We start from the raw sequence: 144,179 nt of genomic DNA, 5'->3' as shown, positions 1-144,179 counted from the left end.
ATGTAAGTCCATGGCCGCCCTAGCATCATGGCATGAGGAGAATAAATCTTCGGATGGTGTGCTACGAATTCCTGCAGATTGCGCAGCCTGGAAACATATAGATGGAACATGGTCGGATTTTGCCAGGGAAGCTCGAAATTTGCGCTTAGGCCTGGCTATGGATGGCGTAAATCCATTTGGTCAAAGATCAACATCTTACAGTGTATGGCCCGTTGTCATCGTCAACTACAACATTCCCCCGTGGTTGACTACGAAGAAGGGGCACCTATGGCTAAGCTTGATTGTGCCAGGGCGATATAAAGTGGGGAATATGGATGTGTATCTTCGTCCACTATTGGAAGAGCTACAACAATTGTGGATTGGCATAGAGGTGGTGGATATGAGCCGACACACAGGACGACGGAATGCTTTGATCAGAGGTATTCTAATGTGGACCATGCATGACTATCCCGGGCTAACAGAATGCTCAGGTGATCTATTGACACTCCTCTCTCAGACACTGTAAATCTTGTTTTTCCCCATAGTTGATCTATTATCATGTGTATACATGCAGGGCTTCAAACAAGCGGATACAGAGCATGTGTCACATGTGGACCTAGACTGAATGCACGTAGGGCACCCTCACTGAAGAAGCAAATCTACGAAGGTCATCAAGCGTATCTTCCGGAGAATCATGTGTTACGCGACGGCTTTTTGGGAAGAGAGCCACCAAGGATGTCTGCACAAGCATGGTTAGAGCAGAAGGAGATGTGCGATGACGGATTGCCTCCAGGGATGAAGAGACTATCTCTATGGTATGAGTTACCATACTGGCCCCGACTCGTGATCAATCACTTGCTCGATCCAATGCACATATTCAAGAATGTGGGTAATCTACTATGGGACCATTTGACCGGCAAGAAAGATACTTTGGGAGCCAGAGTTGACCTTAGAAATGTGGATCGTATGGAGCAATATTGGCCGCAAACAGCGTCTGATGGATCGATAAAACTTCCTAAAGCACCATGGATTTTCACAGGAGCCCAAGAACGCAAAGTAAAAGAGGCCATTCGATCTTTGCGGACCCCCACTGGCGTAATGCACTCGCTCCGAACGTGTTTTACTAAAGAAGGAAAGCTTACCGGTTTGAAGTCACACGATTGGCATAAAATGTGTCAGGTACGTTCATAGTGGACTTTAATATCATTGCATAAAATGTGGACTTTAATATCATTGCTGCACATACTTTACAGTTTATTTTACCGGTTGCCATTGAGGGATGTTTGTCTCTCGACATCCGTAACACAATCTACAAACTTGCAAAGCTGGTGCAATGGATCTCACAAAAGGAGATCGACGTAGACTCCATACCATTCGCCAAACTAAATGCTGCGGAGCTTGTGTGCATGTTTGAGAAACATTTTCCTACTACAATGCTAACCATTCAGGTGCATCTTCTTATTCACATAGTTGATGAGGTGGAAATAGCTGGCACAGTTCATTCCAGATGGATGTTCTTCTTAGAGCGTTTCATGAAAACGCTTAAGGGATATGTGCGTCAAAAGGCACGTCCGGAGGGTAGCATGGCAGAAGGTTGGTTGGTATCAGAGTCCCTAGTGTACATTGGAGAGTGGCTAGACGGATTTGATAAATCCCGGGACACGCTATGGCGAACCATAGATGATGAGCGCATATCTGGGATTGTCATGTGCAATCTCGGTGTTGAGAAGAAGATGACGGAAGATCTAGAGGCTAAAATCAACCGATTTTGCATGCTTCACAATCCAGTGATGCAAAAGTGGATTTCACAATATGAGGATGCAAAGCAAGAGCGACAAAGGGCACGAATCGAGTGGAGACGGGGAAGACGACCACCGATGCACTATCCAGCGGTTCTGGAGAGCGTACCAACCTTCATGAGCTTAAGATGGTTGCACAACCAATTGAAAAGCGCACAACAATGCGGTGACGAAGTGACTGAAGAAGAGTGGGAGTACTCTCGGGGTTGCGCGACCAAGGTAAGTTTGCAATGTACGACTAGCAAGTGACTTTATTTATAAACGTTTGAACGGCCACTCATAATCTTTGTTCGTTGTAGTATAAGTCATACACAGCAGCATGGTGTAAAGGTCGACATTTTAGGGTGGAACGAATCGACAAAAAGCGTTTTACTCAAGATTGTGGAATCATGGCAAAATTTGAACAGTCTAGTCGACGACGTTCCTCTGATGCAGATCCCGTGGTGGCGGAACTCACTTACTTCGGCACGCTGCAAGAGATTTTGAGGATCGATTACAGAGGATTTTTTGTCGACTTGTTCGACGTGCAATGGTTCAAGATAATCATGGAGGGTCGAAACGCTACTGTGCGTAGAGGAGAGTCTGGTTTTCTTGAGGTGGATTCTACTAAGAAATGGACTGACCTAAGAGACACTTTCGTACTACCCGAGCATTGTGAACAAGTAAGTATATAAATAGTTAACATCCCCCTTTTACAAGTTATGTGCTTGAAAGCTCTCATGTAAGTTATGTGGCTCTGGCAGGTAGTATTTCATCCTACAAAGTCTACATCAAACTGGTGGTACGTCATAGAGGTAGCCCCTCGTAGTGCAAGGACGTATGAAGGCTACCATGTGCCAATCACAACGACATCAATGGAGGAGATCAGAGAAGATGCTCAATCAGAAGCCGCTGCGGTGGTGCCAGACGAGCATCAAGATGCTACTACTCTATATGGGGTGCATGCAGAGGAGCTACAAAATGAAACAGAGGATATGTGTTTAAACGGAGAGCTCTATATAGATATAGGAAGTTATGCTGAGTTATGCGAGGATGAGAGAGAGATCTCTTAAAGCCACAAATATTGTATTTGAACAATTTTGCTCCGTGCTGTAAAAGCTCTAGCTCTCTAAGTAGCTTCCATGGTGTGTAACGCTCTTTTCTACTCGCGCTCACATCTTTTGATTGAAAATTCTGAGTTTTCGACTTGCCTCTTCTACCACTCGATTCATTGCGTCATTGTATTTATATGCGTCATTACGTCATTGTATTTAATGGTCTTTGCGTCATTGTCTACTCTATTCATTCAATATTAAGTTTAAATATTCGTGTGTTTAATGCAGGTATGGATGATGAGGAGTTTCTTTCTTCTTTGTCACCGCAGCAGAGACAGTGGTACGTGGAGCGTCATCGCTCTGACGCATCATCGCGCGTTCCTACACCATCCGCATCTCCCTCTCTTTCGGAGCATTCGGCGCGCTCCGAAGCTTCGGCGTCGACGAGACGAGCGTCACACTCGTCTAGACACCGGCGCTCTAGTGGTGGCGGTGGCGGTTGTTGTGGGGATTCCGCCACCGATGCCTCCACACCGCCTCGTGTTCGACGAGGCTCTTTACCCTCCCCTTCTTTGCCCGCCCCCACACCAGCCACAGCATCGCCGTCTACGCCAGGTTTTGCACGGCTGACTGTTCCTAGAAGCTACACACCTCTACCTACTCCGCCAGGAGCCACCCCACTCGACACTCCTCGCTTCGGGGCCCAGACGCCGGTGGAGACACCTGACGTCCGTACCCCCATCGACACGCCGCTAGAGACCCCTGCCGGGACACCCAGGTTCACGCATCACCGGCCAGAGGGCTTGCCTTACTCCGTCGACATCAGCGGCGGCATCATCATGGATGATGACGGCAAGAAGGTGATCTCGCGCATGCGTGGTCTTTGCTCTCAGCTGTTTAGACACTATATACTAAACAAATGGAGTGAAGTACCAAGTGATTTAAAAAACAGAGTCATCAGCATACTTCATGATGAGTTTCCCGTTCCAACACGGGATTAGCGCTTCAATGAAGACCTGATGAAGATTCGAATGCGCGAATACTGCAAACACAAGCGTTCCGAAGTGCAAAAAGCAATCAAGAATGGGTGGAATAGGCCAGATTGGCTGGCCAAAGAAGATTGGAAGAATGCGAAGAAAGCAGCGCGCGAGAATCCCGACAAGTGGAAGCAACAAAAGGATGCAGCCAGAGCGCGAGTAGAGGCAGGGAGCTCGCACCACTTGGGGAGCGGTGGATGGGCATCATTTGAGGCCGATTTTGTAAGTCTTTTCACATTGCTCTTTATGCATGTTCGATAGTTTAGGGTTTATGAGTTTTTTAGTTCTAACATAATGAAATCTTTGTATGTTTTGACAGTGGTCGATGACAGGACGTGATCCCACACCGTACGAGCGCGAGTACGCAGACAGGAAGGGCTTAAACGCCCTGATGGACATTCTCAGTTCTCGCGGCGGCATGGTTAGTATTAGGGTTTACTCTTTTTTATTTTTTGTATTGTTTTATAAATGTCGTTATATGTTTATATTTACTGAAAACTGTCTTATTGTCTTTTTTTGCAGAATCCGACAGATACGCCGCTTGGACGCGATGAGACGTCTGATTAGACGACGTCAGTTTAGTCGTAGCTAGATAGCATTAGTTTAGGGTTTCTCATAGCTTATGTATCATGAGACGGATTTTATACGTCTTTTTGAACCATGTATATTATTACATTTGTCACCGCAATTCCTTTTGCCAATCAATTCTTTATGCCTATGATGTTGTACAATTGTCATTATTACATTTGCCAATCAATTCAGTTTGTCTATGATGTGTACAATTGTCAATTTTGCAAACAATGCGTCTTGTGGGTGACTATTTTGGGTCTATTATTTACCTTTGCACTTTTTTTAAAAAGTGAATCAAGTACAATATGGTTGATGGGTGGCAGGGCATTCAATGCCCTGCCACCAAAAAAATATTCTCTCAGGCGTCGCTATAAGCGTCGCTATTTATGGCTCTGTAGCGTCGCTATATGCGTCGCTATACTCTTCTGTGAGAGCGTCGCTATAAGCGTCGCTATAGGCGTCGCTATGAGCGTCGCTATATAGCGACGCCTATAGCGACGCCTATAGTGACGGCTATAGCGACGCATATAGCGACGCTCTCGTAGCGACGCTTTTAGCGACGGTTATAGCGACGCCGGGGGTTATAAAAACCCAGTGTATTTCCGTCGCTAAGAGCGTCACAAGAGCACATAACCTCTTGTAGTGGTAGCCAGAGTACGTTTGGAGTCTGTTGGAGCGTCACATCTTGGGAGTGGAGGCTACGATACGATTCGACATGAGTTTGTAAGTATTATACGTATGTTGTAAATTATTGATAGTATATATGTTATTTGAATATTTATCTAATGAGTAAACCATAATTTTGCAGGAAGTTTTCGTGAAGCGCCTTCCGACACGCCAAGAGGAGAAGTATGGGTACAAGCATGGACTTGTTGCCATTTTGACCCAGCTTATGCAGGAGGAGGGAGAGGACGTCGATTGGGAGGCATTACCATGAGGGCTTCTCACTCAGTGACCTCTTGCATATGTACAGTTTTGTATGCTTATGGTTTTGCTATGGTTATGGTTATGGTTGTGCAAGGTTATGGTTATGGTTATGGTTTTGGTTCAGGTGATTGTTATGGTTTTGCTATGATGGTTTAGCAATCGTGCTATGGTTATGGTTTTGCTATGGTTATGGTTATAGTTATGGTTATGGTTGTGGTTGTGCAAGGTTATGGTTATGGTTTTGGTTCAGGTGATGGTAATGGTTTTGCTATGATGGTATAGCAATCGTGTGATGGTTATGGTTATACAAGCAAGTTATGGTAATGGTAATGGTTATGGTATGGCACACAGGTTATGTTTATGGTTTTATAGTTTTCGACTCATGTTTTAATCATGTTAACAAGTTATGTTATTTTTACAATTTTTCTAATTGCCATACACTCGCTCTTTAGCGTCAGCTTGTAGGTGGAGTGCAGTTGCTTGTGCACTCTTCCTTTGGGCAGAGAGGGCTGTTTTCTTTTGTTGCAGTACATGCAACATTAGTTCCCAACCCTCTCTGTCCAAAAAAATTTTGCAGGTTTTGGTCGTCGGTACAGGTTACGGTATGACCGTCGGTAGGGGTCACGGAATAGGCGTTGAAATTTAATATATTAATACCGGTGTTTATTCCGTTGATTATTCCGACGCCTCTTTATAGGCCTATTCCGACACCTGCCACACCGATAGTTATACCGACGCTACGATACTAGCATCTCTTTCGAACCTTATTTCAGCTCTTTTTAGTTTAAAATTTAGCGCTATTTCGTCGGTACGTGCGCCGACTTTTGCGCGACCTCTTGTAGTCAAATTTATTAAAGGGAGATCAATCTATGATAATATCTTGGCGGCTTTGATTGGTATGGATTATGCAAAGTTCAAGAAATAAGAATGTATTTTATTGCAACTTGTCTTGATAAAGCATATGATAGAATAACCTAGACATTCTTGCAAGAGATGTTGCAGAGATTGGGATTCCGTCCATGGATCTGTCAAGCGATCAATACTCTTGGTGAAGGTAACTCCTCTGAGCTACTCTTCAATTCAGGAATAGTTGGTTGCTTTAATGTAAAGAGATCCATTCGTCAAGGATGCCCCTTAGCGCCCCTCTGGTTCGCATCATGCACCCATCCTTTAATAGCCTTGCTGGAGCAAGCGGATGCAAGAGGAGAGGTTAAAGGGCTGCAAACCCAGAATATATGGTAATCAATTGTTGATTAAAATGTTCACTGATGATTCCTTGCTTTTTCTCCAGGCGGAAAGTGATAATGTAAGAAAGGCCTTGGAGGTAGTTCAGGTGTTTTCCACAACATCAGGATCACAATGTAACATAGAAAAGTCAAGACTTGTCTCTTTATCAGAAGAAGACAATTTTGATTTCTCAGGATGGACCAGAGAAATTGTTAAGAGAGGACACGCCTTTTGACACTTGGGAGTAACTGTCAGTGAAGGAACTACTTACAAACAAGCTTTTGATTGGGCTCAAGAAAGAAATAAAAAGAAAATGAAGCGTTGGGAGTTCATCCTCACTCCCTTCCAGTGCATGGCTACGATTATTAACACCTTCTTCATCCCCTACATACCTTCACTTCACCTTTCTTACAACTTTCTAGGAAGAATTGGAATGCCTTTCTCAAACCAATCAAAGAGTTCTTGTGGAGAAATAATCTAACTACACACAAACCATGGCAATGGGGGAAATGGTCGGCAATTGCTAAACCTAAGGCTCAGGGTGGTCTTGGAATTCTCGACTCTGTCACTCATGGTCTGGCATTATGCGCCAAAGTGTTCTACACCCTGACTAATTCAGAAGAGAGCTGGGCATGTATGGCAAGGGAAATGATTATGGAGTCTTGCATGGAGTCTAAAGGGGGGTCTTGGCATGACCTAGGCTTACTAAACAAGATTCTCCCACCCGCTGGTGTAAAGGTTAAACTAGGAGGATTTACGGGAAAATTTATTGATAAATGTTGTAAAGCCGCAATGTCGCTCAGCTAGAAGGAAGAAAGAAGGTACTCGAAGGGAACGGGTACTGGAAGGTAATGGGTACTGGAAGGGAATGGCAAGACATTGGTCTCCTTGGGGCCAAATGGTGGAAGACCTAGGCCTGAATCGACATTGGATTGAAAGTGCCAGGAATGTCAACAACAAGGGCTATAGCACTATAGAGCCTTTTTGGGATTATCATAAAGGGGATTGGTACTCCCTAGAGCATCTAAAGCTGATCAACAGACTCTCAATCTAGGAGGAGATCCTCATTGGAAGAGTGCTAGAAAAAATCTCAACCCTAATCCTCCCTCCTACTTCACACCAATACATTGGAAGGCTTGGTGGGTTCACCCAGTACTAAAGCTATTTATGAGAAGATGTGCAGCTCTGAAGATTGGATCCAACACCTCAATAGGATTGGGGCTAAAAAATGGACTTCATCCTGATGCAGCTAGGTAGCTGGCAACATTTGGAAGGCCAAATGTGATGAACCGGATAAAATATTCCTTTGGAAGGTGATTTTTGTTATCATTCCTACATGCAAGGGAGAAGGCCAAAGCAAGAGGCTTATGCAAAGGTTCTTGCATCAGATGTAAACACCAAAATGAGACCCTCTTGCACATGTTCTGGGAATGTCTAGTAATCCGAGGCTTCATAGGTTTAGTCTATAGATGGTTGTACTCCTAATTGGTCACTCCCTTCTTTAAACATGACCTGGCTATGGGCCCTAGATGCATCGATAATGAGGATCTCCTAACTGACATTTTTATAGTGAGAGCGATGGCTTTATGAGCAATTTGTCAGTCCAAAAACGTGCTACTCTTTCAGAAGAAGTGTGATCCTTTGGACAAAGTACAGATTTTGGAAACTTGCTGGTGGCTTATCCTTAGTAGAAAAAAGTAGCAGAGTAAGCTTCGCTAGAAAGAGTTGGAGAAATCGATCACAAGAATCTTGAAATAAATTGTAAGGATCCGTGTGTGATTAGTGACATCAAATCCCATAAGGGGCTATGTGCCATTGAACGAACTTTGTTGTATTGGGTGGAAACCCCTGTGTAAAGGATATGCCAGAGTTTACTTGTTGTTTTTTGAGATAATACAAATCTAGCTCGAATGAGCATTTAAAAAAAGAAATGGTGTATTTTTCCACATTTACAACTATGAGGATTTCGTAGTTATGTAGTGCCCTACAAAGTGTTAATGCATTATAAAGCACTCGTATGGCCGGCGGCCTTCGACCGCCTCTCTCTCTCTCTCTCTCTCTCTCTCTCTCTCTCTCTCCTCCTAGCACGTTTTCGTTCGCTCAGTCCCTGTTCGATAGCTGGAGCTGCAGAATACACTACCAGATGAAGGAGGGACTGCCACGGGTCCAAGGGAGGGGATCAAAATCCCTCCCCCTTTTATAATAGTATAGATAGATGGTGCATTTAAAAAAAGAAATGGTGCATTTTTCCACATTTACAACTATGAGGATTTCGTAGTTATGTAGTGCACTACAAAGTGTTAATGCATTATAAAGCACTAGTACGTATGGCCGGCGGCCTTCGACCGCCTCTCTCTCTCCCTCCCTCTCTCTCTCTCTCTCTCTCTCCTCCCAGCACGTTTTCGTTCGCTCAATTCCTGTTCGACGATAGCCGGAGCTGTAGAATACACTACCGGATGAAGGAGGGACTGCCACAGGTCCAAGGGAGGGGATCGAAATCCCTCCCCCTTTTATAATAGTATAGATAGATGGAGTCACCACTACACAATAATATCTTTAAGACATTGACATTGACACACAATTGGAATGGATAAAAAGGAAAAACCTAGAAACGTATTCCACGCAAAAATTAAGCGATGGGAATTACCATCGCCTCTATGTCGTAATAAGCAACCACGCTTATGAGGGGCTGCATGAATTAATTCATGGAGTATTTGAAGAATCTTATGTGGTTTTTCTCGATTGTAAATTGAATGACAGACAGTGTAAGGTTGCTTTCATGCACCAGTGCTCTGCGGGTAAACGACCTTATTGGTGATGCTCTTTATTGCAAGAAGGGCATGCAAGCCTAAGTCATTGTGGAATCAGGATTGCTTTGAAACGCAACAAGGCAAGCCGTCCATCTCTGCTACCACAATAATATGCGACGACAGAAGAAAGGAGAGGTCCAGCCAAACCATGCCCTCTCCATGGCTTCCAGCATGAACGAGTGCCCACTACTACAACCCACACCTAAACAACACACAAGAACTAGGGCGTAGCTGGGCGTGAACTATGGAAAAAAAGAAGTGTACAACATCTTTTGCAGATGAGGTGAACGTAGAAAAAGCTTGGCAGGGGGTAGACTGGCCACCATGCGCTCCACCAGCTTCTCCGGAAGCTGCCTTAGGATGTGGCACGGCACTGCCAGTTGATGGAGGTGCTCTCCACAGTAGCAACGGCGACAACAATGTTAATCGTGAGCTGGAGTATCTCTCGAGGAGTCGGCTGCAAGAGCTATTGCTACATCATGAGGTCATGCTGCATGTAGTCCTATACATTATCGTCCTCATCAGCAAGCTTCTCATAGGTGTCCACAGAGCTGCCACTTGACTCATCCTAGCTTACAGAAAGTACCTTCTTCCCACACTGCTAAATGTGATGCTTCATCAAAATAGACGAGTATATACACTACAACACATCCCCCTCCTGCTGGCTGTCGCACTCTTAACTCTCTGCAGTTGCTCATCAGCTCAGTAAGAAGGTACCCTTTTCGATAGCGTAAGCATTCAATAATTCACAATTGTGACGTGACCCACATGCGAGAGTGGGAGAGAGAGATCCTCGATGGAGCACCTTGGCTTTGGAGCTTCTATCATGACAACTTACCAACCTCCGTTTTGCTACCGGCCGGTTAGCCTTGTGGTTCAATAGTGCCTCAGTACTATTTAACAGGGGGTCTTAATTATCCTAGGGTGGTGGGATCAACGATCGCGGACGAGTTACCTCGAGGATCTCAAGGAGAATGCACTGAGGGGAAAAAAAGTAAACGCATTGACCTACGACCTCCCGCATTGGAGACTCGAACTCAAGACCTCCTCGTTGGCAGCCCAATGCCCTAACCATGTGCCCGCATGGGTTTGCCTAACCCCGAAGTGAAGCTTCTCTCTCATAAACTGAACTCAGACAGGGGCAAAAATAAACATGGACAAAACGGATGGCGTCCGTGCTTCACGGGAAATGTGCTTCACTTCACTGCCCTAGATCCCACCGCTTATACTTCATTCAATACCCCGTGTTAGATAGTGCTGAGGTCAATAGTGAACATGTAAAGTGTCTTCCACCTTTCATGATGATATGAAACTCATCCTTACTTTTACAAGCTCTCTCTCCTTAATAAATGTCCACAATGAGATTCCACCAATCGAAAAATGTGGGCTCGTCGATAGCCACAGGTGGCGCAAACAGTATGGACAGAGGAGATGCACAAGGATGCTGTGTTGACTCTCCTGTCACCTCTGCCGAGCTCCCTTGCCCTAGCCCCCTTGGCTACTTGTAGACATGCCATGCTTCATCACACATGTTGAGGCTTGTGTGTGTGTATGTGTGTGTGTGTGTGTGTGTGTGTGTGTGTGTGTGTGTGAGAGAGAGAGAGAGAGAGAGTCCGTATCGACCTCTTGCAACTACCTCCAACCTGATGCCTATAGCTGAGTAGCCCCAACGGCAGCTCTACGCCCCTAGCTGCCATCATCCTTGCTCATGCACACAGCCCTCTGGTTGCGTTCACTACCTATTATGGCCCGCACCTTGTGCGCATGGGGGGGGGGAGAGAGAGAGAGAGAGAGTTTTTTCAATAGACACAGTGAGAAAGTGCTCTAGCGTAGAGAGAGAGAGAGAGAGAGAGAGAGAGAGAGAGAGAGATGCTTCTAGCTCAAAGAGAGGCATCTGGAACATCCATGCCTCCATTTTCCTTTATATTTAAAAAGGGACATCTCGATTTGCACTTTTTGACAAATTTGTTAAAATAGTTCAGATATATTTGCCTCCCCTCACCTTGCCTCCCTCCTCCTACCTCTCTCACCATCCTACTCCTTCCATTTTTTCCATGCCCTGGATTCACCCTGCCCCCCATTTGCGCCTCCCTCCTCCTCTAGGCATGGACCCCCTCTATTGTGTGACCTTCTGCTAGACAAACACACCATAGATTTCCAACTCTCTACAATGATGAAGACAAACATAAAAGGGCTACTTGAAGAGACACACCCTCTGTTACTCTATGCTGAAGTAAACAAAGATGGGGTTGCAAGCTCGTTGTGCAGAACATACCAACGTACACACACAAATATATGTATATATATATGTGTGTGTGTGTGTGTGTGTGTGTGTGTGTATATATATATATGTGTGTGTGTGTGTGTGTGTGTGTGTGTGTGTGTGTGTGTGTATACACTACAAGACATGGCACAGAAATCGGCACAGGTACCGACAAAATAAAGTTACTTCACTACAAGAGGTTCTTGACACTTGTGACGGCCTTAGCGACGAAAATACACGGGGATATTTTTACCCCCGGCGTCACTATAAGCGTCGCTATGCGCGTCAAAAAGAGAACGTCGCTATGTGCGTCTCTATATGTGTCGCTATATAGAGACGATTATAGAGACGCATATAGCGACACAAATAGAGACGCAAATAGAGACGCTGCAAGTCCAAAAATAGCGACGTATATAGCGACGCTCGAGAATAATTTTTTTTGGTGGTAGAGCATACATTACCCTGCCACCCCATCAACCATTTTGAACATAAGTTTTCAAAACTAAGATGCAAAACTGACGAAAGTATATCGAAAAAAGTGAATTGACAAAATTATACACATCATAGGCAAAATCACTAATTGATTGTTAAGCTTTGATTAAATTGTACTAGCTACAAAGCAATTGTCATTAATTATTGGAAAAATATATTGTTGGCCAATAGTTATAAAATTGACGTACACACGTCCTCTCCTAATACATGCTGTGAAAAAATAAAACTAGTGTTATCTAGCTACGACTACTTTGACGTCGACTAATCTGATGTCTCATCGCGTCCGAGTGGCATATCTAACGGATACTGCAAAAAAAACAAAACAATAAGACTTTATGTAAGTATAAATATATAATTACAAAACAACCTATTTTTTAGCTTATTATTAAAATATAACAAATGTAAGAGTGTAAGGTTCAATACTAACCAAGTCGGAGCGATAACTCTGAATGTCTATAAGGACATTTAAGCCCTTTCTGTCTGCATACTTGTGCCCGTATGGTGTGGGTCCATGTCCAATCATCAACCACTGTTTAAAAAATACAAAGAAAACGTTATGTTAGAATTTAAAATTATATAGACCCATAACTACCAAACCTAAAGGGCGATGCAATAAAACGTTGGCCTCAAATGACGTCCATCCGCCGTTCCCCAAGTGGTGCGAGCTCCCGGCTTCTACTCGCACTCTGGCTACCTCTTTCTGTTGCTTCCACTTGTCGAGATTCTCACGTGCTGCTTGCTTTACGTTCTTCCGATCTTCTTTGGCCAGCCAATTTGGTCTGCTCTACCCATGCTTTATTGCTTTCTACACTTCAGAGTGCTTCTGCTTGCAGTCCTCACGCATCCGCACATTTCAGCAAGTCTTCATTGAAGAACTCATCTTGATTTGACATGGAAAACTCGTCATGCAACATGTCGATGACTTTGTCTTTTAATTCATTCACCACTTCACTCCAGGTGTTTAGTATGTAGTGTTGAAATACCGAAGAGCTTTCCCAAACCATCCATAGTTGATTAGGTAAGTTTTAGGCAATGTCAAGAGCGCGTATGGCAAGCCGTAAAAAAAACCGTAAGAAGAAACACCAAATATACAAGCTGTTTCTGAAGTCTGTTAGCGTTTTTCTATGGAAAAATACAAACGGACTTCGAAAACGGCTTGTGCGCTTGTCCAAACTATCCATAATTGATTAGGTAAGCTTTATGCAAAGTCAAGAGTATGTATGGTAAGCCGTAGACAAAACCATAAGAAGAAACGCCAAATATACAAACCGTTTCTGAAGTCCGTTCACGTTTTTCTACGAAAAAACGTAAACGGACTTCGGAAACAGCTTGTGCGCTTGCCCAAACCATCCATAGTTGATTAGGTAAGCTTTAAACAATATCAAGAGCGTGTATGGCAAGCCGTAGATAAAACCGCAAGAAGAAACACCAAATATACAAGCCGTTTCTGAAGTCCGTTCGCGTTTTTCTCAAAAACGCAAACGGACTTCCGAAAGGGCTTCAACACTTGCCCAAACCATCCATAGTTGATTAGGTAAGCTTTAGACAAAGTCAATAGCGTGTATGGCAAGCAGTAGGCAAAATCGCAAGATGAAAACACAAACGGACTTCAGAAACGACTTGTGTACTTGTCCAAACCATTCATAGGTGATTAGGTAAGGTTTAGGCAAAGTCAAGAGTGCGTATGGCAAGCCGCAAGAAGAAACACCAAACACAAGCCGTTTCTAAAGTCCGTCTGCGTTTTTCTACGAAAAATACAAACGGACCTAGGAAACGACTTCAACACTTGCCCAAACCATCCATAGCTGATTAGGTAAGCTTTAGACAAAGTCAATAGCACATACGACAAGCCGTAGTAAAACCGCAAGAAGAAACGCCAAACATAGATGCTATTTCTTAAGTCCGTTCGCGTTTGCGTTTTTCCATAGAAAAACGCAAACGGACTTCTGAAACGACTTGTATATCTGACGTTTCTTCTTGCGGTTTTGTCTACGGCTTTCCATACACGCTCTTGACTTAGCTCAAAGCTTACCTAATCAACTATGGATGGTTTGGACAAGCCGTAGACAAAACCGCAAGAAGAAACGCCAAATATACAAGCCGTTTCTGAAGTCCGTTCGCGTTTTTTCATAGAAAAATGCGAACAGACTTTAGAAACGGCTTGCATATCTTTAGGTAAGCTTTAGGCAATATTAAGAGTGCGTAGTAAGAAAGAACACCAAACACAAGCCGTTTCTGAAGTCCGTTTGCGTTTTTCTACGAAAAAATGCAAACGGACTTAGAAAACGGTTTCAACACTTGCCCAAACCATCCATAGTTGATTAGGTAAGCTTTAGGCAAAGTCAATAGCGCATACGACAAGCCGTAGTAAAACCGCAAGAAGAAACGTCAAACACAGAAGCTGTTTCTTAAGTTTGTTAGCGTTTCTTTGCAAAAAAATGCAAACGGACTTCGTAAATGGCTTGTGTGCTTGCCCAAACCATTTATAGTTGATTAGGTAAGCTTTAGGAAAAGTCAAGAGCGCGTATGGCAAGCCGTAGACAAAACCGCAAGAAGAAACGCCAGATATACAAGCCGTTTCTGAAGTCTGTTCATGTTTTTTTATGGAAAAACGTAAACGGACTTCAGAAATGGCTTGTGCGCTTACCCAAACCATCCATAGTTGATTAAGTAAGCTTTAGGCAAAGTCAAGAGTGCGTATAGCAAGCCGTAGACAACCGCAAGAAGAAACGCCAAATATACTTATGGTTTAATCATTAGATAAATCTTCAAATAATGTATATATTATTAATAATTTAAAGCATACGTATAATACTTACAAACTCATGTCAAAGCGTATTGTAGCCTCCACTCCCAAGATGTGACGCTCCAGCAGACTCCAAGCGTGCTCTCGCTGCATCTCTCTGCTGCTGAAATCTATTAGGATTGTCTTGTGTCTCTCGTGCAATCCCCGTCCACTCCTCTGCATCCAACCATGCTGTCTTGGGACTGTCATCATTGTACATGTCTCTCGCCTCTGACCGACAGTGTGACATTGTGGACTTCGCCACGCTCAAAATCTAGTTGTTCGAGACTTGATCGTACCCCTCTGTCGGTCCGCACTCTCTCTGAATGGCCTCAACGATGTTATTCTTTCTCTCAAGATCGAGGTTATCCCAAATCTCCATCACAGAGTGACCAAACTAAATCGTACAAAGCTGCCAAATCCTCTATCGCATGTCCTTTCCGACCCTATCTGCCACAACTCTTGTACACCTTGCTAGGATCATGCTCATGTGATCCCCAAGGTGTACATGGTGTGCCGATCGGTGAACTATCTACTAAAGAGAGTGGTGGATGCTCTCTCAATGGTCTTGACGCATCAGTAGAACCGCTACCATAGCAACCACCACCTCCAGAACGACGCCAACCTCGTCTCGAGGATGAACCACCCGTCGGTGTAGGGGGCACACAAGTCCGAGACGTAGGGGGCACACTAGACTGAGGTGTGGGGCCACTCGATATAGGGACCACACTAGTCCCGGGCATAGGGTCGGCTGTAGTAGATTTAGAGGGACCTGCACCCCAACGGTACTGTGCCATCGCGATCTGCTCTGGTGTGAACTAAGACAAAAACGAGCCTATCTGCTCGGGTGACATGCCGGCTGGAGTGACAGGAAAACTAAAACTAGGAGAGTATGGCTCATCGTCATCGGCCATGGCTAATCATACACAAGCAACACCCACAAAATACGTTAGTTTATGTAAGAAATGCTTAATCAATACAAATAACAAATCAACGAAATTGCTACACAAATGACAACATCTAAAGTGTATTGTAGACTAATAAAAGAGCTTTACAAAAGGTTTCCTAGCAAAAGTCATTAGTTAATCTCTCATCCTCTATGAGATGAGATCTGATGTACCAAAGATGTCTATCTCAATCTGTACTTCTGCATCTTTGTCATCGAACTCTACTTCTTCGTCACTCTCCGCATTAGCTTCACTATTTGACACCTCATCTCTAGGTTCAGACAATTGCTCAATGCTGACATCCACATCAAAATCTAAACTTAAAGTTGGAGTCGGTCCTGCGCTTTGTTCATGAATCACCTCTTTGACCTCAACATCCAATCCTTCACACACTTGCTTGGTACGTGGAGCAACTTGAACAACATAGAGCCAACAGGGTTTAGACAGATCATTCTCATCATTTTTCGTCCATAGTGGATCGTGTATGAACACAACTTGTTCACAATGCTGTCGAAGTACGAATGTATCCCGCACACCTATCCACACCCGCCTAGAGTTCACTTGAATCAATCCACTCTTGTCTTTACGCACAGTTTCCTTAGGGCCGTTGATAATAACTTTGAACCACTTGACATCAAAGATAAACATATCAAACTTTCTAAAGCTAATCTTCAAGATGTCTTGGATGTAGCCAAAGTATTCAAGCTGGCTAGTCTCTGTATTCTCATCACTGACACTACTCCTACTTTCTTGGACGAAGCTTGCCCTAACACCACTGTCAAAAGCGACCCTTTCTTGTCGATCCGTTGCACTCTGAAGTGCTTCCCATGCGACCACAAAGCTCCATATTTGTGATACTGTAGCCAAAAAATTGAAACAACCTAAAAGTTATTATAGCAAACTAATCTTCATTTGGAGCTCAAAAAGGAAGTTTTGAGATATACATGCCAATCACAACCCCTTGACATCTCCTCTTCCTCTTCAGTAATCAACACTCCATTCCTCTTTGCCTCTGAGAGTGTCGCATCTAACCACCACCCAGTTGGAAAGTCAGGCAATTTTTGAAGATGATCTGGAAAAGGAAGGTTTCTAGTTGCACGGTTGCGCTTGAATTGAAGGTGATCTGTCAAACGTTGTTGCTTTTCCCCTCCGTACCTCTCTAGCCACTTTTGCATGATGTCTGAGTTGAGAAGGCAAAATCTCATAACCTTTTCTCGCATTGTGATGCCATCTTCCTAGCGATGCCTTGTCCCTGCGGCTGCTCATCACCTGTCACCTTGATGTTGACCTCAATAGTCCAGATTTGGGGGCATCTCTGGATCAATTGAGACCAAAAATTCACTGATGAGGACAAGAGACTCTTGTACAAGCCATTTTTCGGCCATGCTACCCTCGGGGTGAGCCCTCTGACGAACAAACCCCTTTAAAGTCTTCATAAATCTCTCCAAGAAGAACATCCACCTGCTATGGACCACCCCAGCAACTGCAACTTCATCGACCACATGCACAAGTACATGCATTTGGATGGTAAGAATGTTTGTTGGAAAGTACTTCTCCACCTTGCACACTGCTTCAATAGCATTTAAGCGTGCTGCATCGATGATGTCTTCTCTTATCTCTTTTGAACTGATCCAGCGTACCAACTCACTGATTTTGTAGATTGTTCTTCTAATGTCATCTGTCAAATAACCCTTTATGGCAATTGGTAAAATGAACTGTAAAAATTTGTGCCAATCGTGGGACTTAAGACCACTGAGATTGTCATCTCTCGTAAAAGCCGTTTTCAAACATCGCATGCACCCTGTGGGAGTCTTGAATGAAGAGATAGTCTTCTTCACTTGTTGCTCTTCTGCGCGACTCAGAACCCATGGACCTTTTGGTATAGACCACTTTCCATTGGGTTAAAGTCGAGGCCATATCTCTGGCATTCGACCCATAGCCTGAAGAATCATCTCTTTGGGCCTTGCTCTCCCCTTTTCCAGTGATGGTCTTCCAGATTATCTCCCCCACATTCATAAAGATATACATTGGGTCGAGCAAATGATTAATCAACAGGTCTCTCCAGTACGGGAGATCATGGAAAATAGAAAGTCTTTTCATTCTAGGTGGCATCCAATCTTCCCTCTCCAGCCACATGTTTTTCTAATCGCTCGCTTTCAGTGGATGCATGTCATGTTTGCATATGTTTGGTCTATGTAGCTCATGTCCTTCAGGAAAAAATATACCATGCTCCTCGTAAACTGTCTTGCTCAAAAATGCTCAGAGCGGTGGAAGCCAAGTCGAGGACCACATTTCGGACATGCATAATTACGCGAGTAACTCAAGCCTGAAACATCACAAAATTAAAATATAAAAGCGTTGACATAGCCATGAATCACATGTGTGTGAGGGTTTTAAAGGCATTTTACTGAGCACTCACCGAAGCCTGGCCAATCGTGCATGGTCTACATGAGAATGCCTTGCACATATTCATTCCGTCGTCCGATTGGTTGGGACATAGCAACCACATCGATTCCTGTCCACAAGATTTGGAGCTCTTCTATAAGTGGTGCCAGATAGACGTCCATGTTCTTTGCTTTGTATTTTCATGGGATGATCAATGACAACAACAGATGGCCCTTCTTGATAGCGAGCCATGGTGGAATATTATAATTAACCAGACAAATAGGCCACGTGCTCCATGACGAACTCCGTAATCCGAATGGGTATATTCCGTCCATTGCTAGACCAAAGCGGATACATCGAGGCTCGTTCTTAAATGTAGGCCAAATTTCCTCTATGTGCTTCCATGCACGAGAGTACCCACATAACATCATCTGTTGATCTAGTATTTGAGTGCCATGTCATCAAAGCGGCTATGGACTTGCACCTGAACATGCTCTTTATTCTTGGAATGATAGGAAAGTGTCGAAGGACCTTTGCTAGGATAATTTTTCCTTGTGTGTCCTCCCTGTACGTGTTTGATCCACAATTGGGACACTGTTCCAGGTTTGCTTACTCATTGCAAAAAAGTATACAATCATTAGGACATGCATGTATTTTCTGATAATCCAAGCCCAAATTAGTAAGAAGCTTTTTAGCAGCTAGACAGGTAGGGGGCATGTGATTCCCTTATGGCAAGATTTTCTCATTCAGCAACCTGACGTTACATGAACAAGTCAGCCCTTTGATCACTTTATATGAATTGTAATCTACACTTTACCATGCTTAGGATAAATATGTTTACGTGAAAAGCTCTGTGATGATTGAGGCGTCAGACCAACTGTAGACAGACTGCAAATTAAGCATCGATGTGTCCTCCATGTACGTGTTTGATCCACAATTGGGACACTGTTCCAGGTTTGCATACTCATTGGAAAAAAGTATACAATCATTAGAAATGAATGTATTTTTTGATAATCCAAGGCTAGATTAGTAAGAAGTTTTTTAGCGCTTGGACGGTTAGGGGGCATGTGATTCCCTTCTGGCAAGATTTGCTCATTGAACAACCTGACATTACATGAACAAGTCAACCCTTTGATCACTTTATATGAACTGTAATTTTCACTTTACCATGCTTAGGATAAAATATGTTTACATGAAAAGCTCTGTGATTGAGGTGTCAGACCAACCGTAGACAGACTGCAAATTAAGCATTGCCAACATGGTACGGAGAACTGAGATTTTTGCAGCAGTGTAGGGAGGCATGCGTGCATGACTTTGCATCATCTTGCCCTCTTCATCGTTGCTATCATGCCGTCGATATGAACGGGATGGCTGAGGTTGGTCCATAGTACTGCGTTCAATGTTGTCGCCTTCTATGTTGGAATCCATGTCAAAGAACGCATCCAACATCTGCTCCATCTCTACTTCTTGAAATGCCGCTCCAGGTATTAGTTGGGAGGACTCAGTTGATGGCTACTCATTTGAAAATCGTCTTCTCTGGGATGAAGTTGGAGCAATATCTACTTGCGGACTTTGACCTTCAATCTTAGACCATGAGATCGATAACGTAGGTCTTGTACTTGCTCTATTGGAAAGAGACCATGATTGCGTATGTGTTGGTCACAGATTTTTCGTTTTTGAAAGATCTGATGCTTGCAATGCGCACAAGGACACGCCATCCTATCGTCCATACTTTATCTACCAATGATGCAACAAATAATTAAAACACTTTAGTTGTTATAACTACACACTACTAAGTGCATGACAAGCTTTAACAACCTCACATTCTCTAGCCAGGCCCGATCCCCGCACACCTCAGTCTAGAGGTGCACAGAGATTAGGACCACAGGGTAATAATCTCGTCTTTATTGGTCAATGACTATATATTAAAGTTCTTGAAGTCTGTGTGCAGTTTTGAAGTCCAATTGTGTTTTTTCAACTATTTTCTGTTAGCTCTAACAACCTCACATTCTTTAGCCAGGCCCGATCCCCGCACACCTCGGTCTAGAGGTGCACAGAGATTAGGACCACAGGGTAATAATATCGTCTTTATTGGTCAATGACTATATATTAAGGTTCTTGAAGTCTGTGTGCACTTTTGAAGTCCGATTGCATTTTTTCTACTATTAATTTGACAGTAGCTCTAACCTAACCTATAATCCAAGCTAACCTATAACATAAAGCTAACCTAACTTAGTGTAACCTAACTTATAACCTAAACCTAACCTATAACCTAACCTAACCGAAGTCCATTTGCATTTTTAGAAGTACACTAATCATCTTCGAAGTTCGATTGCGTTTTTTCTACTATTAATTAGACGCTAGCTCTAACCTAACCTATAACCATTATGCATAACCTATAATCTAACCTAACATAAAACCTATACCTAACTTAACTTAATGTAACCTAACTTATAACCTAAACTTAACCTATAACCTAACCTAACCAAAGTCCGTTTGCGTTTTTAGAAGTACATGAGTCATCTTCAACGTCCGTTTGTATTTTTTCGACTATTAATTTGTCGATAGCTCTAGCCTAACCTATAATCTCACATAACCTATAACCTAAACCTAACCTAACCTAACCTAACAGAAAAACAACACAATGGTGAGCGTTTAGCAAAACGACAAGCCATATAGCTTACCCACAATGCATATGCGATGTTGCCAAGCTCTATGGCTTGCCAATTTGGCAACAAACGGCTCACCATTGTGTTGTTTTAAGAGTTGCGAAGCGATTTTATGGCTTGAAAATCACTCGCAGACATATAGACAACACAATGGCGAGCCATTGGCAATATGGCAAGCCATAGAGCTTGCCCACAATGCATGTGCCTTGTGGGCAAGCTTTATGGATTGCCGTATTACCAAACGGATCGCCATTGTGTTGTTTTTAGGGACAGGAGGCAATTTTAGCGTTTGAAAATCGCTCGCAAACATATAGACAACACAATGGCCAGTCGTTGGCAATACGGCAAGCCATAGAGCTTTCCCACAATGCATATGCATTGTGGGGAAGCTCTATGGCTTTTCGTTTTGCCAAACGGATCTCCATTGTGTTGTTTTTAGGGATGCTTATCTATTTTAGGGCTTGAAAACCGCTTGCGGTCCTAAAAACAACACAATGGCAACCCCTTTGGCAATACGGAAATCCATAGAGCTTGCCTTCAATGCATATGCCTTGTGGGTAAGATTTATGGCTTGCCATATTGCCAAACGGATTGCCATTGAGTTGTTTTTAGGGACACGAGGCAATTTTAGCGTTTGAAAATCGCTCACAAACATATAGACAACACCATGGCGAGCCGTTTGGCAATACGGCAATCCATAAATCTTGCCCACAATGCATATGCATTGTAAGCAAGATCTATGGCTTGTCGTATTGCCAAAAGGCTTGTCATTGTGTTGTTTTTAGGATTTCTTAGCTATTTTAGGATTTGAAAACCACTTGTAGACATACAGAAAACACAATGGGGAGCCGTTTGGCAATACGTCAAGCCATAGAGCTTGCCTATAACGCATATGCATTGTGGGAAAGCTCTATGGCTTGCCGTATTGCCAAATGGCTCATCATGGTGTTATTTTCAGGGCCGCTTAGCTATTTTAGGACTTGAAAACCGCTCGCGGACATATAAACAACACAATGGCGAGCCATTGGCAATACGGAAAGCCATAGAGCTTGCCCACAATGCATATGTGTTATGGGTAAGCTTTATGGCTTGCCGTATTGACGAACGGATCACCATTGTGTTTTTTTTTAATATGCGATGTGGGTAAGCTCTATGGCTTGCCGTATTGTCGAACGTAGCTTAACCTAACCTAACCTAATGTAGCTTAACCTAACCTAACCTAACGTAGCTAAACCTAACATAGATTAAATTAACTTAACCTAACCTAACTTAACGTAGCTTAACCTAACTTAACCTAATGTAGCTTAACTTAATCTAACTTAACGTATAAGATAACCTAACCTAACCTAACCTAACATAACCTAATGTATAACCTAACCTAACAACGTAGCTTAACTTAACGTAACCTAACCTAACCTAATCTAACTTAACTTATAACCTAAACTTAACCTAAAACATAAACCCCATCAATTGCATAATTTCAAAAACGCCATAATTCAAAACAAAATTTTTTCATAAACCAAAACAATTTTTTTTCATAATTTAAAATGAAATTTCACATCACAAACCATAATTTCTTTTAAAGCATTCAAAGTTTAAAGCATGAAATTTTCTTTTATTAATATACAAAGTAATTTAAATAAATTTAATATGCATTTAAAGGTTTGAACACTCACATTCATTCTATTTGAGCAATGAAAGTTGTTGTAAAAGTCCTAGAACCTGCAAAAACGCACACACAAACACAAAGTTAAACCCTAAATCCTAAATCTACAAATAAACATGAAAACAATCTCACCTTAGTGTTATGCACTAACCCACAAGCAAAATTAGCACTTCCGATGGCTTGTTTTGCACCAGATCTGTGAGAGATGGGAAAGAAGAGAGCTTGAGAAAACGCGCAAGAACAAGAGAAATGCACAGAGAAAGCCCACGGTTTCGTTTTTTGCAGGTGTCGTCGCTACAAATGTCGGCTTAGGCGTCGAAACAGCTGTTGAAATAAGCGTCGAAAAGTCTATTCGCGCTGATGTCAGAATAGGCACCGGGATACACGTCGGAAATTTGAAAATCAATTTTTTTAAAAAACTTTATCTTCCTCCATACATACACACACATATACTGACGCCCGCCTGTGACACCGGTAATGTGGCGCCGGAATTTAAGTGACCTCTTGTAGTGAGATATATATATATATATATATATATATATATATATGTGTGTGTGTGTGTGTGTGTGTGTGTGTGTGTGTGTGTATGTATGTATATATGTATATATAGATAAGGGCATTTGTAGACGGCGGAGATAGTCTCAACAGGTGGGAATCATTTGCAGGAAGCCAAACAACGGACCAACCAGTAATTACCATGGCGGTTACCACAGTAACCTCAAGAAGCTATAATAGGACCCATTACATTGTAATCAGGCTGATTATACTTTGGGGGCTGTTTGCACTCTTTGACTTCTTACTTCTAGTCTTTTGGTTCTAGTCTTCAAAGCCGTTATGAGTGACAATCTCTTCACTTGTAACTCTACTCTGTAATCATTAATCCAGTGGTCCATTAAGCTTCAGTTTGTAATACTTCGTATCCTTAAACTCTGAATCTGAATCTGAAACACTTTTCTAGTTATTCAGTGTGTTCCTAATTTCAGTAGAGTATTTCAGTTCAGTAACTCATTAGGAGAAATATGGACCTTGCATGGGCCTTGTAAGGAATCCTAATTTTTAGGGATTAAGGCTAATGTTGTGTAGGGTTAAGGGGACAAGGGTATTCAAGAAGCTAGTTTTGAGTAGGCTTTTCTGGCCTTTTTTTAAACACATGTAGGATGTGGACCAAGGAGGTCACCTTCTCTCTCTAGCTTTTTGAAAGTGAAGGGAGTAAAGAGGTGTGGCCACATCAGCAAAACGTGGGTCACTAAGAGCCAAAATTTGACTTTTTTTCAAAAAAATATATTTTTACTTCTTTTTCACTTAAAACTTCCCCCCAACATATATGCATATCAAAAAATTCCTTTTTTGACCTTTTTTAAAACTTACAAGCACTAAAAGTCCAATTTTTCAAAAAAAAAAAAGCCCCCCCAAAAAAAAACTTTTGTTCTCTCTTCCTCCTCCCTCCTTTCTCCCTCTCCTCTCCCTCCTTGTTCCCTTCTCTCCTCCTCCTCCCCTCTCTCTCCCACTGCCCCCTTCTCTCCTCCCATGTTCCTCCCTCTCCCTTCCTGTCCCCTTCTCTCCTTCTCCTCCCCTCTCTCTCCCTCTCCCCCACTGCCCCCTTCTCTCCTCCCATGTTCCTTCCTCTCCCTCCCCCCTCTCTCTTTTCATCTTTTGCTTCCTCATGCAACAGCTGCCATGGTGCTCACGGACATTAGAAATCGTATGCACACATGTTTTATTGTCCGTGGCGTTTGTACCGAAGGCCACACTTAAGGGTGAGCAGAGGTCATCCCAAGAATGTCGTACCGTCGGTGAAATGAATGTTGATGGTTCTTCAATATCTTGCCAATCCCATCACATATTTGAATAAAACACCCCTTTGTGCAAGGTAACAATATACTTCTTTCTTTTGGTTGTGTTCTTCTTATCATAAACTTTGAAGTATAATGTGTTGCCTCTACTTGTTTTGTAGTGCTTGGCACAAAGGTTGTTTTTGTTCACAAATAGTGAAAAGCTGCAGGTTAGAGAGGCCAAGTGTCACCACTGTTCCTTTAAAACAATCTTCTTTATTACATCTTGCAGGTAGGTGCTTCAAATCCATGATTATTAGAGGTGGGTAATCTCATCATAATGTATATTTTAGGATTGTTTATTCTCAGTTGGATGGAAATACTTGCACATTTGTACAACTTATACTTAACAAGTGTCTTTATTATACAGCTTGCAAATGTTGAATTCATACATGTTTTTGTTACAAGGTGACGTCTTAATATGCTAGTTGAGTGGTGTTGTTTGCAAGAATGGCTCAAGGAACTATCATAATATGAAGCTTTTATGGTGGCACAAAGCTCTCCTCAACGGCAATGTGGCTCCCACTACACCAAAAATCATTATGCTAACATGGAGAGATCCCTAGTAGGACAATGCAACATCTTTTCATCATCAGCAACACACCCTTTCCTAACATGAGGGCACTCCTACCAAAGATATTTTTATGTGATAGGTCACCCCATACCATGCCATATTATGGAATGGATGTAAGAACTATGACCGCACTACTCCTTGGAAGTTAACTGTTCACAAATGTATGTTTATCAAAGTTAATGAGAAGAAATTTGGACTTTTTTGTTTGTTAATGTGAAAGAGCACTCTAGGTCTACCATATTTTAGATTGTTTGATAAGTTAAATAAGATTTTTAGTCATTTAAATTGTAAATTTGTTTTTGTTTGGTAAGATTGTACATGAGAAGACATGATAAAGTAGAAGAGATCTTGACGGAATAAACCTTGATGCCACATCTCTCCTTAAACCCTTTGATTTCTATCTTCGTGGGAAGTTCAAGGGAAGTCTATTTTCAAATTTTTAGTAATAACTTTTTTTGAAAGAAATTTTGGTTATTTTAAAGTTTGTACAGAGTTTAGGAGTTCATTCTGATTATTTTCCTTCAGTTTCAAATTTTGACCGAGGGCACTCCTTGGAAGCCACTTTTGAAGGTGTTAGGGTGGGATTTTGGGAAAGTTTTGTATGTAGGAAATACAGTCCTTAACACAATAAAAAACATTGGTTCTTTGAGTATTTTCAGATTCCATGGTTTTAATGCTCATTGGAGCCCGCAAATTAAGGAAAAAGTAAGAAATGTCTGTTTTACATTAGTTTTTAAGAGATTGCCAACTTGCACGTTGTTTTTTAGAGAATCCGAACAAGGTATGTTTTTTTTTTTTGCATCAAAGTCTACAAGTTCAACACTAAAATTAAAAAAATTAAATATAAAAAAGTGGCCGCAAGGGCGCGCGAAATGGCCATCCGGGACTTTTGGATGGCCATTTTGCGCGCCCTTGTTGACACTCTTGTTGAGTGCCCTAGAAGCTTTTACATGGCAAAAATTTACAAAATTATTGCGTATAAGTATGAGATAAGGCTGTAAGTTAGATGTACAGAGAGCAAGAGCTCACTCCCTGGGGCCTTTGAAGGTGTTAGAGCAAGATTTTGAGAAAGTATTGTATGTAGGAAATATAGTCCTTAACACAATAAAAAACATTAGTTCTTTGAGTATTTTCAGATTCCATGGTTTTAATGCTCATTGGAGCCCGCACATTAAGGAAAAAGTAAGAAATGTCTATTTTACATTAGTTTTTAAGAGATTGCCAACTTGCACGTTGTTTTTTAGAGAATCCGAGCAAGGTATGTTTATTTTTGCACCAAAATCTACAAGTTCAACACTATTATTTAAAATAAAAAAAAAAGTGGCCGCAAGGGCGCGCGAAATGGCCATCCGGGACTTTTGGATGGCCATTTTGCGCGCCCTTGTGGCCACTCTTGTTGAGGGCCCTGGGAGTCTTTATATGAGAAAATTTTGTAACACTATTGTGTATAAGTATGAGAAAAGGATGTAAGATAGATGTACAGAGAGCAAGAGCTCCCCCCTTGGGGTCTTATAATGACAAATAGGGGCTTTTTTAATGCATGGCCATGAGATAGAGGTGTAGCGTTTGATGTAATCAGAGCACCCCCCCCCGGTCCCTTTTTCTATGTGTTCAAAGGTCTGGAACATTCACTATGTAAAATTTTCCTATATCATGTGCGTTCACCAAATGGATTAAAAGTACCCCTTATAGACCTTATCTACACATGTTTCTGTAACTTTACAAGAATACAAAATCACTTATGTTGAACACGTGTGCTATGTTACATATACTTTAGTGAACTCCCTAGGTCAAAGGCTTCACAAATCCTATGCACTAAACATTCACACTAGAAATTGACCAAATAAGGAGCCAATTTTTACTTCCTTGTGTCCACCTCATGTTCTTGGGAATGTTTTGGTTAAGCCATTTCTTTGGTATTTGAAACCACATGTGACCCCTATTGTTATAGTATCCAACCAAAGGTTTCTTGGTTAGCAGTTTACATAGGCTCGATTGGTACATATCTTCTATGTTAATAATGCATGTATCTTTAATTTATGTTACACTTTCTCTATCCAAATGAGCTACATAGTAAAAATCAAATCCACAATTTAACAGTTAAGTTCACAAGGTAATAGCTATTGATATCATCTTTAGCAATACCAAAGAAATAGCTACCAATAGCTCATGAATAGGGATATTTAAGAAGATTTGATACCAAAAACTTGTCAACACTACTCAAAAAGGTGGAAACTCAAAGGCTTTACAATATATGTATGATGAAACATGAGTCAATAATAAGTCACCCTTATACATTGACACCTTCATCTCAAGTTGTCATTTCTCTAAGTCAAGCTTGGCATAGGCATAGTATGGAAACAATAACATGTTGGAATGCAAGAATTTAGCTTTCTCAACTTGTGAAACATTGTTAATGATATATATTCAGCATCCCCAAATGAGGACATCTTGACAAAGGTTATGATTCACTTTAATAAGAATAACCATTAATGATTAAACTGAAATCAAAATATTGCTTGAATTTCTGATTAAGAGTTGAGACTTGAAACATCTTACAGGCAAATAAAAATATCCATAAAGTTCAACAATAATTCTCAAATCTGTATGAAACTCCAGTAATCTAAATTAAATACTCTCGCTCGATGCAACACCATTTAACAAAAAAACACATTCATATTGCATTTATAAAAGAATCCAGCCTCATGAAAATAATTACAAACGGAGACAATGTTGTTGTTATTAGGCTTCTCTTACAAGTATTTGTCTTCCTCATCTAGAGATTCATATACACTTGAGTATTTGTGTGTCTATGACACTAGGGAAGATAGTAGTACTATATGGATGGCTTTTCTAAGAGCTCCTAGAGAGTACCTATTGGTTCAAGATTCTACAAAAATTCTACTGTTCTTATCAAAATCCTTTAACATCGTAGTGAAAGGTTCCTCATGGAACAAAAATAGAGTGATTTCCATCTTTGCACATGTTTGCTTGCTCATGTCCTCTGAAAAGAAGTTGAATCTGTAAGTAAACCACAGATTATGTGAGCACAAAGTTATAAAGTAGAAAATGATAATCTAATGACAACTATACAAAGAATAAATTATAAGAAAAACCTTTGATGACTCTCTATAGATAACACAACTTACTTGCATTGTGAGACTCAATCACATGCTACACAACTATAGATAGCGTGCCAAAGCCATCAACAAAATAGCACCACCCAGTGTTATGAGGTATGAAGCCTAAACATTGAAAGCCATAAAGAGGTTTATTCTCTCCAGCATGATAAACTTAAAGATGGAGATGATGTTAAGCTCTGAATGTAAGCTACAAGGGTAGTTTTCTTACCATTTTATCTTTATGTTGGAGATGAATCCCTTGCAAAGCCCACACACTATTCACACCTCCTATTGTTGTGGTATACAAGTCATGTGAGCTCATTTTTTTTCCATCTTCGGGAGTAGAGGTTTCCATGTAGTGTGAGTGAATAAAATTAGAAGGAGTAGAATCTTGTTTCATGGTGTAATGGAGGTGAGAGAAGGAAGAGGAGCTAGCTTGGTGTGAAACTATGTGGTGGCCAAGGGGAAAGATGGGGGAGGATCTTGCTTGGTGCTACGATGGAGGTGGGAGAAAGCTAGCAGAGAGATAGTGTTACACTATAGGGGGTGCATGTGGTTGTTGCAGCAATGGAGAGCTTAGAAAAGAGTTTGTAGAGAGAGAAAATCACTTTTTAGCTATAGAATAGGTTTGGAAAGACTTTGGAGGGTGGAAAATGATGTTTTGAACTTTTTTGAAAAAATTCAAATTTTTGTAATTTTTAGTACACATTTTTGACTTTTGGAGGTCAAAAATACTTTTTTGACCATGAAATAAGTTTGGGGACCTTTTAAAAAGGGAAAATTTGAAATTTGATTTTTTTTTAAATTTGATTTTTTTAGTGTATTTTTAAATTCGAACCAAAAAGTGAGGGAAAAAAGGTCAAAGTGGTCCCCTCCCCCTTTCCCCTAGCCACCTCCCTTACCTTCTCACTAGGTAAGAGGCCATAAAGAGGTGTAAGGCTACCTTGCCCCCCTACTTTTTTGAGGGTATAGAGTGTGTCCACCACCCTCTTCCTATTGGCTGGCCTCTAATTAACCTTAATCCCAAAGGGCGCCTAGAGGGTTCACATTTTTCCTAATGTATTCCAGCTCAGTTTCTATACTCCATTTCAATCTCATTAACTGAACTGACGACTTTCAATAGCTGTAAATTCTAACACTGGAATCAACTATCTGAAGAGATTAGCTTCAATTCCATTTTGGCGATCACGGTGGCTAGAGCTGTTTGCTCATTGACCAGACCGCTTCTCCCAGTTTGAATTTTTAGATGAAAGATATGGCACCCAAAACCTGCCGTGGTCGAAAACCATCCTACCGCATTGACCCTATTCCTGAGGAGTCAAAAAGAGATTCTGATCCTAAGACTGAACCAGGGACTGAGACTGAGGCTCTGGAGGAGCACAGTCAAGCTGATGAGGCTAAGGGCTGAAAGGGAAGAACGCAAGGCTAGGAGTTGTCGGACAACACATGGGGATGAAGGAGCCAAAGGCAGTAAAGGTAGTTGTCACAGTTCCAACAGAAAAGACAGGTAAGAGACAAAAACTGAGACTGCAGAAGAAATTGATTGGGATGCAGTTACAGATCATTACAAGAAATCTTCAAAAAGGAGTCAGGTCCCTAAGATGAGAAGAGGCCGAAACGATGCTGATCGACATGAGTACACCTCTTCATTGAAAGATTCTTTTCCAGTATTTAAGGGTGGGAAGAGATATGACTCGGATGTTCATATCCAAGCCTTTGAACAGTATGCTGAGTTGAAAAACATTGATGAAGATGACTGGGGGAAATACTTTCCTCAGACATTGAAGGAGGCAGCCAGGAAATGGTAATACCATTACCGAGCTTGCCAACTCAGATCATATAACAAACTACTCAAAGCTTTCCAACTGGAATATTCAGATAACGGAGGAGATGAGTATATCCTATGTAAACTGGATAAGATAAAGCAAAGGAAATTATTAGTCAGAAGCTATGTTGAGAAAATCAAGGAACTGATAAGGCAGCTACAAGAACCACCATCAGAAAAACGGTTGCGGGCATGGTTTTTTAATGGTTTCCATAGTAAGAAGTTGAGGGAACAGGAGGTGCCTGCACCAACCAAGAAATTTAATGATCTGGTGCAGCGAGCCCTGAGCTACAGCAGGCTAAGAAGGAAAGAAGTCATAAGAAGAGTAGGTCCAATGATAGCAGTACCTCTACTGAGAACTCTAATTCAAGTAAGACCTCCAGTAGTTCTGAAAGCAGCTCAGATGAGAGGAGCAAAGACAAGACTAAGAAGGGGTCTTGGTCTAGGAAGATTAATGACATGGCCCGGCGAATTGCTGAAATCAGCCAGACCAAACAACCAGTAAGAAAGTGAAAACCTGGTGTTCAAAGTGTAAATCCAAAGACCATGTTTCCAATGAATTTCCACAATGTACTTACTGCAAAGCTTACGGCCATCTATGGAACAATTGTGGCATTCGTATTCATCAATTCAAGAAGGGGAAAGATCTGTCTATGGTGGCATTTACTAATGACGAACCAGTAAAAGTGGAGACTACCAGTGTACCCCAAGAAGAGAAATTAGGTATCAACGGTGCTGGTACGGGGAACGGCAGATACCAAGGAGGTATTGGCCGAGGCCAGGGTCGTGGTAATTTTCAGAGTCGAAGTCTGAATTGCTATACTTGTGGCAAGTATGGGCATTTCATGACTTAGTGTCCAAAAACACTTGTTACTGCGGCTACTGAGTCGAAAATCCCGGAACCAGTTCATGTACGAGCGGTTACACGCAGCAAAGGGGTAGTGATTGCAGAACTCCCAGAAATTCCAGCAAAACCAGTTAATCCTGAAAGTAGCAAATGGGCTCGATAGAGAGAGGTGTGGAAAGCTAAGGGTAAAGAAAAGGTGGTTGATGAATGGCAGGAGCGGTGAGAATTGGCGGCAAAAATCACAGAGGATTTAGCCAAGAAGCTGCCAGAGCAATCGAAGAATTCTGATGCTCGGGTCATCAGAAGATACCAGCAAAGTCTTCTAAGAAATCACAACCAGATCAGTCAGGGTCTGGAACACATGAGGCCATGTTGACTGTAGTTCAGGGATTGATGGAAGAACTAGGGACTGACAAGGGAGCTGAAAGCACTGAAACAAAGGAATGGTATTGTGCAGATACTACCAATTCTTCAAGTTCTGATAGCAACTCCAATCATGAGAAGGAGAAAATTCATGTCAAAATTTGTGATAGAATTCAGAAACTCACGGTGGAGTTAGAGGACATTAGAAAAACCTTGCCTGAAGAAGCGAATTTCATCAGACATCGAAGGAGGGCTGAGGCGAAAGCTAGAATGGTTGACTTAGCTATTGTCTGAGATGATGAAGTGCCAGTGATCTAGGTAGATTATAAAGTTAGGAAACAATGGGAGCCACTATTTGGTGTCATACGAGCTCGGGGAGTTCACTATGTGTAAAACTACCATATCGCGTGCGTTCAAGACATGTTTGTAAAACCCCTTATCTGTGAATTTTGTTAGGAATATAATGTACCCTTTTCTTTTAAAATTTGTAAGTTCTTTTGAAATTTGAAAAAATAATACCCTTTTGTATATATATTTTTGTAAGTTTCAAGAACTTTAAATACCCTTCTGTTGAACTCACGTGATAGGTTACATTTTTATTAGGTGAGCTCCCCGGGCATACTAGATGGTGGAGCATGGGTAAACATCTTGGGGGTACATCTTTAGCAAAGGATGGGAATTACAAATTTGAAACCTGCACCTTTCCAAGTTTGAATGGCGGACCATTGGGTAGTGCAGACACCTAGTATGATAGAAGGCATGCAGATAAGAGTGGGCAAGGAAAAGTTCAAAACTAGCTTCCTAGTATTAGACGTGAAAGGTGCATATGGAATGCTATTAGGGCACCCATGGTTGCAAATGGCACAGGCTATTCACGACTATGCTAATCAGACGCTGACAATAGAAGGTTCCAGTAGCAGAATTCAGATTCGGACGGACAATACTAGGAGCTAGAAAAAGGAGCTGAGACCTGAAGAGCTTTGCCAGAAGTATAAGGTGAAAAAAATTGAGAGAATGCTGGCAACAATGAATATTTTTCCATTAGCCGAGATAGATCAGGCTGAAAAGCAAAAGAAGCAATTCCCAGACCAGTTCACTGAGCAGAACTTTGGAGAAAGGCCAGTTCAGCTAATTGGAAGGCAAGAAGAATCAGTTAATTCCAGTATACCAGTGGATTCAGAACACTTGGAAGAAGTTACTAAGAATGAGAATGGCAGTTCAGAACAGAATGGCAGTTCAAAAATCAGAGTACCATCCTGGGATTACGTTGAGAAATCAACCAAGAGAAAAGGCGGAGGGCCTAACTGGTTACTTCCAGATGACCAGGAAATAGAGGAATGGAATTTAGGTTCTGAGGAAAATCCTAGATTGATCAAAGTCAACAAGCATCTGAATTGTAAGATGAAAGAGAAGGCCCGACATATGTTCCAGCAGTACAAGGATGTGTTCACATGGGAACATACTGATCTTAAAGGAGTAGATCCAGAGGTATGTCAACATCGAAAACGATTGAAACCAGATGCTAGACCAAAACGGCTATAGCGATACAGAATGAATCCAAATTACGCTAAAAAGGTCAAGGAAGAGATTGATAACCTTCTAAAGGCTGGGTTCATTACAGAAGTATCTAGTAGTGACTGGTTATTCCCTATTGTGGTGGTACCCAAGAAAAATGGAAAGCTCAGAGTGTGTGTGGATTATAGGAAGCTGAACGCTCAAACAATTAAGGATCCATTTCCATTACCATTTACAGATATGTTGCTTGATGAAATTGCAGAATATGAGATGTATAGCTTTATGGATGGTTATAGTGGCTATAACCAGTTACAGATTGCTCTTGAAGACCGGAGTAAAACCAGTTTTATTACTGAGTGGGGAGCATTCATGTATCTGATAATGCCATTTGGTCTTTGCAACGCACCAGCCACTTTTCAATGGTGTATGATGGAAATATTCAATGAATTTCTTCACCGATTCCTTGTCATATTTATGGATGATTTTACTATATATTCAACGGAGGAGAAGCATTTACTTTTTCTTGAAATGGTTTTCCAGCGCTGTCAAGAAAAGAGGATTTTTTTGAATCCATTTAAATATGTTTTCTTAGTCTGAAAAGGACAACTACTGGGACACGTAGTGTCCAGGAATGGTATAGAAATGGCCAATGACAAGATCTAGTGTGTCCAACAGGCCAAGGCGCCTTGTAATGTGTCAAAGTTAAGCTCTTTTCTGGGATATATCAATTTTCATCGACGATTTGTGCACAAGTTTTCTTCCCAGGCATTACCTTTGTATGAACTTACAAAGAAGACCAACAAGTTTAGTTGGACAGAGGAATGTGAGGAGAGTTTTCAGAATTTAAAGAATGCTATTATCAGTAAGCAAGTTCTTCAACAACCAAATTGGGACGTCATTTTTCAATGTCGATGCTTCAGGATTGGTGATGGGAGCAATACTGGCTCAACCCGAAGGTAGAATAAATTATCCAGTATATTTTGCCAGTCGTCGCAGATTCAGTCAGACTAAACAAGGGTATACAACTACTGAAAGAGAAGCCTTAGGAATGGTTTTTAGTGCTACCAAATTCAGACATTATTTGTTGGGCAAGCTATTTCGTTTTTATGTGGATCATCAGGCCTTATTATTTCTGATCAATAAAGTCATTATTCAAGGCATATTGATACGCTGGATGATGTTCCTCATGGAATTTGAATTTCGTATCTTCCATTAGCCCGGCAAGAACCATTGTGGTGTTGATTTCCTGTCAAGAAGTACGGATGGCTACTCTGAGGTGTCTTTAACACATGAACCAATAGAAGCAGAACTATTCCAGTTAACAACGACAGAATCAACTGATCCGAAACTGTATGAGGTATATCAGTTTCTTTCTAAAGGAGGATTCCAGATAACTGGACTCAGAATCAGAAGAAGGCTCTGATTATTAAGAGTATGAAGTTCACCATCATTAGAGGATCACTTTACAGATTGGGAGTTGATTGGGTTCTTCACAGATGTTGCCTATGGAGGGATGAATGCAAGTCATTTCAGAGGCACATAATGGGAATTTTGGAGGACATTTTTCTACTGATATTACTTCCAAAAAGATTCTGCAGGCTGGTTTATGGTGGCAGACTTTAATATCTGATGTCATAAGATTTTGTAAAACTTGTGATATATGCCAAAGAATGGGCAAACCCACAACAACAGATATGACTCCTCTCACACCAGTTTAGCCACTGGGTGTTTTAATGAAATGGGGTCTAGATTTTAAGGGTCCCTTCAAGAAAATTACTCTAAGAAAAAATAGGTATATATTGATGGCCATTTGTTGTCATAATAATCAATATCTAATTCTCTTAAATGATTTTCTCATATTAAACTGATCATTTAATGTGGGGAAGTGCCAGGGGAGAAAAAGCTAGAATATTGGTTAAGCTAGTAGACCGGCCACAGTAGGGATCCAAAGGGGGGGCCATCTGCAAAAGATCCATGTGCAACAATGGGCTAAAAAGACCCTAAGGTTCAACCCATTAAGACTTCCAAAATGCTAGGGTTCCAAAATTCAAAGGTTGTGTCCAAAGGTCAACCCTAGGGGAAATTGGATGCTTTGTGTGTAACTAAAAAGTCTTTGCATATCCCTACATGGGAGGGGGCGAGCCCTTCTTTTAGGGGATGAGAGAGAAAGTCACACACACACACAAGCTCCCTTTACACAAAGGGAATTAGGGACACATGTCAGCTCCCTAGCCCAGATGCCCACAAGGTGTGCCCAATTCCTATTGGATGGCCTTGGAGGTGGACCAATGAGAATTAGGCTAGATTAATCTAGTTTAATTAATTAAAAAGCACTTAATAAAAGAACCAATGAGAATTAAGTCTCCTAGAAGACTATTGGACAGTCTCCCAAGGGGTCCAATGAGCATTCAGGAGCCCAATGGCTTGCCCGTTCCTATTGGCCAGGAGGCAAAGGGGTCCAATGAGAGTTTAGTTTAATTATTAAATTACCTAAAGCTCTCACAAAAGGGGAAAGGGGGACACATGTCAGAAGGCTATCACTTATGTTGCTTAATAGCCCCATTGGCTTGACTTGGGGAGGTCCAATGGGGATCCTGCAAGAGCAAATAGCAAGAGGGCTCGCCCAAGAGAGAGAGGGGGCTGATTTTTGCAAGGCATTATCACACACACACTCACACAATCTCATGTGTGAAGAAAGAGAAGACTATCTCTTCCCAAGCTTTAATGGAGAGCTCATCACCTACTCCAAGCTTGTGAGATAGAAGCCTACATTGACACACTCTTGGCTTGTGGATGCAAATCCAACCAAGAGCCAAGCTTCAATGCATGCTCATCTCCTCTACCATGCTAATTACTAAGCTAAGCTATGCTAATATGAGTGATTATGTGAGGAGATGTACATCTTTCTCGTAAGATACTCCTTCTTCCTCTCAATCTACTCTCATACCCTGCTAGCTCTCACCATCTTCGAAGGTGTGTGAGGTCTTGGGTCTGAGAACGGGGATAATTAAAGTTGTGTTTACTAAGTGTTTTGCTTAGTGCATGAAGCTTTCATCTTCATTGCACTAGCTAGTCTTGAAGGAACACAAAGAATTGTATTGTACAATGTCTCTCTTGATGGGAGAAACCATAATACAAAGCCTTTTGGAGGGGGGACCGGCTCCATGCAAATCCGGTCCTCAACTGTTGTCAATAGCTTAATTTCTCTCTCTTTTGAAAGTATTGTTGATGCTATCTAACTAGGTGTTATGCTTTTTGTTGCTCTCTCCACCCAAGCACTCTTGTAATTCTCATTAGGAATCTATTCTAATGAAATACCCACTATGTTCATGCTAATTTCCGCTACACATAAGTTTTTAGACCATTAAATGTTACACTTGTTATGTGACCAAATGGGTAGAAGCTAAGGCTCTTCTCGACAACGCGGTCAAATCTACTGCTATGTTTCTATTTGAAAATCTTGTTTGTCGATACGGATGTCCTGTGGAGATTGTGTCAGATCAGGGTACGCATTTTATCAATGACACTATGGATATTCTCGTGGATATTCTTCTAGTCAAGCATCAAAAATCCACACCATATTATCCTAGATGCAATGGGCAAGCTGAAAGCAGTAACAAGATTGTCAAAACTATTCTCATTAAGATTGTGCAGAAAGAGCCACATCAGTGGGACTTGAAACTTCAAACAGCTCTACGGGCATATCGAAAGCTTATAAGGTCACCACGGGATTGACACCATTTAGAATGGTGTATAGCATCGAAGCTGTTGTGCTTATGGAATTTGTCATACCCAGTCTCAGGTTGGTGGTTGAGTATGGGTTAGATTTTAATCACAATCTGAGGCAGAGACTGGAGGAGTTAACACAGTTGGATGAGTTAAAGCAGAGGGCTATGCTGGAACAAGAAATTTCTCAGCAAAGAAGGAAACACTGGCATGACAGACGAATCAGAGTAAGGGAGTTTCAGAAAGGAGATTTGGTTCTGTTATATCAGTTAAAGCTAGGCCCTAAGAAACCGAACTTAAAAATAGCTTAGGCAGGTCCATACGAAGTTGATTGGGTGTTCTCCAATGGCACATATAGATTGAAAGATTTATTAGGATTACTGTTGCCAGGGGTATATAATGGGGCTAAAATAAAGCTTTATTATTCAGAAGACATAGAGAATTCCAGAAATAAGGGTACTGGTAATCTGGGAACTGAGGAACAGGAAATTATTGAGGACCAGGAAATTCCAAAATCAGCTATTTTAAGACTTTTCCATGTACAACCAATTCCAGAACCAGTCAAAAGGTTAGAAAAGTCTCAGTACGATAACACCATGGCAGTATCAGAATAATAAAGTGTCAAAATCAATTTCAGCCTTTATGGGGAAAAGGGTCAGTTGGACTATTAGTGATAATCATTTCAGAGAAGAGGGAGAGAATTAGCCAATGCATGTGTGCCACGTCATTTGTGGTGCACAGGACTCTAGGAACGATAAGTAGTGGAGTTTTTATGGCGCGAACGCGTATAACAATAAGGCACGTGGGTATTTTCTTCGTAAATCTCCTGGAAGACATCTGCCTATTGTTATCCATTCGCCATCGCCAAGCTCTGAAGTTTCGTCACTACAACCACAAACTTCTCCATCTGAGGAAACTGCTGATTACTGTCTATCTTTACCTGCTACACCAGGATACGAATTTGAAGCTTCAAGTAAGTCTTCATCTTCTACCTCTACTGAGTCATTGTCTTCATAGTGTATGGGTAGGAAGAAAATATTGGAAAGAATGCAAGAAACTATAGAGGAAACCCAAGCGCTTATTGATGTTGCAAAAGCTTCTCTTCCACTTATTCCTCACAGTAAAATACAACGGTATGTGTTCACTAAGCAAGCCAAAGTGTTACTCCGACTGTGGGACTTGCATGTGGTTGTGCAAGCCACAAGAATAAAGTTTGACACAGCTATCATTAGACAGGTCCTTGATACTTTTGATGTGGAGGATGGAAGTGCTATGGTCCATGGTAGAAAGGTGTCGGTAACACCTGAGAATATTGCCTTTACATTCAAAATGCCAAATGAGCCAAAGCCAGTTGTAGCAACAACAGAACAGATCAGTGCAGCGTTGAAAGAAGATGAGAATGCCAAGAAAAAATGCAAAGCCAGCACGCAAGGGGTTCCAGTAGTAGGTTTGGACATTCCTGCTGTTTACCGCTTTGTAGCTGAAGTTGTGAGTCTAAAAAACAACCCAACTTATGTGTCAGAAAAATTGTTTGCTATGTTACTAGCAAAAAGATTGGATGCCATAGTTCCAATCAATTTATGTTAGATTTTGTCACATAATGTACTTCAGCAGACTGCTGAATTGAAGTCCAAAATGTCTTTAAAGCCTGGTATGTTGGCAATTCCTTTACTGGGCGACTTCTCCGAATGCTCATGACCAGGTAAGGATGGCTTGGAGCTAGAAGCCTTTTCCAATAACTAACAATGTGGAATTGTCATCATATGAAGACGCCCCATATAACCAGTTAGCCATCACTAGGCAAAAGAGGAAAGCCACGCAAGAGGAGGCTGGCAGTTCCAAAAGGCCAAAAACTACATTGGCCAAAAGCAGTGCCTTCCTCAGGCAGCTGGAAAGTCAAGTCAAAAAAGTGTCTGCTGAAAAGACTCCAGCAGACCAGACTTCAACTGGTCAGTCACAACAAACCCTTGTCCAGACCACCGGTGGAGTTAGCCAAACAGTAGGGCAAAGTTCAGTAACCACCAGTGCAGGAAAAGACCAGTTAGATAGGACAAGTGCTGAGCAGCCACAGCGGGTCAGACTGATAAGGGAAAAGGACCAGCGGTACCTTCGTGTCCACTGGGTACGGTTTCCATTCCTTACAGTGAGACGGCTTTGCATTTAACCAAGAAGGATCGATTACAATAGCTGCAGACTCATCCTCTCAAAGGACGTCTACTCCTGCACAAATCTAATTACACTACACTACCATATATGGCTCATGTCACAGTTTACGAGCCAGTCGCCTGTGACCCAGCCACAGTGAATGATGGATGTTCTGTACTTATTCAGTCATTCTGGAACACTATTGTGAATGCCATAGGACAAATGTTGGATGCCTCAGTGTCAAATGATGAATTGACTAAGTTGAAAGATGAACTGAGAGAGACTGAGAAGCAAATTGAAAAGTTGGAGCAGGAGAGAGGAACTCAGTCCCTACGACACAATGTCCTTGAAAATCAATCAGCTAGGACAATTCAGCACTTAGAAGACAAGTTGTCTAAGATGGATTCTGAGATGCAGACGCTTCGAGAAGAAAAGGCAGAGGCTGAAAGAGCTTTTGATAGATTCAAAACTATGCTGAGAATGAAGAGAGTTGATTTCAACTCATTGCTGACTAGTCACACTGCCTTGAAAGCCACTTTAACTGAGAGATATATCTATAATAATTTGGTTGAGATATTGAATATAGAGGGGAATGCTGTTTTCAATATAGATAATCTAAGAGCACTCATGGAAACAATGCAGAGTGATTTGCAGGATAAACTCTCTGAATACAACAGTGCTTTGGCAAATCAAGCTATCTTAGATTATATTGAGTAGCAAAATAGTCTCAATGAGGATGATGATAAAGCAGCAAAAGAGGACAAGAAGGAGGATGAACCAGAAGAATGGCATGATGATGATAAATCTCCTCCATCTCCACTTTCAAGATCTGGTGTTGGTGGAGCAGGGGCCACAGGAGGAAATCAGTCCAACACAGACTAGCCAGACTAGTATGAAGGACAGCAGTCGGGTTATTAGCAAGCTGGAGATCAGCAACCCAACAACACTGGGAAGCCACCACTGCACCAGTCATAGCACAGTACGGATGAGAAAGGGAAAGGCAAAGCTGTGACTCAGGTCCTGAAAGGTGATGAGCAACATTCATTGCAGCTCATCACACTGAATAGGAGACTAAGACATCAGCAAGCTCCTTTAACCAGGAGGTATCTGGAGGATGATGATCTTTTGTCTGATCTAGAACGGTTTCAGCAATTGTATGTCGGAGCTAGAGAAATGGTCCAACATTGGAAATCAGTTGTTTTCCATGACCAAGAGGTGTGCCAACTACCTGAGCGTCCTAGAAGAAGTCAATTGCTAGAAAGAATACCTGAATGGGTGCTAAATTCTGGTGACAAAATAGTTAATCCACACTAGCAGCGGCAATCTACTGCAAGTTGTCATTCCCTAGCCATTGAATTAGAGCTCTTGCTGGGGAACAAGCCAACCTATAAATGTATGAAGGATGTCAGAGGTCAATTAAAAGATGTTTTACTGCAAATTCAAATTGCCAGGAGAGTTCTGGATCAGAGGGTCCAAGATATTCTTGAAGATCAGGCTACCACTAGTAAAGGAAATTCATCTCAAATGACAGTAGGAGAACAAGCAACTGCTCTCCAAAGACTGTTTCAACTAGTCAGAGTCACTAGAAAGATGATGCAGCAGGAGAATCAGGCTGTCCTTAATTTTTTGGAATTCATACCCGATTACCTAGTCCTCCTGTATGCTTTACCAGCCGGAGAAGCTGAGCTGCCTAGGTTTTTTCCAGCACTGTATCCTCAACATCCAGAACCAGTGGATCGTCTCACATACTACAATATTACTGATGATCTTTGGGATTGGTATGAGCGATCTACTATTGAATGGAAAACCTGGCAAACACTGCTCAATGATGCTCTTCAATTAAATGATCCTGGGGAATTAAAAGAGGAGATACAGTGTATGGGGCAATGGAAAATTCAGCTTAGAGGTCTCACAAAGATCACAAACCAGCTGTTGCAACTTACTGTGGAGTCCTCTAAAATTCCTGAAAAGGATGTTACGACTAAACCAAGCCTAGGACCACAGTACAGAGAGATGGCTTAGATTCTCTTTGAAGCTAGGATTAAAACAAATCAGCCTCTCCTAGAAGGATGGATCCATACAGCTTTGCGTTGTCACAAATTGGCCAGAACTCGTCTAACAAAAGGCAAACGCACGCTCTATGATCCCGACACCAAAACCTACCATCCTCTCACACCTTATGATATAGAAATGACCACAAAAAGGCGGGATTAGCTTGAACAGGAGGCCATTTACAGACTTATCCAGAAGGACAATGCTAGCATTGGGACTTCTGAAACACCAACACGATCGAAGGGCAAGCTGAAGCGGGTTCAGTGGAAGGATACTGGGTATTTCCATCTCAAAATCCAATAGTGGATTTTTCTAGCCATCCTCAGAATCGGACGGTGGATTTTTCCATCCAATTTTAGAATCAGACGGTGGTTTTTTCAGTAAGGTGTTGGCGTTTCTTTGGCTGGACACCCATGGAATTACAACTATAGGGGTGTCAAGCACTCAACAAGCATGAATTATGGTAAATCTAGCAATACCAGGAAAGCTAGCCATTTCAGAAGAACACTATCATGAGGAACATAAGCTGACTCATGAGGAACATCGGCCAACTTAGCAAGCAGGCAAAGAGGTTCCTCAACACCTCAGAAGGATCAGACGGTGGATTTTTTTCACAAATTTTGGAGTCTTACCAAATTTCAAGAAAGGAGGGAAGGATGTAGACGTCGGAGATAGTCTCAACAGGTGGGAATCATCTCCAGGAAGCCGAATAGCGGACCAGCCAGTAATTACCATGGCGGTTACCATAGTAACCTCAAGAAGTAAATAGGACCCATTACATTGTAATCGGGCTGATTGTACTTTGGGGGCTGTTTGCACTCTTTGACTTCTTACTTCTAGTCTTTTGGTTCTAGTCTTCAAAGTTGTTTTGAGTGACAATCTCTTCACTTGTAACTCTACTCTGTAATCATTAACACAGTGGTCCATTCAGCTTCTGATGCATGGTTTTTAGGACCCCTTCTGAAGATGCAATAAAGGCACAGTCAGTTGCTGGGGAGATGAGGATACTCTAGTCCAAGGGATCTCGAAAGAGAAGAAAAATCTACTTCACAAGCACCAAAGAGTAAAAAGTGCCATGGACAGAAGATACGTGGGAACGAGCTCTTATGCATGCCTACAACCTATATCTTACAGAATAGCCCATTCTAGGTGTGAATTTCTAGTGAAATTTACACGAGGATGTTCGTGTGGACTCACAACACAGCATACTCCATTTTCACTTTTTTACCAACAGTAAATATTTTTTTACCACAGTAAATATTTTTTACCTACAGTAAATATTTTTCACCTACATGGTAAATACAAATCACTTTTTACCTATAGTAACTTTTTTTACCCATGGTAAATATTTTTTACTGCACCATAAGTATTTGGTAGGTAACAGTTCACTGTTACTAGAAGCAGTGATTGGGCATCAACAATGCAGTTACAGGAGGAGAAAAGGAGAAAATCTTATGGTAAAGGTGAGTCAACAGGGATAAAGACTTTTGAGTTGAAAAGAGACATGCTGATTTTTTCAAAGAACACATGTCAAAAGAAGCCATGGTTGAGGATTTTTTGAGAATTTGACATTCAGGAGGACCCAGCAGGTCCCCCCCTGACATGTGCAGAACCTCCAGTTTCAACAGCCACCTTACCTGCTCTTAAATGCTGGTCAAGGCCTTATCCCCATGTGTCACAATCAGAAAAATCAGCATTTACCCTCCCCTCTCTAGAGAATATCTTGATGGTGACATATCAAGTGACCTCAATCTGTTGACCACCCTAAGCAAAAAGTAACCCCAATCAACGGATTTAAGCATGTTTATCCCTAATCCTAAACCCTCTCAGAAACCTATATAAGGAGGCCTTCTCTCACTCAAAACCAACACCAAGCAATGAAGCTATGACGACATTGCTCACAACGAGGAGCTATGGATGAAGCTCTACTCTCTCTCCCTCTCTCTCTCTCTCTCCCTCTAGTATGCTACATTACTAGCCCTAAAACCTAAATAAGGAGTCTTCTCTCATGCTCCATGGCCACCATCCTCGCCATCATTCTCTAAGGTATTGATGTGTTGCTAGTAGGATCATACCTACTTGCTGGGTTGATTGTTTTTGACAAGGGATTATGCCATCCTTGGCTTGATTCTCTATATCCTTGTTATGTATGATCAGATGCCGTTGTATTGTTAAGCTGATGTCTTGTGTATATATATGCTACATAAGGTCCCTAAGCTTCGTTTCTATGTGTTTTGCCATATGTTTTGATGCCATCATAATGCCAGAAGTCTCACTTGCCTATGTGCACTATGTGTGAGGTCCCTAAACCTCTTAATTTAGAGTGGTGCCCCCTTTGTTTTGTTCTTTGCTTGTTTGCATGAGGCGTGGTTTGTGGAGTGTGCACGATGTCGAGAAATTTGCGGTCTTGCCAGGAAAGCACCGGGCTTATGGCTGTGAGAGTTTGTGAGAGAACTCAACAAAAACTATATGAAGGAGTTAAACCATAGATGCCATGAAGACTAGGGTTTGGAAAGAAGTTCAATCAAAGAAGACTCACTCTTTCTCTCTTGCACTCACACACATAAAGAAAGAACGCAAAAGAGAATGTCAAAACAATACGAAGATGAAAACATCAAGGCTATGGTCATATCGTATCATGGGTAATATGAAAGGGTTAATGGATGAGTTAATGGCATTCAATCTTGGCTGACCAAATAGGCTACGAATTGTTCTTTGGAATTGTAGTTTTGTGCTTACCATAATATATATATTTTGTCTAGTGATTGGGATTAATTGTGTGTACAAATCCTCTTGGTTCATAGCAAGATAACTACGCTTACGTCAAAAGAAAAGTTATAGTCTATGAGAGGTAGTATGATGGGATCCGGTGATAGAAGTATTTCATTGAGCCTTTCAGGGCCGAAGAGAAACACTATACGTTGTTGAAAGTGTATTTTACGGCTAATCCGTACGTTAATTCTAATAGATCGTACAGAGTGAAAGCGATAGAAATGATCATCATGTGGGTTATTCATCTAGGATAGTATGTGAGAAATGTAGATATGAGAGAAGTGAAGAGATGAGAAGTTTCCCTCCCAAGCCCTATTCTTGCCCGTAGGCAATAAGGATACTGCGGGGAGAGATGTATCTGTAGCAAAGAGAACCTAGAGAGGATGAATTACTAAGAATGAGAGAGATAGGTTTGGTTAAGGAGATGAGGTTAGATACATATATATATGTTGGATTAGAGATGAAAATGAAAACAACAAGAAATCAAGAAAACATCAATGTAGAACACATCTTACTTGAAACCCTTCGGCACCATTATTGATGGGAGAGAGAAGAAGAGGGGAGAATTCAACGTTGATTGATACGCCAAGTACAACACCTTCTTTGATTAGAGTTGATCCTCCAAGGATGGTGTTCAAGAATGGCTAGTTTTCCTCTAGGAGAAAGTGTAGGCTTGGGCTTATGTTAATGGGGCTAAGTACAATTAGGCATTACTACTCACTCCCTCAAGAATTCCTCTCATCAGTGGCTTGAATGCTTGAGTTCTTTCCAAGGAAGAAGAGGTCCCCTTTTATAGGTGAAGGGAACCCCCAAGGGTTTACACAAGAAGAGAGGAGCCAGTGTGAATAGGAATTGGAAAAGTTAGAAATGAGCTATCCCTGCATGATGTGGGCAGACTGGGGTCCAGTATTTTGATCATATCTCCTCAACCGTGGCTCCAAATAAAAAAGTAAAAATATGGGCAGAAACTTCAGCTCATTAGCTACGATTTTCATTTTAAAATCATTTTCCAATTTGGATTGGAACCTTGTGTAAAAAATTCATCAAAATAGGGTCCATTTATGGCAGCAAAAGTCTTCATGTGGTCTCCTTAGCCTTGACTTTCATTTAATTCCAAAGGACACCTCATGCCATATGAAAGCATGACATTGCTCCTTGACAAAGTTTTGTAATCATGCTTGCAATAATGCATTAAAATAAGTGTATCTTTGAAATCATGCCACCTAGTGTCCCACTAGGATTTGATTCTCTCCTAGTAGCTATTTAAAAAGAAATATAAGAAAAGTATAAAAAATACATAGAATATATATATTCGAGTTTACCCTAGATATAGGACCTAGCTAAGGTGTGAGATGATAATGAAATAGTAGAAATAAAGAATCAATGCTTTTTGCCCCAAGTTAAAGAGGCGGAGCTATTGATGCTTTTCCCATAGTATTTTCTGATGGTAAAGTAAGGATATGTTACCCTTGAGAAAAATAATAGGATGAAATAGAAGGCTTATTATTATACTTAAATATGCATATGTACACTATAGGAAATATAATTATGTATCTAAAAAAATACAAGATAGATCTTGTAGCATGCGTTCCCACTATGTACGTGTCACAGCACGACAACGAGTACAGAGGCCATCCGATTGCACTGCTCTTTTTCCCGCTATCATTTTGGTGCCCCCACTGAGGAGGGCTACACAGACCTTCAGTCCACAAGCAATGAAGATGTGCAATCTACAACATGGACGAATGGCGTGAGCAGTTTGCAAATTGGAGAACAGAAGAGGAGGAGGCTTTAGAGGCCTTAAAAGCTGTCATCGAGGTCTTGTTACCAGGTTGCAGTGTCATTGAAATTCAAGAAGTAAGTTCTTCTACATGCCTTGTTCGTGATCGTCGCCAACGAAGGAGAGTAAGAAGAAGAGCTTGATATACCTCTCCTCTCATTGCCATATGTTTTGATGCCATCATAATGCCAGAAGTCTCACTTGCCTATGTGCACTATGTGTGAGGTCCCTAAACCTCTTAATTTAGGGCGGTGCCCCCTTTGTTTTGTTCTTTGCTTGTTTGCATGAGGCGTGGTTTGTGGAGTGTGCATGAGTACAGAGGCCACCCGATTGCACTGCTCTTTTTCCCGCTATCAGCTTCAGTCCGTAATACCTCGTATCCTTAAACTCTGAATCTGAATCGGAAACACTTTTCTAGTCATTCAGTATGTTCCTAATTCCAGTAGAGTATTTCAGTTCAGTAACTATTCTAGCTCATTTTCTATACTCCATTTCAATCTCATTAATTGAACTGACAACTTCCAGTAGCTGTAAATTCTAACAGTGGAATCAGCTCTCTGAAGAGAACAGCTCCAATTCCAGCATTAGTATGCCAGTTAGAAGTTGACTCCAAGGGCTGCAGTCGAGTATTAGGAGAAGGGACGATGTAAGGAAGACTATGTGTAAGATCCATATATACATTCATACATACATATACACACACACACACACACATATATATATATATATGTGTGTGTGTGTGTGTGTGTGTATGTATATGTGTGTATATATATATATGTGTGTGTGTGTGTGTGTGTGTGTGTGTATACACACACACACACACACACACACACACACACACACACACACACACACATATATATATATATATATATATATATATATATATATATATATATATATATATATATATATATATATATATATATATATATATATAGAGAGAGAGAGAGAGAGAGAGAGAGAGAGAGAGAGAATAAGGGCATTGGTATGCTAGTTAGAAGACTCCAAGGGCTACAGTCGAGTATTAGGAGAAGGGACGATGTAAGGAAGACTATTGGTAGAAACTTCTCTTCAAGGGCTGCTTTGGTAAGGAGATCAATACCACTAGAGACAAATTTAGAGGCAATTATGCGATTATAGAGTTTGCATCGAAATAGCCCTTCATAATCTTGATAGGTTTCAGGATGAATACATGCCAATGCTGGAGGAGAATGGCATCGATGTGAAGTTGATGCCGAGGCTTGACTAGCTAAATAATCAGATGTTTCAAAGGACATCTAGTATGTTGATTTCTCAATCAGAGAAGCATTATCCTTTTTAGATTTGGATCTACCTAAGATTTTGTATTGTGCGGTCGATCAAGGCTTTTGAATATTGAGAGATACTGGTTGTTGCACCTCATTGAGCAGAGTCTTAGAAATATCCAATTTCCATTCTGCAGGAAATTCAACTTCTTGCCAATTCACCATTTCAGGCAAACTACCTAAATTTGTATCATCCACTTTGGTAACAATAGTCTGACCTCAGATTTGAGATTCATTATCTCGCAAATAGCCAGATTTATATACTGAGGGTAAACAAGTATTGATAGTGAGGATTAGCATGTGATAGGCTATTTGTTGGCAGGATGGTCAGAGTTATGTTTCAGATCTAAACCATGTGTTTTAATAAGGAGAGAGATTACCTCATCAAGATATTTATCTGTCAAACTACATGGAAAGTTAGGAAAAAATTATATGTAGATTGGACCATTAGACAAACTTCCTTGTTGCAAGGCACTAATTGTTTGGACAGGTAAGTTTCTATGCCTAGTATCAAGTAGGGCTCCTATACAAGAAGCATTAAGGCATTTTTGAAACAAAGGTAGTATGCCCACGGCAATATAGCCTATGTGCACAAACTCATGTCCTTTGCTTAATGTCTTCTTCTTAAACTCAAAGAGTTCTTCTAACAGATGGATTATGTGATTATCAGAATCACTATCTTTGATGGTTAGTTAACCATGAGTTTCATGGTACAGGATATTAGCAGAAAGAGCAAAAACTTTGTTATGCTTATATACCTGGGAGGTACAAACCTTAGGTAAACTCCATTTACCAGTAGGGTTAGCTTCTTCAATCTCAACATTGTCAGAGAGGAGTCTCTTTATCATTGCCATGTTGAATATTTGATTATGCCAACGAAGTAGCTAGCTCTCTAGGGTGTCAATGGATTGCAGATATGCAGAGCACTAGATAGTGGGGTTAAAGGAGTTTGAAAGAGCTGATGATGTCTGTGTCTAAGCGGCACCACGCCTAGCGACGACAACGTACAACTAGAAGAGAACCTACTATGAAGAACAATTTCAAATACAACAATCAACCACAAGGCTAACATGGATTCCAAAGAAGCATCAAACAGATAAGTAAGACTTAAAAAAAGCTCTACAGCCTTCAATCAAGCAAAATGACACAAGAGCTTCAAAGAACATCACATTGCTTACAATAGGAAGCCTCGTCAACAAATGCCAATAAGCAAATTGCTTATAACCACATCTTGCACCGCATAAATCTTTTCCATGCATTGACTATGTATGCATAATAGGGCTACATTAATCAAGGCCTACATAGGCACAATTTTTTATTTCCCAATCACAACACATACCCTTGGTGATACCCTCTCATCAAGGAGGACTCCAAATAGGAGAGGGGGGGGGGGGGGGGGAGGCATTCTAGCAGATCTAATATATGAATATTAGAGGGCAATGTTTTGTGAGTTGTATTGAATTTTTGTGTTTGATTGTGATGATTTTTTGACAAAATTCATAGTATATGCCCTCATAGTAGAGTTACAAGAGAAGTACGGGGACAAAAGCCATATATGAGCCCCTAGGGACATGTGTATAGTTTACATAGCGTTTAGAATTCTATTAGAATGATTTTGCTTTTTGGTTGAGTTGATTTTCTGTTTTATTTAGTCGTTTTTTGAGATTTCTTGATTTTTTAATTTAAAAAATCCATAATCCAGATGAAGAATAGACTAAGAACATATTGAAGAGATGTTGAGTCGTACAAAGCAAAGAAGGTCCAAGAAAATGACGACACTTCACGAAGCATGTCTCAAAATCCATATGCACAATGGGTAATGTCAGAGGTAAGAAAAGAATGCCAATCACCCTTTGACTATAATAGAATGGTCATAACACTTTGAGATGGACTTCAAGGACAAAGAAAGTTGGTGATCGACTAAACAAAAGCAACCATCAAGTGTAAAGTTGCCATCAGACACTTCACGCGACAACAAGGCCGTATATAGGAAGTAGATCTTTATATTGTAATCTTCTATCTTGTATGTGACTTAATGAAGCCTAACAAACAAAAGGGACTAACAGTAATGACAAAAGAAAAAGGGTCAGAAATGACAATCCAGTCATCTCTCGTGATAGATGTCTTCAAGAAGAAACCAAGGGTCAAGCCAAACTATGGTCATGATCATTAGTTCTACATGTAAAGCCAAATACAAGGCCAAATCAAGCCAAACTTTGTTAGGAGGCTCTGCATAGAGAGAAGCTAAGGGTTTCACCAAAAAAGAAAGGGACCCCTAGCTAGCCAAAGATACAATTTTTTCAATATGAAGCTATGATAGCCATCTACATACCCTGTACATCATGTATATGACCTTTGGGGACAAATGGACAATGATAGCTCATCGATAGTCATCTATCACGATAATGTTGGATAAGGCCCTTTTGAAGCAAGTTACTAACATGGGGAATTCACTGGGGTTTGTCGGCTAAAATTAAGTCATGTATCAAGTAGAAGCAGTATAATGATTTACAAAACACGCAAAAGCTAACAATGGTAAATGCGGCTTTGATCACCTTGATGCAGGAACAAGGAAGTCACCAATGAAGAAGAGCAGACACAAATGGTAGACAAAACCAACCTTCACAGGGTTACATATCTTGTGCTTGATGAGGCAGATTGAATGCTGAACATGGGTGTTGAACCTCAAATCAAAAAATTATCTTTTGGATTCGACCTGATAGACAGACCTTGTATTGGAGTACAGCTGGGCCTAAAGAAGTTGAAGATTATAAAAGTTTCTGAGAATGAAAAATACTTAGAATTGACAGGTTTGTTGGAGCAAGTGATGGATGGAGCTTTCTCTATCCATGATGATAAGAGTCAAGCTGAATGAGATTGGGTTCTTTCTGAATTTAGATCTGACAATAGATCTATAAGAACAAAAACAGATGCTACAACTCGGAGCATGGATATGAAAGACATAAAGTTCGTCATCAATTATGATTTTCCCGAATCAGGTGAAGACTATGTACATCGGATTGGACAAACAGGACCTCCAAAGGCTATAGTCTATACTTTCTTCCTATCAGCAAAACAACAACAAAGACCGCACCGACATCAACAACCAGGTCATGTCAGGGACGACATGAACGCGGAGGGGGGGAGTGTTGACGGCTGGGTCAACAACACGACATAACTCAACAAAGCCTTATTTCCTAAGAGTTATGGAATGCTGAGGATTATGGTCATAAACATCATTTATAATAAGTAGCTAGTCTAGTTGCAGAAGCCGGGGTGCAATGGAACTTCTAGATTGTAAATAGAAAGCCATTTGACCCCTCAAACTCTATTTTAGGTTTAACCTAAGGCGACCTTAGTAAATAAGGTACCTAGTTCATTTTTGTAGAAATTCTTTTTCATAATCATAAGTTTTAAGCTGTCCTCAACTGTATGTGAGAGAGGAAGAGAGAGAACGTGAGCTTTATCTTGCTGCTACTCCCCGCTCGCTCATTGCATTGTAGAACCGACAACACCATCGTGCTAGCCTCAGCAAGAGCTACGCGACCACGCCAAGCATTCCTCGCGGAATGGAGCATACGCACTTATGCATCTATGAGTTACTCGTGGTCGTAAGTGTATCAAACAATGTCTTTTTTTTGCCTGCAAGTAGTCATTACAATCGTGGCGACATAAGCTACACATAGGTACTCATATATTTTTAGTTTTGGGCACCAAAATTCGGCTCTGTCTTTATATGCATTTTTCACAGATGGGTTTAGAGCTAGGGTTTTGAGTGTAGGGGGTTAGGGAAAGGTGTATCCTAGTGAGGGGATGGTGTTCCTTCAGTTTCGTACGATTCTTGTATGATTTGATGAGTTTTCTTCTGTTGTGTGTATGTGGCTAGGTGGTGTAGTTGAGAGCAGTGAGATTCTAGGTTGTGGTTTAGTTGGCCTTCGAGAGTGTTGTATGTGTAGGATGGTCTCAACCTGACAAGCTAAAGAAAAAATTTCCTCTGTGTGCCTATCGTGTCATCTGTGTCCTCGATTGACGTTATGTTGATCTAGGTTGTGTTACATGCACCTTATGGGTGGTGTGATTCGCTCCCGCAACATATATATATATATATATATATATTATATAGAGTGTTGTATGTGTAGGATGGTCTCAACCTGACAAGCTAAAGATATTTCCTCCGTGTGCCTATCGTGTCATCTGTGTCCTCGATTGATATTATGTTGATCTAGGTTGTGTTACATGCACTTTGTGGGTGGTGTGATTCGCTCCCGCAACACACACACACACACACACACATACATATATATACACATACATCGCCTTTCAGTGTGGTATGTAGAGGAAGATGATGAAGGGGTTTCAATCTTTACATCCTGTGTTTGCATTTTAACTGGATTAAGAATTCGAACTTCATCTTCAAAACTGATGTCTGAAGAATTATCAGAAGATTCATCTGGGACTGGGAATATGTGAGGAATGACCATATCCATTCCATCCAATTCCTGCTCTTCATATTCAATACAAATGTCATCCTAAAAAACTGTCCATTGCATGTCTTCTGGTAGAATAGTTCGGACTACCTCCCCCATTTCTTGCCATTGATGGACTGAATCAAGACCAATTCTAGAAAGTCCTTGAGTTCATTTATAAATTTTCCCATTATGGAATTCATTACAAAGACTTGACGCAAAGACAATCAGTCTCTATTATCATAGCAGGATTTCAAGGCATGCTAAGAGCATGGTGGGATGATCTAAGTGCAGATAGCAAGGCCTACATTATGCAAGGAGGTCCTGATGGTCATGAAAACTTTGTCAATGTTATTTCACTGTTCTTTGCAGCTTTAGTTATGCAGTTCCTTGGATCAACCGACAAGATTCAAGAGAGGAACAAAGAATGCTTCTTCAAAAGTAAGCTATGTGACTTAACCTAGATTAAAAGATATCAACAACATATGACTCATCTAATGTACCAGTTCCCTTGCGGATACTTTAAATCAGAATATAAGCAATATTATCTCAATTCTTTCCCTGAGTCATTTGCTAATTTGGTAAAAAAATGAATTAAAGCAATTGGTTTACATCTGGACGAAAATATTTCCATAGCCCAAATAAATGCTTTCATTGATGAAGTCACTGATCTAGAGTTTGCCAGAATCAGGATGAAGAAGGCTATCAAGCAAGTGAAAGGATTCAACTCTCACTTCTACGACAAAGAAACAAAGGTGAAAACTTTGATTGCAAAGATAAAGGTAAATGCAACTGCAAGATTAAACAAAGAAAAAATAAATATGGGAAAAAGGTTTAAAGTAGCACGCCGCAAACGCAAGCTAAGCAAAGAAGAAAGGAAGCAGGTAAGGTGCTACATTTGCAACAAGCAGGGACATATAGCCCCACAATGCCCTCAAAGGAAAACAAAATTAGGAAATGTAGTCCTCAAAGACAAATACAAATATGAAGTCATTTACTACAATATGCTGCAACATCATGACATTCCAATTGCGAAGTATGAAGAATATGATTTTGATCAGGAACAATCTGAAGATGATTCAACATCAACTTCTTCCCATGATATAGAAATGCCAGATTTCTCAGATGATAATGAGCCCAGATTAACCAATATGGTTAAGAAGCCTTTTTCATTTCCACACAAAAAAAAGTATGTTCCTTCATCTACCTCGAGCTCTTGTCCTAACTTTTCTAATGAAACAGAATCTTGGCAAGAGCAATGACCTCTAAAGCTAAATCTATCCCTCAAGGAGCAACAAAAGTATACTCCACTGCCCTTATTTAGAAATATGGTTGAGCAAGAAAATGCCATCGCTCAATAAGATGAATGGAAAGCATTCATGCATCCAGGACTTTGAACTACGACCAGACATCAAAGGCAAGAAGTCATGCATAATAATGAAGTTAGAAGTCATCCTCGTAATCAAACCACTACTTCTACACTCTAGCCAGAAGCTTCCACATCAGTTATGAAATCTATGATAGAAGTTGCTGACTACATCCAAATTTGTAGTAAAAATGACAAAGCTATCTTGGAATCCATCCAACAAGTAGGTACTCAATGCAACCAGCTACATATTAGTTGTTATCCGTCTAGTCACAACTTGCAGCCACTGAAGCCAAATTGGATCAAGTCTATGGGACAGTTCAATATTTATCCGAACTTGCTACATTAGCACAAATTGCCAATGAACCAACATCTGAATGGATATTTGAACGGAATAATAAATGGATGCCATATCCTTCAATTCAATCCAACCTACAACAGAGCATACTATTCTAAGGTATGAATTAAATTTCCTCAAGAACAGTCCTTTCAATTGGATGCTCTTTGGGATTCTAGCTCTGTTATTTCATATATCAAGCAAGCATTGGTTCCAGCACACCTTGTCCAAAGCTTGGCTTATAGCATCACTGTTTCATATGCTGATAATTCAAAGGGTCGAATCAACAAAATTGTTCTCTGTAAGCTGGCCTTAGGGAATGCCAAGATGCAAATTTATTTATATTTACATTGTTATCCTAATACAGATCTTACCCTTGGTGCTGATTTGATTTCCCAACTTACCCCATACACCATTCACCCTGATGCTTCTATTCAGTTCTCTCTGGATGGTCTTTCTTATACTGTCCTCACCAAGCCATGTGGATCTTTTTTACTGGGGGGAGTAGTTCCTATGCTATCGAATCCACATAAAAATGAGCGGTTTTTACAATGGTTTGTTGATGAAAGAAAGAAATACTCTTGAGCTTATTGCTTCTCAACTGGCACAACAAACAAGTGACCACACACTAGCCTTTTGGGACAGAGAAGAATATTGGATATCTCTACCAGGAGATCCTAAGCCGACAGGGCTTAAAGGTACACATCCTAGTATGTCTCTAGAAGATACTAAGTTGTGCCATGAAGAGATTGATCATCTTCTTGCAAACGGCTTAATTGCTCCATCCAAAAATGAATTCGCATGTTAGGCCTTTTATGTAAATAATCACTCTGGGCAAAAAGAGGAAAAAAGAGATTGGTGATTAATTACAAACCTATCAATGACTGGCTAGAACACATAAGATTTCCTTTGCCCCTATAGGATGAATTGCTACAAAGGACAGGTCTTTTCCAAGTTTGTTGACCTAAAGAGTGGCTTTGGGCAGTTCAAGATCAAGCCTAAGGACAGATACAAAACCAGATTTGTTGTCTCCCAAGGTATGTACGAGTGGAATGTGCTTCCTATGGGACTCAAGCCAGCTCCTTCTCTCTGTCAGCAGGAACGAATAGAAATTATCTTTGTTGATTGTAAAGAGTTTCTACTTCTTTATATTGATGATATTTTGGTCTACTCTAAAGATGTTCAGAGCCATATCAAGCATCTTCAACTCTTTATACAGAAGCTACGCAAGATAGGGTTGGTGCTGAGCTTAAAGAAGATAGAGCTTTGGAAACCACAAGTAGAGTTTTTGGGAATTGAAATTTCTACAGGATGTATTAAAATGCAAGAACATACATTGCACAAGCTACAAAGTTTTCCCAATCAACTCAAGGATCACAAAGAAGTCCAATCCTTTATTGGATGTTTGCAATGGATTGCTCCTCAGTACCCTCAAGTGGCCAAGGACTTACTACCCTTCAAAACTCTTGAAAGAAGTAAAAGTTTCTTTTGGTCTGATGAGCTATCACCAGGGAGTGATCAAGATCAAGCATGTTTGCCAAAAATTTCCTCCCCTTTATATCCCTATTGATAAATCTCTTATGGTTTATTCAAATGCCTCTGAAGAAGCATGGGGAGGAATTCTCTGCAAAGATCATCATGGAACCCCCATCATCTATCAATGGGCTTCAGGGTGCTTCAATGATGCACGAATCCAATACCATTTAATTCAAAAAGAACTTTTAGCGGGAGTCAATGTTGTTCTATCTTTCCACCTATTCCTAATGGGAATTCCCTTTACGCTTCAAAGTGACCTTAAACACTTTGATAAATTTTTAAAAGAAAAGAATGCTGGTAAAGTCGACAATGCTCAAATTTACCAATGGGCCTACAAGCTTAGTCACTTCGATATTTCCTATGAATATATTCTCGAGAATAAAAATAATATTGCAGATCTTCTCCCTTGTATAAAAAGTGACCAAAGCACTAATGTCATACAGAAAGAATAAAGAGAGATCAACAATGGTGCAAGCAAAACCCACTACTATAAAAAGGGTACTTTACCTGAGAATGTAACACATAGCCTCGCATAAATATCACACAAGTGCCCAATCCTCTATATAAAGGAGGCCTTGTTTCCTTGTGAAGGGCGAGTTTTTTGAATCACTATCTAACTATCTATTTGTATGTCAACCATCTCCATAGCTCTCAAAATTTTACCCCTTGTACCCATTTTCAACCTTTGTCAATATAAGTATCTTTAGGGTTTTACTGTGTATCCATTGTCTCTGTGCTTCCGCCCTAAATTGGTATTAGAGCCATTGGTGTTTATAGATTACTATTAATCGTGTGAGGTATCACTAGTAAACTCTGAGTGCTCGTGAGGATTGCCTAGAATTTGTGGTTTGAGATTCCTTAACTATAAGAGGAATTGAAAGAATTCAAGCGGCGGTGTAATACCAGCATTGTGATTGGTCACCTTTGGGACCCACTTATTTGTGATTATTGGTTGTTTCGTTGATACTGCTTGTTTGTGAACCTATACTTGTCCTTACTTCGTTTGTGTTTGAAGAGACTTCTTTGGGATCCACCTTGACTTTGTGTGAGTCTTCAACAGTCTTTGCTTCATCTCTTGTACGCTTGGTTGAGGACGAGATTCGGGCTTTGGTAGTTGATACTTTAATTGCTTTGGAATCCAATTGAACTCTTGACTTCTTTGTGCTTGAGTCAACTTCTTTGGAACCCAAATCTAAGCTGTGGAAGCTTGCAACTTTGGGATTTGCTTAGCTATTCTTGTAGGCTTCGACTGTTGCTCTTTTGGTGTTGGATCTTGTGATTTTTCATTAGAGATCTTTGTCTTCTTGATCCATACTTGTTTTTGGCCAATCTGGCTCTTTGGTATCCAAATTTGTCTAACTTTTTGGTTGTGACTCATTCTTTTCTTTTGGCCTTCTTTGGTTGTTATGGAAGCTGCGAGTGATGGTGATGACCTGAGTTTCTAGTAAGGAATTTCATAAGAATCATCACTATCATTGCTATCCTCAGCAAGGTTGCATTCTAGCACTTTCCCTTTTTTGTGGTTTGGTTGGTTATGGAAAGTTATTGTTTGCTTGCTCTTGGGTTGTTGTTTCTGGGATAACTTTGGTATCCGCTTACTTAGCGCGCTGTTAGCCCGTTGACATGGCTGTGTTCTTCTTGGCTGAGTCGTTTCTTCATGTATGGGAGCCACATATGAGGATGCTTGTTACGGTTGCGTTTCCATCGAGGATTTTGGAATCCACCTTTGATGCACTTTATTCTTGTAGCGATGACATTGGTTCCTGGGTTTTTGATATGGACAATCATAAAACCGTGCATTTGTTAAAGTTTTTTTTATGTCACCGTCTTGGTTGTTGAGATTCTCAGTGTTGGCATTTCCTTGAATCTCCAAGTGTTCTACAGAGTCGTAGAAATCGTCTTCTTCTGCGTCTTCGTTTTCTTGGATTACACTCATTGCAAAATAAGGAACAACATCATAGCCATTTTCATCACAAAACTTTGTTGTTGGATCGTCTTGAATAGTGCACACATCAAGAGTAGCCAAGATGTGTTCCCATTCAAGTGGATCTAATTCTTCCTCAAAAAAGGGTTCTAGGATATAATCCTCATCTTTTGTTGCCCTTTCTAGGATGCCTTCCTCTTGATTTAAGCTTCCGCATTGCGAAGCTCCACACATCCACAGTACTTTAGGCTTACCCAACCATGTTGGAAGTTCTGATCTTGCTACATTAGCGGAATCAAACTCCTCCATAGGTGTTCTCGTCACATCCCTGTAACTATGTTCCTTCAAGTTTATCTTTGTCGTCGTTTCCATATGTCTCAGGTAGATATGGTCATAACCCCAGTCTTGGACCATTTTTAGTTGTCTCATGAATGGTCTTCCTAGGATGATGTCATAGTTGTTCTTCTTGCCAAAGTCAACAATAGTAAAGGTTTGCTCATATTCAATGCCACAAGAAGTAACAATTGCTTTTTCTAACAGTCCTATAGGCCTTTCTCTATGTCCGTTTGCAAGCTCTAGTTTCATCCTTGTAGCCCTCACTACTGTTTTTCACATGTTTTCTAGACTTCTTTTGTTGCAATGGAAACACTGGCTCCATTATCAAGGATTTCCATGGTTTTTACACCTTGGAATTCCACAGGAAAAGTGATGTTCCCATTTTCTCCCTCATAGTACTCACCTACCTTGTTTAGTGGCACTGGCTGAGTGTTTAGCTGAGGACTTTCAAGCTCTTTGATCCCTTCTTCGATTTGAGTCATTGGTTTTTTAACACCAAATTTCTCTAGGAATTTTCCCACAGTAGCCCACATGTTTGGTCTTATTCTGAGCAACTTGGCCAACGTTATCGTACAATTGATTGGTGTTGACAACATGTCTATCAGCCCTTTCGAATCTGTGACCTTGTTGGGAGACAGTCTCTGTGATGGGATTGGAATTACATCTGACTTGGCCTTGTGCTCTCCTGTATAGGATGGTAGTGTTCTTAGCGAATGGGATTGATTGTCCATAGACTGTACAAATCCTTTGTCTTCCCAATATGATTCCATTTCTAGATTCATTTGAGATCCAACCTCAAATTCCTCTATAGACACTCCCCTTCCATCGCCTGTTTGGTTTACTCGTCTACTTATCTTGCTTGCTTCATTGGCCTCTCTGACTTGTTTCCACAATTTGTCAAGACCATCTATTTCTTTACAGCTGTCAGGTATAGTTATGTGAAATCCCTCGGAAGAGTTATCCATGGTATTCAACACTATCCTTGGCTCTAATGCGGGTCCTTGAGCTTTTGTCCGTGCTTGTGACTAGAATCTAGCTCTTTTTGTTCTTGGTTTGGTGGGATTATTGGTGTAGTTGGGACAAGGATCACACCATCGGGTTTTTCAACTTGTGATTCTAATAAAGCTTGGGATTTTTGAATCATTTTCTTGCACATTTCAAGCCTATCCTTTTCTAGTTCCGCATATGTATATGTCATCCATATGTGTTCTTGGGTTTGGTTGTTTTTGAGTCGTGTTTAATTGGCTTTTAGGAGGGCTTCTAATAGCTCATTAACCTTCTCAACCAACACTGATCCTCCTGAACTAGCACTTTGTGGCTCACGTTTTGTCGATAGTTCTGTTGGAGGTTGAGATGCCTCCACAAGAGAAGATGCAACCCTTTCCTCATGTTGTCTTATCTTCTCTTCAACTTGGGTAAGCTTCTCAGCTAGGGATTTTTGCTCTCGTTTCCTACGTACTTTCATCCTAGCCTTTCTAAATTTCCAGCTATTCTGTTTGCTCTTGGTCTTTTGACTAGGTGCATCAGTCTTTGGTTCACCCATCTTTGGACTTGCGTCAGTTTTTGTTTTCTCTGTCTCTGGGTTCTCATCATCTTCCTTTTGAGCTTGTGCTCTCGTAACTACTTGAATTTGTACGACGTTGTCATTTTTTGAGCTACCATGTAGCTGAACAATTTTTGAGACATTCGTTGTGATCTTGATGACTCGGTTTGGGTTTTTTGGACAGTTGGGGATCAAGTGAATGATACCACAGTCAAGACAATAGGCATTCACTTGAGTGATCTCCGTCTGAGGACATTGTTCAACCAAGTGGTTGCCATAGCTTTTGTGGCAATCTACCTTTGGTTGAGGAGCTTCTTCTTCCAATTAAGCTTGGCTGTAAACAGGCTTTGACCTTGCTAAGCGTCAATTAGCAATGAACCACAATGTCCTTCGTCCATCTCGTATCTTCTTTCTTCATGTCAAAACACAAGAGGTGGAGGTTGTACAAGCCACACCACTCCATGTGTTTCTCTCATCTTCTGTCGCTTTGAAGTAATATGCCCACTTTGGTTGTTATAATACATTGTAGCTGGTACTAGCGCTTGTTTGTTGGATGGTTCCATCATTTGTGTATATCTCCTGTCTATAGGCATTCTAGCACGTGGTAGTATAGGTTGTTGTCTGAAGACAAGTTGTGGTCTTGCAACTACTACTGGTCCCGGCGCATTCCTCATAACAAATCTGGGTGGAGTAGATGCTACTGGAACAGGTTGTACATACCTTTCCTTAGCATTTTCCATGCTATAGTAACACTCTTCTCTCGTATGGTTTGTCCATTTCCTCTTAATTTCGCACCATAGAGGTTCTTGATGGTCAGATTTGACTAGAGGAGCAAGTCTCTAAACTAATCCTTCTATAAGCTTCATTTGCTCACTAGATACCTATGGCTTTATTGTGGGTTGGGTTCTTGGTGAATCACTCCTCTAAGAAGATGTGTCACTCTCACTCTTAGTATCATGTCTTTTCAAGGTTCTACTTTGATTTGGATAGGAGTAAGTTATAGGGGTTGGTGATGGTACAGATGGTCCTGTTGTGACCGTAATTCCACCTCTATAAGAGTCATGTTCTATGGTTGGATTTGGGTACAACCATGGTCCATTAGGCAGATTCACTTGAGGAGGCATGTCTGTCATCTCTGTGATCATTTCATATATCGTTATCGCTCTAGAAGGGAATCCAAGTGGCTCCCTTTTTGAAATTCTTGTAGGAATTCTCATGCTTGGTGGAGATATCTGTGGTCCTTCATTGACCAAACATCCACCTCTTTCTAATGCATTGTGTGGGTTTGTGTCAAAATGTGGATAGATTGGCATTTCAGCACTTCTAGCTTGGCTTGCCATACCACTGGTCATATCTCAAAAGGATTGGTATATTGGCTTTCCATCCTGATGATCTTAGCTTTCTTAATGTTAGGCCCACTCAATCTCTCAAGATAGTCCTTAACAAGCCCACCTTGGCTTAGTGCAACTTATTCCTTTTTGCCTTTGATCAAGTCTCTTAAAAGTTAGGAATTTTTGACACTTTTGGTCTCTGGAAACTAGTTCTGGGTACCCTAAAAGTTTGGATTTAGGAAACCTGGAAAAATTCAACTCTAAATCCTATTACCCACAAGCTTTTCTCCTGGCTATACCTGACTCAATTTGGAGTTGTCTAGGAGAGAGAAGCATGCGGCATTGAGGAATGTTCAACAGACTCAATGTTAGAAAGAAAATGAGACAATGAGTAACACAAGAAAACCTAATCTATTTCATTATAAAAAATGAGCTGCATAAGCTCAGCGGTACTGTAACATTTAATGGCCTAAAAACTTGTGTGTAGCGGAAATTAGCATGAACATAGTGGGCATTTCATTAGAATAGATTCCTAATGAGAATTACAAGAGTGCTTGGGTGGAGAGAGCAACAAAAAGCATAACACCTAGCTAGATAGCATGAACAATACTTTCAAAAGAGAGAGAAATTAAGCTATTGACAATAGTTGAGGACCGGATTTACATCGAGCCGGTCCCCCCTCCAAAAGGCTTTGTATTATGGTTTCTCCCATCAAGAGAGACATTGTACAATACAATTCTTTGTGTTCCTTCAAGACTAGCTAGTGCAATGAAGATGAAAGCTTCATGCACTAAGCAAAACACTTATCAAACACAACATCAATTCTCTCCGGTCTCAGACCCAAGACCTCACACACCTTCGAAGATGGTGAGAGCTAGCGGGGTATGAGAGTAGATTGAGAGGAAGAAGGAGTATTCTTACGAGAAAGATGTACATCTCCTCACATAATCACTCATATTAGCATAGCTTAGCTTAGTAATTAGCATGGTAGAGGAGATGAGCATGCATTGAAGCTTGGCTCTTGGTTGGATTTGCATCACAAAGCCAAGAGTTGTTGGTGTAGGCCTCCCTTCTCACAAGCTTGGAGTAGATGGTAAGATTTCCATTAAATCTTGAGAAGGAGAGAGATTCTTCTTTACTTTACACATGAGATTGTGTGAGTGTGTGTGTGATAATGCCTTGCAAAAATCAGCCCCCTCTCTCCCTTGGTCCAGCCCTCTTGCTATTTGCTCATGCTACAGTCTCATTGGACCTCCCTAGGGCTAGCCAATGATAATTAAGCAGTATAAGTGATAGCCTTCTGACATGTGTCCCACTTTCCCCTTTTGTGATGTATTTAATAAATGCAACTAAACTCTCATTGGACCCCTTTGCCTCCTGGCCAATAGGAATCAGGCAAGCCATTGGGCTGCTGAATGCTCATTGGACCCCTTGGGAGACTGTCCAATAGTCTTCTAGAGAGCTTAATTCTCATTGGTTCTTTTATAAAGTGTTTTTAAATTAATTAAACTAGATTTACTCTAGCCTAATTCTCATTGGTCCACCTCCAAGGCCATCCAATAGGAATTGGGTACACCTTGTGGGCATCTAGGTAGGGAGCTGACATGTGTCCCTCATTCCCTTTATGTAAAGGGAGCTTGTGTGTGTGTGTGTGTGTGTGTGTGTGTGAGTTTCTCTCTCATCCCCTACTCCCAAGGCTCGCCCCCTCCTATGTAGGGATTGATAAATACTTTTGGGACACACACAAAGCATCCAATTCCCCCCATGCTTGACCTTTGGACACAACCTTTGAATTTTGGAACCTTAGCATTTTGGAAGTTTTAATAGGCTCAACCTTAGGGTCTTTTAAGCCCATTGTTGCACATGGATCTTTTGCAGATGGCCCCCCTTTTGGATACCTATTTTCCCTCCTTTGGATCCCTACTGTGGCCGGTCTACTAGCTTAACCAATATTCTAGCTTTTTCTCCCCTGGCACTTCCCCATATTAAATGAAAAGTTTAACATGAGAAAATCATTTAAGAGAATTAGATATTGATTATTATGACAGGTACAAATCAGTGGTGATGAAGGTATATCTTTTTCTCCTAACAACAACACATGTGAGCCATGGGATTCAAACATCAAGCTATTGTGCTCATAGCTACGCTTCAGTGATGGTCCTAGGCTATGCAACCACTCCCTACCAAGAACCACATCAGCCCTTTCCATGTTCATAACCTGAAAATCCAAACATGTAGAGTATCCTTGTACTTCCAATGGAACAGCTTGGCATTGAGTATCCCTTATTTCAGTATCATGTCCATTCATCATTGCTACCTTGTAGCGGTGGGTACTCGGAGTTTGAGGCAGTTTGAGTTTTTTCACCAATCCGTAATTGACAAAATTATGAGTAGCACTGTCATCTACCAAGATGCGCACCTTGTGTCCTTGCAAATATCCGTGCATACGTACTTACTCATGTGGTCCAAAGGTTGGTTGCCACATGGAAGCTGTGAGACAACATTCATGCACCACCTCAGTGTGTGTTACTTCCACTGTAGAGAATCGTGAGGAAGACTCAAGAGGTAGCAGTTGCACCGTGTGCACTGCTTTACCCTTGCCCTGAGCAGCAGATTTTCCCTTGGAACAATCCTTTTTGCCATGACCTCTTCCTAAACATTGAAAACATAATTTTCAAACTGCAAACTGCTTACACCCTATAGGGAAGCACATCTCATTTGGCTTACACCCTATAGGGCAACGCATTCTTTCACACAACAAGGTCTCCTCTCTCTCTCTCTCTCTCTCTCTCTCTCTCTCTCTCTCTCTCTCTCTCTCTCTCTCTCTCTCTCTCTCTCTCTCTCTCTCTCTCTCTCTCTCTCTCTCTACATCAAAAAAAGGCTCGCTTTTTCTTTCACTCTACTATTTCTCTCACTACTTGCGGATTTGCCTCTAGGAACTCTCCCTAGTTGCAATAAATGAATTCAAAGACTCCCCTTTTTTTAAAAGAAACTTCTCTCTCCCTTTCTTTTAATCTGCAACAACACAGGGAGGACGCCCCTCGTTCCTCTTTCTATTGCTCTTGCACAGTGCTCCTACGACACTCCCTCATGCTCTTTTGCTAACTCCTCTCAGTTCTCCTCATCCTGGCCCCGTCTTGCACCCTCTATCACCGCCATCTTGCACACCGACCAAGCACGTTCCTCATGTACGCGACTCCCCATCCAAGACTGGTGTCCGTTACATTTTTTTCTAAATGGACATGTAAAAATAATATTTTTATACACATATACACATTAAAAAAAAACTCCCCCATGGACCTTGTTCACGCTCTGGCTCTGAAACCCTGCAGAGGGATTCCCTCTCTTCAATCAATATTGTAGAGAAGTCACCCTCCTTCCCTCGGCTCTGACTTGCATGTCTTGTACCCTCATTTGGTTCTTTCTTCACATTGGATGGTCATCTTGCACAATCGACATCTCTTGCCTCAAACATAGTCACCAGCTTCATAAAGCATGCTTAGTTAAACTAGGTCTTTGTAGCAGCTTCAAACGCTTCATTGCATGCCAAAACAACCTCCTCATGGTAGATCAAGTGCAAATATCATTGTCAAATAGCAGATAAAATGATTCATTTTTAGTGCAACATGCTCATGCAAACGTGCTCCTGGAGGCTCGAAAAAAACTCTAACAGTGGCATCTTGCGGGGAAAACTAGCCTGCTAGTATCGAGCCCAGAATTATGGTGAAGACCAATGCCTTATCCATTGGGCTTCTCTTTCTCCTTCCATTTAAATTTTACCCTTTTTCTATTAGTTTCTCTCTTTCTTGTATCCATGTTTAACCCCCATGTATGGGAAACAAACTCACTCTTTGGCACATGTGGTATCCTGTGTGGTATAGGAAAATTAGTAACTCTAAAAGGTGGAATGGGCACCATCAGGGCACTCTCCATAGAATTCAAACAAGCCTCTCTTTGGTATTGCTCAGCTTCAAAAGTTACCCTCCATGGGACTGCTACGGCAGTGGCTTCAAAGGCCAAACCCACGATGTTAGCTCTAGCGTAGGCATCCTCAAGTGTCTTTGGACCCAACAACCTCACATAGAGTTGAATATTCGTCAAAATACCCTTAGGAAAACATACCAATACAACCCTTTCATCAAAACAATCACAACGCTCCCTCTTGAAAGCTTGAAAATGATTAATATACTCGGCAACTAGTTCACTCTCCCATTGGAAGAAGTCTAGTAGGTTTCCAAAGGTTAAATTAGAAGTAAAATAGGAGAAAATTTAGCAACAAAATCTCGGCCCAATCCATCCCAAGTTTGCATCAAATGTGGAGAATGCCGTTGCATAGCTACACCAGTTAAAAAGGCAGGAAAGTACTGCATGAGGTCTTCAGTCTTGTCATAACCCTCAAACCAACAAGCTTGCACAAAGTGTAATAAATGGGAATCAGCTGCATCAGCCCCAACTCCATCATAGGGTGTCAACTTGACAATCCATTGATCAATAGGTCTCTCCCTAGCTTAAGGGAATAACGGGTTACTCAACAACATGAGAAGCAATAATTACGGGATCAAGTTTCTCCTCCGTGAGAACATCGCCCAGAGAAGGCTCAACATCATCCAAAATATCAAATGAGCAAAAAGTTGAGGCATCAGGAACATCATCAATAAGAACATTATCTTCAAAAAGCTTGGCTGCAACTAATGTCTTATCTCTTGGTACAAACACCACCTTTCTAAAGGCTGCATCTCATAATCAATATGGTCAAAAGAAGCAGGAAACCCCACTCCATACTGCACCTCTTGAACAAGGGTCGGAGGGTGGGAAAGAACAAGAGGTAGGGCAACATTCTCCTCCTCAAGAAGAGTCCTATGGTCAAAAGTGGCATCATGAACTAAATTGACTAGAAAGCCATCCCAAACACTCTTGTCAAGAGTTTCACTCTCACTATACTCTTTGCTCCAAGCAATAACCTCAAGGAAAATGCCCTCATCTTCATCATACAAAAAGAGGACATGGGGGGTGGTTTTAGAGGACGACTTTGGGAGAAAATTAAAGAAAATTTTGAGCCTTGAAATTGCAATAAAAATAAACTAAATTTGTGGGCGCCGCTTTGGTGGTTGATTGCGACGTATTGCGCAAGTGAGGGGGACTATACAAAGTAGGTGGTTGCATGCAAGAGTAGTTGGCAACCACTACACGACCTCATGAGCTATGGCAGTTGTTGCATGTTGACACAGGTTGAGTCGGCAGTGTTGTTTGCCTAGTTTTGCTGCCCTAAAGGCTATTATCGATCGTGTTGTCCTTGTGGTTTGCATGTGGTTCATATTCAATTCCAATCAAAGCAACTACTACATGTGCCATACGACAGCTCTTGCCACCTCTAATAGGCGCCACTCTATAGCTAGCGCTGCTAGTTGTGCTGATGTGTGTGAGCGAGAGAGAGTGTGTGTGAGAGAGAGTGAGCGAGACAGGGACTATATGTGTGTGTGTACTTACCTTCTCTTAGGAGACACTAGCCAGAAACACACACACCCACATGTGGTGTATGGAGTTGTAAAGCCTCCAAAAAGCTAGCTGCATGCAAGGGAGTTAGAGAAATAGACAATCGGTGCTTTGCATAGCTATAAAGTGAGGCGCATGTTGATAAGTGGTGATGGTTGGCGAGAGAGAGAAAAAGATATGAGGCAATTTTCTCCTACGCAGTGATAGGAAATAGAACCGGTCGCCCGCACAAAAGATCATTTCTTCAATGCCACTCCATTTTGCATGCACGCCAATGCTTGACAATGCATGCTAAGCAAAAGCGCCAGTTGTGTGCATTGGCATGTTAAAAATAAGAAGAAGAAGAAAAAAAGTGCTGCTAGTGTGGCATGTGCTCATGTTGTTTCTTATAGCTAGGACCAACATCACTGCATCTACATTGTGTTCACTGTTGACGTTCTCAGTTGCTTCCGCTAGCGATTGAGTCCCCAGGGTTGGTGGGTACAATTGGGGGGAACTGGCAGGCTACGGTTCAAGGAGACCATGGAGTGAAAGCAACCAAGGAATCAATCTCTATAGGAAGAAGTTGATAAAGTGTCTCATCCAGTGTAAGATAGAGGGCATTCTCACCATTCTTATAGTTGTTTCTTCCAAGGTGGTGTTGCTTCCCATGAGGTAAAAGAAAACGTAAAAAGAATAAAGAGGAGAGAAAAAGGGACAATGATACTTTAGACTTTCCTTCCCATTTTGCTTCTTCTTTTCTCTTTCTTCTCCTTCTCGTATTACTTTATTAAGTATGTGAGTGGCTACGATGTTAAAATTGCTTATATTATTCTTTCAGTAAGCTTCTCTAATTCTTGAGAGAAAGATCCGTCAAGCTTCTTTAATTTGAAGAAATATGTTGCAAAGTCTTTTCCCCCCCTTATTTATTTAAATATATTGAAGCTTATAAAACTTTTTCGGCTTCTTCTTCTTCTTCTACCTTAAAAGGAACTCATCAGACCTCCTCTACATATAATTCTACCATTTTAGATTTAATTAATACAAGCAATATGATAGCTTAGTCTCTTTCTCTCCGTCCTTGATTTGGATTGCATGGATCAGATTCAGTGCTATTATGCTCTAAATTGTGTTTATCTTATAACCAATTATCCTCACCTATATAGATTTTCATTCAACCACAAAATCCATAATTCCTAAACAATCCAAAATACTTGTGATCCAAGCAGATTCATAATAGTCACGTACATACAATTTTAAAGAAAAAAATTGAAGTTCAAGTAAGCATGACTTATCTTTGTTCACAATAATCTCCATAGCCATCACCGTTGCAAGCCCAAGAGTATAGCTAGAGCTCTAATACCACTCCTACAAATGGGAGCATAGAAGACCTGCAAAAACACCCAAAATAACATGCTACAAATAATAAAATCACCAGTCACATACCTGCAAGTTGAATACACACGAAATCCCTAAGCAAAACCACTTTGATTCACAATGAGACTCTCCTTAGGGAAATAGAGTGCAAGACAGAGCGTGAAAGTGCACCTCCGAGAGTGGAGTGCTACACCGGCACGGCAAGAGAAGAGAGAGGAGAGGAGAGAAGAATAATAGGAGAATAACGCAGACACTGGGTGCAAACTCGCCCTGTGCAAGAGTGAGCAGTTTCCTCTTGCATGTATTTATTTATAGATTTCTTGAATTCTCAAAGTGTTTACAAACTGTCCGCCCAAACATAAAGAGACCATAGCTCATAAGAGCACGTTGATAATTGAATGTCCATAGTCTTGCTATCCCTTTGCATAGTCCATAGCTTTTGCCACTTGTCAACTCTAGAAATTACAAATTTATATATTTCCATTACAATCTCTTTTGGCCACTCCCACCCTTTGCATAGCCTCTGTGTGTGTGTGCGTGTGCGTGCGTGCGTGCGTGTGTGTGTGTTTTGTTGCAAGGCAATGGAGGTTAACTCTCTAAAGAGCTTGCAAGGATTTTTCCTACACGTTATAATTACTTCTCTTCTGCTCAATCTATCACCATGCATGGATTGTTCATGCAGCTTCACGAAAATTTTACTTCTTTTCTTCTCTCTTTAGAGGAATGGCTCTTACAATGCTTTAAATTCTTTTCTTCTTCTTCTCTCTATGGAGGGAAAGGCTGAAAGTTGGTAGCAAAATTGCTACATGTCCCCTTAACTTCCCTTGGAATCTGAACGAGTCCCTCTTTGCATGGAGTTTGATTGGATTCTCTTCATGGGTCTCAACTCCATCCTCCTCTAAGCGGTTTGTGCATTCATGTGCCAAATGTCCAACCTTAAACTTATTGGATGCCGAATGTCCACTCCTAACTCCTCTTTTGATGCCCCTTGCTCCTAGCAATATCTACCTTCCTGCACCATGTCTCAACTGCTCCATCTATGCCTTTGTCCTAGTTGTACTTTGTGTTGATCACTTTGTACTGTGCCCAAGGTGACATACGCAATCCCTGATACACTGTAGCAGTGACTCAAAATGCTTATGAGTTTGGTTACAAAAAACGTCCTCAACAAGGTGGAGTGTAGAGCTAAGAGTGATTCATCTCAACGACACAATTCCCTTCAAATCTCAAAAAGTTAGACACCTCACTCCACCAACCATACCAAAATGTCAAGTTAGCTGGCATAGAGTAGATAAATAGCTCTCTCTCTCTCTCTCTCTCTCTCTCTCTCTCTCTCTCTCTCTCTCTCTCTCTCTCTCTCTCTCTCATTTTGCAGCGCACAATTTTTGTCCAAATTGCTCAAAATGTACATCCACATACTCTTCAATTTATGCCAAGTGGACATTATGAGACTTCTCTCTCTCTCTCTCTCTCTCTCTCCCTCTCTCTCTCTCTCCCTCTCTCTCTCTCTCTCTCTCATTGTGTGGCCAAGAAGAAAGGCAATGGGCTGCATCATATCTAGTGGCTTGCACAAGCTGGAGGAGGATAGTTCTTTGTCAGTGAATGCATGGATGAGGTGCTACAATCCAAGCATATTGGATGACAAGTATAGCAAGCAGGTTTTTGGGCTCTTGAGCCCTTGTAAATCGGCAAAGACTGTGTAGAAAGGAAGGAGAAGGTATGTAGGATGTGTCATACTTATCACAAGCTCTCGGAGAAAGACATATTGATAATGCAACCATGCTAACATTGGCAAGAAGTGGAACCTTTAGCAATTTGAGAGTAGGTAATGCGAGGCTCATAAGTTTGACAAAAGGGTATGAATGAAGAAGAAGCAATGCTAATATTGACCTTTAGCAATTTGAGAGTAGGTAATGCGAGGCTCATAAGTTTGACAAAAGGGTATGAATGAAGAAGAAGCAATGATTGAATGTTGTAAAACTATAGAGATGCACAATTTTGAGTTCATCAAGCAAGCAAGATTCCGCCACACCATGCACTCAAAATTGTACAATGAGCCAAGACCCCCCCCCCCCCCCCCCCCCCCCCCCCCCCCTCCCCCAACCCGCAACCATATAACTCTTTCATGGATCATATAAATTCCACGTTTGTGATTCAACAAGAGCTACTAATTTTATGTGGACCACTCCTGGTTGTTCATCTTTAGTAGATCATAGCTTAAGCATGGGGCCACATGCTTTCTACTCTTTAACTATAGAAAGCTTTTAATTTCATTAGATTACAAAATGCTACTAATTTTATGTGGACCACTCCTGGTTGTTCATCTTTAGTAGATCATAGCTTAAGCATGGGGCCACACACTTTCTAATCTTTAACTATAGAAAGATTTTAATTTCATTAGATTACAAAATGTTGTTTATAGCGGTCCTCAATGCAAGCCTCAAGGCTATTTTCCAAATGCACCCAATATTTCTTTTATAGAAATGTATATTATTTAGCTTTGGGTGATGCTAACAGAAACATGGACATCAAGCAAATGCGAGGCTCATAAGTTTGACAAAAGGGTATGAATGAAGAAGAAGCAATGATTGAATGTTGTAAAACTATAGAGATGCACAATTTTGAGTTCATCAAGCAAGCAAGATTCCGCCACACCATGCACTCAAAATTGTACAATGAGCCAAGACCCCCCCCCCCCCCCCCCCCCCCCCCCCTCCCCCAACCCGCAACCATATAACTCTTTCATGGATCATATAAATTCCACGTTTGTGATTCAACAAGAGCTACTAATTTTATGTGGACCACTCCTGGTTGTTCATCTTTAGTAGATCATAGCTTAAGCATGGGGCCACATGCTTTCTACTCTTTAACTATAGAAAGCTTTTAATTTCATTAGATTACAAAATGCTACTAATTTTATGTGGACCACTCCTGGTTGTTCATCTTTAGTAGATCATAGCTTAAGCATGGGGCCACACACTTTCTAATCTTTAACTATAGAAAGATTTTAATTTCATTAGATTACAAAATGTTGTTTATAGCGGTCCTCAATGCAAGCCTCAAGGCTATTTTCCAAATGCACCCAATATTTCTTTTATAGAAATGTATATTATTTAGCTTTGGGTGATGCTAACAGAAACATGGACATCAAGCAAATGCGAGGCTCATAAGTTTGACAAAAGGGTATGAATGAAGAAGAAGCAATGATTGAATGTTGTAAAACTATAGAGATGCACAATTTTGAGTTCATCAAGCAAGCAAGATTCCGCCACACCATGCACTCAAAATTGTACAATGAGCCAAGACCCCCCCCCCCCCCCCCCCCCCCCCTCCCCCAACCCGCAACCATATAACTCTTTCATGGATCATATAAATTCCACGTTTGTGATTCAACAAGAGCTACTAATTTTATGTGGACCACTCCTGGTTGTTCATCTTTAGTAGATCATAGCTTAAGCATGGGGCCACATGCTTTCTACTCTTTAACTATAGAAAGCTTTTAATTTCATTAGATTACAAAATGCTACTAATTTTATGTGGACCACTCCTGGTTGTTCATCTTTAGTAGATCATAGCTTAAGCATGGGGCCACACACTTTCTAATCTTTAACTATAGAAAGATTTTAATTTCATTAGATTACAAAATGTTGTTTATAGCGGTCCTCAATGCAAGCCTCAAGGCTATTTTCCAAATGCACCCAATATTTCTTTTATAGAAATGTATATTATTTAGCTTTGGGTGATGCTAACAGAAACATGGACATCAAGCATTTAGAACCGTTGTCCATGCCTTTGCAGGAAATAATGGATCAACTATCTTCCTTACACAAGTACAAAATGCACTTCTCTTTCCTTGGGTATTTTGTATCAAAGTCGGGAATATTGTTTGTTTGAATTTGTCTAATGTCTTTTGCTACCCCTCTCTTTTAATCCATGAATGTGACTTTGTGCTGCATAAATACTTGCTATAGAAGTCCTTCTTGTGACATTCCCCTTGCAAAATATCATCTCTTCCTCAAATGTTGCGTCTCTTGGAATATGTTTGGCACTGTCTTTTCAAAGTGCGTCCTTTTATTTTTTGGGGACAGAACTCACAAATTGTGAGTGAGATTTGTATTAAAAACCAAAAAAATTACATTGTAAGCCATGCTCACAATGAGCCATGGCATCCAACCTATCACAAGTATCCATTGTCAAAACAAAAGTACCCTTACATCGGCTGATGGAGGGAGCCACCCTGAAGTAGGGAGCACAACTAACATGGGAGCCACCCAAACATAGCATAGACTGTCCTCTAGAGCCAGAACCAGCCTAGGACTTCCACCAAGGAAGATGATTTGCCGCATAAACTACCCTGTCCACCAAGTAACGTCAAAGAAAAAAAGGAAAACCTACCGACCAATCAGATCTGCCCACAAGAAACTCCACGAAAACACAGGCATGGAATCCATCTCATCTACACCAAAACAAACAGGATCAACCGAACACAGAAGAAACCACTGGTTGCCACGAGGTAGGGCAACCCTTCCATGATCGTCCAGAACCCCACCAATAGAGAACTCAGAACCATAGCACCACCAAAGACTTTGGTCTCGAACCGTAACCGCACATTCGAGCTCTACTTCTCAGAAGACCGACCTAGATCCAATGCTCTGCATCCAAGAGCCCTCCTCAGAAGATCGACCCCAAACCCAGGAGCCCTCCTCAGGCAAGCAACCTCTCCCACATACCAACCACACTAGCGACGTCCAACCGCACATGGAGACCATTGTCCCGAGAGGAGGTGGGAGGACCTCTGTCTCTCGACATTCCAAAAAGACCAACTGCATGTGGTTGGGAACCGCTGGCCTCGCCCTATCGCAACATCCCCAATTGCCCCCCAACCCTCGGATTGACCTTCTAGGCTAAGAGAACGCATAGTCTCAACCCGCATCAAACCCTACAACATCCTAGCAGTTTTGTGCCAAAGTGTCTCTTCTCAAAGTGTGTCTCAAGTGCATGCTTTTGGAAGCTCTTCTTCAGGCAATAATGCAAATATCACATAAGGCTAGTGGGAGCAATGAAGATCCATTACTAATAGATTTGTGCAAATTTTGCAGCCAAAGTTTCCTTTCAAATGTAAAGGCATGTGACAAAATGGGAGAAGTTCACATGTACAAAGTGAATTGATTAGCGACTAAAGTAATTTTGAAACTAAATCATACCCAATTCTTCTCTTTTCGTCGTGATGCAAAGTGTGGTATAAGTTTAGAAACACACAAGTTTTGGACATGATTTCTATGTGGAATATTGTCTCTTGGATTGCACTGATTGCAAAAGCTACCCAACAAGGTAGGCCCTCACATATTCCTTGCGAATGTGGAACTTAGCTTCTCTCCAAATGTGATCATCTATGCATGCATCTTGAAGGCGTATGGTAGCATGAAAAAAGTTGACATGGGTTAAAATTTTTATGAAGAGATACATGGATTCATGCTTATTTCTTCTCTCTCTCTCTCTCTCTCTCTCTCTCTCTCCACTTCTTCTTCTTCTTTTTTGCTAGCTTAGTTGGCACCACCACATTCATATCTACATTAAAATCTCAAGAGTGAAGTCCACGAGACTGCAAATCCATGTAGCCACATTGGACCACTCATGTAGGAGCCTACATTGCCACATTGCTTGATCCACGTGGGAGCCTCCTTCTTAGCCATGCCAACTACAAGTCCATGCCAGCCTGCAAGTGGAGACTTGCTAGCTCTACCCTCTCACACAAAGAGAGTGAATTATCTTTTGAAATCAACGTCAAACCTATCAATGACATTATCATACACAAAATTTTAATGGTGGAACTTGTACACTCCACCGACTACCCATGGAAGCTTAAGCGGCACCTGTGACTTCGAAGCTTAAGCAATGAGTCTCTCTCTCTCTCTCTCTCTCTCTCTCTCTCTCTCTCTACAACAATGCATGTGTGAGCTCAAAATGAAGGTCGTCATCTTCTAAGGATGGGGAACCATTAAGGGTGTTTGTTTTGCCTGTATGTAGAAAGGAGGTAGAAAGAGTGTCAGGTTGAAGACGTAGCTATTAGGATGTATGGGTACATGCTACCCCTAGATGCGTGTGCAAAATGGAGAGCCATCATGTTTGCAACTAATGTTGTGGGTGTGGTGCAATTGGTAAATATGTATAGTAAATAATCGGGATTGACGAAGAGCATCAACACAAACAAAGCTGATGTGTGCTATCTCCACCTTCCGTGAGCACGTAGTCGTGGCCAAGCCCATGAACAAGCAAAAGAAAGAGAAGATGGAAGAAACAACAACAGTTGTAGTGAAGAAGAGGGTAGTTGGAAGCACGTTGAGAGGGTGGTTGGAAGATCATATTTGGAAGCCCGTTGAGAGAATCTATCAGGTGTAGAGCACCATTCCTCCATATATTACGCACCTAAGCACACTCTTTCCTTATTCCTTCCGTGAGCATGTAGCCGTGGCCAAGCCCATGAACGAGCAAAAGAAAGAGAAGTTGAAGAAACAACAATAGCTGTAGTGAAGAAGAGGGTAGTTGGAAGCACGTTGAGAGGGTGGTTGGAAGATCATATTTGGAAGCCCGTTGAGAGAATCTATCAGGTGTAGAGCATCATTCCTCCATATATTACGCACCTAAGCACACTCTTTCCTTATTCTTACACACATATAGGGACATGCATATCCATGGCTATTGATGTCTACTCATAGAATATCAATTTCTTAAAGAGTGGCCCTCTCTCTCTCTAAATTGAAATGGTGGCGTTTTTTACCTTCCATTACTGCTCTCATGGGTAGACCTTTGATTTTATCATTTTTTTAATGCTAACCTACTGGATCTGCTTCGTATAAATCATTTCTACCGAATATTCTCATCTATGCCTGCAAGTGCCGCCCTCAGAAATTTCACATATGCCTTCTTGGCTTTGTTGCAACTGCCCTTCCTAGATCGAACCACCATATCCTACTTCCCTTCTCTACAACAAACCCTCCTCTACCTCCTCCCCGAGGCCCCTCTACCTTCTGCCCTTCCCCCCACCTTGAGGCAATTATATTGATGTTGCCCTCTCTCCGAGTTGGGCTTCCCCTTTTTGTGTTTTTGTGAAGGCTACGTTTCTCCAACAGTTAGCAAGCCTGTCGTTCCCCATGTGTAGATTGTCCTGCACGTCACAAGAGGACATAAAGTAGAGCAGAGACTGCTAGAGATGAAGAAGGTGTGAGCATGGGCAAGGATAAACCCGAAACCAGATGAAGACGGGGTTGTGGGTTGGCTTGTTGTCATGCAAAAACGATCTCTCTCTCTTTCTCTCTTTGGTAATGCAATTCCACTAGAACTCGAGGTAGTCCTACTCCCAAAGCTGAGAGCATATTTGAAGATTCTCTCTCTTGTTTTCTTTTCAAAATGTGACACCTACTGCATACGCTTGATTTTATCATTCTTTTTTTTTGGGTTTTTTTGTTTGTTTTGGAGGCCTAAAGAAAGACGGAAGGGCCAATTGTGTGAGGACATGTGCCGCCGTGAAAGTAAAGCTCATAAAATCCCATCCTGGCGTGCCGTCAGTGCCACGTCCGGCCGGTAACTCGATAGTGGCTTGGCGGGCTTGTAAGAGATGGTGGCTGTGGTGTTCGCCAGGCTGGTCTTTGCCTTGCTTGGGCTTCTCACATGTGGGACTGTGATTTTTACTCTCATTACCGATGGCAGCCCCTTTCGTATGGAGCTCTTAACAAGGTACTCTCTCTCTCTCTCTCTCTCTCTCGCGCGCGCGCGCACGCACACACACACACACACACACACACACACACACACACACACACACACACAAAACACGCTGTAACGTCTTTGTGCCTGTTTAAGTGCAGATGGATGGCTGCAACGCTAGTAGATTTTTATGTCAATGTTGTTCCCATTGCGGTACTGCATCTGCTCCTGGGCTTTTCTTTTTAGTCTTCATTTTAAGCTAGGAAGATACTTTTTGATTGAGATTGTTGATGAAGACTCTCAAGAAAGTTGTTACTGCAAAGCCACCATAAAGTAAGCATGCTGGAATGATATTGATCATCCTTGCCAAGCCATGACAAGTGTGAACTCCTCTAGTCAGAGATTACTGTCTATGATACTCTTCAGGAGCAGATGCTGGTAGGCTATTTTGTGTTGGTGGCCATACCGACTGGCACTAAGTAGAATGAAGAAGGAAATGTGGAACCAATACATTAATGACGGTGAAGACTTAGAAAGATCAATGGAACTACATACATTGACTATCTATGACTTCTGTACTGTGACACAACTCGTTAATGAGATGCAAATACAATTTACTTACAATTTCCAACATCCACATTGCGACACAGTTAATGCAATAGTGAGATGGATTGGGAATTATACATGGTAATTAGACCATGTTGAGGTGTCAAAGTGTAGCGGGAGTGAGTGGGGAGCCTTATATAATCTTCCTTGGTTGTCCTTGGGTCAGACTGAGAGGCTGATTATGAGGAAGATATGGAGAGAAGCTAGCGTTATGGAAGCTTAACTTATGAGAGAATGTAAGACAGAGGGGAAACAGACTTGCGAATAACCACCCAACCGTCCTATATATAGGCCTCTGTCCCTCTGGCTCTCAGCTATACATAGACCCCTATACTGCAAGTGTGTCCGGCACTTTGCCAGGGCCGTGTCCTCCTAGTCCTACCCTTGGCATGACATTACTCCCCCCTTGGAGAAGGGTTTTCATTCTCGAAAACAGAAGTGGTAAGATCTTCTCAAGAACACTAATGTTTTCTATAGTGGCACCTCTCAGAGGTCCAGCTGTTCATATGACCAGTACACAGTTTAATAAGAGGTTCAATGAAACCAAGAGAAACATCTTGATTTTCCACATTGTTGTCCTTGTGTAACCGTTGGTGTAACCGACTTAAATGCAACATAGTGTGTAGACTCTATTTGTAACTTACTTGAGTATTGTAAATGAGTTACCATAACTAAGAGGTGTTTAAGTGAATGACCAGGAGTCAAGACTTTCTGAAGTTACTGAAACCTTTGGGAGTATCTCTTCTCAACTTTCCATACAAGTGATTTGCTAACATAACTCATCAGCTTGTATTAAGTCCTTGACTTGCTGTCATTTCTATCAGTAGACAACCCCACCAGAACTGATGATCAAGGTTGAAAACTTGACATAAACATGCAGGGACTAAACCTACTCGCAACATGCTTTGCATCACGATAAACAAACTCCAAACCAAAAAGATAATCTTTCCATTTGGGTTGCTTCTTGCTAACGTATGCTCATAGCATATCCCTTAGCACTAGATTAATACTTACTAGTAGCCCATCTGTCTTTGGAAGAGTGGCAGGACTGTGGTGAGTTGTGTCTCCCCAACCATTTACAGACAGTCTTCCAAAAATGATTGTTGAACGTGGGTCACAGTGACTCATAACCAACTTGGTTAACTTTAGAGATTGTAAGGAACTGAACAAACTTCACCAAGTCCAATCAACTTATCTATAAGCACCCATACCGAGCCATCAACTCGTATGGTGGTTGGTAGATCCACAGTAAATCTCATAGAGATACTGTACCTGTGGTGCAAAATACTTCGTAAGCTATCAACTTCATGAATTTGCATGCTTCTCCAAGTAAGCCTTTGCTAAACACTAGGGCCCATAACACCTAGTGTGCATGCCTTTAGCAAAAACGTACTCGAACACCTACATTTTCATGATTTTAATTGCCAATGTGTATGGTGAATGTTATTCTTATAGCACTTCGATAAGAGGAGGAAAAACAATGGGTAAATAGCCCATTGTAATCACTTGAAAGCCTTGCTAAACCGTTGGACCATAGTAGACTCTGAAAAATAATCACATCTAGGTACCAACCATGAAACATTTTCATTTTAATAGAGCATAGCCTTGCTATAAGTGTCAATAACCATCCGTCAATATTGTTTACAATACTTATAACCTCAACAAGTCTGTACTTAGTACCTAACAATTTCTGGCCACTAAAATTGTTCTTGATACTGTGTGCTCAAAATGGTGAAACAAACGGATGTGACCAGCATCTAGGGACTCTGTTGCGACACATCATTAGGAAAAAGGCACCAATGTCAGTCCAAAGACCCATATTCTCCACGTGGAATATGTTCCAAAAAACGATGTTAGGAAAGTGACATCTAGCAAGTACGAGATGTACTTGTGTGTGGAGGTAATTGCAAACACTCAGCGACGTGAGCGAGAGGAACTCTCATACACCTTGCTCCACACTAGCTAAACCGAACTCCATGAGTTCCTAAACCATGTTGCACACCGTGTGACTAACAACATGTGCCAAACAAACCCTACCATGTAGGTCTGTAACTGTTGCAATAGGGAACGAAACTGTGACGGCATCCTAATGAATAGTGAAGAGAGAAAGTGACGGGTTGCCAAAGTGGTACCTGAAACATTACTTTCCCAAAATGCAATGCTCTTATATGACCTTGTCATGTGGCTGAGGAGCAAATTGGATGAAAGCCTTCAAGCTTATGCATCCCTCTTGCAAAACGTAAGCAAACTTATGCGGAAATAAAAGTGAACCAAAAACATATACTTACGATGAGGTGAAAAATATCTTATACTTACCTGAAGGTCAAGTGCATATTTCACCCTGTAAGGATACATTATCCAAATTCTTTTGACTTGCTAATCACTAAAAATAGAGATTATTGAAGATAAAGAAATTTAAACTGTTAACCTTGGGTGTTACCTTGGCAATCCGAACCCCTTGGTATATCTTGCCAGTCCAACGCCCTTGGTGAGAGTCTGAAAAGGACTTTTTGACTACCCCTTGGCAAGTTGGTAGATAAAGAATATCTTTGCCTGAAAAGAAAAGTGGAAAGGTTTCCAAAATTGACCATCAACACTTATTGAATGATGTAGTAATCACAAGCTGGGTCCTAGTACCTACCCCAAAAATGGTGCTTCTACAAACACTCCCAATGCTATAGAGGAAGTCGGGGATCCGCTCAAGTGGGACTCCTAGTTCTTGTGGACAGCTGTGCTATCTGAAAAAGCTTGCTGTATTTATACATGATGGTAGAGATAAGCCTCTAGGAGGTTAAGATCATAAAAAACTCAACTCGATCTTCGCACAAAAAAACATGTAGTGCTAAAGTGACACCCAAAATATCATTAATGGTAAGACTCTTGCTTGTCCATTAATGTCTATGGATACTCCACTGGTAGATCTGTTTGATCTTGAGAACAATCACTCATGGATTGAAAACAGTTGGCTCGTAGCCCGTTGAAAACAGATGGCTCTTAGTCTTTACGCCAGTTTTAAATTAGCATTCAATGTACTGACCATTGATGACTATTTTTTGTGGTGTCATTGTCTCTTTCCTGCTGAGAGTCAGAGCACCCTGGCTCATGACTACGCACAACCAAAACATGTATCAAAAGCCTAATTAGAAGACTTTCATTCATAGTTTCCCGGAACGCGGAACGGGAACGGTGACGGGATCCCCCGCGGAACGGGAACGGGATCCCCCGTCGTTCGGAACGGGAACGGCGCGGAACGAGAGGTATAAAAACACCCAAATAATGCTTTTTTTTTTTTTTTTTTTGAGAAATAGATCCTTCTATCAGTTAATGAACCTGCCCGTAGGGCTACAACCACCTCTTCGAGAGAGGGCTACAACAACCATGATGGGGAGACTCTCCCAATGAAAAAACACCATATATACAATGAGGCTAAATCAAGAAATGGGAGGAGGGAAAAGCCACACAGGCGGACGATAGTGCCATCTGAGTACACCTTGGACCATGGTGAAGAAAGGCCCAGGATGCCAGAGTCGAAGGAATGCCTCTCTGCGCTCCCGCATGCGGTCAGAGCTGCCCTGGAGTCTCTTGAGCTGTCCTCTGAGAGTGTGGATCAGCTCTAGCCAAAGATCGCGAACAGTCTCTGCTGGTGGTACCGTACAGGGCGAGCCTCAAAGATGCGGAAGGAGCGGGCCCGCCAGATGAACCAGAGTGTCAGGCCACCGATGAGCTCCAGCACTCCTCTCTCTCACTGCACCACTCCTGTGGAGTAAGCTCTATGGCAAGCTGGAGTGTAGGTCGCCCTCCCTGCATCACTATCATCCTGCTGGTGGAAGATAGCTCAAACTGAAGTGCCGGGCCCGTGAGAGTGGACCAAGCAGCTGCCCCCCAAGTGTAGTGCCGAGCCGTGGAAAGAGCAGGCATCAACCGAAGAACACGAAGCCACGCCTGCTGTGCCAAAGGATAGTCGCAAAGATAGTGACACTGACTCTCCACAAGATGGTCACAAGATGCACATGTGATCGAGAGACCACTATGCACAAGCGAGTTCCCAACTGTTGTAGCTCAGCCACTGAAACAAAGTGACTCGCCTCGGTTGTCTGGAGCCCACAACCTCTCCCAAAAAGCTGCCAAGAACTTAGCTGTGAGATCCTTCTCCTGCCAATGAGGTGTTGCAGCAGGGCGAGCCTCTCTGTGTGCTGCCAGTATGCGACGTCCCAGCCGAACAGTGTACTGAAAGAAAGGGACACCTGGGTGGTCTGCAGAAGAGAAAGGGTCCCTCCAATCTCCGGGATCCCACTGTACTCGTGCCAGTGGACAACACTCTGAAGCCCACAGTCTCCAATGTCCAGACTCAAGAGCTGCTGGGTTAGGATCGATGACACAAGTCCTCCCACAGATGCCCACCACTCGGATCCTTTGAAAACAGCACTCTGCCACCTGCGGGGCCTCTACTGCAACTCTTTGTAAGCGTCCCACTCTGTAACTCGAAAAACAGGGAGGGAACAATCTCTGAGCAAGCCCCAACTGAGATGAGAACCTCCAGTCGCATGAAGGCTCCCATCCACCCCTCTCATACCCTGTAGCTGAAAGCCCTGCAGCTCCTCTGACAAGCCTGAAAACTGTAACCAGTCACCTAAAGAGCGTGCTGGACCCGCTGCCATGGGACCCCAGGAAACATGAGGCCGACTACCAACCAAGTGGCCTCTCCGAGTGCTAACCATGGGGTTCCAAACAAGGGGCTGTCGCAGACGCTCCTCCGTGCAAGTAGGCTGCCGCTGCTCCAAGCCTCGTCGCAAATGCTCCCAAGATCGAAGCAAACTCATAGCGAAGCGATCCTCCAGTCTCCTGCTCAAACCAACTCTGCGCATCTCTGTGAAGATCCATTTGGTCGAAGGTCGCCAGGGGCCTCCTGCCTGAGGCACCTGCACGAAGCCGCTGCAGCAAGAACTCCTTCCAGGGCTCCTCTCTTGGAAGAAGTCCTTTGACGATGAACTTCCCAAGAAGAGCTCTGCTCTGTTGTGATGGGTCTATGATCCCAAGCCCTCCCTGTGAACAAGGAAGAGTGATGACTTGCCAAGCCACTTTGGCCCGGGCTATCTGAGTGTCATGCCCTGATCAAAGGAAGTTCCTGATTAGCCTCTCTACCTGGCTGATACAAGAACTCGAGAAGATCCAGCAAGAAGTGATGTACCACATAGTAGCCAACAACTCCTGGTTGGCCACTACAACTCTGCCAGCCAAAGAAAGTTGTGCGGAGCTCCAATGTAGCAACTTCCTCTTGATAGACAGGAGGAGGGGAGAAATCTGCTGCTCGGGAGACAAGTCCAAACCAACCTAACAGCCCAAGTACCGTACTGCAGTCCCTAGGGGAGTCCACTTGAAAGAGGTTGAAACCCTCACCTGGCATCCAATCGGGCATAGGAGCACTACCAACCAAGAAAGCAACTGTCTTGCTCCAGTTGATCAGTGCGCCAGATGCACAACAGAAGGTCTCTAGAGCCTGCTCACACCTGTGAAGGTTGGCCTCCTGGCCATCCAAGTACAAGGCTGAGTCGTCAGCAAACTCAACGTCCAGTAGCTCATCTCCCCGAATAGGGAGTGCTAAGCCCCGTAAACCAACCTGCTGCGACACCAAAAACTTGCTCATTGCCTCAGCATAGAACAAAAAGAGGAAGGGGGCAAGAGGGCAGCCCTGTCTGACCGAACATGTGAGCATGAAACGATCACCTCCTGACAAAAGTACCTGATTGTGTGCCCGTCTGTACAAAGTGGACACCCCTCTGGTCCAAGCATCTGAGAAGCCCATCCTGAGTAGAGTGTCCTCCAGAAAGTCCCAGTCAACTCTGTCGTAGGCCTTCTCAAAGTCGAGAAGAAGAATCACCAGATCCTCACCACGTAGCCACGCTAGGGCAGAAGCCTCCCAAAAAGTAAAGATGTTGTCAAGGATACTACGCTCCTTGACAAAACCTGTCTTAAGTCCCATGTATAAGGCTCTCTAGAAATGGCTCGATGCTCAAACTCAGAGCCTTGGCAAGAATTTTGTAGGCTGAGTTGAGGATGGTGATGGGGCGCCACTGTCGAATCTCATCCAAGGAGCCACCCTCCTTGGGAATGAGGTAGATCAGACCCTCACTCATGCTGTCAGGCATCTCTCCTATGTGCAAGATGTACTGAAAAGCACTACAGAGATCTGGACCAAGCAAGTCCCAGTACTCCAAGAAAAAACTGGGAGTCAAGCCATCCTCACCTGGACAGCTACCACGGGAGAGTGCACTAAGAGCCGTGTGCAACTCCTCAAGCTGAAGTGGGAGCTCAAGCCTCTGACGCATCTCCTCAGTCACAAGGCAAGGCATCTGTGCCCACACCTGCGCCCTGCATGCATCCTGCCGCTCTGACTGAGGCTCTGCTGACAGTAACTCACTGTAAAATTCAATAGCAACTGCACGCATGTCCTCTGGCTCAGAAGCAACTGACCCGTCAGGCCTTCTCATCTGACTGACCTTGGCATGCGTATGCCGAGGTCCCACTGCCTCGAAGAAAGCACCAGTCACTCTGTCACCCACCTGCGTCCATTGAGATGCCTATCGATGGAAAGCAAACTCATGGCGCCACTCCTCTGTGCTAACAAGCTCCTGCCGAGCCTGCTGTAACTGCTCCTCCAACCAAGGACTGTTTGGATGTTGCTCCTGCATCCTCTGCAAGGAAGCAACCCCCCGTCTGAGACTGCTCCTCCTCTCTCGCTGCAGCCAGGCGAGCCAAAGAGTCCTGGAGAAAGAAACGACTAAGCTGAGCTAGTACTGAGGCCATTCTGTCAGTAGGAGAATCTTGCCTGTCCAAGCTCTTTGTCCAAAGAGCCTCTACTCGCTCTCTGAGTGCAGAGTCCAGCAAGACCCTCTCAGCGATGCGAAGCATCGTGCTCCCCCTTCTCTGCCTATCTTCCACTCTGAGGATCACTGGTGCATGGTCCGAGAAGGAAGTCCCTGCGAGAATGCCGACTGTCCACCCAAGTCACAGAAATGGTCACTAGTGTAGAAGCGATCTATCCGCGATAGATTCACTCCTCCCACTCTGCGGTCCGAATGAGAGAAGGCCAGGCTGTCTGAGGGCCTCACAAAGCTAGAGTGTTGCCATACATCCGAAACCCTCAGTCATACAAAACCTCTCCCAAGCTTCCAACTCAACTCGATGCACAGTAGCATGGCTACCACCAATCCTGTTAGAAGGGTCCTCCAACATGTTGAAGTCACCCCCTATGCACCACTGCTCTGCTGCGTGCATAGCGATCCACTGAGCCCCGCTTGGCACAAAAATCCCTCTGCCCACAATGGCCTGCTGCAAAGAATCCGCAATAGTCATACATACCCCACCCTGGATGCCTCCAGGTCCAAAAGCAGCTGACCAAAAAGTATCATATTGTCCACGCAAGAGCTGACCACATCGTCTAATGTGGCTCTCACACAGATGGTGCTCCTGTAGCATAAGGAGATCAATCTGTCCTCCCACAAGGCAACGTTGAAGCTCCTGAAACTAGTTGGTCCCTTTGACGTTGAAACTGGGGCCCACCTAATCCCTGCATGTTCCATGAGACGATCCTCATGGGGATCGAGAGAGAATAGATGCTGCCGCAGCAGCTAAACGTGCTATCTTCGAGGCTGGCTTGGATGGGGAGTAATCCGCATCCAAGCGTCCTCTAGATAGACGTGATTGCAAAGACTGCCTGGCCCAAGCCCAAGTAGACCAAGCCGTGCGTAAAATAACCTCCTGTGTCCAGGAGTCCTCATGAATGTGTACATAGCATGGCAATCACTGTGTATCAGCAAAGAAGTGAACCACAATGTGTCTACATCCTGTTGCATCTGGAGGAGTCACAGCAAACTTGGCCAATTGCCACAGAGGCTGAAGCATGTCTGTAACTCCTAGGTCCCCCATGTGGTAAGAGAATGCTAGGACGTGTGTCTGGAGCCACTTCAACACTGAGTTGAGAGTCCACTCAGTCTGGTCCCTTCCGCAAAGGGGAAAAGAGAAGCCAACCGCCGAGTCCAAGGCCTCTATCCCCCTAGCTGCAAGGAACAGAACATGAACCCTAAATGAGGCTGCCTCAAGGTCTGGTGAGGAGTCACCGAGAAAGCGTGTAAAGTCGTAGGCAAAGAAGTCCCATCGACGCTGAATGTCAAAGCTCGTCAGACCACGAGGGACTGCTGCAAAGGGAGACGTCTGTACCTGTAGAGGGGGTCGCAAGAAAGGCTGTCCCTCTCTCGCCAAGCGACTCGTGGCAAAGGCGCAGCCAAGGATGGCCGCGCCCCCTGGGTTGACTGTGGAACTGGAGTGGGAGGGGGGGTTGTAGGAGCAGGGGGAGGAGAGGGGCGAGGAGGAGAGGTGATGGGAGCAGGAGGCGGGGGGGGGGGGGGGGGGGGGCCTGTCGATGGTGAAACTGAGGTGGAGGTTGGAGCAGGGTCCTCGTCCTTCTCAAGAGGACTGAATCGGTTTCCCGTGGGAACCAACTGCTGCTGGGCAGGCGCCTGAGGACCACCTTGAGTGCCAGGCTGTCGCTGTGGCCCCTGCCGTCGTTGACCATGAACCTGTTGCCATCCCTCCGAGGGTGGCTCTGCCCGTGTGCTGTGTCTCTGCCTGCGGTTGCTGGCAAGCCCTTGCAGGCTGGGGCTAGGTCTGTGGTGTAGGTCGGGGCCTCCTCCGTGGATAAGCCTTTGCAAGATGGCCCATCTGTCGACAAGTGAAGCACTGATTCAGGAGGCCCGAATACTCCACGCTCTGTCTAAACCAACCCCCAGTCACCCGAGGAAGTAGGATGACCTTCGGGAGAGTGTGAGTGCCCCTAACTAGAACGCAAACTGAGGGAATGCCAGCCGCCTTGGCAGCTAGTGAGGCTGCCGTGCGAGGTGTCTCCAGGACAGTCCCTATCGCTGAGCCTATCCTGGACAAAAGTGGTGGGTACTCCCTCCGCATACCAGGAAAGAAAACGGAGATGGGAATGTCTGCCTTCTCTACCAGAACATCTGAAGCAGGGTCAAAACCATGTCTCCACTGTCGAAAGTTGGCTTGAACTGCTCGGATGGTCAAGGGGCTCATGGCGATGACCTTGGACGCCATCTCGGAGGTCTCAAACTGGATCTGATAGTAGCCTCGTCCGAGGATCTGAACGTCCAAGATCTTGCCCACCTCTGCGAGAAGGTGGGCCTGGAGAAGATCACGCAGCCCTCCTCTGCTGGGTCTGGTGCCGAGAATCTTCCAGATGACCGAGGTCGCCTGGAGGCGCTCCACCTTTGCTTCGAGGCTCGCTTGCTCTGTCGGTGAAAGGGCAAGTCGGATGGTGGGCTCAGCTGGGTCGGGTGAGAGTTACTTCTGAGGAGTCCCTCTGGGGTGGAGCATGAGCCTTGATGTGTGTCTGCTGCTGTGGTGGTAAGGGGGGATGCGTGAAGACAAACACTTGCGAAACCCGGCGAGTAGCGTCCCAGCGAGAACACCATTGCAGCGTTGAACAGAGCGAGGCCTTGTGTGAAGGGGGGGGGGGGGGGGGCTAAAGGTGCGCAAAGGGGGGGAGAGCGGCGAAGGCGGGCTGCGGAGGGCGGGTTGAGGGGGCTGCGGGTTGAGGGAAGGCGGACAAGGTAGAGCGGGGGCGGGCAGGGGTAGAGGCAGCGGCGGGCTGGGGGGGGGGGGGGGGGGGGGGGGGGGGGGTTGCGGGTTGAGGCAGCGGGAGTGGCGGAGGGGGGGGGGCTGGCGTGAGTGGGCAGCGGGAGGGGCAGAGGGGGGTGGGCTGGCGCGAGTGGGCAAGGGGGGTTGGCGAGACTACGCAGTGCAAGGCAGGGGCGGTGAGTAGCGAAGCAAGGGGGGGGGGGAGGCAGGGTGGCCAGCGAACAGCAGCAGCGAGCGCGTGAGGCCTCCCCAGTAGGAGGAGTTTCCCCCTTTGTTATGAGAGTGTTTTCAAATAATGCAATTTTAAGCTCTGTGTGATTGAATAATAGTAGTGTCAGAGTCCTTTGACTCTAATACTCATTGATTTGAAGACCGTTCAAGGTTACTATGGCCAACGTGTGTTGTATAGACTTGAGAGCTTGAGGGGGAGGGACGCGCAGAGAGAGAGAGAGAGAGAGAGAGAGAGAGAGAGAGAGAGAGAGAGAGAGAGAGAGAGAGAGAGAGGGAGACTTGACTCTCGAGAGAGCTTGAGAGAGAGGGGGTGTAAGGTGTAGCGGAATGAATGTTGTATTTTCTCAAGATTAGTGATCTATATTTGCTCATCTGCCCAATTGTGCTAACTTGGGTTTGCTTATATATTAACTTACCCAATTTGCCCTACTTAGTTCCCAACAAAAGTCACTTAATAAATAAGTGAAAAATGTCAAAAATAGGGAAAATAGGATAAAGTCACTGGAAAAATCCCCAAATTGACTCTGATGGAAATGTTTATGCTTATGCAGTGTGTGCAATCAGAGGATACGCATCTATACCAAGTGACTGGGCATGCACGGTCTACGAATAGACTCATAAAAGTGCCAGATCACTTCTAATCTAGACCGACTTGACTGACGGGAACCCTGCTATGGTGTAGCTTGTCCATGGACACATAGGGTTGGATGTGTAACGTGACATCCCCTCCTTTTTAAAGTGAGGTACTGTTACCGAGCTGCATGGCTTCCTTGTAATCTACCAACAACTCTGGATAATCCTTGAAGAAGTCTTCGTCTACCCACACTGCTTCATGGATTCCTCGATCTTTGAACTTCAAAAAGTATTTTCGTACTTGTTTCTTCGAACCATGGCGAAACTGATGCAACAAGACTTGCTCCGGCTCCATGACTTCAGCTTCATCGATGATCTCCTGTTCTTCTTCTTCCGAAACGTCCTTTGGAGGTGTTCCTTGAAACACTTTCAACCAAGAAACATGAAAAACGTTGTGCATTGACCATGAGTTAGGCAACTGCAATTTCATTGAAACCTCATTAATCTTTTTGATGACTGGAAATGGACCATACATACGAAAAGACAACTTAGGACATTTCTTTTCAACTTGCTTAAGACGTTGTTTCATGATTCTTAGATATACCCAATCTCCTTCCTTGATCGAGACCTCCTGACGATGCTTGTTAGCCTGTCGAGAATAAGATTCCTGAGCCTTGCTTAGCCGAAGCTTCACACTCTCAGAAATCTCATCCAATGACTGACTCTCAGCATTGGCATCAGGCATTTGATTGACCGATCTAGTCAAAAGTGACTGGAACGGATGGCCAAAAGCTGCCTCATACGGAGTTTGACCAATAGCAGAAGAAAAGGAATCATTTAGAATAGCCTGAACCAATGGGAGATAGAGCTCCCATTGAGACTGCTGATCATGAACATAAGATTTTAACACATCAAAAGCCAATTGATTATAAATTTCTATTTGACCATCTGACTGTGGATGAAAAGCCGATGAAAAATTCAACGTTGTGCCAAAATTTTCAAAGAGTGCGTGCCAAAAGTTGGACGTGAACTTAACATCCCTATCTGAAACAATGGACTTTGGCAAACCACAGAGGGGGTACCAATGCTTGATGAACAATCGTGCTACATCTTGTGCAGTAATTGTGGCTTTACAAGGAATCAACATGCAAAATTTGCTGAAACGATCAACAATTGTTAAACATTGAGTGTTCCTTGAATGCAAACTTGGTGGTTCTTTGCACTGTAAAATGCTCGATTGCGAAAGAAGTCTTTGCTATTGATTGCACAAATCTCTACAATGGTCTTGCCGACGATGATGGCGACGACCAGACGGGCTGAAAACTGAAAACGCTAGGGGCTGAAATCTGCAAATCTTGTATCTGCTGAATTGTGACTCAATGTCGGTGACGACGATGCGACGACGACGCCTGAAAATGCAGATGCTGAAATCTGCGAATAGAGGGCTGAATCTGCAAACGTTGGTTGATCTGACCGTGTGGCGAGGATCTGTTGTGGGAAGGTGAGATCTGTGAGGTTTGGGGGCTGCGGTATGGAGTCGGACTGCTGAAAATGCCAAACGTTGATGCTAATGGGTGTTCTGTCGCGGAGAATCTGCAAAACGCTAAGGGATTCGCAAGTTGCAAAAACGCTAGGGCTGTTGCTGCAAAAACGCTAGACAATCTGCTGTGAAGTGCTAATGCCAGGCTGATCTGCTGTCTGCAAAACGCCAAGGCTGATCTGATGAAAAACGCTAGGCTGGTCTTTGGTGGCTGAAAACGCTAGGTTGCTTGCCGGGGGGTCTTGCTGAGAAGGTGCACTGTCGAACACTTAGTCCCTGCTGCCTCTTCTGCTAGAAAGTGCTAGCGCTAGCTTTTCCTTAGTCATTTTGCCCTACCCAGTTTCCCAACAAAGTCACTTATTAAATAAGTGAAAAATGGCTAAAATAGGGAAAATAGGTTCTGTGCACTGTAAAATGCTCCTGATGGATTTGGATGATCATGCTGTGTGCAACCAGAGGATATGCATCTACTCTTAAGTGCCTGGACATGCACGGTCTTCGAACAGACGCACAAAAGTGCTAGAACACTTCCTAAGCTAAGCTGACTGAACTGAACCCTAGACATAAAGTAGCTTGTCCTTCGTACACATAGGGTTAGATGTGCACGTGACATTTCTAGACACCGAGGAAGCTTAAATTGCTCATGAATGTGAAAAAGAGCGAGTTTTTCTTGCTTGAGATACATCTCTTGGGACACATCATCTCAATAGAAAGGGTACAGATGGATCTGGCCAAAAGTGACACTATCCGCAATTGGACCGCCGACTTGAAGAATGTTGAACAATGTTCATAAAGTTAGAAGCTTTTTGGGCTTGTGTTCTTACTACCTCAGGTTCATTCGGAAGTTTGCAGAGGTAGCTTCCCCTTTGCGCTTTTTGAATCAGAAAGGAGTCCCTTTCTCGTGGGGACTGACAGAGGTGACTGCCTTTCAGACACTTAAGGAAAAACTGACTTCTGGACCAGTGTTGGCTTTATCAGACTTGCAAAAGCCATTTGAAGTATATTGTGATGCTTGTGGTCGTAGTCTGAGAGCGGTCTTAATGCAAGAAGGCCATGTGATTGCCTATGAAAGCCGATTGTTTTCAAGGCCGAAATTAACAGCACAGAGTTTTGAGAAAGAGCTATTGGCAGTGACCCATGCTCTTGCTCAGTGGCGACATTACCTACTCGGAGCCGATTTCACGGTCTTTACCGATCATCAGAGTTTACGCTACTTCTTGTCATAGAAGCAACGTTTGGTAAAGCAGATGCGGTGGACTAACATCTTGTCACGATTTCACTTCCAGATTGTCCATGTGCAAGGACAAAAAAACTTGTTGGCAAATGCATTGTCTCGGAAGCCCCTAGTCTTGGCTATTTCCGCAATTCATCATAGAAGCTTCGAGGATATGGTTGATTATACGCCATCGATCCGAATTTTTTCCGATATATTCACTCGAATACAGAATGGGGAGGTAGTAGCAGGATATTTCATTTGGGATGGCTACTTGATGAAGAAAACGATGTGTGTCACACAGCCGCCATGAGGGAAAAGGTTTTGACTGAGTGCCATTCATTGTCCACCTTTTACGGGTCACCGCGACATCGACACCACTTTGGAAGGTGTGGAGCGTTATTTTCTTTTGGCTGAGACTCAAGAAGGATGTGGACGACTTTGTTCGTAGTTGTTTAGTATGCCAGAAGGTCAAGTTTGATAGGCATAAGGCACATCGATTACTACAGCCTTTACCCATTCCCACCCGCCCCTGGGAAAGTATTGCAATGGATTTCATCTTTGATCTCCCGGGGCATGATGGCCTTTGGACGGTCATCAACAGATTCAGTAAGCAGGCTCACTGCTCTGCAGTAAAGAAGACAGTTAAGCCCGATCCTTTGGCAAAATTGTTCGAATATATGGCATGTTTGAGTCCATTGTTTCGAACAAAGATCCCCGGTCTACTAGTTGTTTTGGACGGCAATCTGGGAGAACATTGGCACGTGGTTGCAGTTCTCGTCCTCGTTCTACCGGCAGACAGATGGGCAATTTGAAGTAGCCAATTCAATGGCTTTGAATTTGTTGAAGTCTTCTTCTTCGGATCAGAAGACTAAATGGGAAAAGTATTTGCCCGTGGTGGAGTTTGCCTACACCGACACACAAGGAAGGTGCCATTTGAAGTGTTCGAGGGTGCTAAGAAGCTTCTTCAATTTCTAAGCACCTAAGACAAGATTCTTTTGAAGAAGATTTTTGAAACAAAGTCTAGAAGGCATGGAAGGCCATCTAGCCGTTTAAAGGAGGAGAGATCCTCCTCTTTTGACAATGACCAGCTCAACAAGAAAACTAAGGAGTTCAAGGAAGGGAGTCAGGCCACAACACCCATCACGCCCTTGAGTTTGTACAACAGTTTGGCGTCACCTTCTCTGGAGAGCAGTTCTCAGAACATTCCAGGGAGCGAAAAGCAGCATCTTACTCTGTTGTTGTGCAAAGAAACACATGCGACGTGGTTTTTTTTTTCACGTCAACTTGGATATTAGATGAATATGCAAGAGAACATTCCAGGGAGCGAAAAGCGGCATCTTACTCTGTTGTTGCGCAAAGAAACACATGCGACGTGGTTTTTTTTTTAACGTCAACGTGGATATTAGATGAATATGCAAGAGATGTCATCACGCCTTGGCATCACTTGAAAATGATTGAGAAAGATACATTGGATGCCTACTGCCAGAGGTTTTGTGATACTTGTGGAAGATTCTTTTGAAAGATCAGATTGAGCGGTTTTGCTATGATTTGCTAAAGAGATTCAAGACTATGGTTTAAACCAAAAGTCTGACTCCATTCAGAGACTTATGGGACATGACTAAGCAACGATTTGGAATTCATGCCGGCTCATTGACTTTTGCGACGGGCAGGATCACTTCAAAAAGGCAAGAGTCTGCCAGTGACGAGAATGAATCAAGGGAACCAGATGATAGCTCATCACAGGATTTTGGAGAATCAGAGGTTTCGATGAACTAAGGAAACTAGATGCAAGTTCATCAAAGGATTCCAGAGAAAGAGGAATCAGATGATAGTGCGTCTTAGGGTTTCAATGATTGCCTCTAACGTGCCAATGGACAGGGGAAGCGAAAGACGCTACCCGAGGTCCTAGGGCACAAGGAAAGAAAGGAAAAAGGGAACCAATTGATAGATCATAACATTCCCAGACTCAGGATAGGATTTTTGAAGCCGACCAGTATACGAGGGACTTGGACACTGCTTTTGCCAAGGTCCGGGAGGCTTTACAGAAATTTCAAGAACGAGACATCGTCACAATTTGAAATCAAAGGAAGACGATTGGGTGCTCTTACGTTTTGAAAAGGCACGCCTAAGAAAACGAAAGGGAAAGGAGCGGCTTTTTTTCCCCCAAAGCTTAGGCATGATGAGCAACTCGAAGTGGAGGAAAGCGAGGAGATACTCGTTCCAGAACAGATTTTGGCACACAAGGAAAGAAAGATGAAAGGTAAAGTGATTTGGCGGTTCTTGGTTAAATTCAAGAACTATCCCGCATTGGATGCGAATTGGATGGAGGAGGAGGACCTAGTAGACACACCTCAGATTTTGGAACTTTACCTTGAAGCATTCAGGTTTAGCACAGTCTACTCTGATTGAACCCCGAATTCAGCAAGGGTGAATCTAGTGCAGCGGGTTTGCACAAGAGGAGAGTCACTCAGCTCCTTTGTCAATGGATTACCCCGATTTCGAATAAAGTCACTGATGTCCCCTTTGGGTTTGAGGGATACTAATGGGTTGACCAGTATTCTGCTGTATGACTTTATGACACGGAATTCCCGAAAAAGAATATGATTGATTTGTACTTGACTTGTTTGAGTGCAGGAACTGAAAGACAAAATGATTGTAGCATTTCGGTCTCATAAATCTCTATAGACATGATCGCAATAAGGATTCGTTAATCTCGGATCAGTGAGGTCCGGAATGGATCTAGATGCGATTACTCAATACGTTGCCGATGGTCATGGTCTGAGATTTGGAATGAATTTTTGTGTGATTTGTCATGTGATGTCCTGTGATGTCGAGTGATGTCCTGTGATGTGACTGTCGATTTGTATAAGTGCTAGATGTGTCGTGTCTAGTGCATCGGTACTAACAGTTAGTGTCTACTAAGACAGTTGATGGCCTCTATCTGTTTTGCAGATGTAATCGAGAGCAATTACAATTCTTTCAAGAGGGGGGTATGTCACAAACTATTGACGTGGCAGTGCCCGGACACACATACACAGCACGGACGTGATGATGTGGCTGTCAGTATGGATTCCTGCAATGTACGCTGATTGGCTGACGTGGAAGCTGTACGGAATCCTGTAATTTACGTTGGCTTGCTGACGTGGCAGAACGTACGGATTTCTGTAGTCTACGTTGACTCGCTGACGTGGCAGAGCGTACGGATTTCGTAGATTACGTTGATTGCTTTTTGTTGGCACATTTTAGACCAGCTGTTTTTGGGGACAATTTGCTTTTGATTTTAATGCTTTTGGGGCTCTGCTTTTAGCAACCCTTGTAATGTTTATAAGAACCCAAGGGGGGCTCACTCTGCAAAGCATCTGGACACAGAGTCTGAGAGCGAGCACCCACTGGCAGTGGTTCTTTGCTCAAAGATTTAATATAAAAAGAAATACCGAAAGGGGCACCAGTCTCTGGGGCCAATACCTCTGGGCACGGAACTCTACCGAGCCGTGTCGACTCTCTCTCCCTCTATTAAAGTTAAGTGATTATGAAGTTTCTGTTTGTGTGTTGCTATTGATTTCTCGCTTGGAGTGTTCAAGCGGGTTACAGTCGGAGAGACGGAGAGAGAGAGAGAGAGAGAGAGAGAGAGAGAGAGAGAGAGAGAGAGAGAGAGAGAGAGAGAGAGAGAGAGAGAGAGAGAGAGAGAGAGAGAGAGTGTCACGTCCGTGGACAAGCTTCTTCAATAACAAGGGTTCCGTCAGTCCAGTCAGTCTAGATTAGAAGTGATCTGGCTCTTTTGTGAGTCTGTTCGCAGACCGTGCATGCCCAGGCACTTAGTGTAGATGCATATCCTCTGGTTGCACACAACATGATCATAAGCATTCCCATCATAATCCATCAGAATCCTTCAGGGGAATTTTCCAGTTCATTTAGCCTATTTTCCCTTTTTTTGACATTTATTATTTTTAAGTGACTTTTGTTGGAAAGTAGGTAGGGCAAATTGAGTAAGTTTGTATATAAGCAAACCTAGACTAGCACTACTTGGCAGAAGAGGCAGCAGGAGCCCAAGCTCAACACGCAACTTCTCAGCAAGAACCTGGTGGCGATTTCCCTCCAAGCAGAAGATCCCCTAGCCTAGCGTTTTTCATCAACCTCAGCCCCTTGGTGTTTTCATCAAGGCTCCATAGCAAGGACAGTCCCAGACCTAGCATTTTTGATCCAAGCCAGCATCGCCAAGCATCTGCAGCCCTAGCGTTTTTCCTCAAGCAAAGATCGCCACAGCTTTCAGCCCTTGGCGATTTTCAGCAGGTCATTTTCAACAAGTTTCCATAGCCAGTTCAGCCCCACAACAGTTAGCGGATTTTCAGCCCTAAAGACCAGCAAAGGCAGCGTTTTCTCTTGCGTTTTCAGCCGCAGCAGAATTCAGCCTATCAGCGTTTTTGGACAACAAATAAAGAGTAGCAGTTTTCAGCCCTTAGATCGATCTCGCCATCCCCGTCGTCGTCGTCGTCGATCTAGCCTAGACTTGCATCAGTCACATGCATTCAATTTGTACCCGTTTGTGCAATCAATAGTAGACTACTCTCGCCGACTAGAGTGGGGCCTTCGGAGGAGGGTTTTACAACGTCCTTGGTGTCGTATTTCTCTTCTCTCTCTATCTCTTAGTCTCATACACTTGCACGCACAGTGTCCATTCACTTTGTTTGTGATCATAGCACTCTCTCATTAACAATGGAAGGCTCTCTCTTCCATAAGAACAAAAAGGAACCTTGAGCACAGTTCGGAGCACTCATCTTGAGCAAAGTTCAACATTCATTCCGTTGCACCTACATTGGTATCAGAGCTTGGTAGTGTTCTGTATCACTCAAGGAAAGAACCACAAGAATCACAAGAATTTTTTTGCTTGTTCCGGTCTCACAAACCCAAGTTCGCTTGGGCGTGTCGATTCCTAATCGTGTTTTTGAAGAGTGATAGGAATCCCAAGAAAGAAGGGCTTGTCCAGCCTCCCCTTGTGCCTCTTTTCACTCATTGAGAGCGGACTGTGAACTTGGCGGCCGGCCAATCGACGTGAGGTGGAAAAAAGCAACCTTGGTGTGAGTGCAAGGCCGCCAAGGGGTGCGCCCGCGGAAAAGAGCAGTACTCGGGTGAAGAGAACCTTCTCAAACAAAGATTGCAAGCGAAAGAAAACCTCAAGAACCTCAAGACCCTCAAGAACCCAAGAACCCAAGACCCTCAAGAACCCAAGTTCCTCGTGAACTTAAGAACCAAATATCATAGTGCATGGTCATCACCCGAAGCGGAATGGATACTTTGCATACAGGTGATGAGCATGAGAGAGGCGATGAAGAGTTTCCCCACCAAGATATTTTTCCGACTCTCCCCCTTCCCCATCTACGCCACAAGTTGTACTCAATTCTATGGAGGTGATGGTCAAGTCGATGATGGAGATGATGGCACAACTAAAAAGAAAAGCAGAACGACAAGAAGCCAAGGACCGCGAGCGCGAAGAAAGAAACGAAAGAATTTCCATACAACAAGAAGCGACTCGCATTGCTTTGGAACGCGAGCGCGACGAACGAAAAGAAAGAAAAGCACAAAGAAAGGAGGAAGCCGAAGCAAGACGAGCGGCCTTGGAGGCCGATCGGAAGGCTCAAAGAGAACTCCGCACTCAAGAATTGGTTCGACAAGTGCTTGCCTCGAAGTCCGAGCTAGCCAAAGATCGTGAGAGTTCCTCAAGTGACGCAAGCCATGATGCGGATTCCAACAACCCAGTCACAGAAAAGTTGACTTTTAGTGAGTATGATGGTAAGATGGATGCTACGGTTATTCATTCTTGGTTGCATCAATTTAATGCTTATTTTGCGACAACTAAGAAGATAGGGAATAGCAAGGTTTTGACGGCAGCCATGTACCTTGCCGGTGATGCCATCAATTGGTACCACACATGGCAAGAGGCACAGTTAGCCGCGCACCTAGAGGAAGCCGACGAATTCACGCCCCTTTCCTTCAATTGGGCTGATTTCCAAGTGTCACGTGACACATCCAACCCTGTGTCCGTGGACAAGCTACAACACGACAAGGGTTCAATCAATCCAGTCAGTCTAGATTTAGAAGTGATCTGGCACTTTTGTGAGTCTATTCGTCTCTATATTTGTGTAACTCAAGTAGATATAGCCCAAGACATTTCGGATCCTTATAGCTCATGACCCTAGAGAAAGGACCGAAACCCTCTCTGAATAAGCAGTGGAAACGGCCCCGAATCTCATAGTACATTGTGCAATGACATATGTAATGTAGCTCTGTCTCTGGCTCTAGCTGGCATAAGCGGCATATCCTGTTGTCTGTTGGTATCCCTTTGAATCTACCAGTCTCAATCTCCAGCTGATGTGAGGATGTGCGTATCTAACCAATGGCACACCTCAAACCATGAGACATGTGGAGAGAGAGAGAGAGAGAGAGAGAGAGAGAGAGAGAGAGAGAGAGAGAGAGAGAGAGAGAGGAACCAACCAACCAGGCATTGAATTAGTGATTATACAATGGGGGCAAGGTGTTGCTTATATACTAGCTTGGAGAGCCTTAAGTACCCCCCTTAGTAAATTGCCCTACCCAAGACTTTGACAAATAAGTAAAATAAAGCCAAAATGAATATTGGGATCACATTGGGCTATTCGCTTGAGATGCTATAACATTCATAGTTACAGGGGACGGAGGGGACGGACCCTAGGGACGGGGGACGCCCATTTCCGGGACGGGGACGGGTGGGGACAGCAGGGGACGGACGGAAAAATGGCTCCCAAGTGGGAACGCAGGCAAAACGTCCCGGGGACGGTAGGGGACGGAGGGGATGGGAGGGGACTTTTTTTAAAATTTGAAAACCTGATCATTTCTAGAGGCTAGTTTCTCTCTAATAGCCATATGTTTGAACTTTGAAGCACCCAATGGCTATAAAAGCCACCCTTTGGGTCCTCATTTCTCGATGTTTTATTAGCACATTTGCGTCTATATGACTCATGTTCTTTGGTCTATTTAGTGTAAATTTGTGGTCAAAGTGATGCTCTATGTGTGTGGCATGTATATAGGTCAAAAAATGCCAAAAAAACTCTATTTTTTTTTTTTGCCGTCCCGACCCCCGTCCGCGTTTCCTGACTTTTGCCGTCCCGTCCCCGTTCCCGACCCCGACCCGCCGTCCCATGTAACTATGATAACATTAACAAAAATTGGTTTAATCTTTGTACAATACGCATGAATGCTCAGAACAGGCTGTTGCAAGGCCAAAAAAGTATGGAAGAGATGGGGCTTCACTCACTTGCAGCCAAAGACCATTAACGGTGCCAATTGTGAACATGAGAAGCATAGTTTTAGTCACTTCGGGCAGCTCAAAGACTGCTTCACATTATGTTTCACAGCTGCTGACAATACTTTCCGTAAGAGAGCCTTTGTTGAATAGTCCCTCAAATGGTCCCTTTTTGATTGCTCGAGACAAGCTTGTTGATAACGAATACAGATGTATTTTATAGCTTACCTCTTGTTCATCTTTTGGTTTTTTTGTAGGTGTGGGTTTGGTACAAAGAATCCTCATGGCTTAGTGGAATCCTCTGGATAGTTTTGTTAATATGTTTCGGCAGGTATCAAGTTTCCTATTTATGATAGTTGTATTTGTTCATGAGGATTGTTATTAGCTGGTAATTTGACTCAATAGAGTAGCTGCCCAGTTGTTTGCTTTCTCATAAAAACATGAAAATATTTAAACTCTTTTGCAGTGTAACAACTTGTTGGTACATTACATGGAAGCTATTTCAACTTTCACCACAGGATCCATTATATATGGTTCTTTTAAAAGAGAGCCATGCAAGGTATGGCTTTGTTCTTGTCTCAAGCGGGCGTCAAATCTGGTCGTACAGACCCTAAAACCTTGAATTGAAGTCTTCCAACTATAGCAACCGTTTTGTTTGGGCAAAAGTTTTTTTTTTTGGTTAGCATGTCCTCCTTTAATTAATCCTTTCACATCGTAAGCCTTTTAGTTGATGGACTCCACAACATCACTTACAACCATCAAAACAAGATGATAGGGTGACCTCTCTTGAAAAAGAAGCATGGACTGATTTCTCTCACAAAAATTAACTTCTATAAATTCAGCCTACCCTCACCTATCTTCGACTGGGTAGGACTAGTTATCCACTATACAAGCACAATGCCTATGATGATCTCCACAGCTGAAAAGCATAAAAATATCTCAACATGCAGGGAATACATCTCCATAGCTTTTCTTGTTCTACACATCTCTAAAGGGCTACGTAAGGAAAACGTTCTTGACTTAAGATCAGGCATGAATCAAAACTCTTTCATTCAAAGGACACTCCAAACAAAAAGTATTATACATGGGAAAATGCTGAACCATCATATTATTTTCTTTTGTCTTATGGCTGCCTGGTTGTATGATTTTTGAAATCTAGAGATAGTCTTTGCATTGGCTCATCCTTGCTCTATGTCATTAAAGTTGAGATTTCATACAAAGTACGTTGAATTTACATTTAGTTTTTCTATATAAAGATCTTGATGACCAAGGCCTCCAAATTGTCTGTGTGGATGGCTCGTCATACACGTAGTGTCCATTGACTAGATGTCCCCACAACACTAGGAAACTTCTTCAAAATTATATTGAAAGAGATCAAAAGCATGTGGATCGATAAAGAAGTGCTAATTTTGGTTATATTTGTGCTTGTAAAATCATCGATACACATGATAGTCATGTACAAACTGCTATCGTCTTGCACACACAACCTATAGACAAACAAAACCAACAATCTACAACCAGTAAAACACCTACCTAAGCAGGCACAAGCATTGTACAAAACATCTAAATGTAGGCTAACATAAGGGCTTGGGAGGCAATGCTTGGACAGATCCATTGAGCCCTTTTTAGGTACTAAATATGACCACAAAGCTGCCTTCTTCTTCTTCTTCTTCTTCTTCTCTCTCTCTCTCTCTCTCTCTCTCTCTCTCTCTCTCTATTTTTTTTTAAATTTTTAAATTTTTGGTACTCAAACATTGCATCAGATTCACCGCGTTGTAACTTTTTGGTCTCGTAGGTCATATTGGCCTCTCTCTCTACTCTGGAAGCTAGGAAGCTAGGAAGCTAGGAAGGAATTCCTGAAGAAGAGACCAACACTCAAACAAACTCGGATATTTTTGGGTGATGACCTCACTCTAACACAAGTAGCACACATGCAAGAGTTGATGCCAGAGATCAAGGCGGCAAGGGAGAAAGAGAAAATTGCTTTCTTAACAAATATACTCAGGCGAGTCGGTGCTTGCTGCCCCCCCCCCCCGCGCCCTCGCGCTGCCCTTCCGCCTGTAACCCCCTATGCGGTCTCTGCCCCGCCTGTTGCCCCGCTCGCTGCCCAACCCCGCCCGTCACCCTGCCTGCTGCCTGCTGTTGCCCTACCTGCCTACACACTGTCCTTAGCCCTTCACCTCTCCTTTCCTACTTGTCGAGCCTCGCCAGCACCCTCGACGTGCTCGGTCTAGCAGGAGTTTCTCGGTTCGTCGATGCTTCTCCGCCTTTCTTCACAGTAGCAGACTAGATGGAGGCTCAAGCTCCGCCATAGAGGGACTCCAGTGAAGTCCCCTCGCCTGACCCCGCTGAGCCCACCATTCGACTTGCTCTCTCACCGACCGAGCAAGCGAGCCTAGCCGCAGAGGTGGAACGCCTGCAGGCGACTTCCGTCATCTGCAAGATTCTCGGCACCAGACCCAACAGAGGAGAGCTACGTGATCTTCTCCAGGCCCGCCTTCTTGCAGAGGTGGGCAAGATCTTGGACGTTCAGTTCCTCAGACGCGGCTACTATCAGATAGAGTTTGAGACCTCCGAGATGGCGTCCAAGGTCATCACGATGAGCCCCTTGACCATCCGAGCAGTTCGAGTCTACTTCCAACAGTAAAGACATGGTTTTGACCGAGCTTCGGATGTTCTGGTAGAGGAGGCAGACCTTCCCATCTCCGTCTGCTTTCCTGGTTTGAGGAGGGTGTATCTACCACTTTTGTCCAAGATAGGCTCAGAGATTGGGATTGTCCTGGAGACACCTCGGACGGCAGCCTCAGTAGCTGCCAAGGCATTCCCTCAGTACGAGTTTTGGTTAGGGACACCCACACTCTCCCGAAGGTCATACTACTTCCTTGGATGAGTGGGGGTTGGTTCCGATAGAGCGTGGAGTATTCGGGTCTCCCGAATTAGTGTTTCATTTGTCGACAGATGGGTCATCTTGCGAAGGCCAATCCACGGAGGAGACCCCGACCTACACCACAGGCCCAGGCCCAGGCCCAGCCCCAGCCCCAGCCCCAGCCCAGCAGCAGCAGGCAGAGACACAGAGTACACAGTTAGAGTCACCCCCGAGCTTGGGGCTCAAGCTGAGGAGGGTTGGTAGTAGGTTCGTGGTTGACGTTGGCAGGGGCCACCGCGCCAGCCTGGCACTCAGAGTGGTTCTCAGGCTCCTGCCCAATAGCAGTGGGTTTCCACGGGAAACCGATTTGACCCTCTTCAGCAGGACGAGGTCCTTGCTCCAGCCTCCACCTCAGCCTCACCCTCGACAGCCCCTCCACCCCCCTCCTCCTCCCTCTGTCTCTCCATCTCGCCCTCCTACCTTTGCCGATCCTCCTCGCCCCCCCTCTCCCCCTGCTCCCTCACTTCCTCCCGCTCTAGTCCCGTAGCCGTTCAAGGGTGCAGGGCCCTCCTTGGCTGCTAGGAGATCTCTTGGCAGCGCCTTTGCCACGAGTCGCTTGGCGAGAGAGGGGCAGCCTTTCTTGCGACCCCCTCTTCTGGTGCAAACATCTCCCTTTACAGCAGTTCCTCGTGGTCTGACGAGCTTCGACATTGGTCGTCGTTGGGATTTCAATTTCTTTGCCTACGACTTTACGCGGTTTCTTGGCGACCCCTCACCAGACCTTAAGGCAGCTTGCTTCAGAGTTCATGTGGTGTTCCTTGTAGCTAGGGGGATAGAGGCCTTGGACTCAACAGTTGGCTTCTCTTTTTTCCTATGCGGCAGGGACCATGAAACCGGCCTGTTCAATCCAAAAAGGGCGGTAGACTTTACTTTAAACCTTGATTTAGCTTTCACCCATTATTAGTCGTCTATTTTACTTGTACTTTTAAGACACAACAAAGGGGAGAGGGATACAGGTTGCTAGATTGCACCTGTATGAGTAGACGGACCCCACTTTGGCTAACCATAGTCCTTGTCCAACCTTAGTGCTCTCTTGCCCTCAGGCCTGGACTCCCTCTGGACAGTTCCACACTAGCTATGCAATGCAAGGCAGTTAGATTTCCCGAGGGGTGTTTCCAAAAAGTGAAAGTAAATAGATAATAAGAAAGAAATCAACAAAAAGGATAGATAGTAGTCACACGCTGGTGACATACCCCCCTCTTGAAATCTCAAACGTCCTCGTTTGCATCTATGTCGTACATGCTTACTGTCAACACTGATGTATTCAACACCTGTCGACACATATACGACACATACATGCTCATTGTCAACCCTGGTGTATTCAACACCTCGTCGACTCATGTATTGTCTGCGTGTGAACCCTGTCCCAATGACATAGTGGTAGCTTCGCACTCTGCCATTGCTTTGAGTCACTAACTTTCCAATGACAAAATGGTAGTTGCACATTTTGCCACTGTCTTATAGTACACGCTGGATCCCGTAACACTTTCGAGCATACCCAAACCGGCAGTTTAAGAATGCAGTTACACATGTACTCTTTAATAGAAGGAATCACTGTATCCTTGACAAACTGACAAGAAATACTCACTTCTATAGCACTAACCAAACTTTTGGACATTCCATAAGAGCAATTGCCAAACTGACAATCTGTACAGCTCTAACATTCATGTAACAGGTATTTCATTTGAGCTCACTATAAATACCATGTACATCATTTGTTTCAGAAGCCATTGTCACACTGACAATCCATTTAGCTTTGAAACTCAAGGGGTCAAGGTAGATTGCAAATCGAAGGCTTCCAGGTAAAGTGATAACACAGTTGGTGACTCTGCAAGTTCACCTTCTTCCATCCACTTAGCATCCATTGGTGGATAGTTTCTGAACTTTACCAAGTAACGCCTAGCAACCTTGCCTTTCACTTTCCTTTCTTTATGTGCCAAAATCTGTTCCGGGACCAAGATCTCGTCAAGTTCCTCGACTTCCGGCTGATCTTCAACTGGCATATCTTCTGGCACATCACCCACATAGGGTCTGAGAAGACTCACATGAAACGCATTGTGAATCTTCCAACTGTCAGGCAATTTCAGCCTATATGCAACATCACTGATTATATCGCATACTTGAAAAGGCCCATAGTAACGCATGCTGAGCTTTGGAAACAGTCTTTCCTTGCCCTTCATCTTCTTTAACCTTGCCTTTTCAAAGCGTAAAAGCACCCAATCACCAAGTGAATATACCACTTCACGACGGTGACGATCAGCTGCTTTCTTTTGCTTTGCCTGAGTCCTTTCTAAGGCCACTTTGACCTTCTTGTACATTTCATCCATGTCCTGAACATACTTATCTGCTTCAAATATCTTGTCCTTTATATGCAGTATGGGAGGAACTTTCTTGCCACCTTCAACTATCTCAAAAGGTGCCTTGCCAGTTGATGAATGCACTGTATTATTGTATGCATATTCCACCAATGGCAAATACTGCTCCCACTTTCCTTTATGCCTTGACACATAGCACTTTAGCAGATCTAGGACAGTAGAATTTGCCTCTTCTGACTGCCCATCTGTCTGAGGATGAAATGACGAAGAGAATTTGAGCGTGGTGCCCATATTCTCAAACAAGCCTCTCCAGAACAAACTTGTCATGCGTGGATCACGGTCGCTAACAATCGACTGTGGCATGCCATGATACTTGAAAATATTGCTCATAAACAAGCGTGCCATCTGATCTGGCTTTATCTTCTTCCTGACAGGAATAAAATGAGCCTGTTTGCTGAATCTGCAAATAATGGTCCAAATACCATCGTTTCCTGTCTGCGTTCTCGGAAGATCAAAGATAAAATCCATAGCAATACTTTCCCATGGTTTATCTGGAATAGGTAGTGGTTGCAATAACCCTGGTGCCTTTTGCCTGTCAAACTTGACCTTTTGGCATATTAGGCATTCTCGTACAAAGGCATCCACATCTCTTCTCAATGTAGGCCAATAGAAGAATGTCTCAACCGCTTTAACTGTAGCATCGATACCACGATGCCCTGCATACGGTGGGACATGACTCTCTTCCATAACTTTGCGTCGCAATGGCTTGTGACACACAATCTACCATGCATCATCATGAACCCATCTTTGAGAAGATAGTGTTCATGACGTTGTCCATCCATTAGTTGCTCGAAGACCCTTGCAAAATCTTCATCATTTGCATACTGTTCTCTCATATCATCAAGTTCATGATGATAAGGAATCGACACAGCTGAAATTTGTGGCTTCCTTGACAAGGCATCAGCCACAACGTTCTTCTTGCCTTCCACATGCACAATTTGAAAATGGAACATGGACAAGATATTTGCCCATCGCATATGCTTCTCAGATAACTTTGTCTGTGTCAAGAAGTATCGCAAGGTCTGATGATCCGTTTGGACAACGAAATCTGCACCTAGCAGGTAGTGTTTCCAACTTAAGAGCGCATGAATCACAGCCAGTAACTCTTTCTCATAGACCTGCATGGTCATCTCTGGCCCTTGCAAAATTCTGCTCTCATAGGCTACTACCCTGCCATCTTGCATTAGCACTGCACCAATGCTACTACCGCAGGCATCACACTGGACCACAAATGACTTCCTAAGATCTGGCAACACAATGACTGGATCTGAAGTCATCTTTTCCTTTAAGAGATTAAAAGCTGAAATCTCTTTCTGTGTCCATCTAAAAGTGACTGCCTTCTTTTGAAGAGCATGTAAAGGTGAAGCAATCTCAACGAAATTTCGGATAAACCTTTTGTAATAGGAGCATAGTCCCAAAAAGCTTCGGACATCATGCACCGCCTTCAAATTTGGCCATGACTTGATCGCTTCAACTTTTGCAGGATCCATTCTGACACCATCCTTTGAGACAATGTGTCCCAGAAAGTGAATCTCTTCCAGAAAGAACTCACTTTTCTTTGCATTGATGAGCAACCTATGACTGCGTAGCTCTTTGAACACAATGGCCAAGTGATGCCTATGCTCCTCTTCATTCTTTGAGTAGACTATCATGTCATCAAAGAATGTACCAACAAACTGTTGGTATGGACGGAAAATTCTGTCCATCATCCTATTGAACATAGCAGGAGCATTTGTGAGACCAAAGGGCATCACTAAAAATTCGTAAAGGCCAAACGTCGTTCTAAAAGCAGTCTTGTGCACATCCTCTGATCTAATGCGGATCTGATGGTACCAACTCTTTAGATCTATCCTGCTAAACATAGCTGCTCCTTCTAATTTGTCCATAATATCATCAATTCTAGGTATAGGGAACCTATTCTTGATGGTATTCTTGTTCAGTGCACGGTAGTCGATGCACATACGCCATGAGCCATCCTTTTTCTGCACCAACAACACTGGAGAACAGAATGGAGATGAACTGGTCTGAATCAGCCCCTTTTCTAACAGCTCCTGTACTTGGCCCATTATCTCTTTCTGCTGAGCCGCACTAACCCTGTACGGAGGCTTATTTGGTGGGCTACTGCCTGGCACCAAATCTATCGCATGGTCCTCGGGTCTCTCTGGCGGTAATTGAGATGGTAATGAATCGGAGAAACAGTCACTATACTGTTGTAAACATTGACCTTTCTTTATCTAGCACAGATAAATTTGATTCATCACAATCTGACACTTCACGTGCAAAAACCAAGTATGCAGAAAGATGCTTTTTCATTACAGAAGTAATAGCAGAAGCTGATACAGTAGGAATAGACTCCCCTTTAAGCTTTACATCTAGAATGTGAGTCTTTCCCCTGCTCTGTACAGTGATCTTTTTGTTGTAGGCATCCATGATTCCCTGTACACGAAACAACCAAGGAATACCTAACAACACATCACATCCGTCCAGTGGCATGATGTAAAATTCTTCAGCATCTACATAGGACTGGATATGTAGACGCAACTTTCCAATGATGGGCGTCACAGCCTCTGTATGGCCAAGACATGCCAAACCTGCTTCTGCTGTATACCCCATCTTTTCAGGTCTGATTCCCAACTTTGAAGCCAATTCTGGGGAAATGAAGTTGGCTTTGGCACCTGGATCAAAGAAGATAAGCACTGTTTGATCCCTGACCTTTCCCCATGCTCTGCAAAGCTCACTTGCATCTGAATTTGGCTTGTCGCCCACCATATCTGGCACTAGACCAGCCATGGGCTTCTTTCCTTTCCTGTCCTCCTTGTCTTCAGAATCAGCTGGCCTTTTCTTTGTAGGGCAGTTGTAAGCAATGTGGCCAGGCTGCTCACATATAAAGCATTTGTTTTCTGTCCTCAGGACCTTCTTTTGCTCTTCTGACTTGCGAGGAAAACGTCTTTTCCATTTCTTCGCTGGTCCCTTTTCTGATTCAGCCGTAGCTTTGTCTTTCCCTGCGTTGGCTGACTCCTGAGTCCCTTTAGGAGCCTCATTGGGAACGTGCTTCTTGGCTGAATTTTTCTTGCCTGATCCTACCTTGACACCAGTGTTAAATTCACAATCTTCTCCCTTGAGCAAACCATTGCCAGTGTTTGCTACCTCGATGAGCTGCTTCAAAGTAGTGACTTTGGTCTTGCGCTAGCTAATCCAGTACCTGTACAAGAGGCTCTTGCCTCGGCAATCGCGCATGAACCCACACAACTGTACATTGGTCAAATGAAGAGCCCACTAGAGGGGCATAACATACTGCCAAAGGGGAGAGAGAGGGCAGTGCGTAGCGTGCAGGGCATCACTCCTGGCACCGCACTGTGCATAAGAGGGAAAGCAAGCACTCCATAGCTCTTAACTTGTGACAAATCTGAAAATGAGGCTCTCCCCCTCCTAAATTCAGCGCCACTTCTTGTTGCATGAGGCAAGTGCACCAGAAGGTGCCACTTGGCACATTTACAAGCATTTTCCCGTTTCGGGGTTGCCGCCTAAAAATCTCCCAACCGGCTGCCCAGTTGACTTCATGGCAGAGCAAGAAAATGTTCCCCTTGTCATTCCGGAGGTAATGACGTCAACACATTTTCAGGTCCCAAAATAGCGGTTCCCTAAATTTTAGAAGATGCTGCCATTGTATCTTTCTAGGTCATCCGACCCTCTTTGTACACTGCGGCCACATCCAGAACTGAAATGTAGCCTCTGTAGCAAAGGATTGCACTTTGGCTAGTCAATGACCCCACTTGGCTAACCATAGTCCTTGTCCAACCTTAGTGCTCTCTTGCCGTCAGGCCTAGACTCCCTCTGGACAATTCTACACTAGCTATGCAATGCAGGGCAGTTAGATTTCCCGAGGGGTGTTTCCAAAAAGTGAAAGTAAATAGATAATAAGAAAGAAATCAACAAAAAGGATAGATAGTAGTCACACACTGGTGACAGACCAAGCTGAGTGGACTATAGATTCAGTGTTGGAGTGGCTGCAGACATAGGCCCTAGGGTTCTCTCATCACATGGGAGACCTAGGAGTTACAGACTTGCTTCAAACTCTTTGGCCATTGGCCAAGTTTGTTGTGACACCTCCAGACGCAGCAAGATGTAGACACATTGTGGTTCACTTTTTTGCTGACACGCAGAGCCCGCCATGCTATGTACACATACATGAGGACTCTTGGACAGAGGAGATTGCTTTACGCACGGCTCGGTCTACTTGGGCTTGGGCTAGACACTCTTTGCAGTCATGCCTATCTCGAGGATGCTCGGATGCAGATTACTCCCCATGCAAGCCTGCCTCGAAGATAGCACGATTAGTTGCTGCGGCAGCATCAGTTCTCTCTCGCTCCCCTGAGGATCGTCTCATGGAATGTATAGTGATTAGGTGGGTCCCAGTTTCAGCGTCAGAGGGGCCGGCTGCGTCAGGAGCTTCAACGATGCCTTGTGGGAGGAGAGATTGACCTTCTTATGCTACAGGAGAACCATCTGTGTGAGAGCCGCATTAGGCGTTGTGGTCAGCTTTTGTGTGGACGATATGAGACTTTTTGGTCACCTGCATTTGGACTTGGAGGCATCCAGGGCGGTGTATGTATGACTATTGCGGATTCTTTGCAGCAGGCCATTGTGGGCAGAGGGATTATTGTGCCAGGCAGGGCTTAGTGGATCAATATGCAGGTTCAGGATTGTCTCGTGGGCTTCCTGAACATCTATGCACCCAATGTGGCGAGTGTACGTGCAGAGTTTTGGTCTCAGATTGTTGAGTCTCTGCCGTAGGTAAAGCAATGGTGCATAGGGGGTGACTTCAACATGTTGGAGGAACCCTCTGACAAGATTGGTGGTAGCCATACTACTGTGCATGGAGTTGAGCTTGCAGCTTGGGAGAGGTTTTGTATGACTCTACAGGTTTCAGATGTGTGGCAGCATTCTAGCTTTGTGAGGCCCCACATAGCCTGGCCTTCTCTAGTTCGGACCGCAGAGTGGGAGGCGTGAATCTTTCTCGGATAGATCGCTTCTACACTAGTGACCACTTCTGTGACTTGGGTGGGACAGTTGGCATTCTGGCAGGGACTTCCTTTTCGGACCATGCAGCAGCGATCCTTTCAGTGATTGATAGGCAGAGGAGGGGGAGCACGATGCTACGTATCCCAGAGAGGGTCTTGCTGGACTCAGCGCTTAGAGAGCGAGTGGAGGCTCCTTAGACAGAGAGCTTAGACATGTAGGATTCTCCTGCTGACAGAGTGGCCTCGGGACTTGCTCAGCTTAGTCGACTCTTTCTTCAGGAGTCTTCGGCTCGCTTGGCTGCAGCGAGGAGTAGTAGCGTCTCCGACGGGGTGTTGCTTCCTTGCAGAGGATGCAGGAGCATCATCCAGACAGTCCTTGGTTGAAGGAGCAGTTACAGCAGGCTCGCTAGGAGCTCGTCAGCACAGAGGAGAGGCATCATGCGTTTGCTTTCCATCGACAGGCATCTTAGTGGACCCAGGTGGGTGACAGAGTGACAGGCGCTTTCTTTGAGGTAGTGGGATCCCGGCATACGCATGCCAAGGTCAGCCAGTTGAGGAGGCCCGATGGGTCAGTTGCTTCAGAGCCACAGGACATGCGTGCAGTTGCAACTGACTTCTACCGTGATCTACTGTCTACAGAGCCTCAGTCAAAGCGTCAGGATGCATGTAGAGAGCAGCTGTGGGCACAGATGCCTTGTCTTATGACTGAGGAGATGCGCCTAAGGCTTGAGCTGCCTCTTCAGTTAGAGGAGCTACATACGGCTCTTAGAGTACGCCCCCGTGGTAGCTGTCCAGGTGAGGATGGCATGACTTCGAGCTTTTTCTTGGAGTACTGGGACTTGCTTGGCTCAGATCTCTGCAGTGCTTTTCAGTTCATCCTGCACACAAGAAAGATGCCTGACAGCATGAGTGAGGGCCTGATTTACCTCATTCCCAAGGAGGGTGGCTCCTTGGATGAGATTCGATATTGGCGCCCCATCACCATCCTCAACTCAGCCTACAAAATTCTTGCCAAGGTTCCGAGTTTGAGGATTCAGCCACTTCTAGAGAGCATTATACATGGGACACAGACAGGTTTTGTTAAGGAGCGTGGTATCCTTGACAACATCTTTAGTTTTTGGGAGGCTTCTACCCTCGCGCGGCTCCGTGGTGAGGATCCGGTGGATTTTGAGAAGGCCTACGACAGAGTTGACTGGGATTTTTTGGAGGGCACTTTACGCAACCTTCACAGGTGTGAGCAGGCTTTGGAGACCTTTTGTTGTGCATCAGGCGCATTGATCAACTGGGGAAAGACAGTGGCGTTCTCGGTTGGTAGTGCTCCTACGCCTGATTGGATGCCAAGTGGGTTTTTCAGGTGGATTCCCCTAGGGACTGCAGCTCGATACTTGGGCTGTCAGGTTGGTTTGGACTTGTCTCCCGAGCATCAGATTTCTCCCCTCCTCCTGTCTATTAGGAGGAAGTTGCTACATTGTTGGAAAAGAAAATAATATGTACCATTACAATATTTAAGTAACTCAAAGTTTTACATTATCGTTTATACTGGTTTACAAAATTACCTATTGTTGCTGAGCTCTAGGATTGTTAACTGTGGCCAAGCGAGTGGCTCTTTCATCTTCCTCGTTCATTAAGGTTGGTTCTCCCATGATTGCATAAGCTCTGGCTCCTCTTGCTCTTCCTCTACCTCGTCCTCCATTTCTACCTCCTCTTGAGATTGTCTCCTTGATTTGAGGAATGGCTGTAGCAGTAGTTCGAGGGTTTTGCTCTTCAGGACAATTATTTCTATAGTGCCCCATTTGATTGCATCCATAGCACCTAACATTTGGGAAGGTCTGCTCCAAGTTCACTGGTGCAGCTACTCCACGTTGTTGATATCCTTGGTTGAAAGTTCCCCTGGCTCTTCCCCTAAAGTTATTAAATCCATTATAGTTCCTTGTAGAGTTGATTCCTTCAGCTGCAAGAGGCTTTTGGCCCTGAGAAGGGCGGATCTTTTTGAGTTCTTGTATCAGCCAGGTTGAGAGGCTGATTAGGAACTTCCTTTGGTCAGGGCTGACACTCAGATATCCCGGGCCAAAGTGGCATGGCAGGTCATTACTCTTCCTTGTTCTCAAGGAGGATTGGGGATCATAGACCCAGCGCAATAGAGCTGAGCCCTTCTTGGGAAGTTTATTGTCAGAGGACTTCTTCCAGGAGAGGAGCCCTGGAAGGAGTTCTTGCTTCAGCGGCTTAGTGCTAGGGTGCCTCAGGCTGGAGGCCCCTGGCGACCTTCGACTAGATGGATCTTCACAGAGATGTGCAGAGTTGGCTTGAGTAGGAGACTGGAGGACCGCTTCACTGTGAGTTTGCTCCGATCTTGGGAGCAACTGCGGAGAAGCCTGGAGCAGCGTCAGCTTACTTGCACGGAGGAGCGCCTGAGAAAGCCCCTTGTTTGGAACCCCATGGTTAGCACTTAGAGAGGCCACTTGGTTGGTAGTCTGCCTCATGTTTCGTGGGGTCCCATGGCAGAGGGTCTAGCACGCTCTTTAGGTGACTGGCTACAGTTTTCAGGCTTGTCAGAGGAGCTTTAGGGCATTTAGCTATAGGGCATGAGAGGGGTGCAGAGCATGTGTCAGGACATCTCAGAGGCAGTACCGACTGAGTGGCTCACACCTCTCGAGTCAACAGTGCCCAGATGGATGGGAGCCTTCACGCGGCTGGAGGTTCTCATCTCAGTTCGGGCTTGCTCAGAGACTATACCCTCCCTGTTTTTCAAGCTACTAGGTGAAGGACACTTACACCGAGTTGCAGTAGAGGCCCCACAAGTGGCAGAGTGCTGTTTTCAGAGGATCCGAGTGTGGGAATCTGTGGGAGGACTTGTGTCATCGATCTCGACCCAGCAGCTCTTGAGACTAGACACTGGAGATTGTGGACTTGGGAGAGCTATCCACTGGCACGAGTACAGTGGGATCCTCGAGAGTGGCTTTGGAGAGACCGTTTCTCCTCAACAGACCATCCAGGTGTCTCTTTCTTTCAGTACACTGTTCGATTGGGACGTCACATATTGGCAGCGCATAGAGAGGCTCGTCCTGCTGCAACACCTCATTGGCAGGAGGAGGGTCTCACAACTGAGTTTTGGCAGCTTTTTGGGAGAGGTTGTGGGACTCTTGACAGCCGAGGCAGTCACTTTGTTCTAGTGGCAGGTTGCACACCGAGCTACAACAGTTGGGAGCTGGCTTGTACGTAGTGGTCTCTCGGCCGCATGTGCAGCTTGTGACCATCTTGTGGAGAGTCAGCGTTACTGTCTTTGGGACTGTCCTCTGGCGCAGCAAGTGTGGCTTCGTGTTCTCCGTCTAATGCCTGCTCTTTCCACAGCTCAACAATATACTTGGGGGGCAGCTGCTTGGTCTACTCTCTCGGGCCCGACACTTCAGTTTGAGCTATCCTTTACCAGCAGGATGATAGTGATGCAGGGGGGTTGACCTTCACTCCAGCCTGCTACAGAGCTTACTCCATAGGAGTGGTGCAGTGAGAGAGGAGTGTTGGGAGCTCATTGGCGGCTTGACACTCTGGTTGATCTGGCGGGCCCACTGCTTTCGCATCTTCGAGGCTCGCCCTATACCACCAGCAGAGACTGTTCGGGATCGTTGGCTGGAGCTGATTCATACTCTCACAGGACAGTTCGAGAGACTCTAGGGCAGCTCCGACCGCATGAGGGAGCGTAGAGGGGCTTTCCTTCGAATCTGGCGTCCTGGGCCTTTTTTCACCATGGTCCAGGGTGTGCTCATATGGCACTACCGTCCACCTGTGTGGCTTTTCCCTCCTCCCATCTCTTGATATAGCCTCATTGTACATATGCTGTTTTTTCATTGGGAGAGTCTCCCCACCATGTTTGTTGTAGTCCTCCCTTGCAGAGGTGGTGGTAGCCCTATGGGCAGTTTTATCAACTAATAGAAGGATCTTTTTCTCGGAAAAAAAAAAGAAGAGAAAATTGCTTTCTACAGGGGAGGGAGAGTAGTGGTGTTGGAAAAACGCAGCGCATGACGGATTGAGACCTATGGGACCAACATTAAAATGGTAGCATGGAATTGTAATGGATCAATGAAGCTAGATGTAGGTGCCTTTGAGAATAGCTTTAAGGGAAGATGTCACAAACTGCTGCTTGTCAAGTCAATGAAGAGCAGAGCCAAGCTTCAGATCACGGCCGAGGGGCCTAAACCCTAAGAAGAACAAGCAACAACAGAAGAAGAAGTCCTACCAACTTATGGGACCCCGTCAAACATAAAGGAATTAAAATAAAGCAGGACTCGCACACACACAAAGGCTTGCGCAGTTGCTGATGACGTGGCAGCCGTATGGATGCTCCGGATTTTCCGCTGATTGATGACGTGGCAGACTATGGATTTCCGCGTTTTGCGTTGATTGTTGACATGGCAGTTGTACGGATTTCCGTGATCTACGTTGGCAACTTTTTGGGCATTGCTTTTGAGGCCAATTGCTTTTAAGTTCGAAGGCTTTTCATGTAAATTGCTTTTGGGCCTAGGGCCTTTAAATATGAGGCCATGGGCTCATTCTCTGGCATGCTTCTTGGAGAAGGTGTAGAGTCTAGAGTACCGGCTTGTACTAAGTTGATGCAATATAAAGAAATACCGAAAGGGGCGCCAAGGTTTGGGGCCAATACTCTCTGGGGTGGAATTCCGCCACTTTGTGTCGCGTGTCGTCTCTCTCTCTCTCTCTCTCTCTCTCTCTCTCTCTCTCTCAATTCAGTTGTTATTGAAGTGCTCAAAGTCTGTTCAGTCTGTTCTTTTCTATTGGCACGTGGTTGTTGTCTTGTGATAGTGGTATCAGAGCATCATGCGTGTGCTTTTCTAAAAGCATATGGGTCCTACAAAAGAGCAGACAAAGCAAACCAGAGACTTATCTTCGGGTCCCGACCCCGGACTTATTAGCCACTCCCACCCTTACTTCATCGTGCATCGGGCGCGCTCCCATCTTCATCGCTCCGTCTTACAGGGCATAAAGCCATAAAGAACCCAAGACATTGCGTTCATGGGTTCAATAGAATGTTTACAGTTTCTTCTCGACGAGCTTCACGACATTCTTTCGCGGCATCCTCAATAGAACCTTCCGATGCTCCAAAGTTCTCAACAATTTTTGAATTACAGGTTACCCCCTCAGATGCCGCAGGTGGTACCTCCTCCTCCGGCACTAGAAAGTACGAGGGCTTCCAACCGACAACCTTCCTAGCCGTCTGTGCCGATCGGGGAGTCTTCAGGAATATGGTGCAACCATCTGACCCTGATCGAGTGCAACCGCCTTTGCCACCGCCGTTGCCCCCACCTCCCCCACCACCACCGCCACCAGGCTACAATGGTTGGAGCCCATATGGATACCCTTATTATCCGTACGCAGGATACGCGCCTAACCAACCCAAAGATTTCAAGGATGGCGGCACGACAATCAAATTTTTCACTTTTTTCGGGGTGAAAGATCGGAAGAAAGCATTGCAGTCCCTACAGCAATTCGACAACATCTATGATTTGGGAAAATATACAGAAGAATCCAAGATTTCTTGAGCAACGGGATTTCTTAAAGATAATGCTATGCAATGGTGGAGCTCAATTGCGACACAACTGCATGCTCCAAGGACCTGGCAAGCTTTCAAGACAGTTTTTGCACGTAGTTACGTGACTTCTATGTTTGAAGTCCAGATTAGGTCAGAATGGGGCAACTTGAAAATGCTTGCCACAGAGACCATGGAGGACGATAACCAAAGATTTCTTGACGTCTACCTTCCGATGTCCTTCTTTAAGTTCATTCCCTTGGAGGACCAGTGCGAGCGCTACACCATAGGATTACTATTACCATTGCAGGATTATTGTTTGTCCAAGCAAGTTTCACCCATGCAAGAGCATATGGACCATGCCGTGGTCGGCTACAAAATGATGAAAGGAAAGTTGGAGTTGCGGTCTGGGGAGCGTTTGGTTGTACAGTCCTCTGAGCTCATGGCCTGGACCTTTTTAGGTTATTTGCGAGGGGAGTGACGAGGTAATCGTTGAGTAGCTTCATACCGCAGACCGTTTGTCTCGGGGGAGTGCTCAACGGCGTTGTTTGTTGTGTCTTGTAACATGCATATGTGAGCATTTGTGTTGCATTGTGATGTGCTGACTATTGAATATTCCTAGCTGGATGAGATTGCCTAGGTATGTAATTTTAGTGCATCAAAACCTGTGGAAGATCAGTGTGGTCTGGGTATGATGGCTAATTTTACTATGGCAGCATATCAAGAGTTCCGATCTGGACGAAAGGAGAAGCCAACTCCTTGATCAAAAGAGCCGAAAAGAGAAGCCAACTCTTTAACAAAAAAAAAAGAAAAAGCAAACTGATTGTCCCTCAAAATGACCCTCAGAATTTTTTTTAAAGCTAACTTGAGTTGTTTTGCGGATAAGCTGTAATCGCGGACGATTACTCTCTTTCAAGAAGGGGGGATGTCACAAACTGCTGACGTGTCAAGTCACTAAAGAGCAAAGCCAACCTTTAGATCACGGCCAAGGGGCCTAAACCCTAAGAAGAACAAGCAACAACAGAAGAAGAAGTCCTACCAACTTATGGGACCCCGTCCAATGGGACCCAAGAGACATAAAGGAATTAAAATAAAGCGAGACCCACACACAAAGACAGAAGAGATATTATTTTTTACTCAGAGACACGTCAAACTCTTGGCAACACATTACTTAGAGGGACGGGATACCATAGGGAGACTACTTTTAGGTAGGATGTGAGATCAACGCATATAGGAGGTGGATCAGGAGGTGTGGCAGTCCTATTCAGGGAGGAGCTTCAGTCGCTCATTCGTATTGTTCAGAGAGATGAGCAAGCCAAATATATGTGGGTCAAAGTGAAAGCGGAGACGAGAGGCCGCTCTACATTGCAATATGCTATTTTGTCCCCAGCACATCTCATTATGCATCGCCCAAGGGGTAGTCACTCTACATGATATTGGATGAGGGCATATGGGAGTTCTCTAGGGATGGAGATGTCATTCTTCTGGGAGACTTTAATGCCGGGACGGGCCAGTCTCAAATAGCTTTCTATGATACCTCTGAGGAAATGTTGAGAGAATTGGATGTCAATGTTTGAGGTAAATGTTGAGAGAAATGGATATCAATGATATGGGATTGGCCAGGTGTTTGCAGGATGAGGACCATAGTGGATATGGGGAATATCAGACAGATATGGGGAATGCACATGGATTGTCCATCTTGAATGGCCTCCAGAGATTTCAACCGTCGAGTGGGTTCACTTGTTTTCCTCATAGACATGGGGCTAGCACAATGGGGATCGCACATGAACTGGCCATCTTGAATGGTTTTCCTCATAGACATGGGGCTAGCACAATGGATTACCCTCTATTCAGGACTTTACAATGGCGCTCAGGCCTATCGGGGTAGCAGTAGATCATATCCTCCTCACGTTTATCGTCTCATTCTAGTTCAACACAACTCGACCGGCAGAGACATCTATGCATACCCGATACACTTTTACTTCAGAGATTGATTTTGTCTACATAGATGGTATCTACAAACACTTATGCATAGAGGATCCGGGGAGACCTTAAGAGGACCTCACTTATATACTGACAGTGACACTGCAAGATACAGTAGCAAAGGCATATCCACACACTGAGCCTGGGCAGCGACGATGTTTTGGGGGCATACCCCAGAATAGATGGTATGATGAGGAGTGCAGAGAGACCAAAGCCCGACTGCATATGATCATGATGGCCTAGTAGCAGAGCATTTTATACATGCCAAAGATCTGCTTGTAGAGCTTCTAGCAGTGACGTTCAACTGTGCCATGTGCGAGTGCCTACCTAATACGTGGATTTTGTCTACTATCGTGCCTATCTTCAAGTAAGGGGTGTTAGATTCTTCATCTCCAGATGCTTCGCACCCTGCCTACAGGCTTCACACACATCACGTGCACTGGCCACCCGTACACCTGCTGGACAGGGATCTTGTAAGGTGCAGCGGAATGAATGTTTGAACTTTGCTCAAGATGAGTGCTCCGAACTGTGCTCAAGGTTCCTTTTTGTTCTTATGGTAGATAGAGCCTTCCGTTCTTAACGAGAGAGTGCAATGATCACAAACAAGTGAATGGACTCTGTGCGTGCAAGTGTATGAGACTGAGAGATAGAGAGAGAAGAGAAATATGACACCAGAGACGTTGTAAAACCCTCCTCCGAAGGCCCCACTCTTGTTGGTGAGAGTGGTCTACTATTGATTGCACAAACTGGTACAAAGTGGATGCATGTGACTGATGCAAGTCTAGTCTAGGTCGATGTCGACGACGGGGATGACGAGACCGACGCTATGGCTGAAATCTGCTACTCTTTATCTGTTGTCCAAAAACGCTGCTGGCTGAATTCTGCTATTGCTGAAAACGCTAGGGAAAACGCTGGTTTGCTGGTCTTTATGGCTGAAAATCTGCTAGTCTTTAGGGCTGAATTTTGCTGGTTCTTAGGCTTGTCAAATGCTGAACTCTGCTGGTGCTTATATGCTGAAAATCTCCATGCAAAGGGAGGGCGATCTGGGTTTTGGAAACGCTAGGGCTGCAAAGCCATCCTGGATGGAAAACGCTAGCAGACTGGGATAGTCTGGCGAGGTTTTGTGATGCAAAACGCTAGTGCTAAGGTTGTCTTGGCGAGGGTGGCTGCTGATGAAAACGCCAAGACTGATGTTGACGGAAAACGCTAGGGCTAGGGGAGTCTTTCTGCTTGGAGGGAAAACGCCACTTAGGGAGGTTCTTGCTGAGAAGTTGGCTGTTGAGCACTAGTGCTCCTGCTGCCACTTCTGCCAATTAGTGCTAGTCTAGTTTGCTTATATACAAACTTACTCAATTTTCCCTACCTACTTTCCCACAAAAGTCACTTAAAAATAATAAGTGAAAAATGTCAACAATAAGGAAAATAGGCTAAATGCACTGGAAAATTCCCCTGAAGGATTTTGATGAATTCTGATGGGAATGCTTATGATCATGCTGTGTGCAACCAGAGGATATGCATCTACACTAAGTGTCTGGACATGCACGGTCTGCGAACAGACTCACAAAAGTGCCAGAACACTTGCTAATCTAGAGTGACTGGATTGACTGAACCCTTGTCGTGCTGTAGCTTGTCCACGGACACATAGGGTTGGATGTGTCACGTGACATCCCCTCCTTTTCAAAGTGAGGTACTGGTACCGAACTGTATGGCGTCGAGGGAGATTACCAATAGTATTCGGAATCCTGGAAGGGACTCTTCGCCGGCCCACTCTGATGTGTGGGTCGTGCGGTACTTGAACTTCATAAAGGTCTGCAACGCTTGCTTCTTTGGGCTGTGCAGAAAGCGACACAAAGTCTTGTGTGGCTCCTTCAATGCTTCAACTTCGTCGAGTGTCATGCTTCTTTCTTCTTCAAGAATCTCCATGGCTGAAAATTCTTGAAACCATTTCCAACACAAAACCATGAACATACCTATTCCATGTAAAGTGAGTGGAAAAAATATTGTCTTCCTAAAAGACTGTGCATGCAATGTAGATGAACAAAGAGACGGAGTGCCAAACCGTTCACCACACACATGCAAACAATGAAATCGAATCTTTCTCTTCTGATCTAAAGCAATCAACTGTGGCAATTCACAACGGAAATGCCCATGCTTGGTGCTCATACTTTCATGTGCTCTTGCTACAACTGTGTCATGCCAAGGAAGAGACATGAAATGTGACTTCCTTGAATGCATACTTTTCAACTTTTCATGAAAAATCCGCATACATCCGTGCTCATTCATGAGTGGAACATGCTCAACGTACAATATGTCATGCCTAGTAAAAAGAATCACATAAAGACGCTGACTAAAATACAGGAAACGATCACAAATGAAGCACTCGAACAATGTGTGCGTACTAATCATGCGAACACATAATACTTCCTGTGAGGGTTCTTTGGACCTAGGCTTGAGAGCCAAGAGCGGTTCTTCCCGAGGGGGTTCTTTGGACCTAGGCTCGAGAGCCAAGATCGGGTCTTCGTGATTGATTGTCTCTGCAATGAGGTTAGCTTCACTAGAGAAAGTATCAACTAACACATCATCCTTGTTGTGAACAATCACATCCTTTTCATGCAACTCATCATGCTTGTGAGAAATCACATCTTGATCATGCAAATCATCATGCTTGTCAGTGTCATCCAAATCATCGTGCTCATCGTTATCATTCAAATCATCATGCAAATCCTGTGTGTCCTGCTTTGGAGAAGAAGAGACTGAGAGAGTCTCCTTCTCCTGAATCCGTTCAATCTTCGCCTGCACATTTGCAATGAGAGAGGGAGAATGAACAACTTTCTCTCCACGAATGACAATGGGAGAGTCACTTTTGGCATTGAAAGTGAACGTATTTTCCGCCCAACCAATGAGAGGGTTATGCTCACGAAACCATCGAATGCCCAAAATCATATCACATCCTGAGAGAGGAGAGACTAAAAATTTTCTTCGGAAAGCAACTTGTTGAACCGTAAACAACACACCAAGACACTCTTTCGTGATGAGAGAGTCCATACCGGGAGCAAAGCCAGAGACCTCGAGAGGAGATTTCTGACTAACCTCTAGGCGGGCTTTCTCAACAAGAGAGGGACTGATCACATCATGCATACTACCTGGGTGAAACAATATGACAAAATGCTGCCCCGTCATATGACCATAACATTTAATGAGAGACTCATCAATGGGAGGGTCAGGAGAAACTTGGGGCACACTCGTGTTGTCATTGATTGCATTGACAGAGAAAGTGGGTTCTGTGGATTCTTTAGATTCATTAGAGTTAAGCTTAGGACATGTTCTTTTTATGTGACCCTTAATGTGACAATGAAAACAACGACCTTCCTTAGAATAAGTGCTTTGCTCTTCCGACGTGATGTATCCTCCTAAAATTCCTTGTGCTACCTTTTCATCTGGAGTAAGCTTAGGTTTAGCATTTGTGTTAGCCTTATCCTTAGGTCCATTGGAAGAGTTCTTTTCTGAGAGACTATTGGAAGATTGGTTAGAAGAGTTACCGTTCTTACCGTTCTTACCATTCTGAGGGTTCTGAGAAGTCTGAGAGGTACTTGTGGAAGTCTTGTTCTCCTTAGGCTTTCGCTTGTTGTGCTTCATCTCTTGTGCGAGAGCAATCACTACCGCCTTGTTGAGATCGATTGGATCGAAGACTTCTACATCAAACTTGATGTAGTCGTCTAACCCAAAAAGGAATGCCTCTTTGCGCTCATCATCCGACTTGCGTAATTGGGTACCTAGCTGCAAAACACGATTAGAGAAAGACATAACCGGCATACCATTTTGCTTGAGAGCACTCCAATCGTCCTTCAATCGTGCGAGGTATTGAGGTGGCATAAACCGCGCCTTGAGCTTGTCTTGGAAATTAGCCCAGTTGAAGGAAAGAGACGTGAATTCGTCGGCTTCCTTTAGGTGCGCGTCTAACTGTGCCTCTTGCCATGCGTGGTACCAATTGATGGCATCACCGGCAAGGTACATGGCTGCCGTCAAAACTTTGCTATTTCCTGTCTTCTTAGTTGTCGCAAAATAAGCATTAAATTGATGCAACCAAGAATGAATAACTGTAGCATCCATCTTACCATCATACTCACTGAAAGTCAACTTCTCTGTGACTGGGTTGTTCGAGTCCGCATCCTGGCTTCCGCCACTCGAGGAACTACCAACATCTTTGGTTGGTTCAGATTTCGAGGCAAGAACTTGTTGAACCAATTCTTGAGTGCGGAGTTCTCTTTGAGCCTCCCGATCGGTCTCCATGGCCGCTCGTCTTGCTTCAGCTTTCTCCTGTCTTTGTGCTTTTCTTTCTTCTCGTTCATCTTGCTCGCATTCCAAGGCAATGCGAGTCGCTTCTTGTTGTATGGCAATTCTTTCGTTTCTTTCTTCGCGCTCACGTTCCATGGCTTCCTGTCGTTGTGCTTTTCTTTCTAGTTGTGCCATCGCAACTCGATTCGTTTCTTGTTGTTGTGCCGTCATCTCCATCATCGACTTGACCATCGCCTCCATAGAATTTGGTACAACTCGTGGCGTAGATGGGGAAGGGGGAGGGTCGGGAAACCCTCCTGGTGGGGAAAACTCTTCTTCGCCACTCCCATGCTCATCACCTGTATGCAAAGTATCCATTCCGCTTAGGGTGATGACCATGCACTATGATCGTTGGTTCTTAAGTTCTCAAGGAACTTGGGTTCTTGCGGGTCTTGGGTTCTTGAGGTTCTGGAGGGTTTTCTTTCGCTTGCAATCTATGTTTGAGAAGGATCTTCTCTTCACCCGAGTCCTGCTTCTGCTCTTTTCCACGGGCGCACCCCTTGGCGGCCTTGCGCTCACACCAAGGTTGCTTTTTCCCACCTCACGTCGAGTGGCCGGCCGCTAAGTGCACGGTCCGCTCTCAATGAGTGAAAAGAGGCACAAGGGGAGGCTGGACAAGCCCTTCTTTCTTGGGTTTCATGTCACTCTTCAAAAACACGATTAGGAGTTGACACGCCCAAGTGAACTTGGGTTCATGCGACCTCAACAAGCAAGAAAAAAATCTTGTGGCTCTTGTAGTTCTTTCCTTGAGTGATACAAAACATTGCCAAAGCTCTGATACCAATGTAAGGTGCGGTGGAATGAATGTTTGAACTTTGCTCAAGATGAGTGCTCCAAACTGTGCTCAAGGTTCCTTTTTGTTCTCATGGAAGGTAGAGCCTTCTGTTCTTAATGAGAGAGTGCAATGATCACAAACAAGTGAATGGACACTGTGCGTGCAAGTGTATGAGATTGAGAGATAGAGAGAGAAGAGAAATAGGACACCAGAGACGTTGTAAAACCCTCCTCCGAAGGCCCCACTCTCGATGGCGAGAGTGGTCTACTATTGATTGCACTAACTGGTACAAAGTGGATGCATGTGACTAATGCAAGTCTAGGCTACGTCGATACCGACGCTATGGCTGAAATCTGCTACTCTTTATCTGCTGTCCAAAAACGCTGCTGGCTTAATTTTGCTACTCCTGAAAACGCTGGTTTGCTGGTCTTTATGGCTGAAAATTTGCTAGTCTTTAGGGCTGAATTTTGCTGGTTCTTAGGCTAGTCAAATGCTGAACTCTGCTGATGCTTATCTGCTGAAAATCTCCATGCAAAGGGAGGGCGAGCTGGGTTCTGGAAACGCTAGGGCTGCAAAGCCATCTTGGATGAAAAACGCTAGCAATTGGGATGGTCTGGCGAGGTTCTTTATGGGTTTATGAGGTTTTTTCCTCATTTATGGGTTTTTTGTGCATTGTTGTTGGGGCTTCGGGTCTGCCCTACCTACTCCCTATTCTCCTATATATAGGAGTGGGGGGATGCACTCTCCCATTCATATCTTGCCATCTTGTACACATCAATTTTTGCCATCTGGAGTTATGGGGGCTTGCCAGCCTTTTCCATCTGTATCTTGTGTGTCCATCGCCATTCTCTCTCTCTCTCTCTCTCTCTCTCTCTCTCTCTCTCTCTCTCTCTCTCTCTCTCCACCTTCCGCTGCTCACTTTGACATGGTATCAGAGCTCTAGGCTTGGATCTGCCATCGCCTACGCTTGGGAGGACCTTGCGGAGGTTTTTATCGCGAAGAATCACCTCAGATCCACTCGCTTTTTTTTTTGGGACCAACGTTTTTTGCTTCAGCCCTAGCGTTTTGTGGATCTGCATCATCTTCTGCACCCTCCCTCCCTCTGCCTCATCGCCACCACCTGCCCTCTCCTCTGCCTTGCGTTTTTCCCATCCATGGCCTAGCATTTTTTTGCAGGAGAGACTCTGTTGCATCTGTGGTTTTTCAGCGAGCCTGTGAATCTAGTGTTTTTTGCAGGACAGCAGCCCACTAATCTGCGTTTTTCAGCCCTAATCCGTAGCGTTTTTTGGGCAGGACAATAACCAGCATTCCTATCGTTTTTTGTGGCAGTCAGGACACCATTGGACCAGCGTTTCTAACCTTCACTTCAGCGTTTTCTTCTTGCAGATCTTGGATAGCCGGAGCCCCGTTCTTGCCCCTTGGCCTTCCCGCTTGGAAGCTGAACAGTTGTGACTATTGCCGGAGATTTCCCGATTACTTACCTGCTGATTTTCAGCCTGTTTTGGTGCATTTATAGACCTCACCTTACCTTCTCGGTATCCGGTGTTCATCACCTGGCATTTTTGCTCAAACCCCTGCGTTCTCACGGTGTTTCGAGCTCCCTTTTGCTGCGATTTCAGGTTTGAACAACACCTCGACTTTGCTTCATCGGCATTCCTTCGGGTTTCCGTTGCCTCTCCCGTCACGTACCCCCTACTTCACGGTCTTTTGGCGTTCTATCCAGCGTGTTTTTCCGATCCTATTCTCACCTTTGCTTCTGATTTTACACACGAGACTTCTTTGTTGAGTTTTTGTCTGTATCTATGGCAACACTCCCAGCCATGCCCATCTTTCCTCTCGGCGAAAAGCTTGACGGCTCCAACTCTGTCGTCTGGAAGATGAAAATCATGGTGATGCTTATGCAGTTTGACCTTTGGGACTGGCTTATCGATCCTGCCAATGCCTTGTGTCCGGCCTTGCTTCTGCATTTGGTGCTTCTACATCGACATCATCAACTGCCACTTCTGTAGTTACACATGCTGGCTCCTCATCTACTTCTTCTCATGGTATTGCTTTTGGCGGATCAGGTACTGTGGTTACACAGGCTATGGTGGATCAATGGAATCTGAACCATCGCAAAGTTTACTCTTTCTTACTCTTCAACTTTGCAGACAGCGTGTTGACGGCTTTACGCTCTCACACCACTGCACATGGGGTATGGGGTTTCTTTTGCAACATCTACGAGGTGAAGACACCCGGAAGGATCCTCACTCTGGAGAAGACTTTGATGGACTTACAGGTCTCGTCATTTTTGACTATCGAGGACTTCATATCCCGCATGCTGCTAGCTTTGTGATGAGCTAGCAGCTTGTGGACACCAGATCTCTTCCGAGGGCATGGCAACTCGGTTGCTGCTCAAGCTTCCCAACACTTATGATTCCTTGTTCTAGTCACTTACTACCTCCACGCGTCCTACTCCTATCACTTGGGAGGAGCTCTTACCCGCTGTGCATGCAGCAGATAGCTTTGCGCATTCAGGACAACAATCTCAGACGCCTTTGCGGGTTCTACTGCATTGGTCTCTACATCCAGTAGGGGTGGTAGTACTCTCGGACAATCTGCACCTAGTTGTACACCTTCTCACCCTGACATTACTTGTACCTATTGTGGAAAGAAAGGTCATTTTGCGATAAAATGATATAAACGACGGGACCGCAAGAAGGATTCAGATCCTAAGGATGGGACGGCTTCTTGACAGACGTCTGCCACCGCCATCTCTAGCCCTTCCCAGGCCGATGGCTTCACCCTCTAGTTTCATCCACCTCCTTCTTCCCTCATATGATCGAGATCACTTTTTGGCTTGGAGTTTACCGGTTTACCTCCTTGGCTTTCTATCCTTTTGTGTCAGAGTGCTCTACTTCAGGGGGGTTTCTCTCTCTTTCGTCTCTCTTCTGTTGACCTCCACTGATGAGCTCCCTGCTCATCTCCTATCTTTCCCACATATATCCTCTTCAACCACTTGTTCTGTTGTTAGCCTCTCCCCATCAGCTTCCTTGTGCGAATTGATCAACCTGACCTAGCTTCGGTCATCATCACATTGGTGTTGGACGGTTCATCGTTTTTGTTTGCCTGGCGCTTCTTCTTTTCACACTCCAGATTTTCCAGGCGTGTTGCATCTTCTTCCTCAGCGACTTCGCATCTGTCGTTGAGGGGGGGTGTTAGATTCTTCATCTCCAGATGCTTCGCACCCTGCCTACAGCTACCCGGAACGGGAACGGGGCCGGAACGGTCCACTTAAGTAAGGCTTGAATTACCTCCATTCAGCTTAGTCCCAAATAAACTCTTAGACAACCCCAAAACTGCTCCCAAACTTGCCCCCCCTAACTTGCCCTCAAACTGCACCAAGTATGTTTCCCAACCAGCCCCAAATCTGCCCCCAAAAGCCCACTTTTTTGCCCCCAAATGCCTATTTTTATCCATTCTGCCCCGCGTTTCGCCGTCCGTCTCATGTTTCGCCTCGTTCCCCCCATTCCGGAACACTGTTCCGGTTACACCCCGTTCCGGAATGGCGTTTAGTTCCCATCTCTGTTTCGGGAGCGGGACTCGTGCGGAACACCGTTTCGGAACGTTTGGATTGTGTTTTCCCCGTTCCCTGTTACACTGGCCTACAGGCTTCACGCACATCACGTGCACTGGCCCTTGGTTGTGGGTTGGCCACCCGTACACCTGCTGGACATGGATCTTCAAGCACATTTAGGTTTTTGCTTAGCACTTTGCGCAGTTGGACCTATTCTGGTCCTTTTCCATTTTTTCCTCATTTATGGGTTTTTTGTGCATTGTCGTTGGGGCTTCTAATCTGCCCTACCTACTCCCTATTCTCCTATATATAGGAGGGGGGGGATGCACTCTCCCATTCATATCTTGCCATCTTGTACACAACAGTTTTTGCCATCTGGAGTTATGGGGGCTTGCCAGCCTTTTCCATCCGTCTCTTGTGTGTCATTCGCCATTGTCTCTCTCTCTCTCTCTCTCTCTCTCTCTCTCTCTCTCTCTCCACCTTCTGCTACTCACTCTAACAAGGGGACCCTATGGAGCCTAGGAGCTACCGCACTATCATGATTGGAGCAGCATTGGCACACTTATACGCATTCATCCTTGAGCAATTGCTGAGTAGAAGGGTAGAGAGAGAGGGTGTACAGGCAACATGACAGGCGGGTTTCAAGGGAGGTTTCTCTACCCTTGATCATACTTTGACACTCAGAGCCATTGTTGAGGAGGGGAGATCACGTGGGAGACGGCTCTATTGTTGCTTTGTGGATTTCCGTAAAGCCTTCGATACAGTGCCTAGAGCTAGATTGATGCGTAGACTGTAGGAGATGGAGGTACCCACAAAGGTGATTTGGGGGATCATGGCTCTACACAGGTCAATAGTGGGGCATGTACGCACTCCAGAGGGGATTTCTTATTCGGTTCACTATCGGGGTGAAACAGGGCTGCTCGCTATCTCCTATACTATTTGGCATGTCTGTGGATGAGGTTACTGACTACATTGAGAGAGATAGATAGATAGATTTTATTATCGTCCTCGGAGGTCAAATATGACCTATGGGACCAAAGTTACATGTGATGTAGTATGTGTGTGGCTAATGAGTGACTCTTGATACTCCAAAATTGTGGTGATGAGAGTCGCAATGGAGAGCCCACATTGTGGTTGGAAGAGGAAAGTGTGCAGGTCTAAGTCATGGCTAAAAATTTGAGGGAAGCAAGTTTGGATGTAACTAAAAGCTGAGCACTCTAGTAGTGTGTGGTACTCAGACTCTCGAACTTGCAGTGAGCATAATGTGCACAATCGATTTGACTCTTCTCCATTGCCCCATTGCCTTGTCTCACATCGAAGGGCGTGGGAGCTATGCCGAATGGCTGCGATAGTGCGTATCACTGACAAGAGGATCGGCTCAAGCATGTAAGTATGAGTATGGTTTTCCCTTTCAACCAAGAACATGGTTTTGTAGTTGGGGGCAATATGAGTGGTGTAATGTATGAAGCGTGACCCACCGGATTCCTCCCAAGCCGTAATACATTGGCTTTGTAGAAAAGCTTCTTTCAATTGCGAGTCAATCAAAGCATCGCTCAAGATCTTGCTTTTATTTGAACTTTTTTGCTTGCTCCCATGCAAAAGGAAGTCGGTGTGAGGGGTTTTGACGCATCTTTATCATGTATTCCACAACCCTTTCCATACCCATAACCCCAATTGGAAGAGATCCCGACTCAAGAAGTAGGAGCATATATAGTGTTTGTGTCTTAACTTGGAGAAAGTTTGTAAGAAAATGCTTTTGGACATTCTCAAACTCTTTCCAAGTAGACTTTGCGATGCTTCCACCCCACACTTCAACTCCATAAAGAAGAACCGGCGTCACCAATGTGTCAAAAAGGTACTTCTTGAGAACCGAACACTTCATGTTTCCTGCATACACATGTTCTCAAATGCATAGTATGCTCTCTTTCCCGCTTATAAACGACGCATAGCACATTCATGCCACTTGTGATTAGCCGGAACCTCAAGGCCAAGGTACTTAAAGCTCTCAACAACTTCAAGTGTCTCATTGTTGTACACAATGCATGGCTTCTCCTTATGGTTGGTTTTGACATGCATAACCTTTGTTTTGGATTCATTCACAATCAGCCCATTATGCAAGCAAAAGTTCTCAAGGACAACCATAAGCTTTTGTGCATCTTCTAAAGTGTGTGCTAGAAGCACTAAATCTTCCACATACAACAAAAGCATGATTACCGCATTGCAAATAGTGACCTCTTCAATGCCTTCTTCTTGCATAAAGTCAAGTACCATTTGTTCCAATTGATTGATGCATAGACCAAAGAGAGTTGGTGACAACGTCCGGACTTCTTTGTTTAACCCCAATAGTGCTTACAAATTTTTTTGAAATTCCTCTTCCCATGCGCAATTGACACATCATCTTCTCATAAATTCGAGAAACCGCAAGCATGAACTCACTTGGCACTTGGAGTTCTTCCATCCTTCTCCACAAATTGTTACGTGGAATCATATCAAAGGCTTTCTTAAAGTCCACAAAACAACAATATAATCGCTTGCCTTTCAACCGACTTTCTTCCATGAGAACACGAAGAGTGACAAGATGATCAATGGTGCTGTGGCATCGATGAAAACCCGCTTGTTCTTTTGCACGCTCGTCATTCTCTTCAACTGAATCACTTGATTTCATCTCCATTATGCACCCAAATAACTTTTCCATAAGAGACCCAATTATTATAGTGCGGTAGTTGTTTACATTCTTTACATCTCCTCCTTTATGCAAATGCTTGACTCAATTAGTACTCCAAACACACATCCACTCGTGTGTAAAATCTCCCGTCCATTTAATCATCTCCGGCTTGATACCTCGAAGATCTCCCGCTTTGCGAGTGGCCAACTTTTCAAGCCCACCGCATACATCCTCATTAGTAAAAAAAGTGGGCATACATTGGAGTGAACCTTAAAATGACATTTTTTCAGCATTTGGTTGCTCATATAGTTGCTTACAATGTGTGTACATATCCACAAGACTCAAGTTACCAAAATTCTCAACCCGCTTGTCTCTCAAGTTTCTCCAAAATCCCACATGACGTGCCTTTTCTTGGACTTAAAAAAATTGTTGCGTTACTTCCCATCTTCTCTTCTTCTCTTCTTTTGAATCAATGCCTTGTATGTACGCAAATGACTTTGATAGTTGTCTTTGTCCATAGTTGCATCAAGCTTTATCAAAGACTTTCGAGCATCTTAAAATTCTTTATCAAATCACCTTTTGCGTGATCTATTTTTATTGATACCATGGACATGCTTTATGGCAAAGCATTCTTTGGCACAAGAAAGAATAAATAACTTTCTTGAAAGCTTTCTATTTAGTTCCTAATGGTGCGTCATATTGAAGCTTTGTCATCTATAACTTTTGCTCAAGCATTTCAATGTACATTGGTGCTCGTTTCAAATCCATGCATAGTGATAACTTCTCTTCCCTTTGGCTGAGATTATTATGCTTAGTTGCTTTTTCACATGCAAAGTCAGGTCCAATGGTCTGATTCCGGGGTCCATTGGCCAAACATAAAACTCTTTATGCGATATATGATGGCTTCGGAGAGTAGCATATAGTCAATCACACTAGCCCTATTATATTTTCTACATGTAAATTCATCGGTTCCACTCCATAAAGATACACCATTGGCAATGAGCATACTCGTAGTTATTACACGTGTAAAAGTAACTTTCCATAGTGATCTGGCTCTTTCTCATCCATTGAAGTACGATCATACTAATGAACTTCCTCCAACTTCCCTGAAATGTATGGCATATCAAATTGTTGAGTATCTTGTTGCAATGTTTTTGTACGAGCATTCATATCTCCAAAGACAAAAACATTACCTTCTCCTTTGAAATAAGCAATGTCCTCTTCTAAATCAAAAAATGATTGATCTCTATTCATGCAAGCATAAAAGGGGGAATCATGATGAGGAATGTAGCAACCGGCTACAAAAATGGGTGCTCTTTTTGGTGTCATAATTTTCAGCTATACATAACACTTGTACTTGTCATCTTTCACAATTGATACAAAATCTTCCAATCCTTTCTTAACCATACATGCTACCCCTCCTTGCTCTCTTTGTTGCTTGAGATTCTTTGACCACATCAATGAATGTACATCGTAATCCTCCAAGCTGTTAATCTTTTGTGTATCATGCCTCTAAGTTTCAACAAGAAGTACAACATGGGCTTTTCTTGTTAGTTCATCAATGCCAACCGTTGCATTCCATGGTTATCCATTGCAATTCCAAAAGCATATTTTCAATTGTAACTCGGCTTCATAGGCCTATTTGCTCAAAAAACTTGCCTTCTCCTTGGACACATTTTCTTCGTGAGAGATCTCCTTGTTTTTCTTATTTCTCTCCTCAAATGCTTTGCGACACATTTTTTTTGCTTAATAGTGCGATCTTCACATACAAAACATTTTGTATCCCTCAAATAGATCCAACTATTATCAAGGGTACATTGTAAGGTGTAGCGGAAAGTGAATATTGAACTTTGCTCAAGATGAGTGCTCTGAACTGTGCTCAAGAGTTCCTTTTAATTATCGAAGGGAGAGCCTTCCGTTCCTTTAGTGAGAGAGTGCAAATGATCACAAACAAGTGGTAAACACTGTGAATGGAGGTGCTAAGACTGAGAGATAGAGAGAGAAGAATACGACACTAGAATGTTGTCAAACCCTCTATTGATTGCACAAATCTCTACAATGCAATAGACTTGCCGACGATGTCGACGACGACGAGATGGGCTGAAATCTGCAAATCTTGTATGTGTTGAATTTGACTCTATGTTGGTGACGACGACGCGACGACGATGCATTGAAAACGCAGATGCTGAAATCTGCGAATAGCGGGCTGAATCTGCAAACGCTTGCTGATCTGACCGTGCAGCGACAATGTGCTGCGGGAAGGTGAGATCTACGAGGTTTGGGGGCTGCGGTACGGAGACTAACTGCTGAAAACTGAAAACGTTGATATAAATCTGGGATCTGTCGTCAAGGATCTGCAAACGCTAGGGTTGATCTGCAACTCCAAAAACGCTAGGCTGAAAATGATATTCGCTACAAAAACCCTAGGGATTTCGCTGTCGCAAGGCTGATCTGCATCTGCAAAACGTTGGGGTTGATCTGCACTTGATGAAAAACGCTGGCTGGGTCTTTGGTGGCTGAAAACGCTAGGTCCTCTTGCTGTCTTGTTGAGAAGGTGCACTTCAGGTGGTATCTGCTGCCTCTTCTGCCAAAAAGTGCTAGCGCTGCTTTTATATATAGATCCTTAGCGAGATTGCCCTACCTAGTTTCCCAACAAAGTCACTTATTAATAATAAGGAAAAAATTGCTAAAATAGGAAAAATAGGTTTTCTGCACTGTAAAATGCTCCTGATGAATTCTAATGGTACTGCTGATAATCGTGTTGTGTGCAACCAGAGGATATGCATCTACTCTAAGTGCTTGGACATGCACGATCTGCGAATAGACTCACAAAAATGCCAGAATACTTCCTAAGCTAAGCTAACTGAACTGAACCCTTGTCATGAAGTAGCTTGTACACATGTACATAGGGTTAGATGTGCACGTGACATCCCTTGGTTTTTAAAGTGAGGTACTGGTACCGAACTGTTTGGCGTCGAGGGAGATCGCCAATAGCGTCTGGAATCCTGGAAAGGACTCTTCGCCGGCGCACTCTGATGTGCGGGTCATGCGATACTTGAACTTCATAAAGGTCTGCAACGCTTGCTTCATTGGGCCACGCCGAAAGCGACACAAAGTTATCTGTGGCTCCTTCAATGCTTCAACTTCGTCTATAGTCATGCGTCTACCTTCTTCAAGAATTTCCAAGGATGAAAATTCCTCAAACCACTTCCAACACAAAAATATGAACATACCCATTTCATGTAAAGTGACTGGAAAAATTCTAGTCTTCTTTAAAGACTGTGCATGCAATGTAGATGAACATATAGACGGAGTGCTAAACCGTTCATCAAACACACTCAAACAATGGAATCGAAACTTGTCTTTCTGATCTAAATCTATGAACTGTGGCAAATCACAATGGAAATGCCGATACTTGATGCTCAATCCCTCTTGTACTCTTTCTGAGACTATGTCATGCCAAGGAAGAGACATGGAATGTGAAATCCTTGAATGCAAACATTTCATCTTTTCATGAGTAATCCGCATACATCTGTGCTCATTCATGAGTGAATCGTGTTCATCGTACAATATGTCATGCCTATCAAAAGGGAACACGTAAAGATGGTGATGCAAATACAAGGAACCTTCACGAATGAAACACTCGAATAATGCGTGCTGACTAATTATACGAACACAAAATACTTCTTGAGAGGGTTCTTTGGACCTTGACGCGAGAGCCAAGATCGGTTCTGCGTGATTGATCGAATTTGCAATGAGGTTAGTTTCACTAGAAAAAGCATCAACTAAACCATCATCCTTGTGAAGAATCACATCTTTATCATGCAAATCATCATGCTTGTGAATAATCACATCTACATCATGCAAATCATGTGTGTGGTGCTTTGGGGAAGACAAGACTGAGAGTCTTCTTCTCCTGATTCTTTTCAAGCTTCGCCTACACATTAGAAATGAGAGATGAAGAATGAACAACTTCCTCCCCATGAATGACAATGGGAGAGTCACTTTTGGCATTGAAAGTGAAAGTATTGGTTGCCCAATCAATGAGAGGGTTACGCTTACGAAACCATCGAATGCCTAAAAGCATATCACATCCTGAAAGAGGAGATACTACAAATTTTCTGCGGAAAGACGCTTGTTGAACAGTGAACAAAACATCAAGGCACTCTTGCGTGATGAGAGAGTCCATACCGGGAGCGAAGCCCGACACCTCGAAAGGAGATGTCTTGCTAACCTCCAAGCGGGTTCTTTTGACAAGAGAGTCACTAATCACATCATGCATACTGCCTAGGTCAAACAATATGACAAAACGTTGACCCTTCACTTTGACCATAACACTTAATGAGAGACTCATCGATGGGAGGATCATGAGAAAGTTGGGTCACACTCGTGTTCTCTTTTATTGCATTGACAAAGGATGTGGGTTCTGTGGGTTCTTTAGATTCATTAGAGTCAAGCTTAGGACATGTTCTTTTTATGTGACCCTTGATGTGACAATGATAACATCGACCTTCCTTAGAATAAATGCTTTGTTCTTCTGACGTGATGTATCCTCCTAAAATTCCTTGTGCTGCTTTTTTATCTGGAGTGAGCTTAGGTTTAGCAATTGTGTTAGCTTTACCCTTAGATTCATTGTGTGAGTTCTTTTCTGAGAGAGTAGATAAAGATTGGTTAGAAGAGTTACCATTCTTACCGTTCTTACTGTTCCGAGGATTCTGAAAAGTTTGAGTGGTACTTTGAGAAGTCTTGTTTTCCTTAGGTTTTCCTTTATTGAGCTTCATCTCTAGTGCGAGAGCAATCGCTACCGCCTTGTTGAGATCGACCGGATCGAGTATCTCGATATCATACTTGATATACTTGTCGAATCCATAAAGGAATGCCTCCTTGCGCTCATCATCTGATTTGCGTAATTGGGTTCCGAGCTATAAAACACGATTAGAGAAAGACATAATTGGCAAATCATTTTGCTTGAGATTGCGCCAATCGTACTTCAATCGTGCTAGGCACTGAGGTGGCATAAACCGCGCCTTGAGCTTGTCTTGGAAGTTGGCCCAATTGAAGGAAAGGGGTGCGTCTTCATCGACTGCCTCTAGGTGTGCGACCAACTGTGCCTCTTGCCATGCGTGGTATCAGTTAATGGCATCACTGACAAGGTACATGGCTGCCGTCAAAACCTTGCTATTCCTTGTCTTTTTAGGTGTCGCAAAATAAGCCTTCAATTGATGCAACCAAGAATGAATAACACTAGCATCCATCTTAGCGTCATACTTACTGAATGTCAACTTCTCGGTGACAGGGTTGTTGGAGTCCGAATCTCGGCTTGCGCCACTTGATGAACCACCAACATCTTTGACCGGCTCGGGTTTCGAGGTGAGTACCTGTAGGATGAACTCTTGCATGCGTTGGTTCTCTACGCCTCACGCTCAAACTCCAAGGCCGCTCGTCTGTCTTCGGCCGCTACTTGTTGGGCTTCGTGTGCTTGCTCACGCTCTAGCTCAATAGCTGCCTTTCTTTCTTCGGCCGCCAAGCGCGCTTGCTCACGCTCACGCTCCAAGGATGCCCTTTGCTTTTCGGCCGCCAAGCACGCTTGCTCGCGCTCGCACTCCAAGTCGGCCTTTCTTTCTGCTTTTCTTTCTTCGCGCTCGCGATCTAATTCTGCTTTTCTTTCAGCTTTTCTTTCTTATCACTCGCGATCCAAGATAGCCTTTCTTTCTTCGCACTCGCGCTCCAAGGCGCGCGTTGCGCTTCTTGTTTTAACATCATGTCCATCATCGTCTTGACCAAAGCCTCCATAGGATTTGGTGCAATCCTTGGCGTAGATTGGGAAGGGGGAGGGTAAAATAAATCTCCTGGTGGGGAAAATTCCTTTTTGCCACTTCCATGCTCATCACCTCCGTGTGAAGTATCCATTCCGCTTCGGGTGATGACCATACACTGAAGTCTTGAGTTCTTAAATTCCCGAGGAACTTGGGTTCTTGTGGTTCTTGGATTCTTGAGTTCTTGAGGTTCTTGAGTCCTTGAGGGTCTTGGGTTCTTGAGGTTCTTCTTTAGCTTGCAATCTGTGTTAGAGAAGGATTTCCTCTTACCCGGGCTCTTCTATTTCCCGGGGGGGCACCCCTCAGCGGCCTTGCGCTCACACCAAGGTTGCTCTTTCCCACATCATGTCGATTGGCTGGCCGCTAAGTGCACGGTCCGCTCTCAATGAGTGAAAAGAGAAACAAGGGGAGGCTGGACAAGCCCTTCTTTCTTGGGTTTCTTGTCACTCTTCAAAAACACGATTAGGGGTTACGTGCGACCGCAACAAGCACAAAAAAAAAAGTGGTTCTTTCCTTGAGTGATATAGAACACTGTCAAAGATCTGATACCAATGTAAGGTGCAACGGAAGTGAATGTTGAACTTTGCTCAAGATAAGTGCTCCGAACTGTGCTCAAGGGTTCCTTTTAATTACGGAAGGGAGAGCCTTTCGTTCCTTAAGTGAGAGAGTGCAAATGATCACAAACAAGTGGTAAACACTGTGAATGAAGGTGCTGAGACTGAGAGATAGAGAGAGAAGAATACGACACCAGAATGTTGTCAAACCCTCCTCCAAATGCCCCACTCTCTATGACGAGAGCGGTCTACTATTGATTGCACAAATCTCTATAATGCAATGGACTTGCCGATGAGGACGATGACGATGAGGACGATGACGATGAGGACGACGACGAGACGGGCTGAAATCTGTAAATCTTGTATCTGTTGAATTTTGACTCTATGTCGGTGACGACGACGCGACGACGATGCACTGAAAACGTAGATGTTGAAATCTGCAGATAGCGGGCTGAATCTGCAAACGCTTGCTGATTTGACTGTGCGGCGAGGATCTGCTGCGGGAAGGTGAGATCTGCGAGGTTTGGGGGCTGCGGTACGGAGGCTAACTGCTGAAAACTGAAAACGTTGATATAAATCTAGGATCTGGTTTCAAGGAATTGCAAACGCTAGGGCTGATCTGCATCTGCAAAACGTTGGGGCTGATCTGCACTTGATGAAAAACACTCGCTGGATCTTTGGTGGCTGAAAACGCTATGTCCTCTTGCCATCTTGCTGAGAAGGCACTTCAAGTGGTATCTGCTGCCTCTTCTGCCAGAAAGTGCTAGCACTAGCTTTTATATATAGATCCTTAGCCAGATTGCCCTACCCAGTTCCCCAACAAAGTCACTTATAATAATAAGTGAAAAATTACTAAAATAGGAAAAATAGGTTTTCTGCACTGTAAAATGCTCCTGATGGTATTGCTGATGGTGGTCATGCTGTGTGCAACCAGAGGATATGCATCTACTCTAAGTGCCTGGACATGCACGGTCTGCGAACAGACCCACAAAAGAGCCAGAACACTTCGTAAGCTAAGCTAATTGAACTGAACCCTTGTCATGAAGTAGCTTGTCCCCATGCACATAGGGTTAGATGTGCACGTGACATGCATACAATTAGCCGTTCTCCCGAGCGAGGAGCTCCTTGCTTACCGACTCAATGTGTTCCATAGACCATAACTCCGGACATGCCAAAGTGGGTTTTGAAGATATCTTCGATAACAATGGCAAGAGAAAGAGGCGTCTCTAACTTCTATTCGGGAATTCCATGAATAACAATGTTCTTTGAACGTCTCTCCCGTTCCTTCAACTCCTCCACATCCACATTCTCAACATTCTTTGTTTGAGCCATAGCTTGCATGAGGGAGGAATTAGAAACCACATTGCCACCACATACATCAGTCCAAGACGTGTTTGTGCATATATTTTTCATGTCCCATGCATCCCGGCTCATGGTGTCAAATTTCTCTTCTTTCAATACATGGTCATGCTCTACTTTGCTCATGCGCTCCTTCAAAGCATTCAAGTCCACAAGAGAGCGTTTACATTCCTTGACTTCCTCTTTAAGTTGCATCAAACGTGTTGTTTGCATCTCAAGTGCCCTCTTGAGATTCTCATTCTCAACCACAAGGACCCTTAGCGTGCCATTCTCCATTGCAAGTGCCCGTAAGTCTTTACCTTGTTTGTTTACGGTCTCTTACGATACGAAGTATGCCATGATCATGGTTTTCGATGTCGTTGGTTGAGTGGTTGTGTTTCTATCTCCACACTCAGGAGATTTTGGATCATTTTCTACAATGATTGTGGACCTTGTTGAAGAGGAAGAACCCTTACGAGTATCGGAAGACATTGTATGTAAAATAAGAGATGAGAGGCAACTTTTTTGAACCTATTCACTTCAGAAATGCTGCTACAGAAACGCATTCCATAACTCTGAAAATTTCTGTCTTTACATCAATGCGTAGAGGGTGTCGTGCTCTTCTAATGAGGCTATAGATCAACCGAATCGTAGTTTGGATGAAGAGGGGGAGAGGAGTGCAGTTGGCAGGGACATGGATTCCACTATTGTTAGATGCTGATGATATTGTGTTGATTTTTGACTTCCCGGAGGGGATGCGGCGTCATTTTGATGCTTTGTACACATTTGCCCACAATAGTGGATTGTTTGTTAACCTGGGGAAAACCGAGGTTATGGTGTTTAACACCACACCATAGTGGGTCAGGAGGTCAACACCCACATTTACATATGGCCAGGAGATGGTGGAGTATACAGATGCATACACCTATCTTAGGGTAGCCTTCAATGGACCGTTGTTTTCATTGAGGAGAGATGTAGAGACTAGATTGACGAGAGCTTATGCAGCCTTGGGAGGATCGAAGAAGATGTGTTCGTAGGTTCAATTTCAGAAACCTCGAACAAAGCTGTGCCTTTTTGACACTCAAGTGGCTTCAGCTATGCTTTACGGGGTTCAAATTTGGGGACCCTTAGTGGACCACCATGGCAGATCTAGTAGCACTTATGGATGGAGATGTATGGAGAGACCGCTAGTCTCTATGATCTCTCGGATGATTCGGGCTAAGGCCTTAGTGCCACATGAGATTATTCGAGCCGAGCTGGCTGCCCCCCCTCTTGTAGTCGAGGCCCTTACTAGATCAGTATCCTTCATGCATAACTTAGGGGACCTCCCTAGAGATAGATATGCTCGGCTAGCCCTTGAGTCATCTCGACAGCTAGCGCTACAAGGGGATATAGCATGCTGATATGGGTAGATGACATCATGGTTTTAGTCACATGGCTTCAGCATGGATAGACTGCCTCTGTTTCAGTACTCCTTGGATGCACCGTCTTTATCTCTCAGACAGAGAGAGATCACTAGCATTATACACCAAGATTTGATTCAGCTAATACCAGGCGCACATGGATACGACCGATACAGGAGTTGGGCACAAAAATGGCTTTCTATAGAGAGCATCTTCTCCAAGTAGATGCGCACATCATCGCATCATTTAGAGATTGAAATTTAGGAGAGTACCAATAGAGGCCACGATATGCCAGTTGTGTCATATAGAGCCAGAGACAGAGATACATCACATTTGTCATTGTCCGATATACTACGAGATACGAGGCCCCTTTCATTGTCCATTCAGAGAGGGCTTTGGACCGTTGGCTAGAGTCATGAGATATCCGGATCAAAGATGCCTCGGATTGTTTTTGCTAGAGCACATAGGGGGAGACTCTTGAGGAGATCAGGCAGTGGGAGACATTCACAGAGGAAGAGCATTGAATTCTTTAGAGCAGGGACTTAGCAGCCAGATGACCATGCTTTATAGCAGACTTCAGAGCCCACTTATACCAGAGGTATATTAGTGGATAGAGCCACTGAGCTCAGGAGAGTTAGATGCCCACGTGAGAGGATGACCATGACATTGATGGAGGCTCCATCAGAGGATCAAGACTATTCTAGCATGACATGGGAGATGCCCAATACGACTATTTACAGAGGTGGACATTGACAAAGCTCTTCAGCGGACTGATGCGATACTTTCTCGGACAATGCCTGATGCCAGGCATCCTCTGGCATTGATGATGATGATTTTAGTCTTTCACTTTACTTCATTTTTAGTTTTGTACCCAAACGTTGGACGATTGTATTAGTTTGGTCTCATAGGTCATTTTGTTCTTTTGAAGACGTTTAATATAACATTCATTTCATTTCATCTCTCTCTCTCTCTCTCTCTCTCTCTCTCTCTCTCTCTCTCTCTCTCTCTCTCGGAAAGTCAAGAGAGCCATACTGTTTATCAATATCAGAGATCCAATAGTTAGAATCAAAGGTAAACATGTACTTCCTCATCACATGACAAGATCAAGGTGATGAAGCAAATAAGATCACTACAAGAAAGATATCAAGGATGACATGAGCAATATTTAGGTGCACCACTTGGTAATATGTAGCTCATTTTCATGGAGATCATTTCTATTTAATGCATTTTTTCTTTGGGCTTAAAAGGACACTACTCGAACGGTCTTTCTTTCTTTCTTTCATTTTCTCTCTCGTGACCTTTGGCAGTGTGCAATTACAATGTTGTTATTTGGTTAGATCCCAAACACTCGAGGAGATTCTTGGGGATAGAGACATTTTCTTCCATGAGGAAGACACATCAGAGCCATGAGAGAGGGCTGCCCCGTGTGGAGGGTTATCCTTGGAAGTTGGCATGTAGAGAGAGTACCCATCATCCTAAGGACACGAGAGGGTCAGGAGGAGTGGCAGTCCTATTTAGGCAGACGGTCAAGGACAAGAGGGCATGTATGTGGGTTAGGATTGCCACAGGGAGAGAATATTTTTACATAGCGATATGCTGCATTGCACCACAACATTCTAGATTCACAAACATTGATGGCGGAGGTAGGACGAGGAAAAGAGGGGAGCATGGCTCAAGGGAGCATGGAGAGTCACTCTACGAGATTCCATCGGGTAGGAATTCTACGGTATTCAGGAATGGGGAGAGTAATCTAAGTGGGGGATTTCAATTGGCGTGCCCAGAGCCTATAGTGTGAAAGGTACAAGATGGAGGAGCTGTAGTTGCCATTAGAAGATGACTCCACTTTTTACAGAATGTTGGAGAACTCTTATTATGGGAGACGATTACTTCAACCAGGAGCACACCACCATATGCTGCTCTACAATGGCGTGGCGAGATGGCCGTGGCTGAGAGATACATGTGCTTCATGCACAATGGTCAGAGCACGGTGGATTCCACCATGGTTGCTGAGCAGCCAGCATAGTTTATACATGATTTTCACATACCCCTCTGTCTCATCGGGACAAACCATGCTTATGTATTTTTCACCATAGCAGAACTCTCATACTACCACCGTCATCTACTATTACTCAAACTACCATACATTTCATACATGAGTGACATCATGTACATGCACACAATATATGATAAGCTTATGCTTGTTGACCATCATGTCACGTGACACATCCCAACCCTATGTGTCTGTGGACAAGCTACACCACAACAGGGTTCAGTCAGTCTAGTCAAGTCTAGATTAGCAGTGATCTGGCACTTTTGTGAGTCTATTCGTAGACCGTGCATGCCTAGCCACTTAGCATAGATGCATATCCTCCGGTTGCACACAGCATGATCATCAGAATTCCCATCAGAATCCATTAGCATCAGTTAGGGGAATTTTCCAGTACATTTAGCCTATTTTCCTATTTTTAGTTATTTTCACTTATTATTTTTAAGTGACTTTCCAACAAAAGTAGGTAGGGCAATTTTGCTAAGTTAATATATAAGCAAACCCAAGTTAGCACTTTCTGGCAGAAGAGGCAGTAGGAGCTTCCCGCTCAACAGGCAACTTCTCTGCAGTAACCCCCCTCAGCATCCCCTAGCGTTTCCAAGCAGTAGATCGACCTCCCTTCAGCCATCGCCTACAAGTCCTCTTGCCTGGCGTTTTCCAACCTCAGCAGATACATCCCAGCCAGCGTTTTTCAGCCTTGACAAAAACGCCAGCATCACTTGCAGATTCAACGTTTTTTCAGCCTTGTCAAAAACGCCAGCTTAGCAGTAGCAAAAACGCAGAATTCAGCAGTTGGATTCTCGCAGTTTTCAGCCTATGACACAGTAGCAGATCAGCCCCTAGACGGTTGCAGATGTTCCCCCATTTTCAGCCATAAAAACGCAGCCAAAACAGTCATTTCCAGCCACCGAAACAGTCCCCGAATTCAGCGATTAAAAGATCCCAGATTTCAGCCATCAAGTTGTCGTTGTCATCATCGTCGTCGTCATCGGCATAGTCCCATTGCATCAGTCCATTGCATACGCATTGTACACCTTTGTGCAATCAAAGTTAGACCACTCTTGCCGATGAGAGTGTGGGGCATTCGGAGGAGGGTTTTACAACCTCTCGGGTGTCGTATCTCTTCTTTCTCCTTCTCTCAGTCTCATTCATTTGCACACACAATATCCACTCACTTTATTCGTGATCATAGCATTCTCCACAAGACGGAAAGCTCTCTCTTTCCCTAAGAACTAAAAGGAACCTTGAGCAATAAAGATCACTAATCTTGAGAAAATACAACATTCATTCCGCTGCACCTTACACATCATCACCCATAGATAAACTTGCTACACAACTCACTTTTATATTACATGATTCGGCTACATCTAGCTTTCCTCACTCACGAGAACTTGGAAAAGCCCAAGTGGGATTGATGCCCCAAAATAGTTGGTATGATGACTCATGTCATGAAACTAAACCCTAACTCAATCGCCAATGGCTAACTAGGGAAATCTTGGCCAGCTGCATAGAGATATCCAACTAGTGAATAGGCGAAAGGCCGGTTTTCAAAGTTAAGCATCGCTCCGAAATGTGCTGTTCGAAATGTGCTGGCAAGTTACAGTGGTAACAAAGATCCAGTTGATTCTTCTTCTACGGAGGATCCAATCCAACTTTTTACAGTAGACGCCATGGATGCAGCAGCAGATGGACACTGACGAAGAATACGAGTATGTTGTTGGAGAAGTACAAGAGGAAGTTGACAAAGAAGCAGAAGAGGAAGCCTAGCATGAAGAGGCAGCAGTAGGGGAGTTGCAGAGCCCAATGGAAAGGTTGATTCCGCCAAGGTAGCAAACCAAAGGCGACAGGCAGATGTGCAGCTTCACATGGATTGCTTACTTGCTTTTTCCATGGATCTCTTTATGCCAACCGCATGCGGACTCGATCACTGGTTACAGTTTTCAAGCAGCGGCAGGCTATTGAGAACCCTAAATCAAGTGTTTTCAGGCAGATTCAATACGTACGTACAAAACTGAAACGGGTTTAGAAAAGCGTTTGAAACAAGCGAACTGCGGGAGTAAAAAAATCATTTATGTAAGGAAGATAGGCACTGACAGGGTGTAATCCTTGTGCTGTTCACCAAGGGTAAAGACAAGCCAGGGAACGTGGTGAGGGCCATAGCACCATGACGAAGTAAATTCAAGACAACAAAAGGCCCTTGCTAGGCAAAGACCAATTTCTTGGCACTTTTCAAATATTTGGCCTGATAGGTTATCACCAAAGACCCCTTAGGGAACCTAGGATGGTGTGGATGGTGATGATGCTATGCTGTTTTGCAGAGTCATCTAGCAGCCAGAGCCTGAGCAGCTAGAAGTCCGGTTTCATTTTCATGCACCATAGTCAACCTGGAAGCGTTTGCTTGTGTTGGCTGCTGGGTGATCCACGTTGGGGGGGCCAAGCTGAACTCATTACATATAGCTTCTAATCCATAAACAAGCTGAAAGGGCGTTTGTTGAGTAGAGGCCTTGAAAGCTGTTTTGTAAGCTCAAGTGACTCCCAGGATTGATTGCCCATGCCCCAAGTGTTGTGGCCCATGTGTGAGGATGCATGTAGCAGGCCTTCTTCAATAGAGAAATTATTGCTTTATTTGTGCTTTCCGCCTGATCATTGGCACGTGTGTACGAAGAGCAAGACTTTCGAGTCTTTATATTTAGCAAACATAGTTGTCAGCATCTCATAACAAAGTGAGATCCTTGATCACCAGTGATCTCGAGAGAGCAGCCATATCTGCAGAAGATGTTCTCATATAGAAACTTCTCAGCAGTAGTAGCATAGCTTTGACCTCTGTCCATATGGTTGCATAATCGGTAGCTACCAAGATGCACCAACCCCTACTAGGCTGGGCAGTAGGAGTCATAGGCCCAAAGAAATTAATGCCCCATCTCTCAAAAGGAAGCGAAGCCATGGAGATGTGAATAGCTCTGCTGGCCTGTCTTGTTGACCTTGAAGCGCACCTTCAGCAAGTGTCACAAGACTGAGCATCCCGAATGGAATCTCTGAAAACATGTGCCGTTTTGTAGAGTGTGTTTCGCAATAACGTGCCCTGAGTAGTTGTTAGCTGCAGCTCCACCATGAGCATCCTTAAGAACACTGAACCTCATGAGGGCTGACACAGCGTTTTATTAGCTCATTCACTCTCTCAAAGGATAATATGATAGCATACGTGGAAACTCCGATAAGCCGAGAGAATGGCAGGAATTTATTCAAATGTGGTGGCCTGGACCCTTCTTCAAGGTGGACCATTGACATAACTGGCATCACAGGCCATCTGTGTGGCCCTTCCCCCTTCCCAATTTATGATTTAGCCATTGTACACTTGCCGATCATAGGAGACTCTCCCTTTTCCTTTGTCCAGTGTATCGCCTTAATGGGAGAGATGTAGCCTGCTGGGCAATCAAAAAAATAATTTAAAAGAAAGAAAACCTTCAAGCGACTTTAGTTCAGGAGTCCCCAAACCTTTGTTCTCATGTGCGTCATCAAGGAAGGGCATTATGTTAGTTTCTTGCTTTAGGACAAGTGTTGAAGTGTCCTCATGGCAACAGTCAAGGGACAATTGCTTCCATGTTTAACATACTTAAAGCTTAGGAGAAATGCTTGAGTCGGTCTCTATAAGTAACTTCAAGTCATTATGTCTGTTAAGAAGAATGCTTCCATCAAGGTCTGCACCCTAGATCATAATGCAATGTTCTGTTGTATGTGGCAAGACAGGAGCCTTAAGTATTTAGTCTTTCCACATGGAATTATGCAGGAAATGAATCTACTTGCTCACATATTTGATCACTTTCTTACAGGCAAAATTACAGTACACTTTATTGAGGAGCAAGACTTTTATTCTTGTATTTTTCCCTTGTCAAGATTACATAGTGCATCACCTTAGGCAAGACCTTTGCCTTTTAAACGACGTCTCCGACTTTTGTGTCACTTCTTTCCGATGTTTTAGAATGGCTCACAAAGCTGCTGTTAGCAGGTGGGGTCTATGTGATTCCTGTGATTGGTTCTTGCTTCTGCCAGAGCAAATTGTCAGCCATATTTGGCAAAGGTTCTATATGATTCACATGATGCACTGAAAGAGGTCCAAATGGGATCTAGTTGGTACCATTTTTTAACGAAACACACGCAGGCAAGTCAGAGGAATTGGCCTTCATTTTGACAGAAGAATCAAAATGAATGTCTGTTGGAGGAGCTCTTCCAGACAGCTCCTGTTGGTGCCATTGTCCATTGAGATGTTGCACGCCTCTCTAAGGGCTCCCCGATAGACCCTCTAAAGGTGATATTAAGGGGTCCTCTATAGTGCAGGCTCCATAGGCTTGCTTCAGAAGTGGAGTCGTCCAAAGGGCCCTTCTCCTAAATTCTCTCACATCAAATGTAGAGGGTGCTTCAACCACCCCCTAAATGAGAGAAATTTTCCACTTGTTGCAGGAGGTCATGAAGTCCAAAAGTAGTGTGCACTCCAAATTGAGGTTTAGAGTGACATGGAAACTTGGTTTTAGGGGGCATATGGAAACTGGTGCAAAATTTGAATGGGCCCTTCAAATTTGAGAGGGCCCTTTTGGGGGAGCCCTCTTTGTACGCCCTCTTCTTCTCATAGCTCTTTGTGTGGATGACCTTTGTTTTTAGAACCATGACTTCCTTCTTAGCTGGCTATTGAGGCCTTGTTTTCCTTCTCTTATGCTTTCATATTACTGCTCTATGCAAGGCACACTCAAGTCGAAGGTGATTCATGACAAGAGCCATCACATGATACCAGAAATGGGAGCATATGCTTAACACCAAACAATACTCCTTTTTGTATCAAAATTTGTTTAGAAAATGATGATATGTTGACTAGGTTGAGCCCTGGGTTAAAGTGATGTAGAAAGTTGTGTGTATTTTGAAGGGCTGTGCTTTAAACTAAAAGTAGTGATACATCGCAGAAGTCAAGGATTTGTCAACCCATGTTATTGACTCTTGACAGTTGTGTCTCTAAGTGCACAGATTGATGGACTCCAAAAAGTTGAGTGATGGGGTTCCAGAATCTGAGAGAGCCAAGCTGATGAGATAGGTGCTGCTAAAGCATCTTCAAGCATGCACTTCTTGAAGACGTGTAGTACATGCGAAAAATGCATGGCATTTGTAGAGAACCTATACATATATAGCTTTGCATTATTTACAATGGCCAGGACTGCTTGCCCAGATTGTAACAATTTTTGTAATTTTGAATATGGCACATGTTTAAAAAAAAAGACAATGAAGTCATTGATATCTTGTGAGCTATCTTCAACGCTAAAGTTTCTCAATCCAAAAAGCTGATTTAGCTTGTTGGTATATGGTGGCTGAGTGTTGGCTTGCTGTCGCTGTTTTTGATGGGAAGGACAATGATGAGATAGGTCAAGAGAAATCAAAATCAGTATGGTGCATGGCCTCAAGAATTCAAATCCTAAATGGACGATTTCACAAAATCTATTTGATCCAGACGCATTACCCAGTAATTTTGAACTTGTGTTGCTTGGTTTTATGCAAAAAGATGCAAAAAGCTACAATGAGTTTACTGGAAGCTCTCAACAACAATGAATCACATCTATTACAATCTCCAAACAAAGCATGGAATGGGGAGCTCTGTTGGTGGCTCACCTACCCACCACCCTTCTTCTACTAAGAGTGAAGGCAAATAGATATAGTAAAGGTAAGATATGCATTAGACAAGTAGGCTTTCAATTAAGACGACGTATAGTTGGTCATGTGGAGCAGAAGACATAATTTTCTATTGCTTGTAGTAGCATGTTTGATGAATAATGTACATTGACATAACCTCTTGTAAGCAATTGGTTTAATTGAATTATGAAATGTGTTGCCATAATCATTGAGAAATGCATTTACCTTTGTAGTGCCAACCCACACATGAAGTAAAGCCAAGAAGATTGAAATAGCTTGTTGTAAACTGTTGGTTAGATTGAATTATATTGCCATAAGTACTCCCAGTAGCAGTAACCTAGACATGATGTGAAGCCAAGAAGATTGAAGTTCCCACAGCGTGAAACTTCAAAGTCTTGAATAGCCTTGTTATGACATTGTCTATGTTGTGCAAAGACACAGGGAAGAAGATAAGCAACCAGAGAGAGAGAGAGAGAGTAAACAAAAGAATACTATGTGCAAAAACAAGATCTCAGTCGAACAAGAATCTACACATTCTATATATAAGCCTTTTAGAGCTCCATGCAAAAATTGACTATGACCACTCTCGTCAACCACGAAAAGTGATGGTGAATACCTAGCATGCTGTAAGTGTTTATTCTCACTTTCATGGAGCATGAGAGGTCTTGTTCAATAGTCTGCCCTCTCGAGTGAGTGAGCTGGGATGCTTGGGAAATCGCCATGTTGGTGTGGTTTGGCATCATCATGTATATTACAGAATAGCTAAGCTTGTTTATTTTTTATTAATACTCCTCTTGCCTCTTTTCAACCGTTTATCCCTCTAACCAATTCATAGGAATCCTCTTCTTCTATTTGACTTCCACTTCTTTACAAGCTTAAAAGAAAACCAATGAGTATCGACATTGAAAATTGACATGCTGATTTTGATTGGCGACAATCGAAGATGTACAAAGATTAACTGCAAATCCAATTAGTGTATTAGATTTTGGTTTTACGAATTCAATGCTCGTAATTAAGATGTGTCTTCAAGAATTCAAAATTTTTGTTGTTGATTGCTTCAATTTACTCTTTGATATCATTGTTGGGGGGAATCACACTATAAACTAAATCATGGAGTTGTGCATACCATCAAGCTTCCCTTTCATGTTTTCCAAATCAAATACTGACCTGTCTATACACAAACTTACACACCTAATCAATCAAGCTATGATGTTATATTAGATTGAGAATAAGAGATTGATGCAAACAAGATCAATAGCATAAATATAGAGTAGAGACGAGAGGAAAGATTATGCACATTTATAAGATTCTGCACAATAAATGTAAGATTGCTCTGTTGACTCATTCACACGTTAGTTAAACCACTAGCCACAAGAATGACAATCAAGAGTAAACAAGTTCAACTAACCCCTATTTTATATGATGATGCTAAACCACAAAAAACAGAGTGATTTCTCAAGCATTCCAAGTCAATCACTCGAGAGGGAAACAATACCAGAACACTCTGAAATTGATTACTCATACATATAACAATGAATCAATTTACTTACAAACAATAAATTACTAAATCACTTACACTCAAGAGAGAAACAATATCATAACACTCTAAAATTGAATACTCATACATATAACAATGAATCAAGTCACAAACAACCACTAAATCTCATAAAATCACACTTTTATTTCACACTCTAAGCAAGGTAATCCGTAAAAAAGAAAGATGTTAGTAGTTCTCGTTAATGAAGTAACCGCCAACGAAACACCCACATGAAATGAACTATGCAAGCCATTTCTCACTTTTTCAATTTCTAATTTTTTTGATGAATGAATAGCTACCTTGTCTGCTACCTTTAAATTAGAAGCCCATAGAATTGACCTTATTCTTGGAAGTGAACCACTATGTCGTGCACCTTATCATATAAATTTACTTGCACACATAGAGATATAAACCCAAATTCAAGAATCTTTAGATAGAGGACTTACTAGAATTTGTAGTTCACCATATGGAGCACTCGTTCTTTTTGTTAAGAAGAAAAATGGTACCTTCATATATGCAAAACATGGCAGCATTCACCTTGGATCGCATCTGTAACATCTTTCATGACCTCATCTTAAAGGCTTTCTACACCAATTGAACTAATTTGCCCATACATAACTTCCCACATGCAATCATCAACCAAGCTCGAATTTGTCTTTGCTTCTCCACATATGAGGATACTGGGAACTAACGCATGCAACTCGTCACCAAACCACGCTATATATAGACCCTTGGCCTGCCAAATATACCACCTTGAACCGCATGAGCCTTTTGGCCCTTGGCCTACTATCCAGATCTACCTTAGGCTTGGCATTACTCCGCCCTTTGAGAAGCGTCTTCGTCCTTGAAAACAAAAGTGGTGATGTCTTTGTAAGAACACTAATGTTTTCCACAATGGCATCCTTCATGGATACAACTGTCGATTTGACCGAAACATGGGTTCAATAAGAGGCTCAATGAAATCAAGAAGAACATCTTGATTTTCCACATTGTTGTCTCTTTGCAACCGTCTTGTGTAACCGCCAACATAGTCTGTAGACTCCATGTATAACTCACTTGAGTATGCTGAACGAGTTACCATAGTAAATAGACTCCATTTAAAACTCACTTGAATATGCTAAACGAGTTACAATAACTAAGATGTGTCTAAAAGAATACCTCTTCTCACTTTTTATGAAAGTAACATGCTGACATAACTCATGATCAAATGACAAGTCCTTGACTTGTTATCATTCTCAGTGGACAACCCCATCATAATTGGCGTTCGAGGTTGAGAACCTGACCTAAAAATGAAGAGATCAACTTAAACGCAATATGTTTTACCTCATAGTAAGCAAACTCCAACCAGAGAGAGAATCTTTCCAATTGGATTACTTGGTGCTAACATATGCACGTAGAATATCCTTTATCACAAGAGTAACACTTGTAATCTGTCTATCCTCTTTGTATGACTGACAATATTAAGGTGTGTTCCCCTAGATTACACACAATCCTCCAAAATGGATGGTAAACTAGGATCACAATTTCTTGCAACATTGTTAAGTAATCAACAATGTTAAGAATAACCATCTTAGCCAAATTTAGTCAGTTGATCTATAAGCATCCAAACCGAGCCATGACCTCTATTGGTGATTGGTAGATCCACAATTAATCTCATAGAGGGATTGTATATATAGTGCAAAATGACTAATTTCATGAATGTGCATGTCA

General features: G+C 43.5%; 1 protein-coding gene across 2 annotated transcripts; it reads left to right on the top strand.

The window, feature by feature from the left end:
- The first annotated feature begins 73,651 nt into the window (after positions 1-73,651).
- LOC147448922 (uncharacterized) lies at positions 73,652-140,605 on the top strand. Of its 2 annotated transcripts, none has more exons than XM_086521339.1 (5): positions 73,652-73,872; positions 74,004-74,055; positions 95,190-95,263; positions 95,399-95,491; positions 140,269-140,605. In XM_086521339.1, the coding sequence occupies exons 1-5, from the start codon at positions 73,754-73,756 to the stop codon at positions 140,300-140,302; spliced, it is 372 nt and encodes a 123-aa protein (XP_086377465.1). In that variant the 5' UTR covers positions 73,652-73,753; the 3' UTR covers positions 140,303-140,605. The 2 variants fall into 2 exon arrangements, with proteins under 2 accessions (XP_086377465.1, XP_086377464.1); XM_086521338.1 differs by having other exon boundaries at positions 73,657-73,872; positions 140,276-140,605.
- Positions 140,606-144,179: the final 3,574 nt, after the last annotated feature.

The sequence above is a fragment of the Adiantum capillus-veneris genome, chromosome 10 (genome assembly GCF_014529385.1).
Source record: "Adiantum capillus-veneris isolate H3 chromosome 10, ASM1452938v2, whole genome shotgun sequence".
Classification (NCBI taxonomy): Eukaryota; Viridiplantae; Streptophyta; class Polypodiopsida; order Polypodiales; family Pteridaceae; genus Adiantum; species Adiantum capillus-veneris.
This window is presented reverse-complemented; position numbering and strand designations above follow the sequence as displayed.

Bases quoted from the DNA above. Each gene is read 5' to 3' on its own strand.
- LOC147448922 (XM_086521338.1), top strand. From the start codon at position 73,754: ATGGTGGCTGTGGTGTTCGCCAGGCTGGTCTTTGCCTTGCTTGGGCTT. The intron at 74,056-95,189 runs GTACTGCATCTG...GTTTTTTTGTAG, and splicing joins TCAATGTTGTTCCCATTGCG to GTGTGGGTTTGGTACAAAGA. The intron at 95,492-140,275 runs GTATGGCTTTGT...CTAAGTGCACAG, and splicing joins TTAAAAGAGAGCCATGCAAG to ATTGATGGACTCCAAAAAGT.